This window comes from Hermetia illucens, chromosome 4 (genome assembly GCF_905115235.1).
Source record: "Hermetia illucens chromosome 4, iHerIll2.2.curated.20191125, whole genome shotgun sequence".
Classification (NCBI taxonomy): domain Eukaryota; kingdom Metazoa; phylum Arthropoda; class Insecta; order Diptera; family Stratiomyidae; genus Hermetia; species Hermetia illucens.
Window position 1 is genome coordinate 130,727,975 of NC_051852.1, and position 124,096 is coordinate 130,852,070.

At 40.5% G+C, this 124,096-nt stretch overlaps 3 protein-coding genes across 5 annotated transcripts in view; 1 reads left to right on the forward strand and 2 right to left on the reverse strand.

The window, feature by feature from the left end:
- The window catches only part of LOC119653606, a 26,788-nt gene extending 13,941 nt beyond the window's left edge, over positions 1-12,847 (reverse strand). For all 3 annotated transcript variants that reach the window (XM_038058368.1, XM_038058367.1, XM_038058366.1), the window contains exon 1: positions 12,467-12,847. In XM_038058368.1, the coding sequence (XP_037914296.1) occupies positions 12,467-12,689 (223 nt within the window). In that variant the 5' untranslated portion in view covers positions 12,690-12,847. The remainder of the gene's footprint in view (positions 1-12,466) is intronic.
- Positions 12,848-18,623: 5,776 nt separating this feature from the next.
- On the forward strand, positions 18,624-111,950 carry LOC119653856 (homeobox protein 5). The gene is made up of 4 exons (XM_038058907.1): positions 18,624-19,329; positions 98,104-99,193; positions 104,187-104,332; positions 111,629-111,950. The coding sequence occupies exons 1-4, from the start codon at positions 19,150-19,152 to the stop codon at positions 111,749-111,751; spliced, it is 1,539 nt and encodes a 512-aa protein (XP_037914835.1). The 5' UTR covers positions 18,624-19,149; the 3' UTR covers positions 111,752-111,950.
- A 7,864-nt stretch (positions 111,951-119,814) lies between these two features.
- LOC119655674 (WASH complex subunit 1) lies at positions 119,815-121,519 on the reverse strand. Its single transcript, XM_038061663.1, has one exon. The coding sequence runs from the start codon at positions 121,377-121,379 to the stop codon at positions 119,955-119,957; it is 1,425 nt and encodes a 474-aa protein (XP_037917591.1). The 5' UTR covers positions 121,380-121,519; the 3' UTR covers positions 119,815-119,954.
- Positions 121,520-124,096: the final 2,577 nt, after the last annotated feature.

A 124,096-nucleotide genomic window follows, 5' to 3' on the forward strand; every position in this document is an offset into this window, starting at 1 on the left:
GATATTAAATTGACTTCTTCCAAAATGAATCGTTACATATTTATGACAATTACATTTTTACGACGGTTAAACCAACATTGTTTTCAGTTTTTTCCCGGCGGTTGACACAGCAAAATCCGTAGCTTGCAATTGAAATTCAGTTCCACTTTCTTAGTTAATTCAACTCATATGATGAGCCTAAAAACGGGACAAATTGTACCAACTGGTCCTCCAGGTTGGGGGTTGGGTAGGGCTGACAACCCTACACGGAAAACAACCTGTTACGAAGCCACAACAGGAGCCTCGGATAGGACGGATGTTAAAACGACGGACCCGGCAACGACAAAGGAACAACGATTTGCGCATTTTCTCATGGAACGTGCGCTCCCTGTACAGAGATGAAGCTGATAAGCAGCTAGCCGATACCCTTTCCCAATATAGGGCTGATGTAACAGCGTTGCAAGAGATGCGATGGACAGGGACCGGTTTCCTGGAGAAGAGCCACTACACCATATATTATAGCGGCCATCCAGTAAACCATGTGCTCGGAGTAGGTTTCTTAGTCAGCCAAAAAATGAAACCTGCTGTTATCGGCTTTGAAAGTATAAGCGAACGGCTATGCACTCTGCCCTTGCGAGGCAAGTTTAGAAATATAAGCCTCATAAACGTTCACGCCCCTACAGAGGAGACTGCAGAGTCGGAGAAGGATACCTTCTACGAGGCAGTAGAAAGAGCCCTCGAAGCCTGTCCCAGATATGATATCAAAATCATACTTGGGGATTTTAACAGCCAAGTAGGGAAGGAGCCCGTATTCAGGCGATACGTTGGCTCCCATAGCTTACACGAAAAAACAAATGATAACGGACTGCGGACTATTCAATTAGCAGGGTCACACGAAATGGTTGTTGGAAGTACCTGGTTTGCGCGGAAAGCGGTCCACAAACATACGTGGGCCTCTCCAGACGGGACCACTTTCAACCAAATTGACCACGTGTTGATCGAACGCCGCCACCTCTCAGCCTTGATGAATGTCAGAACATATAGGGGGGCCAATATAGACTCGGATCACTATCTCGTTGGCATGGTGCTCCGAGCTCGAATAACAATACCACCTAGAATCCCCTCTGACAATCAGGTGAGAGTGAACACTGAAGCCATCCACAACACAACCCTCCGCGACACCTATAAGAGGGAAATGGATGCCGCAATAACCGCAGTCAATAGAGGACCTGGAGATGAAGCATCAACTAATGATCTTCACAACCACCTGAAGAACGTTATCATGGATACGGCCACAAATATACTTGGCCCCAGCCGCAAAAGGAGTCGGAACGGCTGGTTTGACGATGAATGTAAGCTAGCAACGGAACGGAAGAATGCCGCATACCGAGTAATGTTGCATTCTCAAAGAACGCGGGCACGCGCAGAGACTTATCACGAACTCCGTCGAGCGGAGAAGCGACTTCACAGACGGAAAAAGGAAGCCTGGGAGAACCAACAAGTCTGTGAACTAGAAAAGTACAGGGAGCAACCGCACCAGGCGCGGAAGTTTTACCAACAAGTCAGCAGGATGAAGCCTTATACACCTCGATGCTCATCCTGCCGAGACAAAGAGGGAAATCTGATTTCCGACAGAATGGGCATATTAGAGCGATGGGTTGAGTACTTTGATGAGCTACTGAACAACCAGAACATCGGCGAGTTGGAGGTCCCGCCAACTGAAGACGACGGACAAATACTGCCACCACCAAGTTTAGGAGAAACAGTCCGTGCAATTCATCGGCTAAAAAATCATAAGTCGCCAGGAGCCGATGGAATTACAGCCGAATTGGTTAAATATGGAGGCGACCAGTTACACCAAGTGGTTCATCAACTTGTGCTCAAGGTATGGGACAGCGAATCAATGCCTGACGATTGGCAACGAGGCATTATCTGTCTCATACATAAAAAGGGAGATATCACACAGTGCAGCAATTATAGAGGTATCACGTTGCTGAGTACCATCTATAAGATATTCTCCACTATCTTGCTAGGCCGGATAGCCCCATACGCCCAGAACATCATTGGCCCATACCAAAGAGGCTTCACTCCAGGCAAATCAGCAACAGATCAGATTTTCTCTCTGCGGCAGGCGATGGAAAAACTGTTGGAATATGGACAACAGTTGCACCATCTGTTCATCGACTTTAAAGCCGCCTATGATAGCATAGCCAGGGTAAAACTGTACACGGCCATGAGAGAATTCGGTATCTCGACGAAATTAATAAGACTGACTAGGCTGACCCTGACCAATGTGCGAGGCCAGATAAAAGCAGCAGGATCACTCTCAAGACCATTCGACATCAACAACGGTCTACGACAAGGGGATGCGCTATCATGCGTCCTCTTTAACCTGGCCCTCGAGAAGGTGATCCGTGATGCTGAGGTGAATGCAAGAGGTACGATCCTCTTCAAGTCCACCCAACTACTGGCCTATGCTGACGATATCGACATCATGGGAAGAACCACCCGAGACGTTCAAACTGCCTTCATCCAGATCGAGCAGGCGGCGCGAGATCTTGGGCTGCACATCAATGAAGGCAAGACAAAATACATGGTGGCAACGTCAGCACCAAAGACGAATCAACCAACAACATCAAACCGCACTGGTCAAACACAAGCACGAACAAGAATAAGGATAGGGGAATACAACTTTGAGACCGTTGACAATTTCTCCTATCTAGGGTCGAAAATCACAACCGATAACAACTACGATGATGAAATCCGCGCACGGTTGTTGTCAGCCAACAGAGCCTACTTCAGCTTACAAAGACTGTTCCGCTCGAAACGTCTCACCATAGGGTCAAAGCTCTTACTGTACAAGACTATGATCTTGCCAGTCCTCATGTATTCCTCGGAAACTTGGGTTCTTAGCAAGAAAAATTGCGAACTCTTGGCCGCGTTCGAGAGAAGAATCCTCCGAAGAATTTTTGGCCCCCTACATGAGGATGGACGATTCCGTAGCCTACACAATGACGAAATCTATGAGCGATACCATGACCGTCCGGTTGTGGATAAAATCCGGCTCAATAGGTTACGGTGGGCGGGTCACTTAATCCGTATGGATGAAGATGATCCCACCCGGAAAGTCTATAAGGGCAATATCTATGGTAGGAAAAGAAGACGAGGCAGACCCTGCCTAAGATGGAGCGATGGCGTGGGCCAGGACGCCAGACAGCTTTTAGGGATATCGAATTGGTGGACCTCGGCGCAAAACCGGGATGTCTGGAGTTCCTTATTAAGGCAGGCCTAGACCGGATACCGGTTGTTGCGCCGTTGATGGTGATGATGATATGATGAAATCGCTTTTTCATTTATCACGTTAACCTTTCATTCGAAATAATTGTGAAGATTGTGAAATATTTTCAAAATTATTGGCACTCGTTGCCTAGTCAGCTCAGTTGTGTAATCGATCGTTAGAATCAGTTATGAAATTGCATTTGCAGGACTAAGTGGACTAGTGGTTAAAAATTTAGTCGCATTTTGTATTTGGTGGTGAAATAAGTTGAGGCGCTTAAGTAATCTCTTCTCTTGATTGCAAGCGATTGCTTTGTGAAAGTGAATGTGTTTTTCCTGTTACCGTGATTGTTACTGATTGACATTCATCAAGTTTTGGTAAGTAAGGAAACGGATTCAATGGTATATTTTTAAACATAAACTTAGCTTTTTTAAACCGATTTCCAAAATTTCGTATTACGAGGAATATAGGAAAATTGTTTAGTTGAGTAAAAACAGCATTGCCTAGGCCCCGACTCTGAAAACGATAGCCTAAGAAAAAAATTATCCCGGCTGCCTCCAGATTCAGATTACAAAGCCCAGCAAGGTATTAGTTTCATTTGCTATAGGATGATGATTGAAGGAACCTTAGTTCTAGATAATTTCAGCAAAAATATTGCAAGAGTTGCTTAAAATTTAATTTTGGTAGGCTTAAAAGTGATGATGTGATGCGCAATGCTAATGGAAGGATAATTTTACTTGCAACGAATTATAATGATGAGTATTGTTTCCTCCTTGCTCCAAAAGTTTCTGGCTTCACATGTGTAACTCGACATGATCGCTGATGGTTATTGTAAGAACAACCACTACTGTTACTTATTGGAAGTTTAGTACATCAATGTAAATAATGTTCTACAATAATGTGTTCAGTATAAATCTGATTGCATACCCACGGAAACAATACACTCCTTGCGCCCCAGGACCGTTTTTGCTCGGGTATATTCGCAATTTTTCAACCAAGCCGGCAACTAATCTTAAAGTTTGTATAGTGAGACCCTTTTATGGAAATCGGACTGCCAATCTAGAATGTTTCCGATCATCAGCGACGCAGACCAGATACTATCCGTTCTCCAACGCGTTTAAAAAATGTATCGAATATAAAAATGACAATATAAGCTTTTATCATAATGCAAGGAATATCTGCGTACTATACATGGTCCGCATCCGACCTTGTTTTTATCACGACCTTGAAGATCCTATCGCCTTTTCCTTCTAGGCCCGAAACTATGTTTCCCTTATTTACTACTATTATCTACCAAGTCTCTTATAGTAGCCTCCCTTGCTGAGCAAATAATCCCTGAACGAAAATGAATGTACAGTGTCCGACGAAAAAAATGTTCGCATTGCGAGTGTGAAAGAAAATCCAAGTTCAAAAGGGGTTTTTCGGGTTTATCATGAAGCTGGAGAATAAAGTTGTGCTTCATGTGATTGCATGTGAAGTTCTTATTATTTACACCAACAGAAGTTCTATGCAAAGAATATGGTGGAAAAGAAAGTTGAAGTTTTGAGAGAAAAGGTACGTTCGTCGAAGATTTGTGTGTTAATAGTAGAGTACAAAAAAACGTCGAAAAAAAAACATATACGCAAACAATTTGTTACACCATTTGTTGTGTCAAATTAGAAAAATTAATTTTCGTTTTTTTTTATTTTCGTTCTTTAGAATTTCGTATGACCACCTTTCGCCCTAATCACCTCTGCAACTCGTGCGGGCATCGATTAGTATAAATTTTCAATAAAATCGTCCGGAATTTCATTACGCCATAGCTTTTCTAAAGTTTTTCTAGATTTGCTTTGCTCCTTATCGATCTTTGTTGCCGTCACCGCTTCATGAATGCCCATAAGTTCTCTATGGGGTTCAAAGCTGGACTGTCTCCTGGCCATGGCAGCGACTGTATACCAAGCTCCTCTTTCCAAGATGTTACCCGTGAATAAGAACCGTATTGAGGATAAAACAGATAAAAAATTTGACACGGGAAAAATTTCGTTTACTTACAGTACGAGCTCTATGACACAGAGCCGAATCGTCCTGAAACATTACTTTATCAAAGTGTTCAGGCCAGGTCTGAACAACGCAATCTCCGATAACTTTTTTTGTACTTTTCTGCGCTGACAGCACCACTTAGAAACGAAAAACTTACAATTCCTTGGGTTGTATGCATCCCCACATCATTACTGAGGGAAAATAGTGTGCAGTTCGTACAACACACTGGGAGTCAAATCTCTCTCCTTTTCTTCTTCGCACTGGGGACGGACTGACAGATCCGATTCGATTGAGTTTAGACACATCAGAGAACGCAATTCATCTCCAATCGTTCACAGTCCAGTCACGTCGTTCCAATGACCAATTCAGCCTTTTTTTCGAGCATAGCCTTCGTTAAAATCGGCTTTTTTGCTGATCTTCGATCTCTGGGTCCTAATTCATTCAACCCGAATTTTTGCTAATCACTTGCACATAGAAGAGCAGACATCAAACCATGTCCTCGAACTCATCAAAGTAGAAATTGGAGAAACGTAGCACAATATACGCCGTTTATCTGAACCGACACGAAGCTGCCTCATGCATGATTTACCGCAACAAGCCCATGTTACTACTTCACCAGTTTAATCTGCAATGCATACATTATTGCAATTGGTCCCATAGGGTTCACTTTTTTCCAAATTCCTTTCTTTCCTTAGACCCACCTAGACCATTTTATCCCAATGCCTTCTACATTGAACAACCGATCAACGCCCTTTTGAATGCTACCGCGAAATATTCACAAATGATCAGGATCGGGGAGAAAAAATCCTGGGGCGGAGAAAGGACACCCCCTCTATATCATAAAAAAAAATACAATTTTGTTGTTTTTATTCGAACTCCAAAGGAAATTCCGGGCCCGGAAACAATCACCTCCTTTCCCCTTCCCTCTCGTCAGGGTTGGTTGATAGTAAGTGTAGTCCGCCGTCATTTCAGATAGATGGTGACAAGATGATTAAATGTTCTGTCCACTTTTTGAAGGTTGAATAATTGCAAAAAAATAAATCGATGACTACTTTATTGCAAGGCCAGCAAAATTTGAGCGTGAGAAATGTAAAAGAGCCATTAAAACCAACGGTTAATACTCCGATGAATATCACAAGAACATTTTCAAAAATAAAATAAAATTTCATTATCTTAGTCCAATTTTAGCACATACTGCTATCTTCCACAAAACACTAACGAATCAAACAGAAAATGATAACAGGACGAAAATTCATAGACCCTTTTTCAAATGCGTGTGGAACATTACATAGATTTCCTAATTTCTCATGACCGCGGTATGCAGTCTTCGATAATACTACTCTCGCTCACATCTCAAGACATTCGTGGTTTAGTTACACGATAAAGAAGCTTTTTTTCAGCACTCAAACCACAATGGGCTCGATTAACCCTTCTAACGGAATATCCCGGATTCATTTATGCATAGCAGTGTCGTCCGTTAGTGGATGTGATGCTGCCCGTTGCATTTGGAGCAAGTCATCATCATCATCAACGGCGCAACAACCGGTATCCGGTCTAGGCCTGCCTTAATAAGGAACTCCAGACATCCCGGTTTTGCGCCGAGGTCCACCAATTCGATATCCCTAAAAGCTGTCTGGCGTCCTGACCCACACCATCGCTCCATCTTAGGCAGGGTCTGCCTCGTCTTCTTTTTCTACCATAGATATTGCCCTTATAGACTTTCCGGGCGGGATCATCCTCATCCATACGGATTAAGTGACTCGCCCACCGTAACCTATTAAGCCGGATTTTATCCACAACCGGACGGTCATGGTATCGCCCATAGATTTCGTCATTGTGTAGGCTACGGAATCGTCCATCCTCATGTAGGGGGCCAAAAATTCTTCGGAGGATTCTTCTCTCGAACGCGGCCAATAGTTCGCAATTTTTCTTGCTAAGAACCCAAGTTTCCGAGGAATACATGAGGACTGGCAAGATCATAGTCTTGTACAGTAAGAGCTTTGACCCTATGGTGAGACGTTTCGAGCGGAACAGTCTTTGTAAGCTGAAATAGGCTCTGTTGGCTGACAACAACCGTGCGCGGATTTCATCATCGTAGTTGTTATCGGTTGTGATTTTTGACCCTAGATAGGAGAAATTGTCAACGGTCTCAAAGTTGTATTCTCCTATCCTTATTCTTCTTCGTGTTTGTGTTTGACCAATGCGGTTTGATGTTGTTGGTTCATTCGTCTTCGGTGCTGACGTTTGCCACCATATATTTTGTCTTGCCTTCATTGATGTGCAGCCCAAGATCTCGCGCCGCCTGCTCGATCTGGATGAAGGCAGTTTGAACATCTCGGGTCGTTCTTCCCATGATGTCGATATCGTCAGCATAGGCCAGTAGTTGGGTGGACTTGAAGAGGATCGTACCTCTTGCATTTACGTCGGCATCACGGATCACTTTCTCGAGGGCCAGGTTAAAGAGGACGCATGATAGCGCATCCCTTTGTCGTAGACCGTTGTTGATGTCGAATGGTCTTGAGAGTGATCCTGCTGCTTTTATCTGGCCTCGCACATTGGTCAGGGTCAGCCTAGTCAGTCTTATTAATTTCGTCGGGATACCGAATTCTCTCATGGCCGTGTACAGTTTTACCCTGACTATGCTATCATAGGCGGCTTTAAAGTCGATGAACAGATGGTGCAACTGTTGTCCATATTCCAACAGTTTTTCCATCGCTTGCCGCAGACACCGCAGAGAGAAAATCTGATCTGTTGCTGATTTGCCTGGAGTGAAGCCTCTTTGGTATGATGTATGATGATGTTCTGGGCGTATGGGGCTATCCGGCCTAGTAAGATAGTGGAGAATATCTTATAGATGGTACTCAGCAACGTGATACCTCTATAATTGCTGCACTGTGTGATATCTCCCTTTTTATGTATGAGACAGATAATGCCTTGTTGCCAATCGTCAGACATTGATTCGCTGTCCCATACCTTGAGCACAAGTTGATGAACCACTTGGTGTAACTGGTCGCCTCCATATTTAACCAATTCGGCTGTAATTCCATCGGCTCCTGGCGACTTATGATTTTTTAGCCGATGAATTGCACGGACTGTTTCTCCTAAACTTGGTGGTGGCAGTATTTGTCCGTCGTCTTCAGTTGGCGAGACCTCCAACTCGCCGATGTTCTGGTTGTTCAGTAGCTCATCAAAGTACTCAACCCATCGCTCTAATATGCCCATTCCGTCGGAAATCAGAGTTGGAGCAAGTCAGCACCAAAAATCTGATGTCTGATGATAGGCGAGGCATTCACATAGAAAATGTTCCGTGAATCCCACTTCCTCATTACAGGATGGACACGTATCATCTTGGAGAATGGCTATTCTAAACTTATGCCCCGCTAGTGAATTATGACCATTTAGAATGCCCACGATTCTTCTGTAAGATTTCCTGCTTTTCGATAGCACAAACTTTGCAGTATGTTTGCTTGGTTCTGATAGGAAAAGTTTGGTGTATTTAGCAGCATTAAGGCCCTGACACCTGCCAAACGCCGCTTATTTGGTGCCTAAGCTGATCCAAGCAGAATCATTTTTCTTTTTCAACTTAGGTTCGAACCAAGCTAATTCGCAGCCATGTTATGTTTCCGAGTTAATGAAAGGGAACAGACAACGTTTAACTACCCAGAGCCCCATTTCCATCACGGATGGTGCCCAACATGGCGACCAAGGCCACTAGATCACACGGCTTACGAAAAAGTCTTTTCTAGCTCCAGGCTTTAGTTTTGGGAGTGCCAAGAAGGAATTGCTGTTAGTATCTCAGAATTTTGTTCTTGATTTGGCTTCACGTGAATAAAATGATCAACAAAAGTATTGGAAAAGTAAGAACGGATAGCTGAGTGGTTAGAGCACAAGGCTGTCATACGGAAAATCGCGGTTCAAATCTCACTGGTGGCAGTGGTATTTGTATCGTTATTTGACGCGGATACCAGTCGACTCAGCTATGAATGAGTATCTGAGTTAAATCAGGGTAATAATCTCGGCCGAGCGTAATGCTGACCACGTTGCCTCCTACAGGATATCCTGTAGTCTACCGTTACGGCCTTGAATGAAGTGTTCTAACACACTTCAAGGCCCTGATCCAATATGGATTGTTGCGTCAACGATTATTATTATTATAAGAGCAATAAATGGAATCTAACGATAATATGAACTGCACTTTAAATGTTAAGCCTAGCCGCCTTGGCATCAATTTTAGCTGTAAGGGGGGATTTTGAATTGAGAAGGCTTTGAATCACATCGGGGGAAACTTCGGTTCAAGTTTTTTCACTACCTTCCAGAAGTCAGTTTTGGGGAATGCGGGACTTGGGCTGAAGTGAATCAGTAGACGAAGATGTGGCGTTAGACTAGTGGCTTTAACACGTATAGGGTTGCACCCATCGTGGAAAGAAAAGTCAATAGTGCATGGAAACAACTTTCGATAGGCATATGGTTATCCTGGCGGAACATTAATACAACCGTGAAGGACCAATATACTGGTTCTAGTATATTGGTCCTGATTTAGTTGTCTTGTGTACCTATTTTGTCCAGTACCTCAAAGACGAACAACATTGTGGCAGTGTTTTATTAAATGGGATATCCATTTTTGGACCCCGTGACAGTGATGGGGATTTAAATTTGCTTTCAACGATATACTGTGATCGGGAGAGAGAACTGACAGTGGATAAGCTACACATTAAAAAGTGGCGAATTTCAGAGCTCAGTATACGTACCTCCGTTGTAGTGTAAACAACACATTTTTTTGTGTCTCAAACATGTCAAGTTTTCTGCCCCAGCTTGCAGGAAGCTTTACTTTTTTTGTTTTAATTGGAATAAAAAAACATGAAAGTTATTGACGGTTGTGTGAAGTTTATGGGGAGCCTGCTCCATCGCAACAAACATTTGAGTACTGGTTTCGATACTTCAAAAATGGCGATTTTTACTTTGAAGCCAAGAAACGTCTTGGACAACCGAAAAACCCAATTGAATGGATTATTTGATTCGTGCCAAATCCAAGAAGAACTTGCGGAATCATTAAGAGTGACCCAACCAGCCATTTCCGCGCGATTAAAAGCATTGGGAACGATCAAAAGGAAGAAATTGTGTACGATACGAAATGAAGCCGATAGACGAGGAAAAACAACCACATGTTGCAAACTCCGTCAAAGAAACGTTGCGTTTGTGCTACTCGACCCGCTATTCAGTCCACACATTTTCCTGATCAATGACGTATGGCTTGACTGACTGTGTAGCCGCTTTTGCTATCTGTGCAGTTCTTCTTACTTATTTTTAATTTTCCAGGGGCAATTTACTTACATCACTTAATTCACTTACATCAACTATATAATATTCTAAAATTAATAATTTCGTTTTGATTTACCAAACCCTACGCACTGTATGTGATAACAATGTATAATATTGCATGACAGGTCAAAAAGGAACGTTGACCTTACACTTACAACTTGCTCTGGTCACATATTGTGGAATACAGGTGTAACGTTTTCTTTCTGGTTAAGGCGACTGTAATTGCATTTTTGCATGGAGGATTAGCAGGACTGAGACCGACTGATCGATATACAGGAGAACAGCTGGATCGGGGATTTGGTTGGCTGGGAGATAAGATACTCTCAGAAAGAGTTTCGGTAAATAATTGGACTGGATACTACGAGCGTCGCCTGTACTGTCAAGGAAACATTCTTTTTGCTGTCCAAATCTCTTTTGTTGTATTTTCATCTTGGAAGTGTGTAAATTTTACATCAAATGGGATTTTGGGCTGTAGATTTTCTTGAGGAGTTCGTTTTCGTGTTTGGTGGAGTGCGGAAAGAAGTTTTTTCATGGAACTCAGCGACTGTACATTCAAGTAATGATATAATTAGACTTTCCCGTGTGCTATTGGATTTTAGAATATCATCCAAGATATTGGATGATACGTTCAAATAATATGCAATAGACTTTAGGAACAAACATGGTGAGTTGCACGTCTGATGTTTCATGCAAGACGACGTCATCAGAAAGAGCGTATCCAAGGATAATTTCCGATGATTGGATGAAAATAGTGGCTAACGATGTACAATGCTTTAAATAATCGCAACTACTTTTTTTTAAAAAAAAAAGTTCAATTTTACAAGAAAATCCAAAAATAATTGTATCCTGCAAATGAATCAAGCAATATTTACTTGTTGTGGGTCAGTTTCATTGACAGTGAGGCTAAGACAAATTAGTAGTTTCGATGGTGATGGCGAATGCGCGGTATCACTTTCAATAATTAGTGGATGCGTTCTATTACTATGAATAGAGCGAGATAGGGTACTTTTCCCTCTAGCATTACAGGACAGATTTCAACCAGATCATCGTTCCAATAAAAGGGAGGGATATAAGCCATTTATTAACAGTTGTATAGCGTCAGCTTGGAGAATTTTTGTCTAATAAGTCGGATTCAATGGAGATAATGTACATTAGCCACTTTGCAGGCCGAATTCTTCTAGATTGGGTTAATTTTTTTGGTGTTGTCTTGAGATGAAACTTTAAGCAGCTCCCCATGCGTTTTCTGAAGTAGAGAACACATTTGAACGTCATATTATAAAAAAAAAAAAATTGAATAAGTTTGTCACTCGCCCATCTTTTGTGTCTCACATAATTGATTTGAACGTTTAGGCCCACCGTGACATACAAAATTTATTTTGTCCGAAAATGCAGAAGTACCAATTTCCAGAAGAACAAATAAAATAAAATCCACGAGGAAATTGCGGATAGCATTGTGTTGATAAGGAATTGTTCGCTGACTCTAATCTGACTCAATTCAAACAAGTCTGGTTATCGCTTGGGGTATCGATAATGATTTAAGTATATGGTGACGATTGCTTATTCGTATGTTATCTTTTCGAAAAATTAACAACCGAAACTGTTCGGCCTTATTTCAGGATGCAATTGCAGATGTTGTACTTAGATCCCTGCACTTTGCCCTTGCTTACAATTGCGATTAAAATGGCAGATCATTTGTGATATCGTTTTTTGTTACTTTTAGGTGATTTGTTTTCAGAGGTTATACACAAGAACCTGTTAAAGTAGGTCTCAATTCAGACTGAACAGAACAAATGATCCGCCATCGAATTCCATTCGTATGCATCGACCCGCGACCTTGACAATATAAAAATTTTCGAATCAGCCCCGACTTACCGTAATTATAATATCCGGAGATATTCTCAAGTTTCTCTAGTTCCGAATTACGCGCTTCTAATTCTTCAATACGTTTTCTCATCGACCACTCCTCATCCGAAGATATTATGTCCTCGAAATCATCAACGATTTCACCCTCCTCGCGATTTTCGCCGTCATTATTTCCGCGACTTCCATGCGAATTTTCCACTCTTGGATCTGTTAAGTCCACCGAGACACCCATATTTGGGCGAGAGTAGGAAGAATAAAAGATAACTTAGTTGGCCTGAGGACACGATGAAGACTCCGTTGGACCTTTTGAAATTAAATAAAATTAAATGGAATATGTCGACTGAAATCGCCCGTCCGAGATCTTAATCTTGGGTTGTTCTGATGTAGATGTCAGATTATTGACGTAACGAGAGAGTGACATGTGAGAGAGAAGTGATGGTCGATTTTGCGTTTCACTGAATTATCGTTCAGTGAGTGTGTTGAGTAACTTATAGTTTCAAAAGAAAATTTCGAATAAGATTTCAATCGTTTTCGAGTTTGTGAATGCTACGAACACCAAGAGCGAGAAATGTTGTAATTATTATTAGGAATGCATTGCGAGTCCCTACTCTGTAATTATTTCCGGTATTCCTATTCGTGTAATCTTTATAAATTTCTAGCAAGCTTAGGACTCCAGTCCATTTTAAATATTAATTGAAGGAATCTATCCCGAACTTTGGTGATATTGCGTAAGTTGAAAAATAAATCCACGAGTTCTTATAATTTTACTTTAATATTCTTTTCTTCCTTTAATTATTGGGTTGCATCTGTACAACGAATTTCGTCCATGAAAAATGTCTTAATATCGCTACGTAGCTAACCGAATTTTCAAAAAAAGTAGTTTTGTAACTATTACTCTTGGGACTCCCAAGCAGTGTACTGCAGGATAGACTGACGCGGAACATAGGTCCCTGTGGCCAACCTACCTCTCTCTGAGGATGAGCTGTCTCTCCTCTGGGGCGGTGCGTGGCTTTTCAGGGGCCAAGCCTCTAGTCTACCAAGACCGTTAGTGAGTGATGGTAGCCACACCCTGTACGAGGTGACCCTACTATTAACAAAACGCTACGGATCAAGACTGGGGAGTCGAAAAACATCTCCCCCAATCCAGGGTGTCATGCGAACCGTGCCCATTGGATAGTAACTGACTGCATTCGAACGGAGCCTCACTGATACCTGGTCGCCTCAGTAAGTAAATTAGACCTTACCGTGCTACAGGGAACTATGGCACGGCGGACCTCCTAACCCCCATACTCGTGGTGACTACACCTAAGAAGGGAGAAGTTGGAACGTTAAGCAGTGGATCGAAGGTTAACATTGGTATGCTGCGTAGACAATAACCAACGAACGACACAGCTCAAAAAGCAGAGACCAGCAAAAGCACGTCTGAGATAAATATATCAGACGTCAGGAAGGAGACAGGTCTCAGTGGCGCAAGTGTTAAATGGTACCAGCGCTATCTGAAGGAAGGCCTGAAACCAGAAGAGGCCCTTAAGCCGAGAAAGTGGGGAGGAGCAGAGATCAGCCCGCATGAATTGAATGCTTTCAAAAAATTCAAATCTGAACCCCAGGGGAGGGAGGGAACCCGGGCAGGTCAGGGGTGAAGGCCATTAGCTATGCTAGTCCGGTCAAGGGCATTCGACTGGCCATACTGCCAAAAATGTTTCCTGAGCAAATACTCACTCGTGAGGAACAGGAAACCATTGAGGACCTTGTCGTCAGGCGGATGTGCAAGGGATGGACTTCAAAACTTGTGTTCACCGGGATAAGTTTTTGACCAAGTCTTATACTGGTGGACTACGCGACAGAAAACACTGCAGAGTGGATTAGAACCACAGCTCTTAATTTGTCAGGCTGGGAAGAAGTAGAACTGTGAATATATGCTGGGGATGATATACCACTAGCACACATGGTGACAGTTTTTCCCCCAAAAGCCGCGACAATAGAAACGGAAGACTTTATAGGCCTCTTAATCGCCCAGAATGAAAATCTCCATACCCACAGTCTTCAGAAGCAGGATGGAGGGCAAGGGTAAATTCCTCACGATCGGGGTAGATGACTAATCCCTGGAGGCAATCAAACGTCGGAGTTGCCATATCGACTACCTTTTTGGCAACATGCTCGTGTATGTGCACAGGGAAAAGCCGAGGAAAGACACATCGGAGGAGACACCGGATGGAAAGCATACCGAGGTCCCCGAAGAAGTCTCGAAAGCCATAGAGGTGGAAAGGACTGGATCAACCAGGGAAGTAGACCTACTGCCCAGTGAAGAGCAGAAGCAGGACGACCTGGACCTAGGACTCATAGTGCTCAGGGTAGACAGCGATGCGCAGGAAAGCGCCATGTTGGAGAAGGAGGGCGACACTTCGACAGTGGAGAAGAGCTTCAAACAATAACGGAGCCAATGACCAGCACTAAGAGTACTGGCTCAGGAGCCCTGGGTGTACAGTGGTCACAGTCTGCAAGGAGAAAGCATGCAGGTAATTTGGGACTCCTCTTGTGAAAAACCAAGAGCTTGCATAATTCTTAAACGTAATTTAAAATACATATGTCTTTCAGCGTTCTTCACCGGGGACCTTGTGGCTATCCAAGTCTCATTGGAAGCCGGGAGGAGCACCCGAGAGGCAGTCGTGGCATAGGGATACTTCCCAGGAGACGAAATCTACCGGAACAAGTCGCAAAACTGGCGAAGTATTGTGAGAAGAGGGTGTTACCACTTCTCCTCGGCTGCGATGCCAACGCCCACCACGAAGTCTGGAGAAGCAGCAACACCAATTGTAGAGGCGAGTACCTTCTTGAATTTATTCTTAATAAGTTAGAAATATATAACTTAGGGAACACTCCAAAATTTGTGACCAGCACTAGACAGGAGGTACTAGACATAACTCTAGGAAGTACTCTAATGGACAAAATGGTCAGGAATTGGAGTGTGTTGGATGAACCCTCTATGTCTGATCGCAGGATAATCAGATTCGACATTGAGGGTAACTCCGAAATAAAAAGAATAATACGGAATCCCAGGAGAACGGACTGGAAATCCTACGCAATGTACTTGAGCAACAACATTGCCCACCTTCAAGGGAGCAGTGACAACAGGGGCGAACTGGAACTAGAAAGAGTGGTGAAAAACCTGAGCGCAGTCAGCTGTCCGGCTAAGACAGTTAAGTCATCAGGGGATGTACTATGGTAGAACAGGAACCTGGCCAGAATGAAAATAGTGTCACAAAAACTCTTCAACCGGGCAAAAGAAACCGGGGACTAGCAAAGGTACAAAAATGCACTGACTGCGTATAGCAACGCGATTAGGGAAGCGAAACGGAACAGCTTCAGAGAATTCTGTGAAGGGATCGAACAGATCACAGAAGCAACTAGGCTGTACAAGGCTGTAGCCAAAGCCGGGGGAATATCCTCTGTCTGCTTGAAAAAGGAAGATTTACCGTGAATGAGGAGGACAGGGTACACCTGCTTCTCAGAACTCATTTCCCGGGGTCCTACCCCACGGATCAGTTGCTGATTGGGGTCGTGTTTTGTGGAGCAACGAAAGCAAAGTTAATCTGTTTGGTACTGATGGAATTAGATATATTCGCCATCGAGGTAGAGCTGAAGATTTTCCCAATATTGGAAAGAAGAGAGATAGGCCTCACACCTTTGAGATCGCCCGAGCCCCTTCTCAGGGTTAGGTATGAGGAGGGCTGATTTCTAGGATACCGGGAAGTGGCCGTTGTTCAGGCAGTTGTTGAAGAGGATGACGAGACGTTCACTGATAGTTCCGCAGAACAAAGTTAGAGATGCCGTCGGGGCCCGATGATTTTTTTATTATTAGACCCTCAGATTGCAAGTTCGACTTCTTCTAGGGAGGTAAAGAAGGAGGCGAACGGGCTTGTTCTGACTATATTAGCCGGGCATATGGGGGAAAAGGGGCAGAGGTAAGACAATTCCAAGTTCAGCCTTTTATCACTGACAGTAGTCGCGACCACCGAATTCCAGATGGGGTTGGATGTATGTATCTAGTTTAACATTAAAGTGGATGCGCGATTTGTCCAGGGGAGGACCCAGCGCACTGGCTAAGTCGCGTTGGAAATCGTAACAGTTTCGCAGATTGAAGGATCTGCATTTATGTGGATGGTGGAGTGAAGGGAGAATTTGCTGGAGATGTAGAGAGGGGTTTAGGGCATAATGGTCCGAGTGGTCTTCTAAAGAAGAGCAGCTAGTGACACATGCTGAGAGATTGGACGAGATTATAAAGCCGTCTAGGAAAGAAGACCAACGAGGAAAAAATGGCACTCCCGCATTAATGATGTCCGCGCTAAGGAATGGGCCTGACTGGAACTAATCAAAGAGCACTTTGCCGTTTTCTTTGTTAACTGAGTCGCCCTAAGATACGTGCCTCGCGTTGAGGTCACCGTCGAGGATGAAGGCATTGAAACTGGTCGCAATTTCCCAGAGTTCGGCCAGAATGGAAGTGAGGTGACGACCTGTGCCGCCCGGGAAGTAGAGAGACCCGATTAGGACTCGGAGGACGCCCCCATCCCTAACAGCCAGTGCAGCCGATGGGATGCTCAGTCCCGCTTTGACTAGTATGGCTGTACCTCTTCCCGTGTCGTTGTAGAAAGTACTCTAACCGGGATCAAGTAGTTTTACGTTGGGGCTTCCCCCAGTCTGGTGTCGTTTAGGAGAAGGAGGTTAGGATCGGAATTCTCGAGGAGGTTGTGGAGAGCGATACGTTTGTCGTTAGAAATGAGCGAATTAGTGTTGAGTGTGAGCACCTTCATTTTGATTGTCTAGCAATTTGAAGAGGAATTGTAAGTACGTTTCGGGTTTGTCTTCAGGGGGAGACGGAGATAGTTCTGATAGAAGACAGAGATTGTGTTCCACAGCGAGGAGAAAGACATATTGAATAGGGACCCAGCTTCCATGAAAAAGTCCCTGGGAATATAAGAATGTGGGGGCCATAAAGGGCTAAGCATTTCGGGTCTTGCTCGACCTCTGGCCACTGCGGCGAAAGACGGGATCAGTGAGGGAGAGACGGTCCAGTTGACACGAGGCAGAGTCTGTCAAGATTGGGGAAGAATGAAGCAAATCGGGAGTGCGGGATGCTTTTGGCTCTCGCTTTGCGCTGGATTGATTTCAGCCTACGGGGACACTTAGAGAAGTTGGCAGAGTGACCCATTTGGCCACGTTTGCACATGTGAGGGACGCCGCCAACTCCTTTTCGGCGTTGTCTTCTACATTTGAACGGGGCAGTCCCTGGGTCCGCGCACTTCATGTGGCCAAATGCCAACAGACAAGACAATAACGTTGATAATGGCGAAACCGTGGAGAGTGGTTGGAATCCGTTTGCGTCTGAAGTTCTGATCGCTGCAGAAACGCTCAACATTTTTGTTCAAACTAACTTTGATGATAATCTTACGAAAAGTATGATACTATAGAACAAAAATCGGTTACAAACAGACCAAAATTACAAACTTTTTATAACAATAAATCCACACTTAATGAATTTACAAAAAAATACACAATTGTTTCTTTGATTTATAATAGACACGTATGCATGGCGCAATGGTCAATTTTCATTAATATTTTCTATCAATATGAATATTAATAGTGGTTTCATTTTCATGGAAATTACCTATTATCCACTATACTAGAAAAAAACAACTTTAATTTATGCGGTCTCTTTGTGCGTCGACCTGTTAGCGCGATCAAATTTCGCCGGTCCCTTGAAAGTCGTTCTATCCGGGTTCTACGGTATTTTAAGAATAATGGCCCTTTCTACCATGTAGAGTTCTTTTGAAATTGATGTATTCTCCGGCGTAGTATGATATTCTATTCATATTCTTAATGAAAAGTAATAATGCCACATTTAAGTAAATTTTCAGTTTAATTTCGATTTAGTTAGCTTCTGATGACATTTACATTATCAAAAAATCCGTCCATACTCCCCCACAAACATTGAACGATTCACGATTTTCGATAATCGAATTCACATCAAATAAGAAACCAAATTCCCTCCCGCCAGAGCAATTCCACCACACTTGAGCTCTCGAATAGGAAAACACCGATTTCCCCGCCGTCACAGCGAAAGAGGCGAAATCGAACTGTTCGCTCGTTCTTTGTCGTTCTTTTGTGTCATCTCGCGTTCGAGTTCGAGATTGAGTGATTCGATTTCGAGTGCGAGTTGGTCTGTCGTCGTCGTCGCCGCGAATCAAAAGGAACCTGAAGTCGAAGAGGACAAGCAGAAGCCGTTGCGGGAAATCTGGGCTTTTCTCCGCTGATTTCTTAAGCGTTCCGATCGACTCCTTTTTGTACTTTTACCTGTTCTTGGAGAAGTCTTCTCTCAACCCGTTATATTTTGTAATTTTGAAAAGTTTATCTGCAACAGTGAAGCCGCGGACATAGTGTGAGGACGCCAGAATCGACTCGACAAAACTTTTTGCTTCCCCTGTTTCTGGTTCGATTGTGAAGTGAGGAAATTCCGGGACAAAGCAAAATTGTGCCGGCCGAAAAGGATATTTTTGTGTGCGAGTTGGCGTACGTGCGAGCAGTTCTTCCTTGAAAATCAGCGCCGCGTTCGGTGGCTCTTTTCTTGTCCGCAAAGTTGCCTTTTTGCGCCGCGCATCCCGTCCAAGGACTCGAGAGGCGTTCCGAGTGCAAGGAAAATGTTGATCTCGTGCAAATGTTTGAATATCACAGAATTCAACAATTCTGTGGATGACCAAGTCCTGAAGAGAAACGGCGCGGTGCAGTCGCTTCTTGAAATCGTGCCCGGCCCGGATGAAATCCAAGGACTAGGCGGACTCGCAGGATTTTATTACATTTATCGGGAGTTTGTAAAATCGGTGAGTAGAGCAGTGTCACAGTTCTAGCATTATTTGCCAAACCCTTGGCTGGTGTTTTCCCTGGTTTCCACCAAGCCAAAGCGGGCTGGGTGCCGTCTTTGTATTGCAAGTGGAACCAAAACTACAGCTGCAAGCCCCATCCCTAGCCCATGGAGAAAACTCGTCAATGAATGCCTCGAACGTGCCCAGCAACTGGGAGCCGATTGATATAAATAAATAAAAACGGCTGATTGTCTGACTGGAAGCCGGTTCTGCCGGTTTGCCGTGTGTGCGGCGATGGAGGCCGCAAGTGTAGGTTGCAAGTTGTGTTGGGCTCGTCTCCATCAAGCCGCCTTCAGCCAACTTAGTTTTTGTTAGTAGTTTGGAATTGTTTTGGATGGGACTCAGCTGGGAGCCTGGCCGCGGACGGAGGCAGCCTCAGTCTCAGATCTTGTCTAGCTTAATTAAAACCTGCTGCCCTATTATCGCCCTCACGTTGGTCGAGCCGGAAACATTTTCGACGTTAGCATGATACTTTTAGGCTATTTTTGGGCAGGACAGGTCCCCTTTTCGACCCCACTCGCCAGCTCATTCCAAGCTCCACTGGAGTAATCTCGCCGACAGCGCGGCCTTCGCCTGGGGCTTATCAGCTTCTACTCTAGTCTTATCACTAATTGTGTGCTGTTTTGTTGTTTGAATCAACTTCCATATATGACTGTCGGGTGTGTAATCTATTCTTGATTGAAAGTTGTTTATGATGATAATGGCGATGATGAAATAGCGCAACGATTGACACCGACAGCGGTTGCCGGTCAACAAGAAAGAGGAGGCGAGTGTCGGGCTGGAATCAATTCCGCGCTCACGATTGAATGCACTCCACAACGGCCACTCTCGCCTCCGAGCCCCATCCTCAGCAGGCAGGCAGGCTGCAATTATTTCTAATAGTTCCAACACGAGCGACGACAATGTGAAACCGATAAGACTTAATATTTCTTGGCATTTGATAGATGACGAGCTGATAAAACGAAAACTCTCGAGCGGTGGTCGTTGAACTCTTCCCCGGGGGTGTGGAATGCAATGTAATGCCGCGTTTCGAGTGGTCACTCAAGTTATTGCCGGTTAGCGTGACTGACGACGGACGCCTCACCCTTGCCGTGGGCTAACGTATCGTTGGGGGTCAAACGGTCGTTTGGTTTTTCCGAAGGTGTTCGAGGAGTCGTTTTACATTCATATTTGAGAATTCCCATAGCTCCTTGGGGCGAATATATATTTCCGGTAATCATTTTTACATCAACGAGAGTGAGGATCTCAGTAGGGAGGAAATAACGTCTACACATTTTACATAAATCAAATGCCACTTTCGGAAGTTATTCATTGCAAGTGTAAAATATCAGGCCATGGGAAGGAATTTGAATGAGGGATCATCATGAAGTGACGAAGTCAAAATAATTTGTTCATTCCAATTTCAATATCTGGAAAAAAAACGTTTGAAATGTTTCTTACGTCTCTACTCTTTTGCCCTTAGCAGTCTTTGGTTTAAAAAAAAAGTTTTCTGCTCGAATTTCCAGATACATAACTTCCTTCCAGGATAACAAAATAGTTTAGTGCTTGTTTCTTTATCATTTCTAACCTTTCTGACAGAGCAATCTGTGTTGCTCTTCCAAAAATGATTCAGAGGCAAAGATCACTTCATCCTTTAATTTATATCTTTGTCCCTGGAACATCCTTCGAGTCCTGAGAACAGCCAGACATGGCTGGGAACTAAATCTGTAAAAACGGGACACGGACACAATTGGAAGTGTAACTCACGAATTTCAGCCACTGTCGTGCCACAATTGAGCGACCAATGTATTGACTGTCATCGGTATTCCTACGACTACGATATTTCCCAAGCCGTAATTTAGATCATCATCATCAACAGCGCAACAATCGGTATCCCGTCTATGCCTTATTAAGGAACTCCAGACATCCCGGTTTTTCACCGTGGTCCACCATTTCGATACCCCGAAAAGCTGTCTGACGTTCTGGCCAGCACACTGCAACCGATTGAGCCTGACTGTTGATTTTCCCACTATATTCCCAAGCCGCAGTTTAGAAGGTATTCTTTAATTACTCGAAGTTATACCGGAAAACCCTGGGTAATTACTCAGGAAAATGTAATGGGATGCCATCCATCTTAAATTCATATATAGTTCCTGGGGATCAGTTTACGATTTCTTGAAAAACAGGGAACGTTTTATCAATTTTACTGGCACCGTAACCGTGAGGAAGAGACTCAGCCTTTGATCATTCAGATCAGATTCAGGTCCATTTTACCAGACGTCCTTGTCTAATGGATTCCTGTTGGTGGATTCAACGGTACGTGGACACGAGCAATATTTCTTGTACTGAGCCGTGATGTGAACGCAGACAAGAAGGGGTGGCTCCTGGAGAAACGCCAACGCTGAGAGTCAACAAGGCTGCCGCCCAAAGAAAAAAGATTTGCGCTTGGTGGTACCAAAAGTGTATATTGCATTGAAAGATAATTGAAAGAAATAGTGTGGTCAGCAAGGAGCTATAAATTGCCTAGCTGCATCGCGAAAATGAAGCAGTTGAGCTGAAAATACCAGAGCGACCAGGTTAAACCATATTGCTTCACAACAACCATAGACCTAACGTTGAAAACGTGGTCAAGAGGCAATCTAAGAGCGCAAATGAAAGGTTCTTTACATTCACCATATTTTCCAGATCTCCGTTTTCTGTCGAATCAAACACAGGCCCGAAAATTTTCGGTGAAACATTGATATATTTTATATGATTAAAGGTAAAAAAGGTGCGCAGAACGCACTGCGACCTTCATTTTTAAGATTTTATGTGAAACCTCATTAAAATCGGTTCAATGACTGTTTGTCCGTCTGTTTGTCAGTGTGTCACACCCGATTTACTCGAAAACGGCTGAACCAGCTGTCAAAAAAATTCGGTGAGAAGACCCTTTACGTGCAGCGAGCGACGCCATTTTATGTTAAGTTTGAAGGGGGGTGTAAATTTTTTTCGCAGAATTTGGGACCAGCACAGGGGATAATAAAGGACCTAATTCTGAAAAGTTTGGAGGTAATCTAACTATGCAACATGTTCTAGACATAGAATTCAGACAAATTCTACAGTTTTGAACCATTTTTGAGGTAACCAAGAGACGACTTAACGTTCTCTAAGCTGCTGGCTGTCTAGTCAAAACAAGCAAAAGTAACGTCACTAAAATTACTCTAATCTGTGAACTAAACGTCAGATTGTCATTTATTCCATTGAATAAAGGTTCGTATTTGCGAAAAAACATACGACGCCTTTCAGCCAAAAGATTTGTAACATTTGTATCATCTTTGCCAAGGTCGAAGTTTCATTGTACGTTTCGGTTCAAGGGGTGCTATTTGAAAATTCAGTCTTGTGTTTAGAAGAGCCCTGAAAAGAACTCGGAGATATTGTTATAGATTAATCTTAATTCCATGCGGGTTCTTGGCGAGGTTAGCAGAAAATTGCCTTTCGGGGGAGACTCTGGTGTGCAGCGGATTATCGACCCAAGGACCATGCCGTCACAATAGGCTGTTTTAAACAGGGGTACCGAACTCGGCTTGACCGTGATTGTCATTGCATGACCGCAAGGAGACAGCACGGCCATTGGAGTTCTGATTTGGCGAAAGAAAAGACCGAAGCTTTGATCACAAAGCATAGAAAACTAACTTGTGATATTGAGGTCGGCTTTCAATTATTTGGGAGAATCTATCGAAACCAAGTTTAGCTTAAAGGGGCGCTTAGAAAACGGCTGTTAAAAGGTGTCAAAATGTTGTCGAATGTCAATTTGTTGAAATTCGGAAATTATTCATAGCTAAAGTGATGCAATCTATACGTAGACGTCCATATAGTTAAAGATGCTTACAAATCTGTAGAATCGAGAGAAGGTATATTCGGTTTATCGCTTGATGGCTTTGAAGGTTTGTAGTGCTTTCGAGATAACATTCCAGTCTTTCCTAATATTAGAGAATGGATTGAGTGAAATCATGGCGCATAATCAACTACCATCTTACACACAAACACTAAGAGAAGACAATATTATCACTATTGGAATGGTACTCAACGTAGGGAATAAGTGGCTGTAGTTATCATCGAATTAAAAAAGAGGAAAGAAGGGGAAAGTTGCACTATTGAAGTAATACTTACATATAGATTGCATCAGATTCGCAGGATCATCGAGACGGGGCTGTTTCTTTTTAATAAGTGCCTCCCTTAAGTGTGCGAATTGAAACGGACTTGTCTTTCTAAGATTTTTATATGATCGTATCCAAAATAGAGAAAAGGGGATTTATTTGAAGAGCAGTGGAGAGGTGATGGTGTTTACGCTGATATCATCAGAAATTTTTTGAAGATGCTTTGTTATGAGTACTGTTTGTATATTTACTTTTGCAAATGTTAGGCCGGCGACTTCCATCAAGGTCTTTACAACACTGACTAGTAGGCATAATGCATTCCTTCTTCCGCCATCAGATTGTTAGAAGGTTTTTTTTCTGCCAGATTGTGGTTGAAAGTCTATTGAGGGAATTTTGCTTTACTGGTATCCTCTGAATATCACAATCACATCTTGATAGGCCTTAGTCACTGAATAATGCCCCTCTCTATTAAGGTTTAGTGTTTCCACACTTATACAGGTATTACTTATCTTTGTCAAGCTTTTTATGGTCACACTTTGTTTACTGTCCAACAGAAGTACATTGATCTGCTATTAAACAAAACTTTGTTGAAGTCGGTTTATTGCCTGTTTGACATTTTTATCGAAAACGGCTGTACGAGTTTAGTGAACATAAAGCTGGGTACTGTGTTAACCAGAATTATTTTCTGTCATCAGGTTTTCTGAGAATATTTTTTAAGGGAATGTGGTTCAAATCTTATATCAATTTAATACTTTTTTATCTTAAACTCTTTGGAAGAGTGAAGCGTTTGCACTGATGCGTTTGCTCACACCCAATCAAAATGACGCCTTGATGATTCAGAGCGCGGTAGGTGTTGCTAAAACGTGATAATAAAGACTTCTTGCATCATGATCTGACAATAGGTGAATTGCGGATGCATTGCTACACTTTAAAATCAAAAAGATCGTCAGTAGTCGGTGAAGTCCGTCGAAAGCAACCACACACACAAAAGTCAGTTAGCGAGTTCATGGCACTCGTATTTTGGGATGCAAGTAGTTTTTTCTTCATCGCTTCCAAAGGGTATATTCATCAATAAGCGAATGTGTCAAAAAGGCATGGAAAAGCTAGATAAGCATGAGCGCTGAAATATATGTATCAGTCTTGAATTTTTCGCTTTGTTTGACCTTGTGAACACTATTGTCACTAGGGTTGATAAAAGGCAGGGAAAAGAATGGTTGGCTTCAGAGGAAACTCCAACGCCGACAGCCAAACAGGATCTGCATCCAAAGAAGACCATGATTTCAACTGGGACCAGAAGGGTATACTGTATTAGGGAACAATAGAAAGAGACAGTCCGGTCAGCAAGGAGCTATAAACTGCCAAGCTGCACTGCGTAAATGAAGCAATTCAGCTGAAGACACCACAGCCCACTCCCAAGAGCTAAATTGGATTCTCCAATTTACTGAAACCCCCCGGTTTCAGTAGAAACAGTACTCTATTTTTAATTGTTGGATATCTTTGGTACCTTTGATTTTTCCATCCTATGTTTATGCGTTTCAATTCGTCATCTTCAAACTTGATCGTTAGTTGGTATCGAGTGCTATTTTGCTTAAGTTGGAAATAAGGAAGTAAAGTGGGCAAATCAAGTTAGACTTTCTTGTCAGTAAGAAGAGCATTAGTTGCGATTACCTTCAAAATTGGGAAGAAACGGAAGTTCAGTATTACGCCAGGCAATGGAAACAAATCGGGAAACCGGAAGCGAGACGCTTTAGGTATGAAAGGTTTTGTGAATTTTTTTTAAAAACAGATTTGAGTCTGCATTTGCCCCATTAGTACGTAACGGGTAATATATGCGTATATTACGTGAAAATATCCACTTTCAAGTGATATTAACTTTCAAAGTCTTGAATTTGCAAAGAAGCGACAGCATTGACCTATTATAACTTTGCTAGTAATAGTGTAATTTTCACCAAATTTGGTAAGATCATGATCTATGCTGTAGCCAACATTGGTGCAAAATTTCATGATCCTAGGATAAAACTTAAGGGGGGTTTTCCTGCCAATTACTAAAAGTTGTAGCAATGTACTTTTATTAACTTTATTTGAACAGATATTGGTATGTAGGGTATCTCGGAGCCTAGGCACCATATGGTGGCAACCTTTTGATTTTTTTTCAGATGTTTCGGTTAGGTAAGTTCTGAGAATGGATCCGTTAAAGAAATGATCACCTTCAACTCTCCGTACTCCCTACTTTTCCAGTAAATGTCAAAACTAAGACCATCTTCGGAAAGTACTACCCGAGAACTTTTATTTGATACCCCACATGACTATATTTGATGAAAAAAAATGTACACCCTCCTGGGGGTGGGGACCCTCTCTTAAATTCAACGTAAAAGGATGAGTTCCCATTTTTCCACCAAATTTGATGTCAATGGGTATAATCGTCTCCGAGAAAAATACGTGTGACAGACAGACAGACGAACAGACACAGACAGATAGTAAACCGATTATAATAAGGTTTTGTTTTACACAAAACCTTAAAAAGGAAGGTAAATCGTGCTCAGCGAAACAGACTTTGAGAATAGGACCACACTGAGCATTGGACAATAAAGCAGTGATTTGAGCTCCGAGCAAGACATTAAGGATATTCAGGATAGATGCGAGAAAGTGAAGGCGGATTATTAAATGGAATGACTTGGAAAAGTATTTAACTTTTCGTTCCTTACCCTGTTCTTCGGCAAATTTTGTTACAAAAGTTGAACAGGAGGGAGGCATCATATTTCTATCGAACACATCAAGGTTCAAAACAGATTTCAAATGAAATCAATTAACAGAATTTTTGATCCCGATTAGCATTCTAAGTAGCGTTTGTGACTTTTTAGTGGATCCGACTTGGAAGAAACAAACGCCAGTCCCACGATGTAATTAAATTTATATATAAACTTTCTGGCGTCTGATGTTCCATAACAAATTTTGTCGAAATATATTATTTTTAAAGAAGCTTATCTTCTAGAAGTTACATGACTCTAGAAACGCAACACTCTACGTTATATTACCTGCAATGCACTCCGCACTGTTTGTATTTTATGCATTCGTTCGAATGGTACAAAATGGGTAAACTAGCATAATATCATCTCTCTTTTCATTTTTAGCTACCTGAGTAATCGACTATGAAACGAAACTTTTCAATAGACGAAGAAGGCATCAGCAAAAATCCACATTTTCATTATCGAATACATCTCTTATGGGAATTAAACCTTTGTGGATAAAGTCTACGCGACCAGAATTCTATTTTTATCGAAAAGATCACTATCAGCGATGATGCAGTATCATTGTCCTATTATATAAAGAAAACAGGAAACCATTAAGTCACACACTCATGGATCGATATCGTTTTGCTTTTTCTTGAATATTTTCGCCCACCCAAATTGTCCATTCAACTCTGACGACAACAGCGTCGAGCCAACCTAAACATTTATAAGAACTAAAAACCAATCAACCATAAACACGAGAAATGTAAAAACGTACGCTTCAGCTAAGAAGAAAGTAAGAACACTTTATTTTGGCTTCTCCTCGAATATTTTTATGACAACAAAAAAACTGAATAATCACGGCGGCAAGTAATGATTTCTACACCACAGAGCGTTCCAATTTTAGAAAATAAATGTAACATATGTACCCGAACATGTGAGATTATCATTTCTTTCATGATATCGATTCTCCTTATTCTCATCGGCCAGAAGAAAGTCTTACTTTCGTGGAAACAAAAAGTTTTCTTTGTTTCTTCTAGTTTTCGGTCTGGTTAGTGCTGTAGTTGCTTCAGTTCGCTCCTCGCGTTCCTTTCATCTTCATCATTTCCTAATTATAAGTTTGGGACTTGGAGTGGCCCCCGTGAACCGGCCAAGCAGCGTAAACAAGTTTTCAAGCTTTCGGGTGTCAGGGGGGACACATTCATTACATATTGTACGAAAGTTAGCAAGAGGCAAGTTGCAAATAAGCAAACAAGTCATGTCATAGACATGCTAACAAAAATTATATAATCTGCCGGTAAGTTGCTGAGTCGATGGACGGGTTGTTGTTCTTTAAGCTTAAAAGAAGGTGTGTTGAGTGCAGGCATACACATATTGACGATCAAGAAAATTGCATTACATTTAAATGCAAATCGAGCTCCGTCCGTCGTGACCATTCCATTTGTTGATGAGGGAGGGACTGCCGGTTATTTTAAATGAAACCACTGATTCGGGGTGAGGCTGTTCTTAGTCCACTTTATCAGATTAAGGAATAGAAAGAATGGGAATTGTTTCTTCTATGAATTAAAGAAGGAAGTTCCTTGGAAACTAAAATTATACTATATCTAGCTATTCGCATAAAACTCACTCAGATCTTTTACATATCAGCCCGCATTGGAGGTAGCTCTTCGTTAGTGTTATATTTCCACCGAAGCTATGCTGCCTTCTCTTTACGCAAATTTTTACCTTGCGATTGAATTTTCCCTTGATTTGATTGCACGCATACCTTCATGAACGCACCTCTGCTTATCAAAAATATTTTTACCATGCCTTTGGTCACGTACACCCAAATATACAAGCAGAATTGTTACTACCCCCATCTGACGAATTGTTGAAGGACGAACCGTAAGGAAGTACAGACGTTGTCATTTATCAACTGCTACGTCAGGATTTCTTTCTTCTATTATATAATGAAAATGACAAGTCATTGAGTAGAAACGTGTTTTTCGTAAGCTTTTGTTAGTACAGCCGAGTTGACTCGGTTTTTGACACCGTTCTATCGTCATTTCCAGAATTTTAGCAATTTATTCTTATCAGGCAATCGATAAGAGAAGATATGACTACTGTTTTCTCAATACGACTTCGTCTGTGTAAAAGCTAAATGGGGTCAGGTGCACCCATTGTCTTCCGGAGAGTTGTTGACCTAATATACTATCAAGGGTTGAAAGGTCATCAACAGGATCGGTTGTATAACCGGGACAAAAGCAGGAGCATGGGGTGTCCATATGCAGGTTCTGTAAATTTTCATTGTGGAAGAAGTCATAAGGTGCGTTTCATAATTATAAGGTCACTTTAAAAATCGCGTTATTTTCAAAATGCCAAACTGTAGGATAACATAAACATAATATTCAACAAAGATTATTACGAAAAAGAAATAAAAAAAATATATTTTTGCCAAATTTTGTAAATTAAGGGTACCTTTTTAATTAAAATTTACTTACTTCGCCCTTATAAGGTCACATACATTCTCTTTTTATTAACTTGACTAGTGATAAGAATTGAAAAAAAAAAACTAAAAATAACTGCAGAATCACCTCGAGAGCTACACACACTTTTTCGATCCGGGTTTTCATACTTCTCAGAAGGTTTTCAATAAAATTTTCGTCAATTTCCTGCCTCTCATCCTATAGCGCCGTCATGAGCTCTTTAACCGTATCGAATTGCCGATTATCTTTATAAAACCGCTGTAAAAGTATACCCCACAGGTTCTAAATTGGATTCAAATCCGGAGAGCACGCTGGTCAATGCACAACTTTGATGGATTTTGGCAAAAACCAAGCTTTTGTTTCGTGGCTGACATGAATTCGTGCGTTGCCCTGCTGAAAAGTCCATAGTGGGTAACCATTCTCATCTAAAAATGACACTAGGTTGTTTTCTAGGAACTCATTCGAGATGTAAAAACTTGCAATGAAAGGTATCCATTTGCAGAAAATGCACCCCAAACCATCACGTTATCACCGGCGAAATTTCGCTTCGTAAAACGAAATGGTTCCTTTCTAATGTCATGCCAGTATCCACGAAAACCGCTGGAACCATCCAGATTCCATTTTTTTCGTCGGAGAATATTATCTGAAAAGTTGCTTCAGACATTTTTTCTTTGCACTGTATAAGATAATGGTTACCGTATTCTAGTTTGTATCCAAATTTTTCAATGCAAATATTACTCTAGCGTTCCTGTGACGTTGGGTTAACTTCAGTACTGGCTTCATTTTTCCATATCGAAGCGTCTGAGCACGTTTTAGGGTCCCCCAAATAGTGTATCGTGAAGCATTCACATCTGCTAACCAACGCAAGCGTGCTAGGGGCACTGTTTAATTGCTGGCATTGCGCACAATTTGCCTTTCGCGCCCACTAAAACTTTTCAAAGAGTTTTGGACAACGCTCAATTTACCGTGAAATTTCCCTTATACTGACTTCATTTTCTTTTAAGGAAGTCATCCCGTGTAAAGGCCGGTTTTTTTGCTTCTTTTCGAAATTTTTTGACGCCGTGTTAAACTTGTTTTTGTGAATTTTGGTGTTTTTTTAAGGTATCTTTAATTAACAACAAGTCGGGAAACCGGAAGCTTGACGCTTCAGGTATAAAAGGTTTTGTGTTTCCCTATGTGAGGAGCATAACGTAGTTCTCCATTGGCTTATAGCATTGACCCGAGATATTTAAATCGCTCAGTTCTGGGCAGGTTACCACCATTGCCAGAACTCAGCGATTTAAATATCTGGAGGGGCAGATTACTGCCATTGAAAGAACTGAGCGAGTTAAATATCTCGAGTCAATGCTACCAGCCAATGGAGAACTGTGTAATGAAATGTTTCAAGCATTAACGCCACCTGGATGAAGTGACATTCCGCAACTGGTGTTCTTTGTGATCGACGTATCAGCGCACGTCCCAAATCTAAAATTTACTGCAATGTCGTCCGTCTGTCGCTCTCTATAGTTTGAGTGTTGACTATAAAGGACAATGAACGGCGTCTTGCGGTAATGGGGACGAAAATGTTGCATTGCACTGGTGGCGTGACACGTTTTGATCACGTCTGAAATGAGAATATCCGCGATCGATACGGGTTTGCACCGATCGGGGAAAAACTGCAAGAGAGGCGTTTTCAATGGTGTGGTCACGTAATTCACGCTAACGATAAATCTATTCTTCATAAATGTGACTTTAATATTCCACGCGAATGTCAATTATTCCGGGTAATTATGACGTCAGCATCTGATTTGCATGGCTTTGGAAGCAGTAAACTCGCGCGAAATTGCTAAGTTTGAACTGCTATAACTTTGGCGTTAATTGCCTGATTTGCATGCAATTTAGCACATATATACAAAATATTGTCCCCTATGCTGGTACAAAATTCGGAAGTCCTAGGATGAATTTAAGGGGGGTTTTTCAGTAAATTTCTAAAAAGCAGTAATATACTATTAGTAAGTTTATTTGAGCAGATATCGGAATGGGACATATTTTGAGGCCTATATTTCATCTAGGCGCACCACCCTGATTTTTTTTAGATTTTTAGGTTGGGTAGTTTCCGAAAATCAGTCCTGTCTCACTTCAAGTGCGTACATTTTGACTCCTTACTCACGCACTTTGCAATCTATGCCAAAACTAATGTCAATTTCGGAAAGTACAAATCGAGACCTTTCATTTGATACCCTACACAGCTATATCCGGTGAAAAAATTTTTGAATCCCCCTTTTGCATGTATGGGGAGCCCCCCTTTAAACTCCACTTAAATTTATGCCACTCGCTGTATGCGTGGGATTTCATAGTTCCCATCTGTCCACCAAATTTCGTTCGGATCGGTTTAACCGTTTTGGAGAAAAATGCGTGTGACTGACAGACAGACAGACATTGAATCGATTTTAATAAGGTTTTGTTTTACACAAAACCTTAAAAACAAGTCGGGAAACCGGAAGTTGGACGCTTCAGGTATGAAAGGTTTTGCGTATTTTTTTATAAAGCGATTTGAGTGTGCATTTGTCGCATTAGAACCTAGCACGTATTATATACATATATTATGTGAAAATATCCACTTTCATGTTATTATATTACATTACAAAGTCTTAATTTTGCACAGAAACGGCAATTTTGACCTGTTATAACTTTGTTAGTAATAGTGCGATTTTTATCAAACTTGGCGATCATGGTCCATACTATACACTACATTGCTGCAAAATTTCGTGATTTTAGGATGAACTTACGTTTTGGGGGGTTTCGCAGCCAATTACTATATTTGATGAAAAAAAATGTACACCCCCTTTTGCATGTATGGGGATCCCCCCCCCCCCCCCCCCCTCCTTAAATTCGACGTAGAATGATCGAACGTACTGTATGCATGTGCGTTCACAGCTTCCATCTTACACCAAATTTGGTGTTAATCGCTATAGCCATCTCCGAAAAAAATGAGTATGACGGACAGACAGACAGCCAGTAAACCGATTTTAATAAGGTTTTGTGTTTACATAAAACGACTTTACACGAAACCTTAAAAACTACTGAAAGAATCACAAGTATCCTAGTTTGCGAACCGTAGAAATATGTTCTGAATAAGTAAAGTAAGAGTGTAGTGAATCTACGCGATTAACAATAGGATTTCCACTAAACTTTCCAGTATCGTCTTACATATCATGACATATATTACTGCAAATTTTCATGATTATCAGATTAATTTAAGGGATTACGTCGTAAATTTATCGAATATAGAAATACACTATTATTAACTTTAGTTGAGCAGATATTAAGAAGAGAAGGCTTGGATGTCATTAAGGGCATCGTCATGATCTTTCTTTCAAATTTTTCGATGGGATTTTAGATTTTTATCAGCCTTTCGCTATTTTTTGAACTTACGATGCTCCGAAGTCTCCCCAAATGTCTCTAAGGGGGTCATCCCGTGTGAAGGCTGTTTTTTTCGCTTTTTTTAGAATTTTTTTGTGAAGAACTGGATAAAGATAGAAATACGAATTTATCATCATAAATTTATTAATATCTTGTGCGTGCATAGTAATTTCCGATCGCATAGTTCGGAATTGAAATACAGAGCAATTTATACACCCATCTCCAAAAAAAATTCTGCTGCCACGCTAGAGGGCGCGGTCATCGTCTTAAAGAAAAAAAGTAAACGGCATTTTAATGTACAGACTTAACTACAAACTAGGACTACTAAAAAATCTTAAAAGCTAAACTTTTGGCGCCATATTAAATTTTTTTTGTGAATTTTGTTGTTTTTTCACGGCTTCTTCAATGAATCAAAAAAACTACTGAAGTCGTGAAAATTTCAAAGAATTTCGTTGGATAAATTTATGGCTATGGTAGCAGCCGATTTTCAATATGCAGTTCCGAGAAAAACGCATTTAAAAAGTAGAATGTCATTTTTAGCCATAAAATCTTAACTGATCATTAATCTGCTATACCAAGTCCATAAACCTTAGGTTTCTTGAAGAACCACAAGTAGAGCCGTGGCTTCAATTCTTAGGATTTTAGCGAAGTTATTCCAATGTAATGCGGACCGATAAATAAGCGCTTTATAACGGCAATCGACATAAATCTGGCATGTGACCTATCACGTGTTTAACACTATAATTTCCGAACGACTCCGAATGTCAAGGAATAACTTTGCCCATATAATTTACAATGGCAATTTTATATTTGCCCACGACTGTGCTCCATGCCAAAGGTCAAAAGAGAACATCTTTTTTATAGAAAATAGGCAAACAAGAATGTTTGACCGACCTGGTAATTCACGGGAACTTAACCTCATTAAAAACTTTTTGTGATCAATGGAAAACACAATTTCCAAGAAAAATATAATGAATAAGATACAATTGACAGAAGACCTTATGCTGGTTAAGTATAGAAATGATGAAATAAAAATAAAGTGCATTAAATTATTGAAAGTATGTCGTGAAGAGTAAGAGTTATAATTCCAACAAAAGACGGCTTAACTAAGTTTTTATATTATTTTTAGCGTTATAGGGCTATTTTCAGTATGTTTCAAATGTCTGCTCAATACTATTTGACAACAAATAATTTTATAAATTGGTAACATGATTTTTCAAAGATGGTTTTATTAATTGGCCACCCACTGTACCTTCATTTTTGCTGTGTCAACAGATTACTTAGGGATGCCTTAGAGAAATTAAGACTTACATTAGCCATTTTTAAACCTTATTAGAATCGATTCGATGTCTATCTGTCAGTCTGTCTGCCTCTTGGATTTGCTTGGAAACGGCAAAATCAATTGTCATGAAATTTGGTCTGTCAATTCGTTTACATATAACGGGTGGCATCATTTGGGGCGGGGTTTAAGGAGGGGTGTGGGGAGACGTGGTTTTGTAATTGTAATTGTAATGTGGGGTATCAAATGAAAGGGCTCAAATAGTAATTTTCGAAACTGATGATATTTTTTATATCGGGTGAAACAAAATGTGTGCCCCAAAAGTGTAGCAGGTATCCAACCCAAAATTCTTAAGAAAAAATCACAATGGTGCATATGAGAAATCTAGGCATTAAAATACATCCGCATTCGGTATCTGTTTAAATAAAGTTGATAATAGTATATTAGCATATTTTAAAAATTTATCCGAAAACCCCCCTTAAGTTTAGCCTAGAAGTACAAAATTTGGTATGGTTATACATGCATAAATATAATGTAATGCATAATTTTGAAAAGTTTGACAAAAATCCATCTACTGTTATTATTTTAATATTTTTAATTGGAGGTATAATACGTGAATAGGAAATTGAAGATGAACACAAAACCTTTATAGTCAAAGCATCCAGCTTCCGGTATTACGACTTGTCACTATATGCCAAGTTGAGAATCATCAAAGGCTGCAATTTTCAGAACAGGGATTCTTGTACAGAATGTCCTCTAATACAGTATTTTACATTTATTTTCAACAATTCTAACTTAAAGTGGAGAATTCAAGCCTATCATAGTCTATATTTAGCTTCGGAACCCACACAGGGATAACTTGCGTAACATGTGGTGTGAGTGGAAAGTGTATTGAAATATCGTCCTTGACACCAAAATACCTGCAATAATTTCCGCAACCATGAACAGGGATATCAACCTAAACAACTCGTAAAACTGTTTGTTTTCTCCATTGAAAAGAACGACAATGGGCATAGACTTGATCGTAAATTTTTATTGCACGTTCGTAAATTATCATTGTTATTAGCTTTCAATGGGGCATTTAAAATATTATTACTTCGGCCTATAAAGTGGTCCATTGAAAAATCCTATTCGACCACAAACTGAATTGGTAAGATGCATTTGCATCTCTCATTACAACACGCATCCAGTGAGACAATTGGAAACATTTGTTAGGAAGAACCTCCAGGTTTGGGTCTATTTCGACATTACCACCAATTCAATTATGCTATCACCTACTTTCTTCAAGTTGACACTCATTTGCAAATTCAAGTGTGCATTCAATTTAAAAAAAAGTTATCGTGGTCTTACTCATCGGTTTATGGCCCCGCGAAATGGTATCTTATATTTGCGAAATTCAAAGTTCACAAATCATCAACGACAGCGAATACGTGACGGAATACACGATAACAGTAACTCACTCAAGTGCAAATATCGGTGGTTATTATTAATTTCTAGATATGACAAGCTTATTGGTCCTCAAGGATTTGTTTTTGCTGTCGTTGCACTCGATGCAGCTGCTTATGCATGGACAATCCATTTATCAAGTGAGAATGTCATGCTCGTATGCTGCTTAATGATTTTTTATTGAACTTTCATTTGGTTACGAAGCCCTTAAAATATAAATTTAATTTGCATTTCACCTTGAACTCGTTTTAATCGGTCGTTCCATTGATCGCTGGCGGTAATGGAATGCGATATGAGAGTAAAAAGTTGGAAATAAAAATGCATTGTGAAAAAAGTCAATTGATACGCATTCGGTTGCGTCGAGTGGAGAGTTCTTTGAATAAAATGTATATCTGGAATGAAAGCTAGATTTGTGAATAAACAAGACAATACCGAGATAAAATAATAGAAAATTTCAATGAATTCTGTTAAGCAACTGCCAATTTCGCGATCTAGTCCATCGCAGCTGCAATTTGCATATACATGAGCTTTGTGAGTTGAGCCTGTTTCTGCCAATTAACAAATCGCCTACAATAAATAGCAACAGATATTTTTGTTGTCAATCGACGCCAAACTTAATTTTATTTCAAATTAATTATTATAAGATATATATGTGGAAAGCGACCTCTTGTCGGCAAAGTTGGTTTGGAGAACAAGCTTAAGTTAAGATTAAATTTCCAGGAATCGCTTTGCATTTCAGCTTCAGTAATTGCCTCCTGAAATTAAGGGTTTAGTTTAGAAAATTCAGCTAAATTGAAAAAAACATCAACTTCTGTAACAAGGCCTGGAAACATGGTCTCCTTTTAAAGATTGAGATTTGAAAAGGACACTTTTTTAACATTTCAGGCTGCGCGGGCCCTTATCTTTTTAGCGGAAAAGATTTTATTTATCACATCAGTATCTGTTAGAATAAAAATCAACAGAAAAAACTGGAATTTTACTGATTTGCCGACAAAGTTTTTCTCAGGATTCATTAGTCAGATTGGAAGTTTTAGCCGGTTTTTGTCAAAAAATTTGGTCTCAAATTCCTGAGGCTTTGAATTGTACTTCTAAATTGAAGATATGACTGGTTGAAGGTGTTATGTCGTAAAGAGCTAAAAGCTTAGATAAATCACCATGGTGTCTTTCATTTAAGTAGTTTTTTAGATTTTACATAGCTCCATCAATCCTTCAAAATTTTTTTCATAACGAATCGAGTTTTTGGCATTTAAACTTGACTCTGTGGAATTTTACCCCATAAAATAAAAAGTTACGGAAGGATAAATATTTAATTTTGCCATAAAAAAATTTCGTGGCAGAAAACAAACTTAATATTTAGTTATGCCACCATTTGCTGCAATTACAGCCTGTATGCGTTAAGGCCTACTCTCTATACAGGGTATTGGCGACGTTATCTGATGAGTTCGATTAACTTTCGATTGATGGTGATCACTTCCTTAACGATGGAGCGTTTGGTTAGCTCTTACCTGCTCTCTATGGGGTTCAAGTTGGGTAGATTCTCCGGTTAGGGTATGACGGTAATGTTTTTTTTGTCAGAAAGCATTAATTAAGCTGCAGTAATAGCCGAGTTGCTTGCTTATATCGGTGGTTCCTTCAGGATATACAGGCGCTCCATGCCCTTTACTGAAATTGAAAACCATTCCCCTCTCCTCTATAAGTCAATCTGGATGAAACTATTCTCTTGTCATCGGACGAACGGAATTCCTTCTGACTCTCTACTATGGGTAGTATTTCGTAAAGGTAGGCTTATGGTGGAAGAAGAGGTTATAGCGTGGTTCACTGTGTTTCTGTTTTTGGTGGTATAAAAATTGACCTGGTTTGAAATTACCGACTAATGGGTCCCCTAACTTCCTTTTTAATGTTTTATGTGAAACTAAACTTGATTGAAATAGGTTTGGTGTCTGTCTGCCGCTTTGTTCGCTTGCCTGCATGTCTGTCGGTCTTTTTTCTCCGCAGTTGGTTTCCTCGCCCTTGCGGAACCGCCGGAGTATTTTGTTGTAGACTCGCTTCCTTTGTTTATTGATTGCATTAGCAACAGCGCGTTTGAGATAGTTCTGAAGCCACACATGTGGTTCCTCACACTGATACGAGCGGTCAATTCCTTACAACGCTTCGTGATAAGTGATTTTTCAAACATTCTTTTATAGCATAAATACAACTTAACGGGTGAAAATCCAACGTCCGTGGCTTCCTCAGCAACATGGACATTAAAGGCGTCATATCATCCAAGTAACTGGGTACACCAATCGTCACCAGAGACTACCTTGTCGTATTTGATTGTTCCACATACTTTACCCAGATGGTTTATCCGGAAGCAGTTATACGTATTGACCCGAAATTCAGGGCGAGGGGAGTTTATTTGATTTGATTTATTTGGTGACCAGATAGGTTGTGGTTTTTCCAATCGTTATGTTCCAGCCAAGTTACGAGTGACGTTCAGCTGTCAAAATATTCAGTTTGTCATTTCATCATGAATCTTTTCACGTTATTGAAAAATATTGAAATTCCGGGTCAGTTTCCTCGTGACCTGGGTACACTGTTGCTTTTGGACCTTAAGCCAAGAACCAGGCAGAGATCAGCACGAAACGAAGAAAGCAGGGGCGCCGTAGCATTTCCAGAAGTGTAGGTTTGTCGCCGGTCAGCTGTAGACATCATCACCTGGCTTGTTTTGCGGTTGAATTTGGACCTACATTCTTGCGAAATTATGCTGACGCTGACGGGTTTTAGCGTTTTAGACGGGGCTCTGTTTGACCTAGCGGCTATGTAAACAAGCTAATCAAGCTTTGACCAAATATCAATACATCCAAAAAGAATGACAGTTTGATGCGGTTTATATCATGACAGCATAATCGGACATTTTTTCTTTCGAAATGAGGAAGGAGACACGGCTACCGTCAACGGTTCTCGGTATAGGGCAATGTTAATCGGCTTTTTGCAGGCAGAGCTCGACAATATCGATATATCCGAGCGGTGGTTGCAGCATGGCAGCAAGATATGCCACACAAGTGACGTAATGCTCGAAGTTGTGAAGAGGAAATTTGACGACTGGGTCATCTCGCGGCGAGCGTTCATCAAATAAAGGCTTTGATTAGTACTTTACGGAACACATCTTAGCTTTGACGTTGTTAGCAAAGTAGTCGAGTGGAGCTTTAAATGGTGGAGCTCATTCTCATAAACTACCCAGTCGAAAAGTTTGAAAAGTCGTGGTGGTATCCCTAAACGAGTCGTTCGAATTGAAGATCTTAACTTCATACCCGTATAAAATGTTGATGCAGTTGTTGAAGGAGGTGATGTGTTCTCTATCGACATTTGCATTTTTGAATCTGTTGTGAGAAATTTAGCACTTTCGGCTTCCGAGGATTTCTTCATTTTGGTGATTGTCCAATTTTCATATTAGATGAGGGCCTTTCTAGCGACGAGGAGGATGAGGGGTTTCATATTGCTCGTGATATTTATCGAGTGGATTTTTATCCTTTAACGAGGGTGATTATAATGATGTTTATCGAAAATGCCCTTAAGGAAGAACGTGCATGATTGCAAGCAATGGGGTCAGACAATCACATTTTCCCCTTTTTACGTAAAATAAACCTTTTAGAATCGATTCGTTCGTTTGTCGTTGACTGATGAAGGTTTTATTCAGCATATTTAGAATAATCCGGTTTAGGTTAAATATACACGCTTTTGTTTGATAGTTTGTTCCCGCACTGACAAAAGCTGTGACACAAGCCATTTTTGAGGCGCATTTTTCACCGGCCAAGTCGTTCGTCATGGATAGGAACTGTTGATAATTACTTGGACGACAAGGAAGATGCATAAGAACTTTCTGATTAAGCTGCAGGAGCCTCTGGAGAGTTCCTATTGATTTATGTGGCCTGGCGTTGTCCTAATGGAACATTACTCTTCTCCAATTGGCTAAATGTGGCCATTTTTAAGCGATTGTTCCCTTAAATGACAGTAACGGTACATGTGTTAATAGTTCAGCTACCAATCTCACCAAATACAAAACCAAGCCTTCTTAGCTGCGAACCCTGGTGTGTTCAGTGTTTGCGCCGACTTACCGCAATATACCATTACTGTGGTCGCTTGGCGTTGTCAGAAGTGATCCACTTTTCATCAGCAGCCGCGAATCCTTTGAGAAACGGATTGGTTTTGTTGCAATTCAGCAGCGATTCGCAAAAGAAAATTTGTTCCATAAGGTTTTTGACGTTAACTCATCTTGGCGCCCATATTTATATCGCTTCTTTTTGTATGCAACCTTATTCAAATGTTCCAAACGGTTTTTTCCACAATTGGCTCTTCAGAACGCGGTGCATTTTTCGCATCGAAATTGTCGAACTTTAATCGACGAAATCAAAATTACGCCCGATGGGATACTACAATATCAGGACTTGTGTTTTCGCTTATATCGAAGGAAAACTTTTTAGATTCGCGTTTTTTCCCTTGCTAGTGTCTATTTTTGGTGAGTGCTCAAGCAAAATTGAATCATCCAATCACACAACTATCACAGAAGTATAATGAAAAAAGAAGACAAACTTTATTTTTTAATGCCGAAAAGTGAGTTTTTTATTCCTCATATACCGGTATTTGGAGGACCAGTTGTCCTCTCCCTCAGTGAGGAGGCATTAAAAAATAAAGTCTGTTTCTTTTCATTATAAAATAAGCCGGAAAACGACACACCGGAGATATCACAGAAGTCTTCCTCAGAATGGATTCGTCGCACATGCGAGTAACCGGACACCATCTGGGAAATGGCTACGTGAGAAACACAAGAAAGGTATAATGTGCTTTCGTTGGACTTGGTTAATGATATGATTAGTAAAAAAGCAAAAAAGGCAACTAACGGTTTCGTCTAGGGCAGAGGCAATTTATCAGATGCTGCCTCACCTCTGCCCTGGGAGCAGCGTGATCGAAAGTGGCAACAAATGGAAGTCGCTCCGCGAATTATATCCAACTTAAAATTGCCCGAGCCAGGCCAACGCAGATCTCTTCCTATCAAGCGTCAAGTGTGCGGTTACACTATATTTCAGAAGAAAACGCTGCAGGGAACATGGTCTGAAACACGAAAATAAAAATTGTACTTCGTCGTACTGTGGATGATGTTCACATTAGTCACAACCACTACTTCGGGAACCATTTATCTTCAGTGCGAGATTGGTCTTGGGCGTTGTAAGGGCCTGGGGTTGATAAATTCTTTTTAAGATGGCTGAATTTGCTTTTTCTAGTCACATCCATTGTTTTTATCTATTAAATTCTACCTATACGAAATCAGCGTCTCTTAAGTTTTGAAAATAGATTGTCCTCAACTGTTCGTATTTCGGCAACCAGTTGCTTCCTCCATTCGCGGGAATTTCTTTCGAATACTTCCTATATTACTTATATTCCATTTTGGAATATTAGCCATCAAAATACTTCACACGAACAATAAAATCGATTTATGAAAACATAAACCTCAATTTTGGTAAATGTCGACAGAAGCTTGCTTTTCGGGTCATAAATTGCAATCTTTGTAAATCTAAAATGTCACTATTCTCTCTACACACGCATTCTACGGGTAAATAAAATCTTGTTCTAAGCCCACTTTATAAATAATTCATGCAAAATTTATTTATATATCACCCAGGACAGTTGCTGCATTTGTGAATTAGATGTTTATTTGAAATCGTTTTATCTTCTCGAGTTCTATTTATCTAATCAAATGAATATAAATATTTTTTTCAAATATGGGGCTTCTGGCTTGAGTTGTGTTTTTCGTCACGGTTCACCTTTGAAAGTTGATGGTCCATTTAAATATTAGCATTTCCTATTTGAAATTATTTTGAACAGTAGAACACACATTGCATACATGATCTCGGATTTGTTGTGCATCCAAATCAGTAGGGTAGGGTAGATGTTTAGATATCTCAGACTGATAATTGGAGTTATGTAATATTTTGACCAAATTCGGGACTAGGTTGAATTAAAAAATAGTACACGGAAAGACGAGTGATTAGATCATAGGTGCCTCGTACCACATAATTATCTTGCTTTCCTTTTTCCCCGAAATTACGTTTAATTGAACCGAATTGAGTGAATTATGTCTGAACGAGCCATTCCTTAAACAAGAGAATTACGTAAATTGAGACTCGTGTGCTCGTTAGAGTGAGCCTCTGTACAGAATGATTTGCGCTAAATATTCTAAAGAATTTAATCGCATCTCTCGATGCATAAAGTGATGTAAGATGTTTACCACAATTTAATGATTTAGCTCATATCATGCTCAAGCCAAGTTTTTCTTGATATTTTTAAAAAAATCTTGTGCAAATCAAAATCAAATTCAATCATCACGTCTTTTGGTTATGGAGTAATTATAATAATTTCGCTATCCTGAGTTGAAAGAAGTTCGAGTTGGTAGTTTGATGTGATTAATTCAATCAAATAGTGGATCAGAACAACTGAGTGGTAGATATTTTCGGTGAATTTATAATGAATGGAAAAAATTGATTGTACTAAATTGGAGTGTTGACCGTTGAAGTTATTCTTATAATAAAAGGCAGAAATATAGTTGCGGATTTTTGGGCTCGTTCCTATTCTAGAAAGTAAGTAAATGGGACATATTGGGAGCTAGAACTAAGCGATTTTATCGCACACTTTCTCGAGATTACAGTTCTTGTGTGTTAGATATTTTTTCTGCATATTTTAATATTTAATTTCCTTTGCTTACAGAAGCTAGATTTAAAGATAACGGAACAACCTTTAGTAGATAAGCTTTGTACTTCGCAGGCCGCGTTCTTCGCGTTAACCAGATCTGACGCAGTTTGTAGCTCTTCGAGGAGACAGTTCATGTAGGGTGTTTGCGCACTATTAGTTTAATGTTTCATACCATGATCGTTTCTTTTATTTTTTATTGGCCTACTTGAACGTCACAACTGAACGAGTCTGATTTTAATTGGTTAGAGCATTGTAAAGTCCATTGTCACATATCGACGCATAAATTCGGGTTTTTCTATTGAAGAAAGAGCTTCAAACACTGCTCAGAATCGTCAACTCGTTGTTGTTTTTGGTCTATTGTGAGCTCGCGCGACACCCACTTTAAACAGGGCTTTTGGATACCCAAACATTAATGCACGATATGTCCAAGACGTTCCTTTGGTATCTTTAGAGCCTGGGCTATATCGATCCACTTGTCGCTGCCAATTTGTGGTCATCCAAAATTATTTTGTGGACTTTTTTGATGTTTTCGTCGATAATAGTCTCTTTGGCGGGTCTACTGCGTGCATCGTCCTCAGCTGTTTATTAAGTTAACCGTTCGCTTTAACAGTATTTTTTTACCAAAAAGTAGTGCTTTATTAACACACGAAATTCCTTTTCATCCATTTTCTCAAACTAACAAAAGTAACTTCACTCAAAATGCTCTATCCCACAAACTAGTAGTCCGACTGCTGTCAAATTTGTACCTGTGTCTTTTGAAGGTTAGGGTTAACGAAGAATCAAATACTTTGAATACTAGTAGCGCCATCTGTGCGTTAGCCTATGAACTTTTCAGCATTATCATAACAACAAGCTTTTTTGATTAAGCACTCCCCACCTTTCCAGCAAATTTTAAAACTAAGACCGGCTTCGGAAGGTACTAACAAACTTAACATGACTATATTTGGTGAAAAAAAATGTACATCCCGTTTTGCATGTATGAAGACCTCTTCTCAAATTCGACGTAAAAGGATGTAACTCAATTTATGCTTGAGCTTTCACAGTTCCCACTTTTTCACCAAACAGACTTCAATTAATTAATCGTTGGAAACACCGCATAATTTCACCCAAATGAATCATATTTTAACAATTGTAAAGGCTATGTTCATTTTGTTCTGTTAAGTATAATAGTTCCCACGTTGTTACAGACCCGAGAGCTGTACCATTTTATTTTAAAATTAGAGTTCTAGTCATGTGAACTTCACATCATGCAACGTACTAGGAAATTGCGGATTCTTTTATAGATGATTGGTTAAATTTTAGCCAAATATCGGATTAAGTTGTTCCTGCGATTGAACCTTTTAGACGTTTAGAGGGATCCGGTAAATGTCGGAAGAGCTGAGTATGGACTAGTTCAAGCCAAGCACCATTTTTCGCCATCTGAGGGCTATTACAAAGACAAGAATCGCTACTAAGAAATGTGCTGAAGGATACTCCATTTCCATCTGTATGGTGGCGTGTGTTGACAAATGGATATTATTGGCAACAGGCGAATGGCGAAACAATAGTGAAAATCTTATTGAAATCTGATCTCCATCCGGAGGTCGCAGAGAGAGTACATGACTGTATGGTAGTGTTCTATTGGTATAGTCCATACAGGTCTCAATTGAGGATTTACGAAATATATCGGCAGTTACAAGATGTTATTCGAGCAGAAGAGGTCTATTCTTAACCGTAATTGCAAACAGTTTATTTTGACAAGTCTGTCCTTAGACCAGTTCTGTACCACTAAGAAAATTTTGCAAATGCTTGAAAAGTGGTAATACCAATTCTGAACTATACGGCAAGTACGGTAGAACCTCCCATCCAAGGTCTCGCGTTGATGAAAATGTAGGCGGCATGGCGTTGCCTTGAATACAACACTTTCCCTAATAGCTAATTTTGTCTGCCTCTGGTCGATGGCTTGGTTAAATTTGTCCAGTTATTGGCAGTAGTAGTTGTCAGAACTGAATGATTGGCCCTTGCAGCAAGACCTTCTTGTCCGGGCTTGGCGATCGTTTAAGTCAGCTCACTGTGATTTCATCGCAAGTATGTCAATGTGTCAATTCCGTCGGAACCGTCCGTCCGTCCGTCGGACAAAACGACGATTTCCATGATTTCATCGAATTTTCAACCATTGCCCTAACAGAGCGTGTCGCACCTTCGAAGCAAATATCCGGGGATTTCGAACTCTCTTAGCTCAGCTAGGTCGTAGGCCATTGATCGCACTTTATTTTATATTTCTTTCTTCGATTGAAGGAGATATGACCAGTGTGGGATAGGCTCAACAGGGAAAAAACTTTTCTTCATAAAAATTGCTGACCGTCAAGGCAGAGATAACACTCTCAAGATTGTTTACTGGGCTCTCATAAGTAGTGGTGTGTTCTTGTCTCGTCCATTGCTGAAACAGTTCTAAATACTATTTTGAATCATCCATTCGTTGTTTCTGATCAGTTGGGAGAGAGCGCGACACCCATAGTGCACAACATTTTTTCATATGCAAATGTTCATACAAGATATTTCGCATACGTTCCTGTTGAATATTCAGGATATCGTTGACGTTTTCTGAAGTTATAGCGACTCTCGGCCGTTCAAAACGTACAACGTTATCGGCGCTCGTATTACTACGTTTAAAATTACTTAACCACTTGTAAATCAGTGTTTTCGATGGGGCAGCTCCGCCTTGACACTTTTAAGGTTGTTCTTTTTTCTCAATGAGAAACAATATTTAATAAGGAAACTTTTAATGGTTGGCGCTATTGGAGTATTAACAAGAGAACTGTCAAATTGGCGACTTCTTTTTTCTCGGCTGCGAATACTGTTTGAATCGATAATCTTTGTGTTCCTTGAGCAATCTGTTTGAGCTTTCCGCCACTGGCATGGAATGGTTCCTTCGCACGACGGTGTTCATGGTTGTAGAACTGTTTATGTTGACTGCAATCGTCTCAACTAGGCTGACATGTCTAAAGCATGTCTTCATCGGGAATTATCCGTTTTCGTTGGATTGAAATCGTCAGCTGCTAAGAAAGGCTTTTCAATTGTTGCTGCTTCCATTGAAATGTTTTCAATGCTGCCACTGGGTGTCAGCAAGTCATCAGCATGAACATGAAGCCATTTCCAGCTACAGTTTGTGCTGAAGTCAGTTTACTGATAAAAGTTCGCCATTTCGGTGCAGTGCTGGTTTCTTCCTAGAGCCAGCTCCGTAAAATTCCGTGCTCCATTTTTCCCTCAGAATCTACTTCTTTTCTCAAATACTAGCGCATTTGCATTCTGTTTCTCCCATTTATTGTTCTTTAGCTTTTTCACGGGACAATTGTGCGTTTACGCTCAGTATCTTTACAAGAGCTGCATTTCGGTACGTTGCTGCTCTAGTTGTCTTTATACCCTTCTTCGTGGCAATGGTATAGCTTACTTCTGTTTGCAGCTCACCCCTAGATAACCAGTCGAAACATCGATATTATTTATTTAAGTTTCGAACACGTTCTGATTGTTATACAACCACTTGCCCCAATAACATTTAAGTCTCTTCAGGCTTGTGTCAGTTTATCTTAGGCTATTATCGTTTTATTAGTAGATATTAACAGGCCTATCAAATTGATTAACTAGAAAATGTTTGTTTCCAAGGAATTAATGGTAAACAACTGTGCAATATTATCAGCGAGAGGGCCGAATCGAAAAGAAGATACCTCTTAATTTACATAGATAATCGCGTTTGAATCTCATGTTAGACTATGAACTCTCTTGTGTCCTTGTGCTTGTCCTGGCATTGTAAGCACATCACGTGTACAGAATTAAATTTATTGTTAATAGTCTCAGTCAGTAATGGAAGTGAAGAGGATCTCCATCTTTACAATATCAAAGGCACAAATATAGACAAAGGTTATTACGGACGAAAGTGTAATATCTAATCATATGAAAATAATCTTGGATTATCCTGGATTTCGACACGTTCAGATATCGAACGGGGTAATTTTCCATGTCTTCCCTCAGAAAATACAATTCGTATTTCATTGGCATTTCAAAATAAACAACAATAAAGATAAAAGCCTTCCGTTTATCACCCCATAAAGCGGCCACTGCAAATGTTGCATAATTTATCGCATTCTAATGAAAAAACATAGTCAAGTTCTGTGAGGCGTCTGCTAAACAAGATTCTGTTGCTACTTAGCAATTCTAAATCTCGCATGAACGTCATCAGTGGCCTTTGCATAGTTCAAAGTGAAGAGTTTAGTGAGCTCTAACATTGGTTGGGATAATGAGGGAGTTGAAGGTCAATATTGAAGAAACATTGACAGTGAATAATTGTCGAGTCTAATGTTTCCTCCAGTTTCCTTAGGAGACAGTGCCATATCAAAGCAAAACAACGGTGGCATTTTTTATCTGAATTTGGATTAGTAATCCTGGGCTCGTGGGAATTTAAAATGATTTTTTTTTTAAAGAACTTGTTTATTCAGCTTATCTGAGCAGTGGTATTTATGAAAGAGCATTAATATTTTAAATTTATCCTGCATATGTTTTTAGGTGATGATATGAGGTTTTTATCGGCCTGAATAATTTTCAAATATTTTCTTCATTCAAATAGCTTAATTTGTAACCTATGGAGATTTCTAAGTAGATATTAGGATTTTTCAATGTATTGAAGGCTACATGATTAAAATATCTGCATAATCACCCCCGAATAGAATTTTCTAATCGCATTGTTATCAGCAACATTCTGTACTATAAAATTCACATTTTAACGGCTGTCACGTGATAGAACACACTACCGCGTCAGCATAGTTGTTTACACTACATTATTCTAATAAATTTATCGCATATGTAAGTTCCCATTACATTTTCTCGCCTGTTATCTAATTGTCGGGCTAGACAGCCGGATCGAAGGCCATATGTAGGTCTCGATAATCCGCACCTAACCCCTTAGCAACCCAGTACTATAAAAAAATGGTTGAAAAATGTACATTTTCACTTGGAATAGTTGCTATTGTCAATTAACCCAGCAGACGACGTCGCAGACTCAAGTTAATATTGATGATACAAGTAAAATAGGAGAGGAAAAAAGAGGTCAACATACAATCATGTTAATATGGCGCGCTAGCAGATAGCACTCAATCATCAACTAACAAACTTGACTACTGTGCGCTCGTCACAGATACAAGTCTAAAGTGTTGTGTTTTTGATATGAGAAAAGCACACATCGTTGTCTTGCATCAATAACGAATTTTCAGAGTGTACCGTCTCGGACCATATCTCGGCAACAAAGCGACAGTAAAAAAACAACAAAACTGCTGAAACTAATTAAAGTCAACATCAATAACAACAAAAAATAGCATGTCATATGTATGGTATTGTATAGCGAATAAAAATTGATTATGAATCTCTTTCATCGCCCAGTTGATTTCCTGTATCCGCAGACTTTGTGTGATTTTCGATGAAAACGACACATACTCCAGTCCATCCTATACTTCGGCAAATAGAAATTCAAATATAATCCACAAGCTACAACTATGGTCGCAATAGTCTCTGATCGCTGGGCATAATCAAATATTCATAAGGCGAACGAATAAATACATAATATGTACAACCAGAAACTATATATGTATATTCCAAATAAGCAAACAAGAAAATGCGGCTATAAAAATATATGCCAACATTGAGATGGTAGGCGAATAGTATAGAACCAGTGGTTCGGTAAATGGCGGTCATGTACATGTTCCCGGTGTTCTTCAGAGGTAATGACAGTATTTTCAAGATATTGGCTACTATTAAAACGCGGTAAAATGTTTATATGTCCATGAAACAAGCCACTTTTGACTAGCAATAAGAAACTTCAAAAGAGAAAGGTCAGAAATTTCGTCCACCAAAAGGAACCATTCTCACAAATAGTGAAGGATGTCCCCAAAAAAGCTCTAAATCGATTTGACAAAAACACTTCTTGCTGAGTTCTAGAGTTGAAAAAGAACAAGGACAGTATCAAGGAACTCTAAATCAGGTTGTATTCATGAATTGATTCCAGTTTTTTTATATATTAGGTTGTTGCAAATGAAATGTCGGATATTTGAGTAAAATTTCAAAAAACTATAACTTTTATGAAAATTAATTTTATTAGTCAAAATAAGAACCAGCAGCTTCAATGCACTTCTCCCAACGAGATACAAGGGCATTTATTCCAGTTTCGTAAAAGTCTAGGTTTCTAGAGCTAAGAAATTCTTCAAAGGCACTTTTGACAGCTACTTCATTGCTGAATTGTTTCCCCGCCAAAAAGTGATCCAAATGCTTAAAAAAGTGGTAGTCGGTTGGCGAGAGGTCGGGTGAATATGGTGGATGAGGAAGAGTCTCATATCGTAATTCATTTAATTTTTGCACCGTCATTCTGGAAACATGAGGTCGGGCGTTATCATGGAGCAGTATCACTCCATCTCTTTTGACCAATCTAGGCCGCTGAACACGTAATTTCTCGTGCATTTCATCAAGTTGGGCACAATATTTCTCTGCATTAATTGTTTCACCACGCTCCAAAAACGAATAATGAATAATTCCAGATGCAGACCACCAAACAGTTACCATTACCTTCTTCGGGTGAAGGCTCGGTTTTGGCATGTGTTGTGGAGGCTGATCGGCATCTAGCCATTGCGCTGATCTGCGACGGTTGTCGTACAATATCCACTTTTCATCGCATGTCACTATTCTGCGCAAAAAGGGATTGTTCCTGTTGCAGTTGAGTAGAGAACTGGATATTTCCATTCGCAGCGCCATGTTGTGCTCGTTGAGTTCATGCGGAACCCACTTATCAAGCTTCTTCACCTTTCCAAGCTGTTGTAAGTGCCGAGATACTGTCGAATAGTGTACGCCTATTTTCTCTGCAATGTCACGAATCGATGATCGGGGATCAGATTCCACTATCAAACGCAACTCGTCGTTGTCGATCGATGGTCCTGGGTGTCCACGAGGTTCACTTTGGAGGGTCATGTCGCCTGATCGGAATTTTTCGAACCACCGCTGTGTCGTTCGTTCGTTTGCTGCGTCAGCTCCAAATGCTCTGCAAATGTTTCTGGTTGCCTCCGCTGCGTTGTGACCAAGTTTAAATTCATATAGAAAAAGTAGACGTTTTTGACTCCCTTCCATGCTTTTTTCTTTGAGTTTTACTTGGAACTTCAATGACGATTTAAACTGAAATGACTCCTTGATCGAACGAACGACTATTTATACTCAATTATCCCATACCACCAGAGTCATCGCTTCATTGAAAAATCCGACATTTCATTTGCAACAACCTAATACATCCGGAAGATTGTACTGAAATCTACTCCTGATTCTCAGATTACCTTATGGTAGTTGTCACAAAGGAAAAGATTATTGCTCTATTGGTTAAAATACAGGGAAAAGGCTGCAGAATTGTTGAAGTATAGTGGGTGAAACTCCCACGGACGAAGGATATATAGATTTCGTTGTCAGCCCACAGCTTGTGGAAATATTTATTCAATACCAAATTGTATACTGCGAGTATGAGCTTTAGGAAGTTCGTTGGAAGTGGTTTCAAATATCCTAGATCGGCTATTTCTAACTCCACATCAGATGATCCAACTGTAGATTTTGTTGGTGCTCTGAGGTGGCGGTGAGGAAGATGGGGCGGCAACCCTATCGGTCAAACCAAAACCAAGTGGCCGAGGAGAACCTCCATAGTGGTGGCACCAGGAGACGCTGTACTCACTTTGGTTTGCCGGCCGTGATGCAGTACGCGAATGCTCCAAAGGCCTAATCAGGGCGATTAGACCCGAATCTGCACGGGGACTCATCTGAAGTGGCAAATTGGTCACGAAACCTTACCAGGGGTATACTGGTACCATGGGAACCGGGAAAACCCCTGGACTCACATACTTCGGGTGAAATCCTGTTGTATGTGAGGACAGCTCGGTTATTTGCGGTTGGCCCCCCTAGTGGGAGTTTCATGGTGGTTGTGGTTGTGCTCAAGCGAGAAGAGACCTTCGGGCCGCGACGTGGTGTTGCGTATCAACACGGGTGCCGTACTCCATAGTTCGGTAGAGATTTAGGTGATTCTTGCATCCACCAGTATGAATGCTAAGCCATGCACTTGGTATAGACTGGTACCATTGTTGCTTGTCTTAGCAGGGCTCTGATTGTGGTCACAAAATCAATCCGTGTCTTAAGAGGACCGTAGGATTAAGTCTCACGACAGGTATCTACGTTAAACACCATGGACGTAACTGTAGATTTTGTTAATTGCAAATTGGCCCTGGAAATCATTTCAGAAAGCTGGTCTTTAATGCGGCAGACGAAAATATAATAATACTTTCTTTTAACGAATTTTAAAGCAGAGTCCTAAGTCCTTCAATAAAACGGCTGCAGATAAATAAGTAACGTTTATTGTGTGGAGCACAAAAAAAAGCAAAGTCGTCCGCAGCAGGACTAGAAAATTGATGTTATCATTTCCTTGAAGGACACTCAGACGTTTATGATGAACAACGCGCGGCTAGGCCAAAAAGCGACGATAGGTGGTATTGTTGCCATAGTTGAAAAGATAGTTCAAGAGAATGGATACTGCTGAATGCGATATTCATTGAACTTCAATCATTACGATATTGAATTCCAAAAATTATTGTTGATACAGCTTAGTAAAAAAAACTATAGCTCTCCGAATATGGTAGGGTGACCCTCCTGCCTTATTCCTTTTTGATCGTAGGTCTCAATAACATTGTCAATGACTTATCATTTGTTTTACTTCAATGATTTTTCGAGGAAGCTTGACGATTCATGAATTGAGATGACCAAAAGTTTGCAAAATCAGAGGTTCATAAAAATCGTTATATTTGAAATCAATGACAACAATCTAGTTTTAGTTGAGATTAAATACGTTTTATAGCCATAAGTTCTTTCAATAGAGCAAATTCTTCGAAGTTAATACCGAAAAAACATAGTACAAGGGGCGTCCCATAAGTTTTGAGACTGCGCTCTGAAAAAAAACGGCACATTGGCGCGATCTTCATGAAATTTACTGAAGCTTTTTGATGAATCTTCCTTTTACACAGGCTTCAGCTCAGTTCGATCACTTTCTATTGTGTGATTTAAAAAAAAATGAAGTAAATTTAGGGCAGTAGTAAAGCCGAGTTTAACCGTACGTAATTTTTTGGATTCAATAATAACGGATGAAGGGTTGATGCTTCCCCTATAATTCGGAAACAAAGCCCCAGAGCGGAGAATGGTGTGGCCCGGTGTGCCTTTTAAAAAATTTCGATTTCAAAGTCAAAAATGAAGACAATGCCCATTCCTTTTTTTCGATAGCAAAGGGACTATTCACAACGAATTTGTTATCAATGCCGAGTTTTACAAACAAGTTTTGGACCGCTTGTCCAAGCGTATCTCACGTGTGAGGCCAGAATTATGGAAAGACCGTAACTGTTTCCTCCTCCACGATAATGCCCGGCCGTATACGGCCACTGTTGTTCAGTAGTCTCTGTGGCTAAAGAAGGTGTAACTCTGGTGAGCCATTCCCGCTACTCTCCGGATTTCAGCCTCCTAGACTACTTGCCTTTCCAAGATTGAAATTGGAGATGAAGGGAACCCATTATGTAACGTGTAAGTTGAAAGTGTTTCTAGTTTCCGAGTTTAAGAAAGCAATGTATCGCGTCAATGTTCATGTTAACGAAGGTTACTTTAAAAAAAATTACCCTCAATTTTTTTACATTTTTAAAAATTGTTTTCGAAGCATAGTCTCAAAACTTATGGGACACACCTTGTATATAGATATTTCATTAAAAAAAACATTCAAATGACCGCTTTTTCCGTTCTTACAAGCTTGATTTCTCTTTGGCCAAACGTTGATGGCTTTACGGAGAGTACGGAGCGAACTGCTCGCGCAGCCTTCACTACACTCGCCTTCAAATCACTTAAAGTTGGATGTCGACGTGGGCAGGCAATCCCCTCAAGCTTAGTCCAGTGGATTTTAATCGGGACTACCAGAGCTCCATTCATTTGCAGAGAAGGAATCGGGAACATGCTCTGCCAGCTCTTGTAGGGTTCACTGCGCCAAACTGTATGTTGTTGAAAGCACCAATTCCGCCCGGCAAAGAAGGTATCGTTTTGGGGTTCAACAGCTTCTTCCAATATGGTTTGGTATGCGCTAGAATTCGTTTTTACGCCAGCTTCATAGAAGTGAATATCGGTAACCTCATGATAAGAAACTCTTCTCCCTCTCTCAGATCATTACTTTAGTGAAGTGACGACCACGCTGGACTCGCGGCATTTTCTCCCTCGCTTCGTGCGTATATCCTACCGTTTCCATCAATTATTAAGATTTTCTCGTCTCTAAGGAGAATATCGGGATGTTTTTTCCCGCGAAAACGTTGTGCTACACTCATCGAATAAACCGCATTTCTTTCAGTCGAGGAGTTAAAAAATGGCTTACTCATTGTCTGTGCTCGCCAAGCTGAATATCCTCGCGTAATACGATCGGTACTGAGCATAAACGTACCCATTTCGGTTGCTAGTCACTTCTGGTGGCGTAAAGGATTGAGCGCAAGAGTTCGGACGCTTTTCTCGTGGGCTTCTTTCCACTTCAGCTGTTTCACTGTACCTCTACCTGTACGAAACACGAATCGTTCGATCATCGCTAATTTCTTTAACAACTTACAGATTCCTTTCGGGTACGAACCACATATGTGCAATACATAATCGCTATCCTTTTCTTTCGATTTCTGAACTACATCGTGACGGTTCGAATTAACTACTAACTCGCGGAACCTAAAATTCGGCTGATAGTGGGGGATATCTAGGTACATTGGTTTCGTAGTTTTATCACTTTGTGCGGCCTACAGTTTCTCTCGATATGAACGGTTTGGCAGAACTTACGGCTATATTACGTATAAAAATAAAATAAATTTTTTTTTCCGTTTTTATTTCGCAAATATTCTTTACGTCCGTCGTATCATTAATAAAAATATATGAAGTCTAGACCCCAAAAACCTCTCCATCACGATATCTGGATCAAATAGGATGAACTTAAATTTGTAGTAATATATGTCATGGCATGTAATACGATTTTAGAAAGTTTTGTGGTAATTCTACTAATTTTATCGAAATTTCTGAGATAAATTCAGTGTACTCTAAAGCATCGTATGTATAATATCATAGAATCTCAGTATTAAATGCAGTGAATAGTCTTAATGGATATAGACTAGGATTTTCATTCTTCCATAAATTCTTTTATACCTGAACGGCCGAAGTTATAATTTGTTTATAGTTCATCTTTTCTAACAAACTGTACTCTAAGCTATATTATGATAGTTATGAATCCTGGAAGTGCTAGTATTAACAGGCAGTTTAATAGACAGCAACCCCCATTAAATTTTTTGATTTTATGTTCTGTTTGGAGGGTCTTATTTTAAACGGAGAAATGTTTATCGTAATCAACGTTGCTTTCATATATACGGCTTTCCTCGGATGTCCTAAAAGTATTTGTATCACAATGTACAAAATAATGAAGGTCTCCATGTAAGGTTGTTAAACCTAGCGTGGTTGTCTTGATGCGCTGTCACTCAGCAAGATCCGCGGTTACGTTGCGGTTCATTCTTCTGTGTGAAATGGGTTTTGAAGATATTTCAATAAATGTTCATGCAAAATTCTATTACTTTTCCTTCACAGGCGTATGAGACAGGGTTTGCTTCGAAACCCTCCAGTTTTAAATTCTTTCGATTATTTCCTAATAATTTTGGGTTGCGTTAATCCGCATGGAAAAGACTTTCTTTCAAAATCGCTTTGTAACTATTCTGAGTTATGCTACTGGCCAGGGCTTCCCATAACAGAAATGTTCAAGCAAGCCCAAACTATTACTCAAGTTTGTTTGGAGGCTTTTCATTGTTTGCATGAAATTTTCATACTCGTACGTTCTGCAATTCAGCGTTTTATGTAGAATCGTTTAACTTAAATTTATACTCGTCGGAAGAGATGACTTCATCGCAATGCTCTTCTCTTCGTTCGGCATGCTCGGGGACCTACTGTATGAGAGCACGCTTAACCGGACCCGAAGGCTGTAATTTTTCAGCAAAACCTATCTCCATAAAGTCTCTACTCTTGTATTTGGCGCCGTGCAGAACCCACCGAAATTTGTACATTGTCGGATGAAGCTAACTCTTCTTTCAAATCATCCCCTGATTTAAAACGATTTCGAAATGACAACCGCGTCCCGCTCCGTTTTTGCGTCGAATATTTCCCGCCCGCCGATGCTTCTGCAGCAATCTTACTATTGTCGAGTGAGAACAACGCATTCCTATGAGCAATATTCGAGTAACTCACATTTTCGATGGCCAAAGTGAGTATCTCACCTTTTTGGTCGGAACTCAGTTGTTTCATTTGACAGTTTAGTGTCTAGTATTTGCTATTTAATCGTTTTCTTCTAAGGATTCAATTTACAAAGGATTTATGCAAGAAACATCAAAAAGGTAGTCATCCTGCGACTGCAATTTAAGCCCATTCTATTGTGCGAATTACCCAATACTTCTACGTGGAAACAAGCGTTCATTTGCGATTTTTTGCCGCTAGTTTATGTATCCTGATCGCCCCTTTGTGGAGTATGGAGGAGCCACACATTTTTTGATTTTTTTGTAGATTGATCCTTAATCATATCTCCTTCACTGAATCGTCGAACTTCACAAAGGTTTCTGTGGTACTGACGAAGGATCGCGATAAGATACTGATGTCATCAGCGTACACTACCACTTGTGTTGACCTAAGGAGTAGTGTATTTTTAATATCAATAGATATTTTTCTGGTTGCATGCTTGAACGGCAGTTTAAAAAGTATTGCTAACAGCCCATCTCCCTGCTCGAGATAGTTCTGTTTTAAAAGGGGATCAGTCAGATCGTCTTTTTGATTTCGCACTTACAAAGTTGCACTCGTTATGGTTGCTTTTGGGGGTCAAACTAGTTTTTCTGGTATGGCAAACTGTAACATAATTAATATTAATTAGTACAGTACGTTGCGATCGCTACTGCTCACAATTAAGACTTGCTTTCTTTTTCGTTAGTAATGTCTATTAACCTTGCAAATACCGATATTTCGGGAACCACGTGTTCTCTTCGTCAGTGCTACAAGTTGTAAAGTATCCTTTATCAGTGCTACAATTTTAGACTGGAAGTGGTACCCGAAATATCGGTATTTGCAACCGGCCTGTCCTCCGGTTGAGACGGTTCCGTTTTAAAACTGGATCAGTCAAATCGTTTTGAATACGCGCTTGCAAAGTTTCACCCAACATGGTTACTTTTGTGAAACGCACTAGTTCTGCTGGGATGTCAAATTGCAGTGCGCAGCGATCGACAATGTCGTATGCTCGTTTGAGGTCAACGTACATTGGTAGACGTCCACATTGAACTCTCGACTCTTCTCGAACGTTTGTTTCATGGTGAAGAGCTGATATATTAACAGAATGCCATAGCTATAAAGTGTTAAAAACAATGGAATTTTAATCACAATATAAACGTCTATGTCAATTCTAGAAATATTTTGAACATGCAATTGAGACAGATACATCTATTATTTTCAGCAATCATTATCATCAACGGCAATCTAAGCCTGCCTTAGCAAGGAACTCCAAGGTCCACCAATGCGATATCCCTAAAAATGACTGGCGTCCTGACCTATACCATCTCATGCAGGATCTGCCTCACCTTTTTTTCTACCATCGCTATTGCCAATAATACTTCCAATTACTGAAGTTCAGGATTCATTGTGTTACATTATTATTATTATAAGTATCGGAAAATATGATTGCGCTATGCGTCCCACTTACGAATTCAGAAGCTTGAACCCAGATCTACGCAAAACGGCGATGTGAAATATCATGTAATAATTTCCATAACTTTTTTAGCAACGCTAAACTCGCTCCTACGTGCGTTATATCAGCTGGAATAACTTTTTTATTGAGGAAATAAGATTTTTTGTCGCTTCATGGAGCAAAATTGTGGAGAGCGGAATTCTTAGTCACGTTTTCTCAAGAAGATGCCAGATCAAGTGGTCACCACGGTTATGTGATTTAAAATCCTAAATTATTTCTCTGAGACTACGTGACATTCCTCATCTGAAGTAATTAGCTGATAATGATTGACGACACAGAGATCATGACCAAAAATTATTCAATGGAAGTGAGTGACTTCTAAGCCTAAAAGTCATCTCTAATCGGCTGTCCCAGATCAAGTCCTGCAAATAAAGTCATGCAGATTCCCTTGAGTATTAATTTTCATAAAAAAGTATCATTGCCCTTATTAATTATCAAGAAAGTTTCTGTTCCACTGATATTTCTATCAACCAACGAAAGAGCAACTGGTCTTCGTGTAACAAACAATAATTGGTGCTAGTTAGCGAGGTGGGTCGGTGTACGGCAGAAGCTCTAGATTAGTTTTCCTTGCACGCTGCCACTTAGCTTGCCACCCTTCCCCTTGTCCGATACGAAACCCCCCATCTACAACGTTCAGTCATATTTATCTTTTAGTAATCTCTTAATAATACTGTGTACAATCTGTCTGTGCAATTAATATAGCAACAGCGCCTTACTGTACATTACTTATCGTATAATATCAACTATATAGCACTTGACGTGACTGCAAGACGGAATGTAGATAGCAACAAATATTGCGAGTACACTGAATCCTAACTAGCAACAAATAAAATAAAACAGTTTTAGTAATATTCATTACATAGATGCATGTATCTTGTATTCAAAGTGTATAGATTGTCGCCATCGGAAACAAGTATGAACGCGACGATGACTCTATTTTGTGGAGTCGTTGTTGGTTTTTTATTTAAGACTCCGTTCGTAATCTTGCCTGGTTCGTTTCTTGATAACGCTAATATAATTATGGACTCCTGTTAACACTTTCAGATAGTTTCGTTGTCTAGTGCGAAAATCTGAGCCTATATTTTCAGTTGGCCGGGAATTGAACGATGATGGCGTGGAAGATCGCTGGTGATCTCGAACGGGCGAGGTCAAATGAAGTTGAGATATGGAATTGCTTCCTCTTTTCTGCAATTTGTAATGTAATGAAGACCACAATATGGTTTTAATAGCTCTGTTAATTTGTGATAAGAAAGAATGACTGCGAGAATTTTGCTGCAATTTGAAACGCTTCACTTAACAATTGTAGGTCAACTGAAAATGAGATTAGATTTCCCACTGAATTATTAGAAAGTGATGCGTAGGAAGGAGAGAAGTTGGTTGTGGAAATTCAATGATAAGCAACTGACGCAAGACCCCAGACATGAAATAACTTTGATAGGATTTATTTTTTGCTGTAGACAATCATTTTCCCGCGTAAACCATTATTTCACCAGATTAGGCTTTTTGGGCTTTTTTTTTTGAAAAACTGACTCACATGCCTCTTTTTGGAACCAACTTTAAAGCAATAAGAGTGTTGCAAAGATCTGAGGGTGCAATGTGAGGAATACCATGGAACTACTTCGATCTTTTGTAGTCTCCAAGTCTGCTTCATATCGTTCGCCAAAAGGCCCTAGTTCCGGATTTCTTCGTGCTGTTTTTCAACAGTGTTCCGGTCCAATGGTACGGCTACATCGATTATGAAGCACGCTCGTTCTTCCTTGAGAAGCAGAACCAGATCGGGTCTATTGTGATTAACACTGTGTTCGGTGGCAATAGTGTGAACCCACAGTAGTCCGGCCCGGCCATTTTCCAAGATAGAGGATCGGGGTATACTTATAGTAAGAATGATAGGTTGCTACTAAGTTATAGTTCAACGCAAGGTTTTGATAGAAAATCTTGCAGACGGAGTTGTGACGATCGGTGTACTCGGTACTGCTCAACATCCTGCACGGAGATGTTATGTGCTGGATGGTCTCCTCTTCACAGTTGCATAACCTACAACTGGAGTTGGTGATTGAGGAGTCATGAAGGATGTACCGTTTGTAATTTTTTGTTGGGAGCGAAGCATCCTGAATTTAAGTTTGGAATGCTTCGGTCTCATGGAAAAGTACACCCACCATTTGTTGGAGGTTTCGATGTCAGAAGGTATTTGTAGATTTAACTTTACAGCGACCGTATCGATTACAGCCTCGGGAGCCTTTTGCGCATCCTTTTTGCTCCTCAACTATCAATTTATGAACATCAAGATGTTTTGAGATGTTCGCGCACAGAACTGAAGTGAAGACCTGGTCGACATTTTAAAGAGTAAGAGGCACCCTGTTCCTTGGGGATGAGAAAAGTTATCCGCTTGGTCAAAAATTATAGAACTAGTTTCGGATCGACAATCATCTGATTGAAATGATTTGTCAAAACCCTGTGAGTGCTCTTGAACTGCTTCAGCCAGAAGTTGTGAATCTTATCAACCCCTGGCGCTTTCCAATTACCTGCCTTTTCAAGGGCTGCTTCTGCGTCAGGTTCTGTTATGTCAGGCATAGTCATTTCTTATAGGGTCTCGCATGAACGCATAAGGTGTGGGAGCCACGCTGCTTCTAAATTGCAACGGCTAGGTTGGCTCCAAACACTTCTCCAGAAGTCTTCTGCCTAATCCAGATCGAGGTTACTTTCCCGACTCGAATTGGTGAGATATTTATAAAATCTACGTTGCCTCTGGAAGAACAAGGTGTTGTCTGTCCTTCACTGAAAGCTCTTTTTGATACCCACGGATGCGATTGGAGCATACCGCAAGTCTCTGCTTCAGCACCTCAAGGATTTCTTTGATTTCCATATGATTGAAGGATGGTAGTTTCCAACGATGTTTGCAACGCATCTGTTCCCTCTTGATGATGTATTTCCAAGAAGTGCTTGCCTGACATGGCCAATCTCCTTTCTCAATTTTTCGACTCTTTTGTTGAGCCGAAATACCCAGAACGGTAAAGTCGTTCTGCGCATACCATTATTATTCGCTCTAAGATGTTGATTATGGTTACTTGTTGTTGATGACTGCAGACCGAGCTCAAGTGAAACCTCTTGGAAGATTTGTTGCCTAGTTGGTAGGGCAATTCGGTTATTATTTACTATTACCCGGTACTGGTTGACGACGTTCTGTTCCGGAACATGATCCAGTTCCGAAAAACGGGTTATGAACGCGTCATGTATTCGGTGTCTGTACCCTGATGGATTCCGTTCGAAATCCGTGACACGATAATAGGCACGGACGATAAATTCATTGAGTTGATTCGTCCAAACTATACGACGCCTAGATCTCTTTCTTCTGGTGGTCGACGGCATAACCGCCAAAACATCCAAGGGCGAAGAGTCGCTCTGATGGTGTAGAGCGACTCTTAAAGGTGTTGGGTACTGTCTTCGTGTCCGTGGGGTCCCACTAAAGGTTTACCTCTCCTGAAAAGGAAGAATAGGTGAAGATGAACACAAATGGAAACAATGCTTGTCCGCGGCTAATTATTTACAAGGCTAATTTACGATATTCGTAGCTAACCCGGTAGGCCATGTCATTATCCGCAACCCATGACACGCGTCTGGTCGCATGCAGTTCTGCGTTTGTCACTTAGGTCGGGATTAATCTGGTACATCAGGGATATATATATATCCGCGGATTTTTGGGTAAATTTCAGAAAAAAATTTCTTTATTGAAAATTAATTTTAATCGAGTACATAACCATATTATCCATGACCTTTTGCCATTTTTCGGATAGCTTTATAATTCCATCAGTGTAGGACTTCTGTGGTTTATCGGTATAAAATTTGACCAAGTGATTTTCAGCGACTCTCCGGCCGGCCAATTTTTACCCATTAACAGAGTTTTGTTGAGACCGAAACAAATGGAAGTCAGACACGTCCGGGCTATAGAATGGATGCGTTAAAACTTCCCAAACAAGTGTCGTCAATTTGTTGTGAGTAATCAAAATGTGTGTGGCCTAGCATTGTCATGATGGAAGACAACTCCTTTTTTGGCCACTTCTAATCGCCCTTTCTTGATTGCTTCATTAAAGGGGTGGAATTGTGCACAGTAGAGGACTGGATTGATCGTTTGGCCACGTTTTGGCAGTTCATAATGAATAATTTCCTTCCAATCGCACCAACAATTCAAGATAATCTTATTTGTTGTAAATCTATGCTTTGAAGTTGTTTGTGAAGGATCTTCCGGCTGTAATCATGATCGCTTGCGTTCCTTATTCTCATGTTTAATCAATTATTCATTGCCCGTAAAGATTCGCTTGAAAAATAGTTTAATTTCGTTGGCTTCCAGCAGCATTCCACTGAACGTAATCCTGTCGAAACAAATTTATTTCCGTTAATTGAAGTGGTACCCAAGCATCATCGAGCTTCTTTGAGTAGCTTGCACTTTTTAGATGATTCCAAACTGTCATGTGGTTGCTGTTTAGTGCCTTTCATATCTCCTGACATCTTGCATGCAAGTTTCGCTCAATCATTTGCATTATTTCATTGATTTTTCCAGTAACTGGTCGACCAGAGGGAAGTGTATCTTTGTTCTTTCCAGAACAGAATCGGGCAAACGATTCTCTGAGTCCTGCGTACGTCAGTTGCATTCAATTGGTGACAAAAATCCGCCGGGACTTTGTATATGACACAATATTTGGTTTCAACATATTCATGTTTCATCCAGAATATATTACATAGGCTAGAGGAAAAATAATCACTTTTGTCAAACTTTACGGTTTTTCCTATTCCATATAATGCTAGAGCCTTCGGGCTGTATAACACCATTTGAGTTTACATGTCATTGCAATTGAGAAAACTACAGTCTTTAAATTGTTCTGTTGAGACCAAATGACTACGGGTATATCTGTTCGATAAATGTCAATAACACATTCGGAACCTTAGCAACAATTTTCGTTTCAGGCTATAAAGTTCGATTGCGCTATCACAGCTAAATTTGAAAGATATGATTCGTATCACCGGATCGATGCAGTTATTATCCACCTCTGTGCTCCATTGATTGAAAGGACACGTGGCAAACCCTGCCTCAGAGATGGAGTGATGGAGTAGGCCAAGATGCCAGACAGCTTTCAGGGATGTCAAATCGGTGGACGTTAGCGCAAAACGGAGATGTCTGGAGTTCCTTATTAAGGCAGACTTAGACCGAATACCGGTTGTTGCACTATTGATGATGTTGATGCTCCTTTGATTTGATGTATTAACGATATCATTTTTGCCTTTTCCTTATTTTGTTACAACAATAGAATTTAGTTTCACATCCAATATCGGAATCTCCAGCGGCTTTCCAGACCCGGCTCCTTCTACCTGTCATTGCTCTGACCTCTCGTCAAAATTATATTTCAATATTTAAGTAAACAATAACTTTAAGACTTGCGGTTTCGTCCAGGGCAGAGGCAACTCATCAGACGCTGCCTCATCTCTGCTCTGGGAGAGGGTGACCGAGCGTGAAAGGCAATTAATTCTGTTGCTGATCGGGAGGCGGTTATGCTTGGATTAGATCAGTGCAAAAGTTCGTATTCAATTTGTGAAGATAGAACTCTGAAAATATTAAGGCGATCCTGTATTTTTTTATACATTTTTTATATCGTTTGAAAAATGGCAGTTGAGCATTGGATTTTAAGTTGGCATTGGATGTTTTCCATTGTGGCTCTTATTGACATGACCAACATCGGTGGAACTTCTGGTTGAAATAAGAGTTCTTAGAAATCGCTACTATCAATTCTATCGAAAGTATTTGGTTGAGCCATCGGCTTGAGGTGACCAATTGGCACAAAAATTATGGTTGTGGACTGGGGTCCAGATGATGGCCAGTCATGCATACCAAGTGTTTAATTAGAAGCAATTTTCTAGAGCTCCAGTAGCGCCTAGGCCGGCAAAAATGGATTGCAAATGTTAATTGTCGCATTGCTGGCAATAATTTAGTGTTATATTCTGGAAAGGTCAGGAAATTCATGAAATGTTAGAATCTGTCCATGGGGATAATGCATTAAAAAACGATTGTTTTTAAATGGATTGATTAACTTTTCTACTGAACGGCTTATATATTGCCAGATAAGTGTAAGATCAGGACGATCACCACCTTTCCATAACGAAAGCATCAAACATATGCAGTCGTTTCTGCTTTCAAATGGTTGCTGATGAATTCAATTTAGGAACATCGGACAGATCGGTGTTCACTATAATTGGGGTTAAGAAAACTATGTGCAAGTATCATTATAAAAGTACTGATTATTGATCCGACTGGAAAATTGAAAAGAATGGAATGCTGCACAATGGGCGCTAGAGAGAAGCCGTCTACATGGGTTTTATTGAAAGGATTATACGGGCTCAATCGGGGTTTCACGGATACGACATCGAGGTAGAATCACACAACAAACTTATGGTTGTTTGAAAAATGCCGAAGAAATCGATTAAATTATCAAATTTCGTCATTCCATTGTAAACTCATACTTGAAGAACATACTGTACAGGCTTCAAACCTTCAAACTTTCAGGGATGTCGTCAAAATGAAAAAGGGTAATTACATTAAAAAGGAGGGGTAAATTTCGTGACGTCAAATTTGTCTTAACTTAGGGAATGTACAGGGTTTATCAATAGGAACGCCTCTTTTTTGAAACGTCATCATAAACAAACGCGTGAAGTTATCCTCAAGTGTCAAAGCGCGTTTTGACAATCAAATGGGAGACTTTAACGATGTCGAAGTACACACCACGTCTCCAAATTACCAAAATTTATTAAAAAAATAACGAGTCGGTTACGAATTGTGTGAAATGTATTAAACACAGGATTAACCTTTGTTGCAGTGGCAATCACATTCATCTTCAATATTTTGCCCTGCGCCAGCCTTCAAAGTCTGCCGGTTAGGGGAAGCTACTTTACTCCAGAGAGAGAAAGAGACTTTAAAGTGCACTGAACACCCTTCAGCGTCTATCTTTTTACAGATTGTTGCTAGTGCAGGTTGTTTCAATCGCAGTTTGCAAAGGAACTCGTATGAGCGGAAAACTTTATTGACGATAATACCGAAATACTTCCAGGAAATGATGCAAAGGAATTCAAACTCTGCGTCGTTATGAAAAACATTATTGTCCTCCATTAATATGATTATTGGAAGAAATATTGTACGTCTGGAAAGGTTGACAGGACGAAGTAATTAGGGCTTTTGTGATCTTATCGTGTCCCTAAGAAAGACTGTCTTGAGAATACCATCTGGGTTCGCTAACCGCTGATTTACAACGCGATTACCAAATTCTAATATCAGTACACCACCCTGCTAAGTTTGTCGTTTGCACTAATCAAACGACTTTCACGGGTAAATGTCAAAAAGAACGGTTTAAGATGTATTCTCACTTCTGCGTGTACAGAAAGGACATGTACGTTCTTCAAATAGTACAAATTTCTTCTCTGCAAGGAGATTATCGACCACGTATATAGGATTCATCTGTGAAAGAGAACTCCTCCTTTTAGCTTCCAACGAATGGCTAGAACTTCTGCAGTAGTATACTGAGAAAGAGTCCTTTAATAAATGATTAGACCATTTTAGAGATTCTCAGTGTTGAAATGATAGAATCGAGTTTGTTCCCTCATATAAGTAAAAATATCCCACATTTATTTTTTGTTGAGTGTTTAAGGTTTGGTTGTTTGCTTGTCATTAGATAATCGAAATATATATTGCTGCATTGCAATTTGTTTCCTTATTTGATTTATTTTTGTCCAACTTCAACTTTACAGCTTTTTTTTTTCGAAAATTTCAAGTGCATTGTTATGTTCTGTTGGGAAGGCTCGTGTGTGAAATATTTATTTTTCACTTCCTTTAGACACAATTCAGAAACACTTGAGATAGCGACGTGAGCTTTAGATAATAAAGTAAATGAAAAATAAGACATGTTAAAAATATATCACATTTACGATGACATAAATATTGATAAGAGAAACAAACATAAATCATAGTACATTTTCTTTCACAAGAGTTTTAAAGGTGTTTATCAACGATAGATATGGTGATTGCGTTAAATGATTTTTTTTTAAACAGAGACAGAGCGGAGACTAGTCATGATACAGAGTTGAATTCATAGGGAAAGGGAAATATTGGGGGTATCAAGGAAGATATAAATAAGTCTGTTACTTATATGTTTGTGTAAACGTAGCAAAGAAAGATAACGATCAATTATAGTTTTTTGTTAAGGATGCTGGGAGTCCTGAGTTCGTACCCACTTGGTGACGGACTGTTGTTTAACCCAAAAAAGAGGAGTCCGTGGACTACAGAAGAGGAAGTAAGTTGCTTCACAATTGGTCCGGTCCGTCAACAAGTGGGTGGGGGCTCAAGACTCCCAGCATCCTCAACAAAAAATTTACTTCCGCCTGATTTAGGTCTGAACTTATGGCAGAGCAATTATGAGTGCAATTGTGGGCTGCTTCACTTGGAGTCATTTAACGAGTAGTCAAGGTTTAATGAAAAAAATTTCACTCAATTGCTGCCGGCCGAACCGCGCGCTCCAAATTTCAGAACTCAAAATCATGTTTAACATTTCCTGTTTCGTCGAGTTAAACAGGCAAATCTTCGTGTGCTACCACCCTCTTTATTCCGAATAGTAACACATCCAGGGTGAGTCCACAGGGGATATTCGGTGAATAACTGCGGATTTACAGCTTTATATAATTTTTCAAAATAAAGGAAGTGGAGTGACTGCGTCAATGCAAACAAGGTTGGAAAACCGAGAGTTCTACTCTGAACTTGAGAAAGGTGATCAAACCTAACTGAAATTTTTAAATTTCGTGGGTTTTATAAATTTGGTTAAATTTTTTTTTGTTTCTAATGTATGCTGGGGGTTGTGATGTTTAGTTTATTTTTGGCAGTCGATAATTTTTTATTTTCGAAAAAAAAAAAACAAATCGAATATTTTGTATTAAATTTTACTCAAAAAGGGGAATAGTGTTCAGCTTTTTGTCAATTTACTATTAGTAAGCTAAGAGTTTACTTGCAGTGCAAACGTTTCAAAAAAGGATGCGGTATTAAAAATGACACATCTTCCGGCAATGTAAGTGGAAATGACACAAGTTGAAGTGTACTATGTTGACACCAAACCAAACCTTGAACTTTTTTTTGTACCATTCTATAACTTGCTATCTTGCTAAGCGTTATCCATGCGTTCTTATCCATTTTGAATTACTAGTGAGATCCATAAGAAGAGAAAGTCTTCCGGAAATCACGCTGATTTCGGTCAAGTCACTGATAACCAAGTCTAGAATGGAGTATCGAGGGCGCATTAAGGAGCGGAAACGTCAAGCCCTTCAGGTATTTCATCCGCAGTGTACGTGACCCCGCCCAGCCTACTGACTTCCTCAATTACCATCCAGCCTACTCTGTAATTATTTTGCTATGATATATAAACCCTCTCCTTCTTCTCCCCGACTGAGTGCAATCCGCCCCGCATCTTCTGCAATACTTCCCCTTGATCGACTATATCATCGACAATCGTGACGTCAATATTCGACTCGGTTTCGACAGCCTTCCTGGCTTTTTTCTAAGCACAAATCGATAAATTGCAGCCCTTTTCTGCATAATTTTTAGGCCTCGAAGGTTGTCATTTTCTTTGCTTGTGCTTAGATTGACAATGTAAATCAGTTACTTATATCCATGTATATCTCCACTCTCCTCATTCTTGCAAGCATAACGCTACATTCAATTTTATCCAAATTTATTAAATGTGTTTTCTCATTTCAGGTAAGCTACAAAGATTTTATGAACTAATTGAGTATTGGCGTAAGTACACTACCGTTAAAGGAGAATATCCAAATTGAGAAGCTTCTTTTTGGGGAAAACTTATCAAAATATTTAATTATAGATTATGGTTTGAACACCGTAGGGCGTCATATTCCCGGAGAACTATGCCCATTCAGCCCATACTGCCTTTGAGTAAATTGACTTAACCTAACCATTTCGAGCATCAAGCGGCCAGGTTTAGTTTGTCTGATAATATTCCAGGAAGATATTGAGTCTTGGCCCCGTTTACCTGACAAACTTTCTTCAATTTGTTTTTTTTTTTTGCATTTAATCCACTTAATTATTTTAGGAACCTTTTTATATTGATATAAAAGACTTCTTCTTTCGATTTAAGTAGTAGATGCCGATTTAGTATCGGGATATATGGGTCGGTCTCCGGGATACGTCCAAATTGTAAGCTCCATAATGCCTTTCGAGTATTACGTTAAGGAATAGAAACTTACAATTCGCCTCGGATGTTTGTAAAGATCGTTGAAGAATTCTTTAGTCTTTTTTGTTATGCTATCAAAAGAAGTAATGTCGCTAACATCGAAAATACCTTTTCAAGGACTTGTTTGTAAAACAAATTAAGTTAGTAATAGTATATTACTAGGTTTTTTGGAGAATTGATTAGAAACCCCCCTTAAGTTTTCCCAGAGTTAAAGTTGCAGTAATATAGACTATAGTATGAAGCATGATATCGCGCTATTACTAATAAAGTTATAGTAGCTCTAAATTGTCTCTTTCCGAGTAAATTCACTGCAACCCAAAATACTAAATATTCAATGCCTATACAGCTATGTATAAATGGAGCCATTGCGCATCTAAATATTCTTACATAAAAATCTACAAAACCTTCTATATCTGAGGGGCAGAGTTTCCGGTTTCCGACTTGTTTTATATTTTTTCAGCCCAGGAGAGAAATCTCTCCTCAAACCTTTCCATGAAAACAAGAAGAATAGGTGTGTCCATTGCCAAAATTTCTATCTGCATTTACATATAATTTCATGGTTTCATGGTTGCATGGTTCCTTTCTCTAGGATATTTATAAAAAGGCGCCCAGGCTCACCAAAGATCCTTCGGTTCCAACATGTCTTTCAACTTTTTTTACAAATTTGTTGAACGTTTTTAAAGAACGTCCATTTGCTTCTTCCAAATCCTAAAGTTCTGTTACTGATTTCTTGGAGACACCATGCAACCATGATAGGATAGGACAGGATTTTCCGATTGATTTTGTAGTTTTCTCTTATTCATCCACAGAAACCAGACTTTGATCCTTCTGCAATTATGCAGTTTTCTTAATTACACTGTGATTTGAGAAGGTGTTCCTGGATCCTTTTAGGGTAAATTAACCAGTTCCTTTTGAAGGTCTTTTACAGTATTTGCCATCCTCACCTTTCAAAAAAAAAAAAAAAAAAAAAGACATTGACAAGTGAAATAGACAACTTTGGCCTACTAAAACTTTGTCAATAATAAGATTTCGACAAAACTTGCTTTTGCAAAATTTTGTAATCGTAGTATGAATTTCCAGTAAAATTCGGAAATATGATGATATACTATTATTAATTTTATTTGAACAAGGATCAGTTGGAAATGTATTTCGAGATTCAGATTTTTTCGGTTGAGTAGTTTCGGAGAATTTGTCCTGTCTCGCTTCAAATTTGTACTTTTTGACCTGCCACTCCGCCACTTGGCAGTCAATGATAAATCGGACACAGTATTAATCGACACTTTTTAAGATTTTGTTTCTAAAACAAAACCTTATTAAAATCGGTTTACTGTCTGTCTGTCTGTCCGTCACACGCTTTTTTCTCGGAGACGGTTACAGCGATTGACACCAAATTTGGTAGAAAGGTGGGAACTGTGAACGCTCACGCATATAGTGAGCTACATCCTTTTACGATGAATTTAAGGGGGGATCCCCATACATGCAAAAGGGAGGTGTAAATTTTTTTTTCATCAAATATAGTCATGTGGAGTATCAAATTAAAGGTCTCGGTTAGTACATTTCGAAGCCGGTCTTAGTTTTGACTTTTGTTGAAAAGGTGGGGAGTGCGTGAAGTTGAAAGTGGTAATTTTTTTAACGAACCCATTCTCAGGAACTACCCAGCCGAAAAATGTGGAAAAAATCAGGGGGCTGCCACTATATGGTGCCTAGGCTTCGAAATACCCTCCATACCGATACCTGTTCAAATAAAGTTAATAATAGTACATTACTATAATTTTTAGTAATTGACAGGAAAACCCCCCTTAAGTTCACCCTAGAATCACAAAATTTTGCAGCAATGTAGGCTACAGTATAGATCATGATCCTGCCAAATGGTGAAAATCGCACTATTACTAACAAAGTTATACTAGGTCAAAACTGGCTTCTCTGCAAATTCAAGACTATGAATGTCAATATCACTTGAAAGTGGATATTTTCACATAATATATGCATGTTTTACGTGCTACATGCTAATGGGACAAATGCACACACAAATCTCTTTATAAAAGAAATACACAAAACCTTTCCTATCTGAAGCGTCTAGCTTCCGGTTTCCCGACTTGTTGTATAATATCCCACACGGCTATATTCGTGCCGTTATCGGGCAGAGGAAGATAGAAAGACCGTGGCAATCAGTTTAGTAATCTATAAGGAGAAAAAACGGAGGTGATCGAGAATGGAAAAAGTCGTGGCGATCGATCCAATTGTCTTCGAAGAGGAGCCACATGAGGTCAAAAATTCTGCTCTTTTGAGAAGGTTCAAATTCAAGAGGCTATTCGAAAAGATCAATTGTTCAAAGTTGGAGATCTTAGGCTTTTATCCTATTTCCGCAACTCTAAATAATTTCGTTATTCATGCATTTTGCAGTTATGCGGCTGCCAGTTTGGTCCAGTATTACTTGAACGACTCATTAGGTTCTACCGTCTTTGCAGCTGGTACAACAGTGAATTGTCAGATAATTCATACGTATTATGTTGACGGCTTGAATTCAACTTTATTGTTTCGAATGAAATTGATTTGAAATTTTGCCCATTTTGATCGATGACCTTAAAGAATTTCTGTGGTACGACCAAAAAAAAATCTGTTTGAACCGGTATAATTGTCAGCCTGACGATTGTATATCAAGGTTGTGCTATGAATAGATCAAATCTTGCCAACCAACTGCTAGGTGAAGACATGCTTTGGAACGATGGCCGGAAAAGTTTTGTAGGAGCACTCCTTATTGCTTTGGGGATGCCTTTTCAAATAATGTGAGAGTAAATCTTCATCTGTTAACTTGTCCAAGACGGGTTTTATTTATATCTCTTGGCCCCTTAAATGAGAATTGATTTGTATTTACATGTCTGCAAAGAGCCGAAGCACGAGCGCGATTACGACTATTGCACGGAATTTCAACTTTCAATCCTAAAGAATTCAACTCTGCAAAAAATAATAATTGATTTTTATTGCTTTTGAATTAACGTCAACAATATGATAAAATCTTTCTTTCCGTAAATTATCTCGTTCCTGCAGATCCAGATCGCCTTTTCTACGATCATTTTCGGTTTACTTTATCTTATAAGAGTCCTCTCCCCTGCTCCTGAAGTTCTTATCATATCGCGCTGGGACTCCCTTAAGTAACTTAGTAAAGATCGGAATATAAGTAAAGAATATCTCCACCATATGCTTAGCACAACAATATTAATTTTCTTTCCAGTTCGTAATCGCAGAATTGCAGGCACTTTTTTGAGAAAGGCTTACAGAATACCTACAATCGTTCAAGTTTTCTTGCTACAGTCTATTAGTCGTTTGGGGCTAACTAAACTAAAAACTGTTTTCACAACCTAGTATACTTTAAAATATGTAATGAACGTTGAAGGAGTAGATAGTGCACTACGGTTCACCTTCCTGTCTGGGTATACGCTTTCGTAAGACATATGTGCGGTAGTGGGTGAAGTTGGCTAGTATCTGGTGTAGTGGTGTTGCGTTCACTTTCGAAGGCTTATAGGATAATCACTTCGAAGAGCTGCCACGGTTCAGTGTCAATACCACACGGGGTGTCAAACGTAAAGGCTCATGGAACACAAGCCGTTATAGATGATCTAGAACTACCCTTAAAACCTTCCCACCAACTGTTTGTTCGTCTGTTATTCCACACTTGTCTGCGTCAGTTGAAACTCTGGCGCAAGAGAAATTGCGTGAGAAACACAGCTTCTTCAATTGCTCATTGTCGGCACGCACGAGAAGTAAACCCATATTATATATCTGTACCGCACAATTGCCAGCCCTTCCTGAACTACTAGGTTGTCCCAGAAGTACGTCAGCAGATCTATTGGTGCACATTGTTCATACATGAATGTAAAGTTCTCCTGAAAGCCAGAGACCATTTCTCGTTCCACACTGGGAAGCAATTTTGAGTTATTTTGTCAGCATACGCATATGCTGTTTGTGCATAGAGCTCTAGAGATACTACCAGTGAAGTTGCGCACCGCTGACTCTAACGTTGAACCCAACGTGCACGCTGTGTTCTACCAAAAAACTGGGATGCCTGGAGTCCGAAAGTCGGGGTTGATACCCAAACCCTGATTATGGCAGACCCACTTAAAATTTCTCGAATTGACAAGTCAGCTTCATTTTTATGAGGAAATAATAAAAATTCCCTTCAACTTTGATAAACTGATTGAACATACAGGACCAGATAAATCAGATCTCATGAATTTTTTACCAAGTTGATGAGTACTTTTTGACCAAAGTTTCTTTCTAAAAGTCACACAGTTTTGATAACGAAGCCCATATCTTTTCCAGCGTGAATTTATTCATTTTGAACTAAGGAGATATCCTCTGTTTCTACCAATTTACGTATTATTGAAATGAAACCATGCCGAACCATTATCACGTATTTTCGTCAACACTTTTCAAATTTAATTCTTTATTTGAATGAGAATTGCAATTTCTTGTATAATACTACAATTATGTCACATCTGGGCTTATGTTTACCCCATTGGGGTTTATTACCGCCATATTCTCGTCAAACAAATAAACAATTGGAAGGCAAATATTAGAACCATCTTATTTGCTCCCCCATTTAGTTAACGTTAATTAACAAATAAGATTACAGAATCCTCTAATGTTTTATGTAAATTTACAAATTCAAATATCCAAGCATCTTCACATTTTTATATTAAAATAAACTTGATTTTTAGTCATTGCGGAAAAAAAATCTCTTTTCAAGGAATATCTCGAATTAGTGACTTAATCATCATTTATTTTTCTATTGATGACAAGGCATCCTAGAAATTTTCTAATATTTTTTTTGTTCCCAAAAATTTTAGTTAAATATTGCTTCCCATTAGTTATATATGCTAAAAGAAAAAAATTAATGAAAAATCTAGTACAGGCCACCATTTTTTTTTTCGGGAATATCTGTGAACAAGAAAAGATAAAAAGAGAATGATAGGAACCATTAAAATATATTTCCTCATATCGATAAATCTCAGTTTTTCTGTTTCGTTTCTGTGAAAGTTGAATGATTGAAGGTGGGTGTCAGTTTATAAATATTGTCTACAATGTTTGAACTATTTTCTCTTTTTCCTTATAATAAAATTTTGTTGGTTTTATCCGTTACTATCATTTTTAGAAAATTTGTTCGATTTTATTTATAGATAGATTTTTGTTCAAGATTCATTGGAGCGTGATGATCACGCTCGTCACTCCACTAACTCACGTCGATTATAAATATAAATAAATGTTTTTTATTGACGCCATGGCGTGCTTGTTGCAAACAATAAAGAGGTCAATAATCGTTAATGAATATGAATCACAGCTAAAGGTGGTGATTTGATGAAAAAAAAACCATCCCAACTCGATGTAAAAAAATTGTAAAGAGAATTAATGAAAGGTTGCATAAACCGTGTCGTTTGTTTACATAAATTTTTGTTTGATTTTCATGTAATTATACCGTGTAGAATTATGGGTTTTGTGCGATATTGTGTTAAGTCATTGTGCTATTATTGTACAACCATATGGGCTTGAATTGATTTTTTTTCCTAGCAACACTAGACAATTGTAAATTATAACCCACGATAACTGATTAGCAATGATGTCAATCCATTGAATGCTGAACGTTAGGTTGGATAAGGCTTTTGTGGTTTTTGTTGTTAAAGACTATGATTAGAGGAGTTGAAATATGGGTTAATGGTGGCTTGAATATATAGCGGCTTATTATCTCTTACATATAGAGATTGTTGTTAATATATGAAAACAAATGTTAACCGGCAAGGAAATGACCTTTGCGCTTTGGTATAGAAATTTCGTTTGTCTGCCCTTAAGGTAATCTTGTTGATTGCCTATTCTGTAAACGAAAATGAGTTTTGGGAATTATTCAAAGATTTACCATTTACACAGTTGATTCAGAGCAGGACAACGTTCCCAAACAGCACCCTCTTCTTCTTCAGCCCTTCTCCCGTTCACCAATGGGGTGGGTTCATCCAGATCGAATTCGTCATTTAGCGCTCGGACAAAGACTTGTTCCGGATGTATTTGAAAAACTCTGGAATCACCTCCTAGCGTATTAAGCCATCATTATTTCGGCCTATTTTTGTGCCATTTCACATCAACTTTAATGTTCAGGCTAATCTTAGTTAGTGAGTTCTCGTCAGCGTGAATTACATGACACTTCTTGCAATTTTTCCACGATCTGTGTAAGCCCATACCCATCGAGGATGTCCTTATTTCGGGCGTCATCAACGCATATTAGTTTATTGATCCAACGCAATATTTTCGTCCCCATTACCGCGAGGCGGCGTTTACTGTTTTTGGTAGCCTTCAGGCTTCACTCGGAACCATAGAGAGCGACAGAGCAAAAGACACTGCGCAAATTTTCGATTAGAGACATTTTTGAATGCGTCGATAACAAAGGACGCCGGTTGTGGAATGCCACTTCATTCATAGTGCACTGATGTGTAGAGCAATTTCATAGCAGAATTGATACCTAAAATGCTCAGTGCAAACATTATTTGCAGAGAACAATGTATAGAGCGGTAGAAGTTGGATGTCCGGTGTAAATATGATAGGAACAAAGAAAAATGGCGTCTCCTCGATTAGCACCGACAGAGACACGTCCTTTTGTAAGCAAGTTGTTCTTGTCATTAACACAACAGAAGTGTTCGATATCCTGTATGCATTGGTGTCGGCTTTTAATAATCGATACAGATCTATTTTGCCGTCCTGAGTGTCAGATGTTTGTGATGGGCCGCTTGGGTAATAGCGATCACTTTCTTTCTTTCGCGGCGTTCTTATAAATTAGGCAGCATTTTACCGATGGACAGTGGATATGACAGTGGAGTTTCTTTTCAAGAACCTTCTCTTGGGCATCGTTATTGATAAATTACTCACCAGTCGTGGTGATCCCGAGAAAAATAGAAGCCGCTGTGTATATCATACTGCATATTATATTTTTGATATAATTCTTTCTTCGTTTCTTCTTCGCCAGCAAAAGGATTCCGTAAAAATCAAACACTTTACAACTGCTTGTAAAAGCAGCATTGATATGTGCGTGTCCATCTAACGTACGCTCCCTCTATAAAACTTCTACAGAGTAGCTAATCAATACTCTGTTCACGTATAATACTAACATCACGCTGAAAAATCACAGAAGAAGAAAAATTTCAACAATTGGCATCCGAAATACCATGAAGTCGGGACAAGTTTCTTAATAATAATCGTTGGCGTAACAATCAATTGGATCTGGGCTTTGAAGCCTGTTAGAGCAATTCATTCAAGGTCTCCAGGTCTACGGTATACTCTAGGAGGCAATGTGGTCAGCACAGCGCTCGCCCGTGATTATTGCCTTTCTAACACCGGAGAGACTTGAACCACGACCTTCGCTATGATAGACTAAGTCTCTAATCACTAAACCATCCGCACCCTGCAAGCTTCTTACAGTTATTATCGGCTCCAAAGAAATGAATGAAAGACTATACACTTTGCCCCTGCTAGGCATGGGAGGTCCAGTCAATAATATCAACCTTATCAACGTCTATGCCTCTATGCGCAGTTTACGAGTCAAAATATTTTTTTTGGTGAGGTAGAACGAGCCCCCGGCGCCAACCGCAGGTCTGACATCGACATTTTGCTTGGGGACTTTAACAGCAGAAGCCCGTATTCAGGCGATGGAATGCTGAAACCAGTACCAGGAATTGAAAAAAAAAAATGTTCTTGCTATTCAAAACTTGAAAAAATACAAGTCGAGGCAACAAAATTCTTGTCTTCTGTTGAAAGTATGAAACATGGGGCACAGTCGCGACACTCAGGAGCATAAGGAGAACATCCTCATTAAGTCCATCCAATTGCTGGCCAACGTGCCTTAATAGAACGTCTGGAATGGCACACTATTGAAAACAAGCTCACCTTTATGGTGTTCTAAAAGTGATCTGCCTTTGTTAGCGAAAAACAGAACATCGTTGTAAAGCCCACTTCTCATAGCCAGTTATCATTCTTCGTTTTCTTTATGTTTCAGAAGAATATCACACCGCCAAATGAACTTCTCTGAGTTCTTAAGGAATCCAAATATCGAGCTTGCTTACGTGTTATTATTTTGTCGTCCTTGACTTCGGTGGGCCTTCCTGATCAAAGAACATAGTTGACATCAAACCAACCAGTGGGGTTTTTTTCGAAAAAGAAAATTATCACCATGAATTTAGAAATAGATGAAGGTGTCTACGCACAGTATGTTCAACTCCCGCAGCGGTACATCGTTGGACTACCAACTAAACAGTTTTGTCGTCGTCTTCAGAGCACTAGCTTGGAATCGCTTGACACATTACTTCGAGCAAGCTCTTCCGCTCTCCTGCCTGAAGGAGCTTTCAAATCAAGAAATTCCTTTCACGAACGGGAGGGGGTGGTTGAAGGGAATTGCTAGTTCAAAGAAATTGCTGCCGTCTGGTCGCTTCACTGGTCGACCTCCATTTTCTTTCCAATAATGAGAGCCCGAACGTAACTCGCAACATAGCTCGATCTGTCAGCGCGGCTCAGCATTTTTTTGACAGTGTTGCCCGGGGAGAGTTCCTCTACGTTTGCGTAAAGTTATTGTCGAAGGCCATCTCATCTCCAAAAAAAATATGTGATCAGCCTCGTCCACCTCCTCATTGCAGAATACACAGTCAAAGGATCGTGCCTTACAAATATTTTGCGTTTAGATGCTAGGTGATGAAGTTAAGTCCTGGTGGTTTGGCATGAGTATTCGCCGTGTCGACCTAACTCCCCTAATTGGGAGACCACGAGCAGATGTTAGACCTACCTAAAGCCTGTACTGCAACTAAGGAGCACGGTGCCCGAGTTGTACAGCGTAATTACACGCTTGAGCCCACATGGACACTGCCAATTATGTGGGCACAACCCTCCTGAGACATGCACTCCGAGGGTAATTCCGGTCCCCATGAAGCCAGATAACTACTAACGAGGCTTCTAGTTGAGTCGTATGCAAACTTCTGATCATCCTACTAAGCCGCCGAGCATTCCCTCATTGCATCACGCCCAGCAAATCTATGAGAATACAGCGGTTTCCAGTGCCACCACTTTGGAGGTTCTCCTTTGGTCATTTGATATTGACTCAGCCTCAGTCTGCCTCCTCGCCACCAATAAGCATGGCTGGGTAGGGAAGTAGTCAATGATTTCGATTCAGCCACTGACCTAAGTTGCCGATCGTCTGCGCAATTCATCTGTCTCTTAATTCGTTTTGCCAAGAGAGTTAACACTCATTTACTGTGTGCTGCCGTTCTGAGCAGGCAACCATTTCTCTTGATTCTTCTTCCTTGTACTTTTACATTCCTTTATGTCTTTTAAGAAGGAGAGCAACAGGAATCACTTCCTCTATCGCCATCACACGGTTCTGAGACAGTGCGATAGGCAGACGCCATCTGCAAAGCTCTAGACGTGTTTCGATATGTCACCTTGCGAAGAGTATCAGTCTATACTTCCGCGCCCTAAAGCAGAACCGACTGCGTCACATTCATTACAAGACGTCTCCCTGTAGTTGTAGGACCCCAACTGCCATTAGCATAACAGCACGTATAGCTTCAACAAGTGTATCCTGATGAATTTTTCGAGCACCTTCCCGTTCGTGCTGAGCATATAATATGGTCGGTATGCAAATGGCTGCTAAGAGTCTCCATTCTCTTTGTAATCTGTCCAAACCTCGACGTGGGTAGTAAAAATATACTCTTGTAGGCAAGCATTGAATATGCCGCGCATTAGGTCTGATCGACCCTAGTTTATATACCTCTGCCGGAATATCATCGGATTCTAGTTTCTTTCAGCTTTTTTATGGTGAAAAGAGGGCAATTCTCGCCGGAAATAATGTGCATACAATGCGGTCTATCTGTTCGGCATTAAATGAACGGGCCTTTCACAGATTCCCGACTTTTCATGTGACCAGTTAATAACCACGGACTCCTACATCCTGCCAGAAGCAGAGAGGTTTATTTGTATTTATCCCAGTCCGAAATCTTCTTTTACCTGATTTGTATCCTGTCATGTTGTGCCAAACGGCAGAGCTTGACACTTATTGTGCAGTTCGGCAATTTCCGTCCCTGCTGAACTTGTAAGCTCCGCAGGCCGTCGTTTACCAGGTTCATAACTGAATTTACTACAATGTCAGCAGCAGCTTCAATCCCGCCCCTCCATCCTCCAGCGCGACTCTATTTTTTTCTGTCGGACAGTCAAAATGTTGGATTTTCAAAGATTTCTTAGGCCCTAGACTGGAAATCAGAACTTTTTCTCCAAGTAATGCTTTGGCCGCATCATAGAACGCACCTACCTTTACACCTGATTCACCGGGTACTCCGCCGCCCATATGGAAGACATTTCTGCTCCACTGCCTTCAGGCTTGATCTTAATGCAAATTTGGGTGAACCCTCCTACAGATGAGTCTTCCTCTTCTTGCTTTTCCCCAGTTCACTCTGCAAGGTACTTTTTGACGTATACAGTGCTCTCAGCAGGAAGTGCTGCTTCTTCTGCCTTTCACGCATCCTCTGTTACTGTCCATGTCAGCCTGTAGAAGGAAATTCGGTTCAGAAATTCCTCCAACTCCTCCAGCCCGCTTTCACAATGGATCTACTCTTAGGTTCATAGGATACGTCCTTATTGTAATGGTCCTCATAATGAATTGAAATCTTGCAATTGTATCTGAAATCGGCCAGGTCATGAGGGCGTGTCTGGCGAAAGTTGTTTTCAAGAATCGGCGTTGGGATCGTCATGGGATGTTTGTAACAATAAACAGGGTTTAGCAACGCTTATCAAAGTACGACTAATGAATGCTTTTCATAGTGCCAAAATCTTCTCACGTCACAACCAGACCGCCCGTCCTCTGTAGCTCTGATGATTCAAGTTCGTGAAAGCAGAAATGTAGCCTTCTATCAAAAGCGTCGATAATGACTAATTAGCACTACAAAATCAATATTTGCAGTTTGTTGTTTCATTAAATTCTATCTCTTTTAATCGGCTTTTACTGCGAGAAGTGAATGGGGAATATTTGATGTTGATTATGCTCATTATGCATTATCCCATGTACTTAGAGTTCATTATGTTGCACTTCTTTCACAACGTGTGGTCGATAAATGATAGCTGATTTCCTAATTGACCTCATTAATGCCAAGATTCTGCTGAATCAGCAAATCAAACACATCAGACCACCTAACAGCTATGAAAAAAAACTCATCCATTTCATTTGTGTTCTATCTCGTTACGTATTCTCCCCATTTAGAATATAAAAATACTCACCTTACGTCAGTAAGGAATACAAAACAATAGAATCAACAAAATCATTTGAAATTGTTGCAAATAATCTTGTTTTTGTTTCTAGACAATGACGATAAATATTAAGAGAAAGTTTTGACCTTCACATTATCACAAATTTATTATTAGCTCTACTGCAAGCTCCCCCGTTTAGATTGATAATTTACAATAAACAATAGAAAAATGGTAAATATTTTTTGAACTCCTAGAAGGCCTCACTTGTCTTCAACTAACCTTTATGAAAGCGGAAAATATTGTGCCATTTCCTCTGTATGAAGTGGTTGTTTATCGCTTCGGTTAACAAACGAAAATTAGCTACGTAAACACAGATAAAAATAAAGGAAAGTTTATGGATAAATGAACTTGACTTTTTTATTGGGTTGAGAAATATAAAATATTACCAACACTGAACACACTCGATTAATCATCAACTCGTTAGTTACGAAAGTCGCTCAATCCGTAGATAAAAATAACGAAGAAAGTCCGGGTATTGGACATCATTTGAATTATAAACTAAGATTTCAAATCGATTGGTCTGATAACATGTCGCCCTTGTTTGAATGTCTGATCGGAGAAGACAACTTCAATCTGTTACCTACACTGGAAAAACTAGTCAATATGAAAATTCTAGTTTCATCTCAGGCGAAGGTGAGGTAGGGCGAGCAAAAAATCAATAAAAATATTCAAAAGATTCAAAATATCTGAAGTCAATGCTCTAAGCATAATCAGATTGAGCTAGTTCCCAACTGAAAATATAATTCGGTGATTATTTCGAAGTAAACAAAAGTTGGCTCGTAAACGAGAGAGATATGTGTATAAAAAAAAAACGGAAAATATTCTTCAGCAAATCTAAAATAAAATCTTTATTTTTTTCAACAGAAATATTCTCAGATGGGCTGGGTTCAGACTCAAGTACAAATCTCGCATGGAGAGTTGATTGAATTGGTTAATTGAATATTCTCTACTGTACATATGTCGACAGTCAATAGGCAGCCACTTTGATGAATCTTGAAGATGTTGATAAGAATAAATTCATAGGTATAACCTTGGTATTACTATACCATAACGAACATCTTAAAGCGGACCGGGTTTAGTTGGTCTTTGTTATTATGACGGTATCGTGGCTTAAAACGGAATAGTAAGTGAGTTTTCCATAAAAAAATTTCCACTCAACCTACTTGGCTGATTTATCTGCTCTAAACTGTTCGTTACACTTATTAGTAACGCATATCAAACATTCAAAACAAACCTGCAAATAACTAATTAATTCCTAAACAACACTATTTGATCCGTTGCTATTGTGTTGTTTTCACCATTCAACCATAATTTATTGTAGTTTTTTATTCGCATTTACTATCTATAATTTGTTTACGTTTATCCGTTTATGATGAGTCATAATAGATACTTCTATCTTAACAATTCATTAAGTTGCATATCTAACTTTTTTTTTCTCTTTTTCATTTTGATGTCTTTCAAGATCTTCTTTTACTTTGAGCCACTTTTGAAGACGTTGCTTGTTTGGGCTATATAAATATGGTTAGTGTTTCTTTCGCTGAATTTTGAATCAAATAGGCGCCTTCGATAGAGTCAATCGAACTATGTTGATAAAAATAACTGAAAAGACCTTGCAAACTGTTTATTTTTCAATTTTTTTTTTTACTTTTGCTTGGTTTTCAGTTATCATGTGGGAGACTATAAACTTGAAGAATTCAATGATTACTTAACTAAATGTCTTGCATTGATTGTAGATTGATGAGTACACAGGGTGATTTAGATATCGGAATAAAGCTGAATAGTGAATATTTGCTCCGATCCATCGATGTTGCTTTGGCGCTGCAAATCTTGGAAATCGTTTAAGATAAGCTCCATATGAGCGGCGATTACCACTTAAATTGAGATATATTTAATACCGTTATGCTTTAAATGTAACTGTTACGCTTAACGAATGGTGTAGATTGTATTTGATTACTGTGTAGGTTTTGTTGCCTAGTTTTTCCACACTTCAACGCTGAGAGCTCCTTTTGGGTTTTGAGAAACTCTACCGGACCAATTTTGTACTTAGGTTCGGGAGGGTGTTCCTTTGGATTAGGTTCATTCCTGTAGAGGGAGATAGGTAAAATGTACTAGGAAATTAGAATGTCAGATGACAGGACAGATGATATTATAACTATGTCGTTTTAGGCATACAGCGAAAGTGCCAATTATCGCATGGGTACACCATATCCGTCCTATGACTTTTTTTCTATTGCCTACTGCATACCTTTTTTACCAGGGTCGTTGCGCAGTTTTCTTCATCGTGATTTAAGGTTACCTGCCTCCCTTCTTTGATTATACTTATGCTTTCCGCTGCATCTAAAAAGTGGGTTCTCCGCACCCGCTTTATAACATCCACATTGTCCACCGTTAGGGTATGTCCCTCTTCAACTATATGCCTTGCTACCATTGATTAGATGTTTCGAGGGTCGTCGCTTTTTCGTTTGGTATACTCTCTTATGTGTTCCTCGAATCTTGCGGTCACTAGCCTTTTAATCTGACCAATATATACTTTTTCACAGTCTGGACAGCTGACCTTCTAGATTCCACTCATATCTACTTTTTTCAATTTGTCTTTGGTTGAACCTAGCTTAGTCTTCAGTTGTCTGTTAGCGCTTGTACTTAAGGATAAGAATGAATACAACAGTTCCTTAGAAGAAAAATTGAAAAATGGGATTGTTTTAATGTTGAGAAACAATCCGCTTCCCGACTCTATAAAAAGGGTAGGAAAGACGCTCAGCGAAAGTAGGAATACACTAGGAAACATTACAGACTTGAGGATGCCAAATCTGTCTTTATCGAGAATAAGGATCCAGCCAAAAATCCATAAGCAAGATTATGAGACACGAGAAATCATAGCGGATTCTCCAACCCATAAAATTGCAAAGTGGCTTATGAAAGAAATCAGCACCATCGGAAATTATCATAGCAAGTATTCAGTAAAAAATAGCATGGACCTAGCGGAGAAACTTAATGCACACAAAAACCTGAAGGAAAGCGACTGTCTGGTATCATTCGATGTAAAAGTCTTATATTCGAGCATACCATCCAAAGAAGCCATTTGGAAACTCGAGGATTGACTAAAGGAACAATGCGTGAAACTTAACGAGCAATAATAAGAAAAAACAATAAACTCGAGTTCAACATATTCAGAAAGAAAACTTACACACAGCCTATCATACCGAGGACGTCGAAACATACATATGGGTAGAAACTGGCGGCTTACTACAGTATGATACATCAGTTGCTAGTGACACCATTGACGGAAGAGCGTTTCAGAAAAGAAATAACTTACATAAAAGACACAGCGCTGAAAAATGGATATAATAGGGAGGAAATAGACAGAATACTACGTAAAAAACAAAATAGAATGAATAGGGACCAACTCACAACACTCTACAAACAGCAAAAAAGGGATAATCCTCCTATCAGAGCGAGCATTACATTTTCATCGTTAACGAGCAAAATAAGAAATACACTTTCAAAACACAACATCGAAGTAGGGAGTACAAGCACTAACAGACAACTGAGGACTAAACTAGGTTGAGAGTGATCAGCTCCCCAAGCAGGCGGAAACGCAAGTCACCTCGCCGAGAGTATGGATCTCACCCGAGAGTCATGGATAGAGAAAGAAAGGCATAAGTGCGAGGTGGTCGTACGGAAAATGAAGGCTGCTAACTATTAAACACAGCCTCCTGGGGTTGCAGCCCCTAATTCCACAAAACGGGGTGCCGTCAGCCCGACAGAGGGGGAATAAACAATCAACGAATGGAGGCGAAGGAAAAACGACGTGGATCTGCTCCAAGCACAGAGCAAGAAAAATTCCATGAGCTGGTAACCAAGCGGACTACGGAGCGTCGAAATAAGAAGAAAATTCAAGGCAAAAACTTAAGTTGAATGGCGACATTATCCCAGGCGGAACTTTTGCTATGTAGTCCTTAGTGTCAGCGGTGCAACGATGGCTACTCCCAATGTTCTAATGTCCGGCAAACCACTATTGGGTGGAACATCGGGAAAATCAAAGCTGTAAAATTTGACGAAGATCACTCAAGAAGGTTAAATGAGCGACAAAATCTAGGTGCGAACTGAAGAACTTCGACTGAATTGCTAGACTCCGTCATGTAAGTCACCTGTGTACTGGTCGACGGCTGAAATTGCAAGTTAACGAAGGAATTGCTTAAGACTGCGGTGGATTGCGCACCATGCAAGGAGGCAAGATGAGGTAACCATTAGATTCACAGAATACAAGATGCGAAAAACAAACTCCGGCACGAAATCAACAGGCAAAAAACACGCTGGTGAACGGGGCTAGTTAGTGGCATTAACAGAGACTCATGGGGCCTCGGGTATAAATTGGGTATCAAAAAATTCGGTACCCATCGATCACTCTGTTGCGTAGAAGTAGTGTACGCACTTTTTCCTGTCCACCCTTTCCAAGCTGACGCTATCGACGAAACTGAAAGCATTGAACAATGTCCCCTCTTCACGGTAAAATAAACTGGGAAAGGCGGTCCAGTACATGAAGAACAAAAAAGCATCGAAACCGGGTGGAAGTGCTGAAACTTGTATTCAAGTAAAAGCCGAACCAGCTACTCTGCGTCTTCAACACATGTTTGACAGTGGGAAGTGGAATCTAAAATGCCGCCACCCTATACCTGTTTTGTCGTAACCCGCAAATATTTCAGTGGAAGCTATTTGTAGTAATATTTCGAGCCACGCTGATACTTCGAATCGCTTGTCATAGTAAACTCACCTTCTATTCATCAATATCGTACATAAGCCATTTTTAAAAGGCATTGCTGTTGGTAACGAATCCCAATATTTTCAGTATGGTCCAATCACTAAACACCAAACATCCCAGCAGAGAGGCCCTGAGGTGGATGATTTGTGTAAATGTGTGGATGTATCTACCAAAGAGTTTGACCTCTGGCAAAAAAAAAAAACATTTTATAAATGCGCGTTGAAGTGTTTGCTAAATTGCATTCGTTGAGTACGGAGAGAGGAGTAAGTGATTATCTTATTGCGCTTTTCTGTCAGTCAATTTGAAGAAATGGAATGGTAATTCTCAAGAAAATTCCCTCGGAGGAGCTCGACAGGGCTTTTCCCAAAATATACTCAAAAAAGCCGTCCAACCCTGTTGCCGTTCAAAGGACGACCAACTAAGGATGGGCTGAAAGCAAAATCCAAAGGTAACGTAACACTTGTAGTAACCACCAATGTGATATGAAGTCGGAAGCCGATTTATAATCTTTGTAGGCTGTAGAGATATTTGGTTGTTGAGTTGAAGCGGTACCCTGTTCCTTGGGGATGAGTAAGGTTAGTAATCATCTGATTTAAATGATTTGGCAATATCCTGTGGGTGCTCTTGAACCGCTTTAGGCAGAAATTGTAATCAACTCCTGGCGCCTTTTCAAGGGCTGTTTAAACAGCAACTTCAGTTATATCAGACATGGTCAGTTGCAACAGGTGGGATCCCTTCAAACCCTTCTCCAGAAGTCTCTTGAAGCATCTTGATGGTAGTTTCCAAAGATATTCGCAACACGTTTATGCACTCTTGAAAATGTTGACCAACCTCTTATCATAACTTTTCTACTTTTGTTGAGTAGAAACACCCAAGACAACAAAGTTTTCCTGCGCATACCTTTGTTATTCACTCCAAGATGTTGACCGTGATGATGAACAACCGTGGCAATCGTAACATAGATCAAGTTATGAACTTTTGTCGCAGTAGTTCCGCTACGCGTGATCGTTTGGTCACCCAGAGTTCTGTTCACGGCACCAATGATGTTGAGAGTGGCCAAAGTAAACTTTAATTTTGAAATTTTTGACCTAGCATCTGGGAGAATTTCATCATATTTTGTGAATTCGACGTGGAATGCGGACAAGACCTTCTTATAAATTGGACTGACATCCCCAGTTACTAAACTTTTCCTAACTATTGGGTTCATGGACTGCCGTACAGATCAGATGGAGCACTTGAGCTGTACCTTTGATCATTTCGGTAAATTGACAACCCTACACTGAGCTGAAGTGAAACTTGGAAAATTTGTTGCCTAGTTAGAGCAACTCGATTATTATTCACTATCACCCAGTATTGTTCGACGACGTTTTGTTCAGGAAACTGCTGGATTTCGTTCCAAATCCATGATGAATTCATTCATCCCAATCCATACATGGTTCGTTCAAACGGTACAACGTTGTACAAGTCTTCCGTCCCTGGTGGTTGACGGCGTAACCGCCAGTACATCCAAGGCGAAGAGCCGCTCTGATATTGTTGAGCGACTCTCAATCGTGTTGGGTACGATCTTCGCACCTGTGGGGTCCCAATGGCAGAATTTCAGTTATTGCCCCCAATTTCTTCCCACGAGTAGTGGGAAACAGCCAGCCTTGCAACAAAGTTCTAATGTTGCAATGTCCAGTGGTTATCTCCAAAGATTGAAAGGATATTTAGAGTGGACTCGCTGGAAAATTGTGTAACATTACTCCAATTCATCCGATAGTCGCGTCGATTCCTTCACCCCAGATTACGGATTTTTTTAAAAGATTTTTACTTTACGTTCTACTTCTCCGCGGCTATTTATCTGCAAAATGAATGGGTCATGTTATTAACCATAACCCATGACAGGCCCCTGGTCGCAAGTAGCTCCGCGTTTGTAATTTAGATCGGTATTAACCTGGTGGAAGTTGTCAGTCTTTTTCTGTAGCTCCTTCTTTATTCTATTGACACATGTGTTTTTATGGTTGATCAATGACTTGTAGGAATATCGCATGCTAACTTTAAATTTTCTCCTTCCTGACGACTTGCCTAGCACAAAGGAGTGGATTTTATTGGCAGCTTACGTTTTCATTTTCCTATTTTGATTGAATCATTCTTTACATAAATAAGACTCACTCTTGCAAGTTACATAAGAACACAATGAAGCCTTATATATTTGAAATTCTCAGATTTCGATCTCCGGTTTGCTCATCTCAACTCTCAAGTTACCTTTTATGAACATTTCCAAAACACACAAACTAGCTTGTATTCAATCTATTTATAATCCATAAAAATTAAATCCACCAATTTACCCAATTTGACATACAATTTTTTCCCGTTTGGTATTCCAAAAAGAATAAAAGTTGAAGCCCAACTGCTGCCGTCCTTCGAATCTAGCGCCATTCATACAACACCATTAAACCAACTTCGAATTTTATTTCTGGTTCTTTTTTAGCGAAAATTCTAATTTTAGCCATTTGAGGAAGGAGTGTCGAATTGAGATTTGAAGCATTAGAACGATTCGCTTCACAGTAAATGCAAATCGTTTGACGTCAAACGGGCGACCGGCTCTCTGAATAACACCATCTGCCAGGGGTGCTGATGGCCAGTCAATTTGGGAAAAATCTGTGCTCTTGCATATTATGTAATTTATTTTGGGTGAACTGGGAAAAAAACTGAAGTGAAAACATTGAGTTTTTCTCTTAATTGAACTTTTGTATAAATGGAAGTTTTAAAAATATTGGAATTTTAATGGACGTTTAAATAGATTTTTGGTTGGTTGTTTAGAGTTTGGACCGTTGGGAATTTTGTGTTTTCAATTTTCAGCTGTCCGTTGCTATGGAAGTTAAAAATGTTGATAATATTATTTTTGGGTGTGTTTATTTAAAAATAACCTTGGCGGTGAACAGCAATTTGATGTTGATTCTAGATGTCTTAACATGTTGAGTGCAGAGCTTCAAGACTAGAGAATATTTTTGCTTTTAAAATGCGAAGATAACGTATTAGTTCTGGCTACTAACTACCTCTCCTGGGAGAAAAATCATTTAGCTTAGCTCCATCCAAGAACCACGTGGAACGCATTAAGAGCTAAAAAATTTCACTTCCGATTCGCCCTTTTTAAGGTTTTGTGTAAAACAAAACCTTATTAAAATCGATTCAATATCTGTCTGTCTGTCTGTCACACGCACTTTTCTCCTAAACCGCTAAACCGATCCGAACGAAATTTGGTGGACAGATGGGAACTATGAAATCCCACGCATACAGCGAGTGGCATAAATTTAGGTGGAGTTTAAAAGGGGGCTCCCCACACATGCAAAGGGGGGATTCAAAAATTTTTTCACAGGATTTAGTCGTGTAGGATATCAAATGAAAGGCCTCGATTTGTACTTTCCTAAATATTAAAGTCGCATTTATGATAAATATACTTATCTGCAGCCCCTCTTACGGTTTTGTGTAAAAAGCTTATGTGAAATCTAATCTTCAAGAGATGTCTCATTCCGGTATCTGCTCAAGTAAATTTACTAATAGTATATTAACAACTTTTAGAAATTGATTAAAAAATTCCCCTTAAATTCATCCTAAATGTAATTTTGCACCGACATAGAGGACAGCCTTGTGCATAGACATGCAAAGTTTCATGAAAATCCAACTATTAATGTCAAATGTGAATGACCAGCATCCTAAGCCATACAAATAAGATGCTGACGTCATAATAATTGACATTCGAGTGAAATATTAAAATTCCATTCCAGAAGAATCTAATTCTCCCCAGCCTTTTTTTTATATTTGATGGAGGTTACATTCTTGGCATTTGTTAATAATATTAAACTCAGAGTGTGAAGCGTATGAGGTTGACTATTATCAATACAGGGGTTTTCATCAAATGATTTATTTAAATCGCTTTTTAAAAAATAGAGGGCAATAGAATTTTTAGCTATGTGATACGGAGCTGTCGTGCACTCGTCGCTCCTGACATATTTTTCTTTTTCTTCAGCCTTTGTCCCGTTTACAAGCCGGGTCAGCTCGTCGTGATCAGTTTCGTCATTTTATTTGATCAAATGCCTGATCAGGATGTAATCGCGAGGCCTTTAAGTCCCCATCCAGCCTATCAAGCCACCGTTATTTCAGCCGGCTTTTTGGTTGCTTACCATTGACTTCGATGTTCAGACCAATATTGGTAAGTGAATTCTCGTTAGCGTGAATTACGTGACAATACCATCGAAAACGCCTCTCTTGCAGTTTTCCCACGATCGGTGCAAATCCATATCGGTCGCGGATACTCTCATTTCAGACGTGATCAAAATGTGTCACGCCACCAGTGCAATGCAACATCTTCGTCTCCATTACGGCAAAGCGCCGTTCATTGTCTTTTATAGTCGACCAACACTCAGAACTATAGAAAGCGGCAGACGGACGACATTGCGGCAAATTTTAGATTTGGGACATTCGCTGGTACGTCGATCACAAAGAACAACGGTTGTGGAATCATCCAGGTTGCGTTAATACGTGGAGCAATTTCATTATGCAGTTCTCCATTGGCTGCTAGCATAGACTCGAGATATTAAAGTCGCCCAGTTCTGGCAATGGCAGTAACCTGCCCAGAACTGAGCGATTTAAATATTTCGGGTCAATGTTATCAGCCAATGGAGAACTACGTTATGCTCCTCACATAGGGAAACACAACCTTTTATACCTGAAACGTCAAGCTTCCGGTTTCCTGACTTGTTTAATATTACATATTTCAAATCTAATATCCAAAATACTTATCCGTTCCTAGCAAATTTCCATATATCCAACTGGCTTTTCTGCACTTCGGCTTCAGAACAAAAGAACGCAAATTTCAAAATTCCATTCTATAACTAAAAGTCTACAAAACCACTCACTACTCACCATTTTTCTGCGTTAATGTACATTTATATTTCCACTTACCATTCAAGACATTTACTTCCAGTTTTAAAGAAAGATAATACATGCTAATGTTTAGATTGTTTCGTCGTCAAGGTCTTTCCTATGGCTTAACAGCGCATTGTTTGCGTTTGCTGTTAATGGATAAGAAGTGTAGCGTCTCCATTAGACATTTTCAAGACAACACAGAAACAGTTTTATCATCGGAAAGGAGTAGGTTGTATACAAATGCGATTTAGATACCAGAATGAGGTAATTTCCAAAGGAATGTTTAAGCTTCTTTCGTGAGACATGATCCATTTAATCACGGCAATAATAGTAAAAATCAAATCTGAATGTTGTTAGGAAGCTTACGAATGTTGTTGAAATTTTGAAACTAATGTAAATAAAGAAAATTGATGGAAATGGGCTTGTAAATTTAGGAATGAATTCGTTGTTGGTGATATTTACCAAAGGGATTAGGTAGTTCCTGGTTGGCACAAATGGTTTCGTCAGATAAATATAAAGAGAAATGCTTGAATTCGAAGGTTATTTTAATCGTTCATAGGTTCAGAAATTGTTAATAGCTCACAAAGTGGATATCATCATTGTTACTAAAATTCTTTACTTTATGAGAGCCCTTGTGTGCTTTTTTAAAAAGACCCAAAGCGAGAAACTTAGGCTTGTCATTTTCAAGTTAGTTAATTTGAAAAGTTACCTAGCACATAATCGGAATATGATTCTTCCTATTTTGATCAGGACATGGGCTAAAGTATATAATTATGGGTTTCATGCCAGCATCAGGAATGTTGGTGGAGTGGTGGTATAAACGCGATTCGACTTTGTGCCTCAAAGGCTGCCCATGGGTTAATACCATATAACAATATTCTGCTTCACTTTGATGCATCTTTCAATTAGTCGCTCTGCTTATGATCGTAGATCCTATCACCATTGGACTGTTGTTAATGCAAATTCAATGAATTGTATTTTTTTTGATTATTTCTTCAAGGTTGGCCTGCTGAGGGACGTACATGTTTTTTCTTGAAAGAAACAAATTATACTTTCATGGAATTGATTTGAAAAACTTCAAATAAAACAGCTTCCGATCCTAGCTTAAACATTTTTGGATCCCCTTCATAGAACATTCCAAAAATTAAATTAAGGAAATAAACACCATTTTCAAGAATTTTATCAGGAAAATTGCTCTCGTTTCCCATATTTTTCAATAAAGTCTTAAAGGATCATGGAATGCATCTCCGGTTTTTCGAAAGAATTCCTAACATCGCTGAAGTAGCTGCAAAAATAAACGGTCTAATTTCTTAGGAAATCTTTAAAGATTATATTTTGCAAATTTCTAAATGCACGTTTCAGCTTACGCTTTAGAAGCACCTCAAGTATCTATCCAACTACAATAACGCCGGGTTGGCTACTTAATACATAATTTTACTAGGAATAATTGTCTTTGATATTGCGTCCACTAAAATGGTTCGAAAGCATAGGCTTGGTTGATATTACCCCAGCTACTAAGCTTCTGTAGTGGTGTGAAATTTTATTCACAAAAGTTGAAACCAGCCTTCAGTTTCATCGGGATTAGCATTAGTTACTAACCTTTTTAGGGGCCTCGATGGAACTGTGTCTTGTGTTGCTATTTACCACTTTTTTCCTGGAGCTTACCATATTGTGGATCGCCTTCAGTCGTTTTTCCACCGCCTTCCAAGTTGTTTCAGATGCTAACATATAGTCCGATGTCCCGTCTCTGTCCTTTGCGTGGCGTATTTTGGGGAGGTAAAACAACATGCTCCGGATCCTCCGGAATCATCCCGCATGCCGGACAAAAGGGGGAATCGTCACGGACGAAGTGACAAAAGTATGAGCGACATTCTCCTTGTCCACCTGGGTTAGGTCGTAGCTAATTTCTCCGTGCTGTCGCTTAATTGATTTTGAATCATAATTCTGTGAGTCCATCCTTGTGTGAACCGTCCGATGATATTTTTGCTACTCCAAAATAGCTTCACTATGTTCTAATTCAACTTTTTCACCAACAGTGCAGTAATTCCAGAAGCCTTTGCTGCTAAAATCTTAAAATGTGGCTTGATTTTAGCTTTTGGTCTATCATGACTCCTTGGTATTTGAAGGTCGGTTGGGAATCTATGATGTTTCGCCAATCCTAATCTATAACAATGTTTCATTTCTTTGTTTGGTAATTAGGATGCTTCGGTTTTATGCTCTATCAGCGCGAGACCAGCGTCTTCTAGCCAGAGTCTGATTTCCTGAATAGCCTCGTTTGTCAAGTTCTCGATCTTCATAATATCCTGTGCCACGACAATCATTTCAGACGTAATCTTCTAAGCCTATGCTAGTCGTCCTTTTGGGGTGTTGAAACGTTATATTTCCATCTTACATTATTATCCATAGAAGAGGAGCGAAGAATGATGCTAAATCTTTTAGTCAACCGATTTGGAACTGTTTCAGGCAACCAATTTAGAACAGAGCGTTTTTCGGGGTGTCGTCTTAACCTGGAGCTTTATTTGTGGTTGCTTTGGGGAATTTTATCGGGATCTACATGAACAGTAGGAAAGAACTAATAATATACCGCACCAAATCAGGTCTTGTGATCTACGGTGAGCGTTTTCTCTTAATTGATGGCATGACCGTCTTGTATGCGCCTATCAGTCGAAATTTGATTCCTTGCGTAACTTCGTAGTTTTCGTAGTTTGGTTTCTCCTGTCTCACATTTCACTTTGAAAATTATCGCTATGTGATATTTCTCGCTCACCTGCCACTGGAAATCCTTGAATAATGTGACGTTAACAAACGTAAGGTCTTATCACCGAGCACATACCCTGCTTCGGAAAAGTGTTGATCTCTCCGAAATTTGCCAGAACTATATTCATATGTAAAAATGCTTCGAGGAATATGCGGCCTCTTACATTTCTTTTGCAACTATCCAAATCTTCTACCCAAGCGTTAAAATCACCAGCATTAATACAAATTCCTCTATTGTGAAGTAGGACACATAGCAACTGAATATGCGAATGCTGCCTACCCTACCTCGTGTGAATCCATCTGAACTATTAATTGTGTTTTCGATTGCTCCATTTCCGCATGTCCATTTTGGCGCTTCTGTCTGATGCAAAGACACCACTGTGGAGATTTTGTATAATGTTCGTATATGAAAGCAGCGTCAAATTTATTTTGAAGCATGCTTTGAGAGAGCAAGTCATGAGCTACCTGGCAATGATTTAGATTCAGCTGTAGGAAGTTCATTTACGAAAAGCTGAAATCACTTTCTTCAACGCCTGGCATCTATTACTGCCTGCGATATGGTCGATGTTATTCTCTTTTGTTTCTCTGCTTAGCACAAATTTAGTCTTCTCGTTGCACTCTTCGGAAACCTTCCCTTCTTCTCTGCATCTTCGGCAGAACTTAGACATATACTTGCTTAAACAAAACAGGCGGAAAGTGCAGGGGTTGAAAAGTCATAATTTCTTTCAAGGATCCATTCTCTGAAATTACTTAAACGAAAAATCTGGAAAAAATCATGAGACTACTTCTCTGCATACCGATTTCTCTCCTCTCTCTTCCATGTCGATTTCTACTCAAATAAAGTTGATAGCATGTCACTATGTTTGTTTTGTCATTGGTTGCAAACGGAAGGAGTGGCGGGGGTTCAAAAGGGCCAATTATTCAGCGACCTGTTTTCCGATGCTACCCAACCCAAACACCTGAAAAAATCATAGTAGTCCGTGCACAGGGTATCTAGAGTTAAAAATACTCCCCGTAATGATATCTTCCCAAACAAAGTTGATAATAGTATATTATTATATTTTGAATATTTATTGCAAGCCCCTCTGGAGTTCATCCTAGGTTCATGAAATGTTGCAGTCAGATAAACTTTGGAGGCATCATACTGGGAATTTTGGTGGAAATCCTACTATTATCAACAAAGTTATAATAGGCCAAAGTTACCCTTTTTGTGTCAAATTACCACTCCTTAAGAGTCAGTATCACATCGAATTGAATATCAATACCCCATCGAATTGAATTTCGAGTATATTCGACGTATATACACTATAAGCTATATATAAGTGGAACCATCGTGTAGCCAAATATTTTTACATAATAAATGAACAATACCTGAAGCATCCAGTTTCTGGTTTCCCGACTTGTTTAATTTTGCAAACCATGCTCGAGCAACTTAATCGGCTATAGAATCTTCATCATACGAACTCCGTATTTTAAGTAATGAGAATAAATCCCCAAAACAAAATTTATTGAAGACATCGATATAAAATTTTAGAACACGCTCCTGCAGGCGTGTTTACCACACCGCGTAGGCTCCCTGGGAGTCAGCCACCGAAACATCGTTCAACAACTTGCATGCAAACTGTTTTGGCAGCGTCCAGGGTCCCGTGGTAACGTCCTTTGAGGTGGATTTTCATTTTCGCGAAGAGGAAAATTCTTCCGGAGCTGTAGGGAGGGAAATCGTTGCCTCGCCATTTCTAGCCAGGTGATCGGCGCATTGTTGTGGTGGAGCTTCCAATTGGTAACAATTTCTTGTCGCATTCGGTTGACCCGTTGCTTCAATGTTTTTAACACTTACACGCAGAAGACGGCACCGTTGACTGTCTGACCTCCAGGCATAAATTCTGAATAGACAACACCCTTCTTTTCGCAGAAAACAATCAGCATTGTTTTGATTCTGAGTTTTGCCTGCGAGTTTTTCTTTGACGCGGCGACTGCGCAGTGTACCATTCGCTGCTTTGCCATTTTGTTTCGAGGTTGTACACAAAAATCCAAATTTCATCCCCGATAACGACATCTAAAAACTCAGGATCTTCTTCATTGCACCCCAGAAGATCTTTTGAAAAAGCCTCACGGATTTGTTTCTGTTAATCCATTAACACTTTCGGGGTGAGCTTGCCGCAAATCTTCCTCATTCCAAAATTTTCACCGATGTTTTTGTGCACAACTATTTTACTGATTCTCTCTGTCCATATTCAACAAATCTCGTACATGTTTCTCCTTTTCTTCAGTTCTGGAGGTTGACGGGGACTTGAGTGTGATTCGTCATCCACTCCCTCCCGATCGTCTTCAAACAGTCTGCCACCTAAACACTTGACAGTGAAAACTTGCCGTACGCTTGTCGAATCATTTCCTTTAACGTTGGAAATACTCGGATTTTTCAAGGTAACTCATTAAGCGCTGGCTCAATTTTCTGGGACAACGCCATTGAAAGGGGCAGCCAAATTTTCATTTATAAACATGGTTACTAGTTATAATGAGTGAAAATAGACTGTTTGAGACCTAAGTTGGCTGAAGCAGAAGCAATTTCTTTTTAGTAGGTTGAGGGCAGATCTTTGCAGCTTTTAGAAAGGTGTATTTCCCGTTGAGCGTCTTCTTTTTTCCAGGTGAGATGGACAGAGATTATGTAACCAATTCCAAGGATACAATCGGTAGTTTAGTTTACGGGAGGGAACCGCAGCTCCGAGCACTCGGGCCATTGTTAGGCCTATTGTACTATCCCCGTAAATCGCCTATTCAATGGCGTCCCGCCTATGGTGTTCGCAGGCTTTAGCGAATCTGAGAACATTCTAAAGAAACAGAGAGCGTGCAGATTCTTCATTGAAGGAAACCTTGCCAAGGTGTCTGAGATCTGAGGATGCCGGGCAGCTGCATAAAAAGTGCAGGGCCGTCCCCTCCTCCTCCTCACATTGGCTGCACATAGCTGAAACCACTACCCCAATCTTTTCCATATGGTAGTTTAAGGAGCAGTGTCCCGTTAAAACCCCTACTAGGGTTTTCATGTCCCACCACTTAAGGGACAACAAAAATGTCGCTCTAGTGGTTCTAGGCTCTTTCACAAGCATTTTCGCCTGCTGGCCAAATTTCTCCACTCGGCTGCGTGAATCCTTGCAATTTCACCCTTCAAAGTAGACTTGACAGCAGATGGTCGGATTCCAAGAGCTGGTTCTGGCAACCACTATTGTAGATCCAGACCCTTGGCGAGCCAGTCTGTCAGCCTCCTCATTACCGGCGATGTTGGAATGCCCCGGCACCCACATCAAGAATGTTTCGTTCAGTCGGTTTCAGCAGCACCTGATGATAACTCCAGACCAACTGGCTTGATATGTGGTTGCCATTTAGTGCTGATAATGCCGCCCGACTGTCAGAACAGATTCGAATGGTGTGACCCTTTCACTTTCATTCACATTCTTCTGCTGCCAATGAAATGGCATATATCTTCGCCTGGAATATGGTCGTCATTTTTCCGAGGGGTCGGGCCAGTTCTATAATGGGATTCTTCGAGAACACCCCTGCGCCCGATCCACCCTCCATGACTGACTGACAATTGGGATGTCATATATGTTGTCATTTTTCCTTGATAACGTTTATTCAAATAAAGAAGAAATTTTATGGTAAAAATTTCGGAAATCATGAAAAAATTGAGATCTGTCTCTGTCGCATCTCGTTATTGCAACATTCATCTAGAATGGTTATTGTGGTGAATTCTCTCTATATATGTCATCGCTCTGAGAAATATTGTTGCAATTTTTGTTTAATATCCACAGTTTGTCATTCAGAGATGTTTTAAGGAGTGAATTGTAACATCTTTGATCGTAATCCTCATGTTTTTCACTTTCCTTAAAGTTAGTACGTGCTCTAATTTTCATGAAAATTGAAGTTTTATTCGATTCTTACAAAGCAATTTTCTTACCCTCCACAAGCTCGATCATATAAATTGAATTCAAACTGCGAAAAGTAACCCAAACGCATTCCTCACACGTTTTTCCTACAGATTTCACATAGCCAAAAATATCAAAAGCTAACCCGCTCCAAGCTAGAAATACATACTCTACATCCAAGCAACCATATCCATATCCGATTTGGTAGCGGCCAGCAACAAATCAATAAATCTCTTTCTTGCCCTTGAACTGACCCAACAACACGAGCTTTACATCATCATAAACAACAACAGAACGAAATCCATTGAGTTAATCCACAATCTAATATCTTATCCCCCAAGAGATGAGAGAAGAAACAAAAAATAAATAAAATTAAATGAAAACAAGAAGACAATCGAATGAAATTATATCAGTTCAAGTGTATTATGAGGACTTTCTGGGCAAAGTACGTACATATATTAATTCAATTTCATTGCACTTTAGCAATGAACGCATTGAAAAAGTCAGCCAGGGAACCGGTCTTTCTTCGGGTATAAATATTTTGATTTTTGGTTGTATTTTATATTTTTTGTAGTCTTGCAATTTAATAAGCTGTATCAGTCGACCATATTTCCATACACGTGCTGCTTCCTACTCAGCGATGTCTGACAAATAATGAGTGGGAAGGTCATTCAGTAGTCACATTATGGCTTAAGGGAGTGTGTTGGTACTGTTGAATAAATCGGCTTCGGTGGTGAGGAAAAGGTTGACCATTTGATTGCTTTTTAACAAATTTTCTCGATTTTCTGAGGGATCTTCTGTGGTTAACGATGTGTTCATTGGGATATCCTAGATCGGTATCACCCACAAGGGTTTTTTCATTGAACATTACAACCCTCTAACGGAGTGGACTGAAGACTTCCAATCCACGCTTATATCAGTAAAGCTGTTTGAAATTTACTAGTAATTTCTCAGCCTTGAATTCCATCCATTTTCAAAAACTACAATTTTGAAAATTTTTCAGTAGAACTATATTATCCCCCCTTTAAATGCGATGTCATCATCGCAATCAACTAAGAAGCCAGAACTAGGGGAACGAGAATATGGTCGTTACTTGACGAACAAAATGGACTGGGCAAATGGTTTGACAAATTTCCCTTCATAGCACATGTGAATTATCCATATCCAGTCCACTTGAAATTCACTTGATAAATTATTGTCATGCCCCAAAGTCGTTGAATGCTGGCAGGCAGAAAGAGCATTGTTTGTTATTCTAAAATGCGAGACAATGGAAGTAAGCGGCAACAACAAAAAAAGCGTCGGGGAAAACAAATCATACTTGATACATATTTAGAAATGGCAAGAACAAGTTAATAAAATTCAGAAGTGAATTACTAATTTGGTTGTATGAGAAACACTTTTGTTAATTTTAATATTCAAATGAGTTAGATTTTTTGGGTCTGATGATAGATTGTATAAACCTGATAATAATCGACCTTTGTTCGCTTATGAAATATTGGAAGGGGGTTTCGTCATTTTAACCAGATAGCGGAAGTACAATATCCATCTTCTTCTTCTTTTTCTTCAGCCTTTTTCCCGTTCACAAGCGGGGTCGGCTCGTCGTGATCGGTTTCGCCATTTGGCTCTACCGAATGCCTGATCTGGATGCAATCTTGAGGCTCCCCATCCAGCGTATCAAGCCACCGTTGTTTCGGCCTGCCTTATGGTCGTTTACCATCGACTTCGATGTTCAGACCAATCTTGGCAAGTGAATTCTCCTTAGCACGAATTACATGACGATAACATCGAAGACGCCTCTCTCGCAACTTTTCCACGATCGGTGCAACCCCATAACGATCTCGGATATCCTCGTTTGGGATGTGATCAAAACGTGTGACGCTACTAGTCCAACGTAACATCTTCGTCTCCATTACCGCAAGACGTCGCTCATCATCTTTTATAGTTGACCAACACAGAACCATAGAGAGCGACTGGACGGACGACATTGCGGTAAATTTTAGATTTAAGATGTTCGTTAATATGCCGATCACAAAGAACGCCAGTTGTGGAACGCCACTTTATCCAGGTTGCGTTAATGCGTGAAGCAATTTCATAACGCAGGTCTCCATTGACTGATAGCGTTGACCTGACGTATTTAAATCGCTCAGTTCTGGGCAGATCACTGCCGCTAACAGTGATTGTGCCTGTTTCATGGGGATCGGGCGTCAAAAATTCAGTTTTGTTTAGATTCAATCATCAAGAGTCACGAAGAGGTTTTGTTACACCCGCCATATTTCGAACTTAACTTTTAGGATCGTGGTAGAGCAATTGAACCCAACGCACGAGTTCTTCTGGCACTAAGTGTTATTGTAAAGCATACCAGATGATTTCGTGTGGTACACGGTCAAATGCTTTCTCTAGATCCAGAAATGCAATGTAAAAAGGGCGATGCTTCTCACGGTGTTTCTCCATGAGTAACCGCGCAGCGTCTATTGCGCCAGTATTTCCGCAGTTTTTGACAAATCCGGCTTGATTCACGGTTATTTCAACGATTTCGAGAATACGGTTGTCAAGAATGCATTCAAAAATCTTCATGGTATGGGAAAATAACCGAATCGGACTATAATTTGAACATTCTGTTGGACTACCTTTCTTTTTCCATATTGCCAGTCAGATGGTGTTCTTCCTTCCTGAATAACCCAATTAAAGAATTCACTGAGCCACAGTGTTGGGTCCCAGCTCTTCGCTTTCCAGAGCTCAGATGCGATGTTGTTAGGTCCTGTGGCTTTTCCCGATTTCATTCGTTTTATTGCTTCTTCGACTTCAGTTGCGCTGAACTGCTCTGAATGTCGGCAATGATTGTGGAAGTGGAGGATGAACAAATTCTTCAGTTGAAATCTGCTCGGACTATTCTCGCTATCTATCCGTTGCGGCTCGACGGTTGGTAAGCAAAGTACTGTTCTTGTCATTAACGCAACAGAAGTGTTCGATATCCTGTGTACGTTCGTTACGGCTTTTAGCAAGTCGGTACAGATCTCGCCATCCCGAGTGTCCAGTTTATCGTAAAGATTTTTGTAATGGTTCGCTCGGGTGGCAGCGACCGCTTTCTTTGCTTACCGGTTGGCATTCTTATAAATTTGCCAACTAGCAGGCGTTTTATCGTCGAGAAATTTCTGGTAGAGGCGTTTCTTTTCACGGAACTTCCTTTCAACATCATCATTCCAAAGCCAAGTATCTCGGTTGATGTACCGCTTACCCGGCTTGGTGACCCCGAGGGTTGCAGAGGCCGCTTTGTGGATTGTGTCTTTCATTTGGTTCCATGATTCTTCCACATTCGTAATGGCTGGTAATCGTATGAGTGAGATCCTTTCTTCTTTCTTCTCACCAAATCGCCGCCATTTAATGCGCCGCGGGCCAGTGCGTTCCTCACGCTGTTTTATCGATGGCTTAATTCGTAAAACGGCAATCAACGGCCGATGTTGAGGTACGATGGTCTCATAGGGAACGACTGTGCAATCACTGATAGTGGTAAAGTGTCGGCGTCTAATGAGAATATAGTCGATTTGCGTTTTACTGTTCCCACTATAAAATGTAGGAAGATGAGACAAGGCCGTGGGTGTCCGCAAAATCGATTATACGCTCGCCACCCTCATTGCGCGCTCCGAACCCCTTTCCCCCATGGTACCTGTTACCGTCTGCCTTTTCACCCACATGACCATTAAGGTCGCCGGCAATGATTATATCGTCAGCAGGCACATGATAAGTCTTTTCATCGAGAAGTTGCCAGAAGGCATCTTTCTGGGCATCAGGTCTGTGGTGTCTGTGGTGCGTACGCGATGAAGAAGTGAATAGTGTGATGAGCTGATATAATGGTGAGCTTCATCAGCCGATCATCAAATCATTCGACTTCTTTAATGGCATCACGGAAACCCTCTGACAATGCCAACACCATATTGAGTGTATGGGTTACCAAAATAAAGAAGTTTACAGCCATTTTTACCGCGTTCGTGTTCAATGTCGCAGTTGTTAACACCAGACCATCGGGTTTCTTGCAGAGCGCAGATATCAATGCGCCTTTTCCGAAGGACTCTTGCGAGTTCCTCGGTCTTTCCAGTTATGGTACCAACATTTAGCGTGCAGACACGTGTTTGTTTTGTTCGTGTTCTGGCTAACTTGCATGCGTCAAGAACCCTTGCCAATTTCTCGACAGGATCGGAGCCCGTTCTACCGCCTACACTGAGATGGACACCCTAGCATTTCTCCGAAGCCTGTGATTCAATCCGATCATCATGTTTGTAACGACATTGTATGCATTTTCTTGGTCGACAAGCCGACCAAGACCTTTCACCAAGAGAGATAAGGTAGGATTTAGCGTAGCGGAATAACTCCAACTATACTCTATTTATTTCTTTCCCTGATCCCAGCATTTTATTTTTGTTTTACTGAGGATAGTACAGAGTACGTTGCCTCAAACCCTCCTGCTTTCCCTGGGCTTGGGACCAGCATACTATGTTAATCGCGTGGCGGAGTTCGGAAGTACAATACCCATATGATGTTATTATTGTCTTTAGTTATTTGCTCGTTCTTATAGTAAGAAAAACTCGTATCCACTGTAAGGATAGTTTCTACACGTGGTTAAATATTTTATCTTTCGAACTGTCTGCATTTCTTTACTGTTCAGTGCTAATTTTCGACCTGTGGTCGTGAAAAACTAAAAGCCTTACGTTTAACATCTATATATGAACTGCAATTTAGTTATTTACTACCATTACTAATGACTCATTATTCTCTTTTAGGCCGTTGGTCCAGTTTCCGACTTGAACGAAACAGTTTCACAAACAGATCTTGCCTTTGATGTGCATCTAAAACAATTCCTGATCAAATATTGTATTAACTGTGAGACGATAACCCATGTGAAAAACATCTCAACATCAGACTATTGGATCAATTGCAAACTTCTAACCACTCCAGAAAAAATGAATGTCCTTAAAGAGAATAAGCAATTCTCAAAAGTTTTCGGGATCCTAATGACCCATGATTCAACGACAAAAGGAAAAATTGACAGCACAATGAGTACATCACCAGGATCGACAAACATGACAACATCGACACCAACCACCCCAACAACCCCAAACGCGCCTACCATGGACTTGAAGAGTTTTTCAAACTCAAACTCTAAAGTACATCCACAACAGCAGGCATTGGTAAAAAAATTGACGCAACATCTAGAGGAGCAACTACAACGAGATTACAATGCGGCCAATGAAAGGATAAGTCGTTTTATTGAACAACAAGCGGCCATATTGGAAAGCAATCTTGAAAAAGCTAAGCAAGAATATCAAATATTAGTTAGCTTAATAAATCGAGTACCTGACGAATTAAAAGTGATTATTAATAGTAATACTAATAATGTTAATAATAATGAAGACTTAATAAGTGCTGCTACAGCCATTACAAAGTCACCAACAAATCCATCTATCAATAAAATCACCATAATTAATGATAGTAATACTACTAAGAATGTTGCTGGCAATCCACAATCGCTATTTACATTAAAACAACAGCAACAACAACAACAAACACCACAACCACAATTGACGACAACTAGTTTAGATACGCCACCAGCAACACCAGATAGTACCCCGATGAGTGTTGGAAATAGTCCAACATTCCGACAGCAAACAAGCATTTTTGGCAATTCAAACTCTATTTCGGGAAGGAATTCAATGATGAATACATCTGCGGGTGCAGGTGCAATCGTTGATGGAGGCGGTAATACAATTGATAGTGATTGTCTTTTTGAACTGGATGGTATGGAAAATTATCCAGTCTCTGTTATGCATTCAAATCAAATGTCGGATGTTGAAGAAACAGAAGATGCTGAAGGTAATTTATATTATTGTTTTCTATTAAAAATAAGCTATATTTTATATTTTCTGATGTTTTTATGAATTTAAAAATTTATTGAGGAGTAAATTTGTGCCTCACGTCACTCTTGTACACATCAAGATACCAAAAAAGTTTCGAATAATGATGATGTCCCTCAAAAATATCTTTCCCTGTGTCAAACGTTTAATATAAAATTGTCACTATCAAAGATTTATCAGAGTCTTGGCGAAATACAAATATTACGGACTCTCATTAGAGTCAGACTATCCTATCTCTTCAAAAAATAGTTCTGGTATTGTGGCCAGAGGCAGTTCAACTGAAAGATTCCTCAAAATCTCTGGTCACGTTTTGCACACGAACATTTGCACACCTTCGTCGTCGTCAAAGTAATGACTTAATAGTCCTTCTTTGAGTGGCCCAAACATGTACCCACACGGTGGCAGGTCGGGACCTTGGACCAGAGTTTGGGGTGTTTTCCACTGCATTTTGCACCTGTGTGTATATCGGATTTTCATCAACCAGCCGGTAGTAAAACGCGGTATTAATTTTACGCAGCTCATATAGAAAATCAATGTGCCTCTGCAATCTCAAAAAATCGTTACAAGGACGTTCCTAGGAGAAGCAAAGATTTTAACTTTCCGTGGCGTTGCTTCTCCAGATGTTGTTCACTCCATACTATCATGGAGGCTACAGGGTTTAATAATGCATCCATATCTGATCACAGGTGACAATGTGCCCAAGAAATTATCTCCCTCTACATCATGCGACATCAGCGACATCATGCCCAACGTCTTTCACACGCGGCCAGTCGGATTGCTTTCTGATCTTCTGTCAAGAGGCGAGGAATCATCTGAAATGGTTGATTGGGCACTATCATACGATATTTCGACCTGTGCAGCAATTTATCATATTTAAAAACGGCGGTCCTCTCCAATCATCTCACGGGTCGCAAGAAAATTCGTCTCACTGATATGGTCGGTTTCGGCGGTCAGCCATCGGAAAATAGACTTGGGTTTTTGAAAGCGTTTCTCATTGACCTGCGCAGCGCGAAATTTCGCCAGGTTTTACACCCTTTGGCGACAAAAATCTTAACAATGCAGTGTGCGCCACCTACACAGAAATGATCCTATCAATAATCGATCTGCAAACTCTCGGTGTACGCCACCGCAGCATTCTTCTTGTGCGTGGAACGCCGCGAAGGTGAGCACCGGGAGGTTTGCCGAAACTCTTGAAACAGATGGGGCGGGAGGGGGCTCTTGGGGATGGTGGAACTGCAGCTGACATTGTCGTAAATTCAGTTATTAACCCGATGACAACGGCTTGTGGAGCTTCTAAGCCCAGAGGAGCATGGCGACGTGGCAAGCCTTCTCTGTATTGGTGGACAGCGGAAATTGCAGCGTCTAAAAGACCGGAAGGAGGTATATACCATAATCACACATACAAAATTAGACTCCACCGCACAATAAACAGGTTCCCCTGCTGAGGACTTGAGCGATGAGGCGAATGGGGCCCGTGGAGGCTCCATTACAAACTGGTAACCCACAAAATCAGGGCCCTGCAGAAACTCTGTTCACTTAAGGCCGAACAGGTGGACCCCATTGTACGGGCACTATTCCCTTCGCACCCCGTACGGGATGATGACAATACTGCGGAGAGCGGCGAGGATTGTCAACTTTTCGCTATAAAAGTGTTAGAAAATGAATGAAAAACAAGCAGACGCCAGGATCCGATGGTATCCCAGCAGAGATATTCAAACTGGTGTTTCAAAGTCTGTCAGACCTACTGCTTGGCGCATTCAACGCTTGCCTGAAACAGGGCTTTTTCCCTTCTCGTCGAAAGGTGGCGAGCCTTGCGCTGATCAACTATTTATGAGGTTTGGTTCGAACGGAATTTGATAATTATACATGACTATGCCCACTCTGCCTCCGTCCAGCGACCGGCGTTCAAATAGAATAGATGTTAATTGATTTTCTCGATAGAGGTTGAATTTTCATCTCCATCCTCCCTTACGCCCTGTAGGGATGAGTAGTTTATGAACGACCAGCATTACTGCCCCTATCTGGCGTACTCTTCTTATCTTTTACTTACATCATTTTGTCACTACTTTGCAGCTCCTGTCGTTTTGGACCCTTCCCCAAGACCTTACCGTTTTGCACTTTTCCTTCCACCTTTTCAATTTGAGGAGGATTTTGAATTACCTCGAATGGTCACTTCGTGTCATTTTACACTTCCCTTGCATCGACGTCTGTTTGTGGCAGTTGAAAATTTTCTCTTCTAGTAAGTTGCAATTTCCAATATCTTGCAAATAGTCAGATAAAACAACATTTTGATTATGGTGCCTCAGAACGGAGCTAGTTTGATGCCGTAACGATAAGATAACGTAAGCAGCTTATGAAGGGATGATGAAGTTTGATTCGCCAACTCCACTGGTGGAGGGAGAGGACGCAAGAAGGTATGCAGGAGGAGAAAAAAAGCCCTTCCCTCTCTAATCGAGCGGAAATATCGTGCTGTCTCTTTCAAAAATTACAGCGTCTCCCCTTCAAAAAGTAACGATGATTTTTCTTAAAAAATCGCACACTCTTCCATTCTGAAAGCTACGATACTCCAAAAAGGGGCTATTTTCAGAGCATAATAAGCTCATTATTAAGGCAATTATGGCTGCAATTTGTAAGGGAGGGGGGCGAATAAGCGAACCCCCTTCCTCCTTTCATTTTATGCACGTGACCACTCCCTCCGCCAAGAGTGGGGTTGGCAAATTAAACTTTATCCTGGTAATATGAAAATACCCCCTCCCTTCTTTTAAAGTGCCATCATTGCTTAAGCGGGTTGCCACCGCAATTTTTAAGGTTTTGTGTAAACACAAAACCTTATTTAATTCGGTTTACTGTCTGTCTGTCTGTCCATCTGTCTGTCTGTCTGTCCGTCACACGCATTTTTCTCGGAGACGGTTGCAGCGATTGACACCAAATTTGGTGGAAAGCTGGGAACTGTGAACGCTCACGCATACAGTGAATTACATCCTTTTACAACGAATTTAAGGGGGGTCCCCATACATGCAAAAGGGGGGTGTAAATTTTTTTTTCATCAAATATAGTCATGTGGGGTATCAAATTAAAGGTCTCGGTCAGTACTTTTCGAAGCTGGTCTTAGTTTTTACATTTGTTGGAAAGGTGGGGAGTGCGGGTGGTTGAAAGTGACCATCCCTTTACGGGGGCCATTCTCAGAAACTACCCAACCGAAAAATCTGAAAAAAATCAAGAGGCTGCCACTATATGGTGCCTGGGCTCCGAAATACCTTCCACACTGATATTCGCATAAATAAAGTTAATAATGGTATATTACTATAATTTTTAGTAATTCGCTGCAGAACCCCCCTTAAATTCATGCTAGGACCACGAAATTTCGCAACAATATAGGGTATAACATAGAGCATGATCTTACCAAGTTTCGTGGAAATCGCACTACTACTAACAAAGTTATAATACGTCAAAGTCGTCGCTTCTTCGCAAATTCAAGACTATAAATGTCAATATCATCCGAAAGTGGATATTCCCACATAATATATGCATATATTACGTGCTACGTACTAAGAAATACACAAAACCTTTCGTACCTGAAGCGTCCAGCTTCCGGTTTCCCGACGTGTTCATTGTGGTTCGGGAGCAAGTACCTTTGGGTTGTCGCTCCATGTCTTCCCTATCCACTCCGGGAATGGGGTACGAAACCTAACCTTATCGCTATGACATCAAAATATTTCCCTTTGAGGCGGGATAACATAAAGGGGATAACCTCCGCCAATATCCTCCCTATTCTCCATGAAAATATTTTTAAAAAAATCCATTTTAAGGTCCCATGATTTGGCCGCCACAACATTTTATCAAGGTTGAAGTGGGAGAGATCCTCCTTATCCGTCAGAGAAATGTAAAACGAATAGGAGCTCAATGAAAAGGCATTTTTACATCAGAAGAGTCACAGGGGTGTTGGTGAACTCGAGCGAGCCCATTTAGATCATGGGGTGACACGTAAATTATCGATCGATCGATTTCTGATCAAACAATGCGGTCTGATTCTTCCACAAATGCTAGATATTATGGGGTTATAAGGTTGACAAGCAAGTTATCAATTTTGTGGTTATTTAATTGTTTGGATTGGCTTAGGACTGCTGACTGCTAACGCATGATGCTGATGACCTGATTCTAAAAGTTACATCCAGCCTCCAAACAAATTTTCCATGGTGGCTGCCTTCACTTATTCGAATGATATACGTAAATATTGTACAATTATGATACATTAGAGTTGCAACGCAATCTCTTTATTGGAGATATAATCCCCAATTAGAGATACATAGTATTTGGGAATACGAGACCGATGCAGTGAATGCATTTCCGAAACATTCATATTCGCTCTTTGGTAATTGTTTTAAGTCTCAACGAAGACTTAACGGTTAAGAAAAATGTTTCGGTGAACTTGTTTCTCACAAAACAGCATGGGTATCTTGTCGCCATCATTTCTAATTCCATCGATTCTCATTCTCCTTGGTGATTGCCTTACGATGTTAGTCCAAAATTATGCACAATGCTCGCATTGTTAGAAACGTTCGACGAATTGTAGGGAGTAGCAAAGGACTATAACAGGTTCTTCTTGCCTTGCCTTCTGATTTCGAAGAAAGTTTGAAAGGTACAGACACTGACGAAACAACCGCAGGAAATGGACCTTTCTGTTTATCGTAGTGCCTAAACACCGAATCGTTCATTATGTGTGCACGATTATGTCCCCCACCAAGGTCTTAACCACTCCCAGTAATAATAAAAATTTTGCCATTTTTTGAAATAGCAAATTTGCAAATATGTACTTCTGGTGGTGGTAACGATTCGATTCCTATTCGTTGTTGAATGCTATTGTATGTAGATATGATTGATTTAGCCTTTGATACTAATATAGACTGCCGTCTTTCACTCATGTGCTTACCCATTTTTGAATATCATTTCAGATGCGTTAACGGAACTGCAAGGAATACAAATACCAAGAATGTCTGGCCATCAAACCGGATCAAGCATCGCAAGGAGTTTACCTGTGCCCATCACATGTGTGGCCAAAAATCCTAAAATGAATTCTTTTGAGGATCAAGATTCAGATGTAAGTTTAAAATATAAAACAAATAGATAAACTTAGAAAACTTGAGTGACTAATCAAAATCTAAGTAAAAACTAATCATCAGAGGAAATGAGTCTTCATCTAAGTTGACCGAAGAATTCCAAACTATAAGAATCTTCTATACTATTTTTGACATCATTAAACACATTACAATTTTCACATATCAAACACGCTGCGCGTGGTATAATGTTTGGCAGCAATCCAAAAGGATACATTCTTTGTTATCCAAGAAATGTTATGTATATTTCCTCATAATTTTCCGTTCATGTTATTTTCAACTCAGCAGGAGAGAAATTTTGCTGCTCAATTTGAAACAAACACAAACCCGGAAAATTGATTGGAATGGAAAAATTTTTCGCGAAAATGTCGTGTAAACATTATTCTCTTGGTTCCCAATTTATCATTTTCTCCTGTGACAAGCCATTATCGAATTAATCATTCGATCGAGAAATAAAATGGGGCAAATGAAAGTGTTAACTTTTTTCTTTAATCAGTCACCGTGCAATGTAAATATTTTTGAGATATCGTCCCAAAATGTTGTTTATCGTGAATGCAGCACATATGAAGTTTTTTTAACTGTCTTTTTGGGTGTCTTGCGAAAGGGTGGTTGGTATGGTTGGAGCCGAAAATACAAGAAGTTATGAAACTTCACTGGTGTTGTATTGTTGGCTTGGTAAATATTTTGTAAGATGTTGACAGATGCCGCGAATGTTATAGCATCATCGCATGGGAAAATTGACTGGAATTTCATTCTCTGTGTATTCATGAGTCATTTAATATGCATTCCCAAATGATTTAGTGAAACTGTTTTTGAGAGAACAATTACAGGAAGGACTCACAAATCATTTTGTTTCCTGGCTTTGGATTTATATCCCCATCCATTCTCCAGTTTGTGGTATCTCATCCATATTAGGGAATTAATTTTTCTTTTTGCGGGAAACAAAACATTTCTTCTTTGTTTGGAGCCGCTCATTGAGCCTTTTGCCTCAAATTTTTAAGTCTAAAACGTTTCGACTTCCAAAGTTTATACAATTAAACGGGATCAATTCAAACAAAATATGATCAAAATTTGTACAGCGACTTATCTCAATCTATGGGCCCAAATGTTCCCGTTTTGTTTATTTTATTACTTAGCAATAAAATCAAATGTTTTTTATTGACTTTATCTGGCTAGTAAATATAATTTGCTTATCATTTGGGGTTTTCCGATTCTTGATAAACAGAATGACATTGTTTTAAATAAAAGTGAATTAGTTTTTTCTTACAAATGTATATTGATTCAGATTTAAGCATTTGAACCAGCAAAAACAGTCTTTTTCTGACTAAGAAATGTTGAGGTGAATGTTTGTTCCCACTCAAAATTTTCCGATGATGCTACCCACATCACCTAATAGTTTTTTTCCTTCCAATTATTCGGAAATTGGCCATTTGTGGTTTAAGTTCCTCTATTTTCTATGAAAGCGAATATTGAAGTATTCGCGCAGGCAGGTAAAGGTGTCATTTTTTAGGCACATTCGAAAACATCAAAAGCCCATACCTTCCTCCACAAAAAGACATGAAATAACTACGGAGCTGTTCGTTTTTATCCGAATTGCAGCAGCCGATGCAAACTCCATTCTAGTGGTTTCAGCAAGTAGAAATCAAGAATTCTCTTATCGCTTCTGGTGCAGGTCACAGCAAAAGTAGGATTACTGACTCTAGTTCAGGAATCAGGGAATATGTTTTCTTATGTAGCTAACAAAAACAAGTTAACACGCGAGCGCTATGGCTTCATTAGTGAATCGTCAGATGGATAAACACTATGTTCAGCCGGGGCCACTTTGGTACAGATTATGAAGAATATGGTGCAGATACAAGAATCAAGAAAATCGGCCAAATAAATTCGAAATCTTGGAACTTAAGGTATCATTTCTCCTGTTCTGCAGGAATAAAAGTCAATATTCTTTTCAAGTATATACAGTAAAAACTAACTGAGCCACTCCAAAAAAAGTAAATTTTCCTACTCACGATTCTCCGCAATTGAAAGCTGGTGTTTGGATTAAGGCATTGTTAATTATTGTTGTAATTAATTACCTCTTGTTGCTGCATTTATTTCAATAGAGTGTTACGAGCATAGCGTTGTAAAGCCATGGCGTAATGAGACAATAGTATGCTTTGCTTCCAGGATACCTGAAAACATTGAAAATGTGCGAGTATTATTAGCAAAAAATCAGCGGTTGACTCTACAATTAATAGCAAAATCAACATCCACGCAGATTTGGATAGGCGCAGGATTTGTTAAGTTTTGTGTTGCATGTCTTAATAGATGAACAAAGAGCAAGATGTTTTCACACCAATGGCGATTACATCGACATGTGTGACCGGCATTAGTTCTTTGCTTTCATTACCAGAGGAGCCCTTGGAAATTATCCGTACAACCCCGAAAATAGAAAATATTCAATAGAATGGTGCTAGCTACCGAACTGGAGAACCGCTTGCAAATATTCAAAATGAGGATGATGTTCAATCATATTTTTCCACAAAGTGAGAATCACTAATGAAGAATTCGTCCTTGCTGACCATGAATGTTTTTTTTCTTGAAGCCAGGTTCGTCTTCACGAACCATAAGCCTCACACAAAGCCCGACAAAAGGCCAATTTATTTCGAACATTGAACATGTGTGAACGATAAAGACAACTTAGTCGTTGACCCTTTGTTCCGGATCTCAGAGGTCAACCTCTCAATTACGGTCGATTTTTCGGAAATTGCTGCAGCTCAGTCTCGAAATACACGTCCAAGAAGTCCCCTATCTTCGGCTCACCTTCCTTTATCTGTTGCGAGATATACGAAAAGGGACCTATGCCATATATCCCGGGAGCTTTCTGTCTGAAAGTATTTCACTGAGGGCACAATTTGGCGCACGCTTGCATTCGGATAATGAATCGTTTAGTCGCTAACAAATATTTCTGGCCGTCCATGAACAAGGATCTTAATTATTGGATCAGAGAGTGTATCGTATGCCCGAAGTGTAAGATCACCAAGCATGCTAAGAAGGAAATGGGTGTATTCCCTAGGTCAACAAAGCGCTTCCACACCATAAATCTAGACACTGTAGGCCATTTGTGAAACTCGCACCGCTACAATTTTTGCTTTAAGATCATTAGTCGGTTTACGCTTAGCTTGAGGCAAGACCTTTGAAGGACATTACAGAGCACAGTCATGTGCTGAGGGAATGCAGTTCGAATCTGCTCTTTCTTTAGATTTCAAACGTCATCGGAGAACTGTATACCATCCGCAATCGAATGGGGTGCTGGAACATTGGCATCAGATGCTGAAAGTCGCTGTCATGGCATGCGGTGATCCTTCCTAGTCGCAGATTTTGCTTTTCCTCCTGCTTGTCTTCCGCACAGCCGCCCACGAAGAGTTTGCTGCCAGCCCTGCTGATCAGACTGGTTGTTGGGGGCAAGCCCAAGATAATTTCCTTAGGCAGGCTGAAGTCTTTCTTCCAGGTGCAGACGACACTGATAGGAAAATTAAGTATCGTGTCCATTTTGACGTCCGCCAGTTAGCTTCTTTGGCCACGCCACGGATTTTCTCGCCGAATCTCTTTGGCTTCAGCTGAGGACGGGGTGCTGTGGCGGAGTGATATTCGAGTTGAGAGATTTTCCGTTGTTCAGAACTAAAAAATTTGCGTGAATGAATCTTTATTCAACATCTCCATTACGTTGGTGGTAGCTGTTTGCTCTCTCACTGATTCAGACCAGTTGCTTGTAGTCATGTTGACGAGAAGGTGGAAGTGGCAGTGGATAGCTCACATATTAAGGAAAGACGACAATCACCGGCTACAACATGCAGCGGAATCCACTATCCCAAGATGGCCGACAAGTTGGTCGTCCCAGGAGCGCATGGTACGCAATAGTGGAGGAGTACAAACATCTCTGGAAATCCTGGAGAAGTGGAAGCTAAACCGAGTAAAATGACGAGTATGTGTGGTTGACTATGTCCTATTAAGAAGTGAATGGCAACTATATGTATATATGGGTTGACATGGGAAAAAGCGTTTCTAATTTTCACTACAATCAGAATGCAGCATTCCCGATTAGGGGTCAGATGATTCGTAGACGTCCTGCATCGGATGAATGCCTATTTAACAGACGGTTTTTCGGTTCTTTTACATTTGGGGAAATGCTAACCCTTCCGCCTCTTATGTTCTACAGTTTTGCGCGTTAGAGTACCGGAGTCTCCATTTTGGACTTAGCCCGTAACGAGCTTCCGTAGTTAGTTCAAGGAAGACCCATGATAGAGTGTAAATCATGCCACTGGACTAATGTCTACTTGTTTTTTTTTTTCTTTAATGAATAATTTTTACAAGACATACCACACATGAAGGTAGTTTGGGGCATCAGCCCGTCAATGTCTTTCGACAATCAATACAATTGGGTTATCCCTATTTCAAGTTACATTAATTTTATGGCAAGATCCTGTTATCTGAATTCGTCTAAAAAGTGAGGTATGAGTGATTAACCTGTTTAATCAAAAACGGTGAATATATGTTTCGAATATTAGGGGTGATCACAAATGACGCTTTTTCTGCTTCAATACCGATAAGAACACTCGCACTTAATGGTATTAGGAGCAACAATTCTTGTCAATCATTAGTTTATCACCTTATTTATCTTACGAAGCAAACACTTGATTGTCATGTTTGTCTGGAAATGTTCTGTTTCACCTATGATTGCCTTGCAGAAATCTCTGAAGGAAAGGGCCGTTTCAGTTAGGAACTGAAAAGATTTCTATTGGTAATACCCTCCTTTGTCTTTGGGTTGAAGTCATTTTTTTATTCTAACTTTAAATTGATGATGAAAAAAAATATTCTTTAATCGGCAGCTGAATAGAGGAAATACGGAGGAGGTTGGTCGAAGTTTTCCTTCCACAATAGCTCATTCCCTATCTCGTTATGTAACGTGGTGTGTTTTGTAATAATGCGAAAAAAAACGATTAAGGACTGACTGTCACAACTACAATTTTTTTAGAGCCCCGGCAATTTACCCTTCCAGAGCGCTCATAATTAAGTTCTTTCGTCGTGCAAATTCCTCGCTCCGCCATAGCACTCCACCCCCAGGTGGAACTAAAGGGAAAAGATACAGACGCATGGCTCTCTCAGCTCGGCCCCAAATCAAAACGGTGTGCACGAATCGAGATCTCTGGGCATATCGGCCAGGTTTTTTTTTTAAGTCGTTGGCGGCGGCTTAAGCTTCTGCTTCGCGTCCTTGAGTAGATGCAACAATCCGGAGGTGTAAGACTCGATCTAATGTCGAGTACAGGGTCTCGGGATAGTCTCAGGTTCTTATTATATACCAGCTCCGTGGGAGTTTCAGCAAATTCTTTGCGATTAGCTCGACGGAAGCAATGTAGAACTAGTGACAGGATTTGTGTTAAGAAGGTAAGGTAAGAAGAGTCGCCATGCCATCTTTGAAGCACCCCATTGAAGCGCGGGTTTCGTCTAACTCCGAAGACGGAGAATTCGAATTGCATTCTCTGGTCGGTGATTATAATTATCGGCACACTGAAGCTTGGAATCACAGAGGGCTTAGGCTCAAGATTGGGCGGAAACGTCTATCAGAGGTATCGCCTCAGGCCCCTACGTAAACCTATCAATGATTGTGAAGCAGTACCTGAAATTGTGCGAGTCTAGATGGATTGTGTAGAAGCATTTGGTGGATCGAGGGAATACGCATATTTCTTTTTTCACATCTTTAGTAGTTTCGCACTTCTGGTATGCGATCCCTTGCCAATTTCCTTGTTGATGAGCGGTCAGAAATGTTTTGCGGTGATCATGAACGGCGTTAAATACTTTCTAACGGAAATCGGCTGGAATATATGGCCTTGGCCTCCTGTCTGATCTTGACCTCTATAACGCGAGACAAAGCGTCGCAAGTGTACTAGCTGAAAAACCTCAGGTGCCAAAGTTGTCGAGAGGACAATTTGTCGGGCTTCTGTTTCAAAACAAAGGTATGTTGGTTATAATCCTTAAACACTGTGAACGGCCTAGCTTCCAGTATTCCCGGAAGTATTTAGTTGCAAGATGCGTGGCTAATAATACCCGATCGTAAGTGCTGTAGTTCCGTTGAGCTGGCTTCAACTGCCTGCAAAATACAAACATTACATCTTACTGAGGGAATGCCAAAAGTGTAGCATAGCTTCCACCAGCTGCTGCTTGATAGTTTCAAATGTTTGGACAGCTTCTGAGGACCATGCATTCAGGTTGGAGTCTTCGGGACAGACAGGTAAGTGATAAGGATCGATTGCTGGTGGACGGCCATGGGCAATAAACCGCCGAAGAACTTCAATATGCCCAAGAATCTTCTCAGATCCGTGACAGTTCTCGAAAGCGGGAAGCTCGAAATCGCTTGTACTTTGATTGGGGCCGGTTCCATGCCTTCAAGGGTACTTGTAATCAGGTGGCCGAGGAATTTTATCTGTGGCTGCAAGAATTTACATTTCTCAAAGAAATGCGCTCGAAGTGCTCTAAATACTGAGACTCAGAGGAAGAGGCAACCAGAAAACATCCAAATATACGTCCAACCACGTCCCAACGTGCAGGATTTGTAGTATAGAGTAAATGAAGCTCTGGTGTCCATATTGTCGTTTTTCGAAAATCTTCTGGGCTACAGGGATTTAGTGGTATGCTCTGACTAAGTCCTACGTCGAGAAAATTCGGTAGCTGTGGATATGTCTTGTCTTCATTCGCCATAAGGGACCATGTGACCTGACGGGCACCAAAAACTGCCTGAAGACCTACAAATACTCCGCTTAAAGAGTTCCTTGAACTCTTGCTTAACGAGGCCAAAGAGACTACGCTCGGCAGTGATGTTGCGGTATTTTTGAAGACGAGCGCGAATACGTGAGGTTGAGATTCTTTCTGATGGCTTAGGAGAGGTTAATGGGTCAATGAGGTATTTGTTGTGTAGATAAATTAATTCATAATGGCGCAGGAAGTCTACGCTTAAGACGAAAGCCAAATTTTTAATTTATATTTTTTTCTGAAAAGTTTATCTATCCTTCAGTGGAGGTATACATTTCGTTGGATATTATGTTATGAGAATGAAAACTGAGTGTTTTTGTCTACTTCTTATCTAGGAACTTGTTTACTTTTTATCAGTCCCATTGTCATTGATGCGGTCAACCAACTCTGGTCATTATACTATCTCTTGTTTAATCCTCAAGTTATTTTTCTTTTACTCCAATCAATTATGATTTCCGGGTCTAATCTTTGTCTCATTTTTTCAATATTTCCAGCTCGTCGAAGATCACAGTGTGGTCGACATTGCAGCAAGCATCAAAGCACTGGCTAAAAGTGTGCACGGTGATACAATTTTCGGTGATCTTCCAAGACCAAGATTTAACAATAAGAATAATTAAAGAATAGAAATAAAGATATAATCATAGGTATCGCCAGGAGCTAAAGTTAGTCATCGCACTCATCAGGCGGTGGATCATTTTTTTATAATTTTATACATTCATCTCATTAGTTTTTAATGTTACTTTGATTTTCTTTATTTTTGTAGTATTTTTAAGACTTACAATAAAATGTTTTGTGAAGAAAAAACAAACCATTCAATGCGTTTGTCTATTTGTTGTCTGCATAAAATTCAGAAGAAAGAAAAGTGAAATGATGAGATAACAATCGAAACAGCAGCGCATTTTTGGTATTTTGAATTGCTAATGAGTTATCCTTTTACGCCATTTTGTTCGATTGATGAAATGACGACTAAGAAAATAACCCACACGAAAGTAATCGTTCGAAAATGAAACAAGTCCAATTAAGTAATATTGCGGCAAAGCACACCTTCAGATATAAAAAAGATTTTTGGAAGGAAATGTGTGTTAAATCTACCTTTATTAAGATACAAAATATAAACCTTAAAAGTAAACATTTAAAGTGATATACAACAATACAAAAAAGGATACAAATATTTTTATTATAACCACAATGACTGATAAATTTCTTTGAAAGGAGAATTTTGAAAACAAGATTAGAAAGCTACGATTTTTAAAATAAAACAAAAAGAAGCTGAGTAGAATATACAGAGAATTAAAATTATATAACTAACAATTAAAATTAGATTCAACGAAAAAGGAAAATATATAATTTTGATTGGAGACAATTACTTGCTATGTGAAAACTAAATAAAAATGAAATTGGAAGCCCTACCAGCTTTAAACACGCATACTTAGTTCTAAGCTAGTTTTTACATGCATTACATATTTTACCCATGTCTTAATACGTACATTTGATAGCAACTTGTGCTACGACAATTTGATTTTAACTTTTTTTAATTTACCTTGGGCACTCTCAGATTTACTTAGTATCTTTCAAAAGTGCACTATGGATTCATAGGACAGTATGATCTGCATCATCGGCATGCGTGGATCGTGCTTGGTCCTTCTATTTTGATGATGTTGAAGAACTGATGCAATGAAGAAGTGAGAATTGATGATGATGTCGAAACTTAACTTGTTAATGTAATTATAATTATTCCGTTCTTCTATTACGAATGAACAATGTTTGTTTTTGTTTTTCCTCTTTTTTTAAGAAGTTATTCGATTAGAGTTACAGCCATACACATATTACTATTATTATCGACTTTATAATGTTGATTTAATACAAAGATTGATTTGAATGATGGAGAAAAATATTAATGATAAAATATAATTTGATATTTTTTGTAATTTCTGAATGAAAAACTGCTTTTTTTTGTGAAATGGGTACATTTTCATTGCAGCGTTATAGAGTAGTATTGGTATTTAGAACTCTTCAGGTTGGATCTTTGATGGAAGGATAGATGTAGAGATAAGAACTACGGGACCACGAATTAAAAGAAGAATTTCCTCAGTAAAAACTGTAAATAGTATTGTCCATCATTTTAGCATATAACATTGAGAACGGCAAGCGGAGAAGTGACTTCACACACGGAAAAAGAAAGCCTGGGAGAACCAACAGGGCTGTGAACTCGAAAAGTACAAGGAGCAACCGCACCAGGCGCACAAGTTTTACCAACAAGTCAGTAGGATGAAGCCTTACACACCTCGATGCTCATTCTCGGAAGGAGAGGAGGAGAGGGAAATCTGATTTCCGACAGAATGGGCATATTGGAGCGATGGGTTGAGTATTTTGGTGAACTACTGAACAGCCAGAACATCGGCGAGTGGGAGGTTCCGCCAACTGAAGACGACGGACAAATGCGGCCACCACCAAATATGGAAGAAACAGGCCGTGCAATTCATCAGCTTAAAAATCATAAATCGCCAGGAGCCGATGGAATTACTGCCGAATTGGTTAAATATGGAGGCAACCAATTACACCAAGTGGTTCATCAACTTGTGCTCAAGGTGTGGGACAGCGAATCAACGCCTGACGACTGGCAAAGAGGCATTATCTGTCTCATACATAAAGAGGGGGATATCACACAGTGCAGCAATTATAGAAGTATCACGTTGCTAAGTACCGTATATAAGATATTTTCCACTATCTTGCTAGGCCGGATTGCCCCATACGCTCAAAATATTATTGGCTCATACCACTCCAGGCAAATCAGCAATAGATCAGATTTTCCCTGTGCGGCAAGCGATGGAAAAACTGTTGGAATATGGGCAACACCATCTCTTCATCAACTTTAAAGCCGCCTATGATAGCATAGCCAGGGTAAAAGTGTACACGGCCATGGGAGAATTCGGTATCCCGACGAAATTGGTAAGACTGACTAGGCTGACCCTGACCAATGTGCGTGGCCAGATAAAAGCAGCAGGATCACTCTCAAGACCATTCGACATCAACAACAGTCTCCCACAAGGGGATGCCCTATCATGCATCCTCTTTAATTTGGCGCTAGAGAAAGTGAACCGTGATGCTGAGGTAAATGCGGGGGATACGATCCTCTTTAAGTCCACCCAACTACTAGCCTATGCTGGTGATATCGACATCATGGAAAAACGACCCGAGACGTACAAACTGCCTTCATCCAGATCGAGCAGGCGGTGATTGGCGCGAGATCTTGTGCTGCACATCAATGAAGGCAAGCCATAATATATGGTGGCAACGTCAGCAACAAAAATCAACCAACCAACAACACCAAACCGTACTGATCAAACGGGAAGAATAAAGATAGGAGACTACAACTTTGAGACCGTTGATAATTTCTCCTATCTAGGGTCGAAAGTCACAACCGATAACAGCTACGATGATGCAATCCATGCACGGTTGTTGTCAGCCAACAGAGCATATTTCAGCTTACAAAAACTGTTCCGCTCGAAACGTCTCACCATAGGGTCAAAGCTATTACTGTACAATCTCGCCACACCTCATGTATTCCTCGGAGACTTGGGTTCTTAGCAAGAAAAATTGCGAACTTTTGGCCGCGTTCAACAGAAGAATCCTCCGAATAATTTTTGGCTCCCTATATGGAGATGGACGATTCCGATAACCCAAATAACGACAAAATCTATGAGCGATACCATGACCGTCCGGTTGTTGATAAAATCCGGCTCAATAGGTTACGGTGGGCGGGTCACTTAATCCGTATAGATGAGGATGATCCAGCGCGAAAAGTCTATAAGGGCAATATCTATGGTAGAAAAAGAAGACAAGGCAGACCCTGCTTGAGATGGAGCGATGGCGTAGGTCAGGACGCCAGACAGCTATTAGGGATATCGAATTGGTGGACCTCGGCGCAAAACCGGGATGTCTGGAGTTCCTTATTAAGGCAGGCCTAGACCGGATACCGGTTGTTGTGCCGTTGATGATGATGATTGAGTTGTAAGAAGCGTACGCATTGGAGATGATCGGAATGAGAACCGAATTGACTATAGCCTAAGTGCTGCTCCATTGAAGCTGGACTAGCCAAGCTTGGAAGACTTCAATTTCCTCACGTGATGTATTCAAAATTTCATGTATCCTGTACATGGCGCGTCGGGATCGTACGAGGATCTAAAAACATTAAAATTTAATTATTTTTGTTTGAGGGAGTCTAAGTCTGCATCAAGTTGATGTCGAACCGGTGCAACTTCGAAGACACTTTGTTCCACATTTGTGATCCACGAGCGCCTCTTTTTGATCTAAATACACAAATTTTTAAAATGATGGCTAAGGTTTTTGTCCAATTTAGAGGCAACTAATCCGATGCTGCCTCAGTTCTGCTCTAGGAGCAGTGTGACTGAAAATAGCCACGATGAAAACACATTTTTTATTAAAGACTTAACGTAAAGTTACTTAATCTTGGAATTAATCGATCCTTAACAGGAAGGTTAAAGTTTAACTTCTTCTTCTTTTCTTCAGCCTTTGTCCCGTTCACAAGCGGGGTCGGCTCGTCGTGATCGGCTTCGCCATTTGGCTCTATCGAATGCCTGATCTATTTATTAAGAAAGCTTATCGATAATCTGAAAAATGAAAATGTTAAGCGGAGGAAATTCAAAAAGCCTCCAACACTGAGGAATCCACGATGGCTTGAGGAAACTGGTCGTCAGGAGGCGGTGGGATGTCTGCAGTAAATAGTGCCACCATCTAGGCAGAGAGTATCGATCCCTGTGGAATGCCAGCGGGGCAAGTGTATGTTTTAGATAGATGATGCACAGAAACCTGGACTTTTCTATGATGGAAAAAGCTGAGAAGTTTGCAGAGCTGTGGGTGGAAACGGAATGACCTTGCCAGTTTAACAATGAGTCCGTGTTGCCAAACAGAGTTAAAGGCTTTTTTCAGGTCAAGAAAGTAGGCGATGGTTGGTATTAGCCTCGCAGTGTCCGTCAATCATCGTTTTGATGGCCCGCTGGAAGATTTTAGCGGTTGACGATAAGATTGAGATAAGTCTGTAGCTATCTGATATCAATGTTTTTCTTGGGAAAAGGGACTATTTTGACATTCCTGATACTAGGGAAATGCGCATTTGAGAATGCAATGGTTGAAAATTATGGACAGGAAGGGACTGAGAGAGGCGGAGTATTTTTTGAGGACGATATTTGGGATACCGTCAAGCCCGGTGGATTTTTTGTTCTTGGAGAGCTTAATAAGTTTTGCAACTTGATTAGGCTTCCAGAACTTGATGCTCGGGACATTGTCGGAGGGAGGTGGGGCTGCTAGGTAGCCTTGAAATGAAGGCAGGTTGGTGCATCGCGGAATAAATGCTGGTGAATTGAGAAGAGAGGAGATGGAGGAGGTAACTTTCTCCTCTGCCTCTTCGCTGCGAAAGTGAAGCGTGGTCTGATGGGCTTTTAGAAAATGGTTGGCTAATTGTTCTGTTTTTTCAGGTAGTGAAATGTTTTAGGGCAAGATGGTCGTTGGCGTATTACCTTTATCGAGTCTGGGACATGTTTGTTTCAGTTCATGATAGGTCTTCGGGTTGAACTCTATATTGGATAGAAGATCGTGGAGGTGTTCAGCGTAGAGAGTTTGGATTCTCTGATGAATCGAATTATCGAAATCGTAAATCTCGTATTTCAGGAAGAGGCAGTGGATGCCATATCTGTTTCTGAAAAGTCTTCTTCGGAAGGGTTATTTTCAGTTTGATATCCCCCAGGAGATCTTCGGGCAGAGAGATTAGGTTTCTATTGTTGAGGGAGCGTTGCACACCTCTTTGGCGATGCTGGTATACTGATTGGCTGCTGCGTCAATTGCTTCATTGGAGATGGGTGTGATGACGCTGATTTGGGTCTGCGAGAGGGAGAATTTGAGTGACTGGTTAATACTTCTCCAGTTTGCTTTTTGGTAGTCAGGAACACTTCGGTGACTGGGGCGGGAAGTACGATCGTAGGTTGGATCTCAAGTACAACCGCATCATGATCACTGATGCCTGGAAGGATTTTGAGGAAGGGAATGTATTAGGGTGGGAGATTGGATTTCGGTCATTTGTTATAAGGAAGTGGTCAAAGTGTGATTGGGAGTAACGGCCAATATAACTGGGTACGGCAGGACTGAAATGTTAGAATTCCGGGGCTATCGGAGCGGTAGTGAGCCAGTCATATAGTCGAAGGCCGTTTGGGTTGTGGACTGTGTCAAGTCAGGACCTATGTTTGGCGTTGATATCACCTCCGATGATCATGTGCCATGATTTATTGGTGGGACGCGTAGAAGTTGAAGAAATATGAGAAACCACCAGTATCGAGGGACTGTTTGGGACAGGAGACGGAGATTAAAGAAATAATCGAAGAATGTGTTTCGATAGCAACAAGTGTTACTTCCAGGGACAGACATGTGTTGACGGAAGGGAAGATTTGGGTGCTTGGAAGTTTGAATTGCAGTACCTCCGGCCAAGTTGTTATTGTTTTGGTTGTGGCGGTCGGTTCTGAACAAGTTGAACCCGGAAAAGTAGGTTTATAGCAGAAGTGGAGCCTGGTGTCACATAGGAAAAATCGTGTCTACGGGCACGACCTACAATCGAATTGATGTTCCATTCGATCATTTTAATGTCCATGACTGGACGAAAATACAGCAATTATTGCATTGAACATATTCAAAAATTGTTGTGATTTTCCAACAAATTCTTGCGTGTTGACAGGGAAGCTGGTTTTTTTTTTTGGTAAGTTTACTGCGTGTTGGTGCGAACAGCATTAGCGAAGGAAACTGCTGGTCTAGTGAAACTAGGATTGAGGATTTTTCTCAGGGTTGAAGGTGCTTGTTTGGGTGCGTTCCGCTTGGCGGCGACTCGGATAAAGCCCTGGACAATTTTTGTAATTAGCGGTCGGGACTGCCATAGTTAACGCAGTACGGCTTCCTCTGGCGTTGTGTTGCGTTCTCCAGGGCTGTAAGTCTTATCGCATTTGACACAGCGATATGCGAGGTGGCAGTTGGGCCCTGCGTGACCAACACGCTTACAGTTTTTGCATTGCAAAATCTGCTTTGTCTTGATTTGTTTGAGTGGTAATGGCTAGTAATTGCTCCTTTAAGTATTGCAAAACACGACATGAGTGCGAATTATAACCAAGTCAAATTCGAACGATATATTTAGACTATATGTAGACCCAAACTAAGCCGAAGGGAAATTATTTTTGTTTGTGGATTTTTTATGTACTTCTTGCATTTTGATGAACCGCGTTTTTATTGCGACGATACTCGATTTGCGATTTTCATACCCAATTGCAGAATCGGAAATTACGGTTTTTTTTCTGATTCTAGCAAACACAAAATTGAAAAAAAGTCGAGTCGAGGAAAGGAAAAGTGGTTGTCTTAGTTCCTACACTAGCCAGGTAAGTCATTAGTTGGTTCCAAGCCAATTCTGACTCCCTTTAGGTTAGAGTTCTGCTGGCTGCACACCGGAGACTTTATTTTAGGAAAGGCGTAACAACTCCAGTTGTCCCCGAGCCGAGGGTAGTTGCAGCGCTTTCGTCCAATGGACCTCGTGAACTCATCAGCCGGGGGTTCTAAGACATTTAGATATAGACATCGATTTTTACCCACTGCAGATTGTGCAAATCTATATGTAACCAAAGGTTATGGTTGTACATAGTAGAAAAAATTAATAAAGAACTATCTTCTAGATAACGTTCTCCTTTTAATTTGGTCTAGGAGCAGTGACAGTACGGGGTAAAACCCATATAAGAATGGGGGCTTCCCGTACAAGTATACAAGCTAGAGAAGCTAGCAGAAAACCTTAAAAGTACTGCTTCACTTTAAGAAAAAGGTCCCAAGGTGCATGGTGGCAGTACATAACATTAACCCTACGGTAGAGTTTTATTTTTAAGATTTTCCTTTCTTATAACACTGTTGTCTTGTTTCGTTTTCCTTCTTTTTGCGATTGAATCGAATATCGTATCTTTTTATTATTTATTTGGTTAATGGTTGGGAATATATTTTTCAGCATGAATTTCAGCTAAATTCTCTTTAATTTGAGGACTTTCCCCTTTTTCATTCTAACCTTGCAAGGCTCACATTAAACGGGGCACTAGGACTTCCGCTAAAATAATCTGAGAATGCCAAGGCGGGGTGGGAACCTCTAAGACCGCGCGGAGGAATGCAGGACCCATGCATCGGAAAGGACACAGGAATTTTTGTACAATGACAAGTGGAGGAATGAAGTATTCAAAGGAGCCTCGACATTTCCGAGCCTGGCTAGCACAGATGAAACCTCGATAATTGTGAGCGGATCCCCACGGTCAATTTCGCCACCTTTTTAGGTTTTTGGGATAGCTCTCCCCTTTTGCTCGAAAAGCTTTTCATCATCGTCAACCCCCCCAATTTTTCCATGATAGGTACCGCGTCGCTAATTCAACGCAGCAGCTTCTCTAATATTGCGAGGCGCCGTTGATTGTTGCTTGGAAGAATATCTGTTGTGAAAGGCTACTTCATCCGAGTTGCGTTGATAGTATTCATTGACAACGAACCGAACCTGCTGAGCAAAGGCTAAAGCATCACACATAGCCAATAATAAAAAATGGAAGGCAATCTAAGATAATTCGCCAAATTACAATTTCAATGCTCTTTGAAAACAAACGCCGAATTCTAGTGTGAAAAATTCAACATTTTATTATTAAGATTATTCAATGAATTTTAGAATTAAATGGGATGAAATAAGGCACTTTCTGTTATATTATTCTATTTTTAATAATTGTTTAATTCCGCGCTACGTTCCTAATGCTTTCAGTCGGTCCAATCATCGTTTTCGTCGCTTCCGTCTGTGGCCGAACTCTGTGCAACTGGAGCAGTCTTAGGTGGCGGCGGAGGGATCAGGGCAGACAGTCGATCCATTACATTTCCACTACTACTGCTGGTGGACGGCTGGTTTTGGTCCTTCGCTCCGGAGATCCCTTTTCTACGCATCAGCAATTTATTATGCAAATCAGCCATCAGATCTCCGCTGGGTTTCGATCCTGTTTTCTTTGATTCGGGCTCACTGGTTTTGCTGACCTCTGCAGCGGCCGCCGTCCTTAATTTCGCGCCCCGTAGTCCCCCTGTTTTGCGGATCGCTTCCATGAGATTCATGCGAGCATCGGCCATTTCTGCGGCGGCTGGTGTTGACGGAGATGCCGGGGTCGCAGTGGGTATGGAAGGTGACGGGACGGGTGCAGGAGGAGGTGGTGGTGGTGGAGGCGATACTGCTGCTTTTGGAGCTTGAATTGCTGCGACCGGTGGTGGTGGAGGCGGCGGTGGTTGAGCGGACATAGGCGGAGCCTCGATGTTCTCAGATTCACTCGCGGTTTTATCACTTTGGGCGTGTGGTATGTTTTCCGGCTCCGGAAGATCAGGAAGATTGTCGATGTAGAACGATGGCGCGATGCGCTCAGGGTCGTCCTGACTGAAGGTGATATCGTCGGCGATGCCCGGCAAATCTGGCAGATCCATGGGAACGTCCAATGCGGGTGCCTCATTTAGTTTTGGGGTGTAGAATAGTCCAGAGTTGTGCTTTTTATCGCTGACGATCCGGTTCGTCATGGATATCGGAGGAGCTTCAATCTTTTGTCCGGTGTGAGATGGCTTCTCCCTCTTCTTGGAGGAAGCCGCTTTGCCCAGCGAGCTTTCCGCAATTCCGCCTTTTTGATACACATTCTCCATAGTATTGAAGCGTAGCAGACTATTTACTGACTTGATATTCTGCGGTACTTTCCCCAGCCCTTGTTTCTGGTCCATTACGCGACCCATTTTCGAGTTCTTCGTCTGCATACTAGTCCTTACGTGATAGAATACTAATTTGTCCTGAATATTTCGATGGGCCACTGGGTCTAAACTGCTCAAAACTTTATAATCGCGATTCACCTGGAATTTGGGTTTGTCATGTACGCGGCCGAACGTTTTAGGGATGTCCTGGAATACGTGCGCTGCCGGGAATTTAGCGGGTGAGAAAATTTTGATTGCTTTATTTATTCCGACCAAACTATTGATGCTAGTGTGGGCGGCCTCGATGCGACTTTGTAGCTGGCGAATTTTCACATTGTTTCGCTCGATACGGGCATCGACACGATCGAAAACGTCAGCGATTGTTTTTTGCAAGTAGTCCAGGGCATTGATCGACTGGATTATTGTCTCCTCGTGTCGTAGGTCGGGCGGAACTATAGGCACTGAATACATGATGGGGAGTAGGGTGCAACCTTGTGGTTTCTCTCGGAAATGCTGAAAACAACCTTAGGGACCGCCGGCGTTCCCCACACCCACGATTGAACACAACAATAACGAGGAGTCTCACGCTCAGCTGATTGGAACGCATATGAGAGCTGGTGTCAGTTGGAATGTCAAAAGAAGTGTCAGTAGCACAAGAGCGGATGGATGGCTTGTTTACAATGAGGAGTTTTCTTGAATGGTCGAGTGCGGTGCAATTCGAATGATAAAGTCAGTCCTTAAAATGGCGAAGAGAGCAATATAGCTACAACGGGGAGATTTCGGTTTCCGGGGCCCCCGCGATTTGATCATGGATTCTAGTACATTGGCCCAAAATAAGTCTAAAGTCTGAAGCTGGACGCTTCAGGTAGAGCAGAGTCCAGTCTAGCCAATCCGTCAGCCCGGTCATTCCCCTCTACGTTCCCATGAACGTGTACCCAGAGGAGGGTGACTTTGAGTGTACCGCCAGGACTTTTCAGTGCGTTTCTGCACTGCCCCATCAGCTTGGAGGATGTCGTTGCTGAGTACAAGGCCTTAATGACCGCTTCGCTATCGGTCAGAATGGCTATGTTAAGCTTGGGACTCGGATCATGCTCCAGCCATCGTCAGACTTCCAGTATCGCCAGTACTTCCGTTTGAAATACACTGGGTGGGGGGGGGGGGGGGGGGGGGGATACACTAGGAAGCATACGACTCGAATACACTGTGTGTATTCGAAAAAACCCCTGCATCGACTCCACAGACCAGTCTTCCACTCCGCCCTGGTTGGAAAGTCCACAGAAAAATTTCCCATGAAGTTCAGCTTGCGTGTGGCATAGTCCGTGGGGAATGCCAGGATTTCTCGAGGTGCTTCCTCTAGGATGATACTGCGGCCATTGGGCTTCGCTGTCCAGCATTCAGACTCACGTAATCTGACGGCACTGCACACTATAACGTATTTAATGTGGAGGTCTAGGGGGAGGAGATGCGGGAGCGCATTGAGAGTATCTGCCGGGCAGGACTGTAAAGCCCCAGTAGCATCTGCACACGCGGTGGTTTGAACCCTATTAAGCTTCGTACTATTGTCCTTTGCTCAAAGTCTGCCACTATACGATAGAGCCATACGTTAGGATTGAACACACCACAGCGGTATACATCCAGAGAACCATCCTCGGCCGGAGACTCCGTTTCCTTGCAAAGGTTCTCTTCCAGACAAAGAAGGCTATACAGACTTTATTAACTCTCAGTTCTATGTTCAATTCCCAATTTAGTTTTGGATTTAGGATTACACCCAGATACTTTATATTGAGGGAAAGAATCAATCTTTGTTCATTCAGCCCTGGAAGGTGGAATTCAGGTACTCTTGTCTTGGTGGTGAATAGCATCAGTTCCCTTTTGGTTGGGTATATGCACAGGCACACCTTTCGAAACGCTCCTTCCGTGATATTGCTTGTAATAGACGGAAACATATCTGACGCTAATTTTACCAAGTCGTTGGCATACGTCACTACTTTCACCCCGCTGTTGTCCAATATTCGTAAAATTTGGTCCATCACAATTAGCCGCAGCACCGGAGTGATGGCACCACCCTGGGGCGTGTCTCTGTTTACAGCTCTGGTCAAGCGGTTGCCTCTCAGATCCGTCTGGATTATCCTGGTACTTAGCATGGATATAATCCAATACGTAAGATACTCCTCAAATCCATGGTCAAGGCTTCCTTGATGGCGTCGGTACTAACGTTCTTGAATGCTCCCTTTAAGGTATACTACTTGTACTGCAGTGGCGCTCAACCGTCCCAATTACCTCGTGGAGAGCGGTTTCTGTAGATTTACCTTAAAGGTAGACATGCTGGGACTTAGAGAAAGGTGTTCTCTTCATAATCGCCTCCAAACTCTAACTCGAAAGAGATGAGGCTGATTGGTCGAAAGTCCTTCGCGGCTCATGACCGCGTCTGCTCGCTTTCGGTAAGAAAACCACTCGTGAGCGTTTCCAGGACTGTGGTACGTACCTAAAGAGATCCAGCTCCGGTAAATTTCAACAAGTCACGGCACAACCTTTTCCTGCTGTTTCTGTAGCATGACTGGCATTATACCATCTGAACCCGGAGATTTATATGCGGAGAAGTTGTTTATAGCCCAGCCGATCATATCCTCGGTAATTACCGATTTGATATTCTCACACGACTGGGGTGGCTGCAGACCCTCCAAGCAAGGCTCTAACTCAGAGTCCACCTCGCTGGCAGGAAAGTGCGCCTGAACCAGCAGTTAGAAGGTTTCACCAGAAGATTCTGTCCAGGAGCCTCCTGACTTTTAAAGAAAGGATGGTCTCTTATGTTCCTTGAACAGAATCTTACTGCGCCTCCCGGAATTGCTCGTGCTTTCGATGTTCTGTCAGTAGTCCAACCAATACCCCCTCTTGGCGGTCTTAATGGCCGACTTGTACTTCTTTAGGCAATCCCTGTATGGTTGCCAATATTTATGCCTGTAGCAGATGTTGAAGATTTCCCTGGTCAGCTTCCTGAGGCTGGAGAGATTTTCATTCCACCACGGTGGCAGTATCTTCTTACTGTACTTAGTAGGGCAGGAGACTTTAAAGACGGTATCGAATGCCTTTTTCAGAGCCGCGACCTTTGACTTCAGTTCGTCTGTCGTGCCAATCTTGTCAATTTGCACACCGGAGAGTTTGTTTTTAATTATTTGACGAAACTTTGT

Bases quoted from the DNA above. Each gene is read 5' to 3' on its own strand.
- LOC119653856 (XM_038058907.1), top strand. From the start codon at position 19,150: ATGTTGATCTCGTGCAAATGTTTGAATATCACAGAATTCAACAATTCT. The intron at 99,194-104,186 runs GTAATTTATATT...ATATCATTTCAG, and splicing joins AGAAACAGAAGATGCTGAAG to ATGCGTTAACGGAACTGCAA. The intron at 104,333-111,628 runs GTAAGTTTAAAA...CAATATTTCCAG, and splicing joins TTGAGGATCAAGATTCAGAT to CTCGTCGAAGATCACAGTGT.
- LOC119655674 (XM_038061663.1), bottom strand. From the start codon at position 121,379: ATGTATTCAGTGCCTATAGTTCCGCCCGACCTACGACACGAGGAGACA.